At 40.8% G+C, this 108795-nt stretch overlaps 3 protein-coding genes across 13 annotated transcripts in view; 1 reads left to right on the top strand and 2 right to left on the bottom strand.

Moving 5' to 3' along the window:
- Window positions 1-3667, bottom strand: part of AICDA (activation induced cytidine deaminase) — an 11929-nt gene extending 8262 nt beyond the window's left edge. The window contains exon 1 of the mRNA XM_061124880.1: window positions 3512-3667. Coding sequence (XP_060980863.1) covers window positions 3512-3519 — 8 coding nt within the window. The 5' untranslated portion in view covers window positions 3520-3667. The remainder of the gene's footprint in view (window positions 1-3511) is intronic.
- A 19961-nt stretch (window positions 3668-23628) lies between these two features.
- Window positions 23629-35673, bottom strand: MFAP5 (microfibril associated protein 5). 6 transcript variants are annotated; one of them, XM_061124893.1, is made up of 10 exons: window positions 35376-35561; window positions 34828-34887; window positions 33281-33316; window positions 30299-30343; window positions 29786-29818; window positions 29374-29409; window positions 27757-27786; window positions 26748-26835; window positions 25750-25823; window positions 23629-24062 (listed from the first exon to the last, which is right to left on the bottom strand). In XM_061124893.1, the coding sequence occupies exons 2-10, from the start codon at window positions 34883-34885 to the stop codon at window positions 23950-23952; spliced, it is 513 nt and encodes a 170-aa protein (XP_060980876.1). In that variant the 5' UTR covers window positions 34886-34887; window positions 35376-35561; the 3' UTR covers window positions 23629-23949. The 6 variants fall into 6 exon arrangements, with proteins under 6 accessions (XP_060980876.1, XP_060980875.1, XP_060980874.1 ...); XM_061124892.1 differs by lacking the exons at window positions 29374-29409; window positions 33281-33316 and adding an exon at window positions 35655-35673 and having other exon boundaries at window positions 35376-35506; XM_061124891.1 differs by lacking the exons at window positions 27757-27786; window positions 33281-33316 and adding an exon at window positions 35655-35673 and having other exon boundaries at window positions 35376-35506.
- A 28459-nt stretch (window positions 35674-64132) lies between these two features.
- On the top strand, window positions 64133-106721 carry RIMKLB (ribosomal modification protein rimK like family member B). Of its 6 annotated transcripts, XM_061124887.1 has the most exons (9): window positions 64246-64485; window positions 76908-77138; window positions 89534-89764; window positions 92330-92416; window positions 93446-93649; window positions 97053-101592; window positions 103819-103896; window positions 104344-104500; window positions 106559-106721. In XM_061124887.1, exons 2-6 carry the CDS (start codon window positions 76964-76966, stop codon window positions 97514-97516), a joined length of 1161 nt encoding a protein of 386 aa, XP_060980870.1. In that variant the 5' UTR covers window positions 64246-64485; window positions 76908-76963; the 3' UTR covers window positions 97517-101592; window positions 103819-103896; window positions 104344-104500; window positions 106559-106721. The 6 variants fall into 6 exon arrangements, with proteins under 6 accessions (XP_060980866.1, XP_060980870.1, XP_060980864.1 ...); XM_061124883.1 differs by lacking the exons at window positions 64246-64485; window positions 103819-103896 and adding an exon at window positions 64133-64188; XM_061124881.1 differs by lacking the exon at window positions 103819-103896.
- Window positions 106722-108795: the final 2074 nt, after the last annotated feature.

A 108795-nucleotide genomic window follows, 5' to 3' on the forward strand; every position in this document is an offset into this window, starting at 1 on the left:
TTCACAATATAATCTAAATATTTTGCCATGGTCTTCACACACCGGGGATGGGGGTCAGGGACAGATTGCTTTTTGTTTCCTGGCATAGTGTCTTGCATGTTATAAGCATTAAATTGAGTTGAATTTGTAGAAATAACTCTTTGCTAACATAAGTTCCTTTGTGGTTGTGAACGCAGCGTAAGCTATACAGTGTGTGTGTGTGTGTGTGTGTGTGTGTGTTAGCCGCTTAGCTGTGTCCGACACTTCATTCATGTGACCCCATGAACTGTAGCCCAATGTGGTTGATAACCAAAGCATCAGTAGTGTCCCTGGTTTTTGTCCTTGGTCTTTGTCAGCAAAAATATCTACCTGTGGAGATAATGCTGCCACCTAGTGGCGTTGAGCAGAGGTGCAGACAACTTGTCAAAGTGATGATCTAGGCAGTAATTTGAATACGGTTTGCTGGCAAGAGAATTGAAACTTATTTCAATTTTTTTTTTTTTTTTTTTTTTACATTGAGGTTTCCAGATGGTACCGTATAGAATCTCCCTGCCGATGCAGGAGGATCGGGTTTGATCCCTGGGTCGGGAAGATCCCCTGGAGAAGGAAATGGCAACCCACTCCAGTATTCTTGCCTGGGAAATCCCATGGACAAAGGAGCCTGATGGGCTACTGTCCATAGCATTGCAAAGAGTCAGGCATGACTGAGCGACTGAGCACACACACACATAATTTACATACTTCACCCATTTAAAATTCACAATTCTATGAACATTGGCAGATGTAAACACCTAAAACTGCTACAACTATCAGGGTACCGAACATCTTGAGGGTACCCCTCCCCGCAAGTTTTCTCATCCATCTTTTCAGCCCTTTCCCTCCCAGGCAACCACTAACTAATCTGTAACTATGAATTATGGTTTATTTTCTAGAATTTTAAGTATACATTATCACCTCATTAGTGTCTGACTTCTTTTACTAAGTATATTATGACTTTGACATTCACCCATGGTGTTGCATGTATCAGTAGAGTTTGTTCTTTTGTCTTGCAAAGCAATATTCCATTGTTTCAATACAGCATATTTCGTATATTCACTCACCTGTTGATGGACATTTGGATTGTTTCCATTTGAGGGTTATTGTGAATAAAGCTACACCCATCTTTGTATGGACATGTTGGTTATTGATACTTTGATAGTGAAATACATAAGATAGACCCAGAAGTCAACTTCCTAAGTGTCACCCTTAGTAAATCGGTAAGCAAGGGCTAAAGATTTTTAAAGGTGTTGTAAGTCGAATGTTTTTCTCACACACATGAAGCTTATTGGAAATCTTTTTTGGGGGGCGGTGTGGGGGGTGGGGCGCTGTGCCACATGACATGTGAGATCTTAGTTCCCCAACCAGGGATCAAACCCATGCCTCCTACAATGGAAGCATGGTGTCTTAACCACTGGATTGCCAGGGAAGTTCCTGGAATCAACTTTAAATCCTGAGGCAGAGAATTAGATGTATCACCAGTGTATACATTACATATATGAAACCATATACAAATTAGTCAATCTAATTTTTATAATTAAAAATTCACATTGACAGGAATCCAAAATGAATCTTAACAAAGATCTAATAATCACTGGCTTTATTCTAAAGTGGTAATAATTTACTATGGTAAAACCACAGCACTACTCCTACTCCTACTGTTAATTAATTAACATAACCACCCTCAGCATATTACATAAACTGAATACATAATAAATGCATAATAAATACTGGAGAGGAAGAAAAAAAAATTCTCTCCTTTGGGCCCAGTTTTAAATAGATTAAGCATCATCTCTTACCAATAAATTCCTTTTGCATTTAACCTGTCCTCCTGGGCTGTGTGGATGAGAAGTGGGGGAGGGGATACAATATCATGCATTGCAGGTAGTATTGGGGGTGGGGGCGGTTCCCATAGGAGGAAAAGGTGTCCTGGGGGTATAAGGAAGGATAGGACACAGATTAAGGCATTCAAATGGCCTTCTACCCCCACATGAAAATACAATTTTCATCAGAAGTTACCAGTCACAGTGAATTGAATTGCATGCCTGTGACCTTGTTAAGTATCTTTCATTATAGCTGGGGGCCTAGTTCCAGCACCCTATGCTCTGGTTTCTCTCTCTCTCTTTTAAGAAATATTTATTTATTTGGCTGAAACTGATCTTAGTTGTGGCATGTGGGATCTAGTTCCCCAACCAGGGATCGAACCCAGGCCCCCTGCATTGGGAGTGTGGCGTCTTAGCCACTGGCACACCAGGGAAGTCTTCTTCGGTTTCTCTTAAGAATGCAGAGGACTCGGTAGAGACCGTCTGTAAGGCCCACAGGTCGACAGCTGTGCCAGACAGCTGTGTGCCCTGAGGCGGAACCCTGGCTGCATCCCCAGCAATGCAAACCAGAGACAGAAGGTTAAAAATAATCGCGACCGAGTCATCCTCTCCTGCCGTGTGCCATCAGCGCTGTGCTCTGCAAATAGTATTTTCCTTAATGAAAATCACGTATTTCCCTTTTTCTCCTGTTGAATTTCATCCTCTCTCCTTCTTTGACTTTCTCTGAATTTCAACTCTGATTTTACTGTTGCTTTGCATTTCATTATTTACAAGTATCTCCATTGAGCCTTTTCCCTCTCATACCACAGATTAGTTTTCAAGATCTCACTGTAAACCGAACTGACATGTGACATTTTGCCCTCAGGTTTCTGAAGGACATTTAATCCACCATTAAGATTCTACACTGAGATTGAAGTATATGGATTAGGTGTAAATTTGCATACATTTGCAATAGAAATAGATTAAGTTCTATGATAATAACATAATTGTCATAAACTTCATGTGAAAACATCATGAAAATTTTACAGAATATGCATTAAAGAAGTAAGTTAAGTCATGTTTGAAGAAATGGAAAGACTAGGTAAAGAGTAAAAATGCCATTAACTGCCTCTTTGGCCTATAATATTAAAGATGTTTTTTCGATTGAATTTATCTTCTTGTCACAGACATAGTCATAGTGACTGACCTTCAAGCAAATACTTTTGAATATTGGCATTTAGAAAATAATTTCTTGACTACGTAATTATTCAGTAAATTCTCTGTAGTCAAGTTATTCTTCAAGGGGCTCTAGAGCTGAATGTTTACAGAATTATTACCATTACCACTACTGTTTTTAGTACAGTATTGCCATGACCTTTTCATGATTTGAGTCTGTTAACATTTGCTTGATTAATATTACTACCATAAACTATCCTAACTGCAAGGACGAGTCATTGCATGGTGCATAAAAGTTCTTTCGAGTATGGAAAGAAAAAAAGAGAAAGATAATTGGGCGGAAAGCATGTAAGATCTGAACAGAAGATGAGACAGATCCAGAAAAATAAATCTGCATCTTGACCAGGCAGATCCTGTGAGTCAGTGTTAGGGGAGAAATGGAAAGTTTACACATCATATTACTCAGATTTGCTCTGAGAGGAAGGCCAGAGCAACCACCCACAAGCAGACTGTTTTACCTGTCCATGGTGGAATCCAGTTTGTCTTTCTTGGCTCCCTGAAGATCTTAGGAAGAAAAGCTTGCCTCCAGCACTTCTGCTGCACTGGCTGCCAATGCACCGGTCTCACACATTCAAATTTGAACTCAGCCCTTTAGGCTCCTCCCCCCAAAAGCATCACCACCAACAGGTACCCCATACCCTAGCAGCCTTCCTCCTGTTTGGGTCCACTGGAGATGGGTGGGGTTTTCATAGGCAAAAATCACAGAGAAAATGACTGAGGGCCACTTTGCCTAATGTATAGGTTCCTTTAGTTCTGCTTCTTGAAAACTGCAGTCCACCCTCCACAGGTAGTAAAGATCAGGAGACAAGAGGAGTAGACAGTTAGTATATTGTAATCCTGGTAAAAAAAAAATGATATCTTTAGTCATTTATTTCTTGGCTGTGCCTCAAGGCTTGTGGGAATATTAGTTTTCTGACCAGGGATTGAATCGGGGCCATAGCAGTGAAAGCACCAAATCCTAACCACTGGATTGCCAGGAAACTCCTCAAAACGGTATCTTTCATTTTTAAAACATAATAATAACAATAAATTTAAAACCATCTTGTGTTCAATCAGCCAAAAGCATCTATTCCTCATTTAATTACATAATAGCTCTGAGTCTCAGTAAAGACTGACGCTAACTGTTCCTGCTTGGTTGCTGGTCAAGTACACTCAGGACTTAGGACAGAGGTTTTTGTCTCCCAAACCACTGATTTTTTTTTTTTTTTTTCCTTTGATTGCTTTACAAGAATTGCTAGAAGACTAGATGATTACACCAAAGGATAATTTTTGCATAAGCTCATTCTTTCCACAGAAGCCATATATTAATTTGAAGTCAGAAGCAGCAGCGTCTCAAGCAACAAAAGATTTATTTCATCACACAGAATCAGCCTCTAAGTGACTGCACTGAACCTGGAAAACAGGCTGGGCTTTTCAAATAAGAGGCTTTAAGTTCCCTCCCTCATACAAGCTGGTCTAATAAAGATTTTCGCTTCTCCCTCCTGCGTTCATATGCATTCTATCTATTCATTCAATAGACATTCAGTACCCTCTAGGTGATAGAAACTGTGCCAGGTGCTGGCATTACGATAGTGAGCCAAGCGGCCAGGGTTCTTGCTCTCTTTCTGCTTCAAGGCTTTAAAAAATCGTCTGTATGTTAACGATCCTCCCCCTGCCTCAGTCTGTAGTTCGAGCCTGGAACTCTCCCTTGAACTCATGGCAAGTATGTCCATCTTCCACCTCACCATCTCCCTCTGGATGTCTGGGCATTTCAAACATGGCTAAAACCGAGCACCTGTTCTCTCTCCCCACGTGTGATCCGGTCCTCTTCTTTGTCTCAGCGACACTCAGAGCCATCCCGGCCATCTTCTTGATTGCTCTCTTCCTTTTAAATCTCATGTCCAAATCCTGCTAACTCTCCTTTCAGAATAAATCCAGACCCTGACCACTTGTCACCACCTCCAGGTCTAAGCATCCTGAAAAATTACATTCAGCCGCTCAACTGGCCTTCCTGCCACACCTTTCTTCAATTACAGTCTATTCTCACAGCAATCAGAGTAATTCTTTTGAAATACACATATACATTAAGACTTATTTTCCTTTTTGGCTGCATGACATGCAGGATCTTAACCCCTTACCAAGAACTGAACCCATGTCCCCTTCATTGAAAGCATGGAGTCTTCACCACTGGGCTGCTCGTTTTTGAAATATTTTAGATCATGTCACTCTGCTGTCGACTCTGCCTGACCCCTCCTTTTCTCAGTAAGAAGTAAACATCTTTACAAATGGCTCCCCAGACCCTCTGCCCGGCCCTCTGCCCCTGCCTTACGGCTCTCCTTGCTCTGCACAAGGAACACACAGGCCTCAGCCCCTGACTTGCTTGTGCCTCTGCCTGGAATGCACTTCCCCTACACTATTATTACTGCTTGATCCTTTGTCTTTACTCAGATACTCCTTGTATCGAGTTGAGACTTTTTCTTGTCTCATATCTAAAATTTCCACTATATCCCATCACCCTGACCTTTCTCTTTCCCCTCCCTTAACGTATATTTTTCTTTAGCGCTTATAACTTCAAATATGAAATTGTCTATGTTCACTGAGTCTTAGGCCCATGAGAGGTTGGGTCCTCTGCAGGGATTCCCCTGGTGGTCCAATGGTTAGCGGGCTTCCCAGGTGGTACTAGTGATAAAGAAAGGGAAAGGGAAAGTGAAGTCGCTCAGTCGTGTCTGACTCTTTGTGACCCCATGTATGGTAGCCTACCAGGCTCCACGGTTCATGGGATTTTCCAAGCAAGAATACTGGAGTGGGCTGCCATTCCCTTCTCCAGGGGATCTTCCCAACCCAGGGATTGAACCCAGGTCTCCTGCATTGCAGACAGATGCTTTACTGTCTGAGCCAAACCCTCCTGTTCATGCTGGAGATATAAGAGATGTGGGTTCAGTCCCTGGGTGGGGAAGATCCCCTGGAGAAGGGCATGGCAACCCACTCCAGTATACTTGTCTGGAGAATCCCATGGACAGAGGTGCCTGGCGGGCTGCAGTCCATGGGGTCGCAAAGAGTTGGCCACGACTGAGAGACTTAACCACGCATGCACACCAGTGATAGGCACTCCATGCTTCCACTGCCAAGCTCGCCGATTCAATTCTTGATTTAGTCTCCTCTAGTTGAGCAAATTAAGATCCCACAGGCAGATGCATGAGACAAGTGCTCGGGCCTGGTGCACTAGGAAGACCCAGAGGAATCGGGTGGAGAGGGAGGTGGGAGGGGGGATCGGGATGGGGAATACTTGTAAATCTATGGCTGATTCATATCAATGTATGACAAAACCCACTGAAAATAAATAAATAAATAAATAAAGGGAAAAAAATAATTAAAAAAAATATTCCCAGATATAAAAAGATCCCACAGGCAATGTGGCACAACCCCCCAAAATAGAAAAAAAAAAAATTTCCCCTGCAGAGGCCAAGGTGGGATCATCCAAGGGCATGTAAACTCTGATCCTCTTGTTTCCTCAGATATGAGTGGCATCTTTACTGTATTATCAACCGATTGTCTACAGAGTGACATGCACACACATCCTTCCAAAGGAAGTTTAAGTATTAATTCTCAGAGATGGTAACATCACAAAATCTGAAAATTAGAAAAACATTTCCCAACTTACCCGGGTGGGAAGCTCAATTCCTGACACCGATGGTGGGAACTTGACATGATCTGGCAATACTGTATGAGCTCCTTTTGTATATTCTCTCTCTTCAAATTATGCCCTTTTGTTCCAGCCAGAAATAGGCAAACAGATTGGCTGCTGGTGCACCTGCTTTGTTTTTGTTTAGTTTTGGTTTGATTTCTGGGATTCTAACTTTTTTTCCCCCTTTGGCTGCACTGCAGATCATGTGAGATCTTAGTTCCCTGACCAGGGATCGAACCTGTACCTTCTGCCGTGGAAGCATGGAGTCTTAATCACTGGACCCCAGGGAAGTCCTTCTAACTATTTTAAAAAGCACAATTCAGTGGTATTAACTGCATTCACAATGTGCAGCCATCAAAAAACCTTTTCCATGACCCCCTTAAAAACCCATAATCATTAAATAATAATTCACCATTTCCCCTGGCCATCTCTGGTAATCTTATATGGATGTGACTATTGTAGACATTCTTAAGTGGAAACATACAATCTTTGTCCTTTTGTGTCTGCCTTCCTTCACTTTTCATAATGTTTTCAAGATTGATCCATGTTAGAGCCTGCGTCAGAATTTCATTCCTTTTTATGATCTGCCTTACTTCAAAGCTCATGCAATGCTATCGTGCTGGTAAAATCAACCTTGCAGATCTTAGTCAGATTGACCATATCAGTTTAGAAATCTTCATCAGAGTTGCAGAGAAGAGTCTTCCCCCCCATATTGACTGTGTCGTTAGAATTGGGTTTGGCTGTGTATGTCAGACAGACTCAATAAATTGCTTGTGCAAGATACGATTTCTCTTCCACATAAAAATGTAGACAGTTGGTCTAGCAAGTAATTAAATCTAAATCTAACTGAAGCATGGACTTTGGAGCTCTTTGTTTTATTGAAAGAGTCTCTGGTGGCCATTTTTCGCCAGAATGTTTCCCCACCTCTCAGTTCGATAATGGGACATGAGTCTCAGCCAAGCAGCAAAGAGAAATAAAACACTGTGTTTTTGGAAGCATACAAGACCAGGCATCATGGGAAAGAACAGAGAAAGATGGCAATCATGGTGGTCCCTGATTATGACATGGCCTTTCATTGCCATGGACCAGAGTTCCACCCCTGGTCAGGGAACTAAGATCCCACAAGCCACCACTTGTGGCAAAAAAATAAATATAAAATTTTAAAAATTGGGAAATTCCCTTGTGGTTCAGTGCTTCAGACTCCATACTCCCAATTCAGGGGGCATAGGTTCGATCCCTGGTCCTAGAACTAGGCATGCCTCACAGCTTGGCCAAAATAAGAAAGAAAAAAAAGGTGGCAGTCAAGTCCATTCCTCCAGAAGCAGAATTATCTGTTGAGTTCAGTTCAGTTGCTCAGTCATGTCCGACTCTTTGTAACCCCATGAACTGCAGCATGCAAGACCTCCCTGTCCATTACCAACTTCCAGAGTTTACTCAAACTCATGTCCATTGAGTCTGTGATGACATCCAACCATCTCATCCTCTGTCGTCCTTTTCTCCTCCCACCTTCAATCATTCCCAGCATCAGGGTCTTTTCCAGTGAGTCAGTTCTTCCCATCAACTGGCCAAAGTATTGGAGTTTCAGCTTCAACATCAGTCGGTTCCTCTGCCTTTTCTAAAACCAGCTTGAACATCTGGAAGTTCATGGTTAACGTACTGTTGAAGCCTGGCTTGGAGAATTTGGAGCATTACTTTACTAGCGTGTGAGATGAGTGCAATTGTGCAGTAGTTTGAGCATTCTTTGGCATTGTGTTTCTTTTGGATTGAAATGAAAACTGACCTTTTCCAGTCCCATGGCCACTGCTGAGTTTTCCAAATTTGCTGGTATATGGAGAGCAGCACTTTCAGAGCATCATCTTGTAGGATTTGAAATAGTGCAACTAGAATTCCATCACCTCCACTAGAATTATCTGTGGATATTTATTTAATTCTATTTCATAAATTAAATTTGATAGGGTTGATGACTGAGCAACTGAACAGCAAAAACATCAAAGCATTGGTAGAATCTAATAATGTACAATTCAGTGTATGTTCTTATATACTGTCTCTTGTTTTGAAAATCTTACTTTTCAGTGTAGAGATTGCATAAGGAAGATTCTCTCCAATATACACAAATGGTTTAGATATTCAGTACTAGAAAATGAAGGTTGTGGGGGAGCAAAAAAATCTATTGTGTTTGTTTTAATGTTTTACTCCTTTGGAGATAATTCAAAAAGTGCTTTTATAAGTAATTTATAAACAGCATCTTTGAAAACTGAAATTCATTCATTTAATACTTATTGAAGGCTTATTATGAGGAAGCATAAGACTGAGCTTTGAAGGGGAACAATGATACATATTATAGTTCAAGAAACTTATCTTTCAAGCTTTAAAATAGGTGATCTTAAATGACAATATAAAAGAATTAAATGTCAAAAGACTTGAAATAAAAATGAGAGAATCATTGCATCTCAAAGTTGTTTGGACGACTGCCTTGTGCTTCTCAAAACTGGACACGCATATCCATTGGATACGCATATCTTCACACCTAAATATGAGTACATGGCAATATAAGGCTCCCCTGGTGACTCAGTGGTAAGGAATTTACCCACCAATGCAGGAGACGCAGATTCGATCCCTGGGTCAGAAAGATCCCCTGGAGGAGGTCATGGCAACCCACTCCAGGATACTTGCCTGGAGAATCCTCATGGACAGAGGAGCCTGGCGGGCTACAGTTCATGGGATTGCAAAGAGTCAGAAATGACTGAATCAACTTATGCACGCATGGAGGGTAAGTCAACATCTGGCAGGCCCACAAGTAAATAGAGCATCATGTTAACATTAGAGAAAAAACATAGATTCCAAAGACATTTCAGCCCAACATGTGGCTGGTTTAAGATGCTCAGCATTCCTTATTTTACTTCTCTTTTATAGGAAAGTTTAATGGGAAAAACAAATTGAGGAACAATGATTCCATTATTCTCTGTAGAGAATTCTTGGTAAAGCATCCCACACAGTGGTCTTTTCACCTCTTATTTAATTAATCCTAGTAACAGGATACCATTGCCCACTTAGTACGATGAAGTCAGAGGAAGAAAAGAATTCATAATTTATTGCTTCACAATAGACTGATTTCCTTTTTTTTTTTTTTTGGCCAAGTGATTTGGCTTGTGGGATCTTAGTTCCTTGACCAGGGATTGAACCTGGGACACTGACAGTGAAAGTGCCAGGTCCTAACCATTGGACTGCCAGGGAATTCCCTAGATTGAGTTCTCAATCAAGATTCTGATGAATGGATAGAATTTTAATGGAGTACAGAGCAGATGGACTTCACTGGTGGCCCAGTGGTTCCACCCTTTAATGCAGAGAATATGGACTCAATCCCTGGTTGGGGAACTAGGATCTCACATGCCTTGTGGCCAAAAAAAGGAGGAAAAAATGTGCAGAGCAGAGAATTTATGGAGGATAGTTTGAAATCTTGGGTCCTGGGTCTGTACCTTTCACTTATGAAGCACATAACATTGGGAAAGAATTCTTCACAAAGTCATTCCAAGGATCTGCTTAGCTTTACTGTGTGAGTGTGAAAGCTCAGTATCTGGAATAGATGAATATGTTTGATAAAACTTCTCATCCTCTCTCCAAGTTGGCAGAAACAACATGAGCAAACACAGAGCTTCGACATGTGCTTCATATGTTTTAGCTTTTAGCCACAGTGATAGCTTATTCTGGTATGAGTGACGGCTTATAAGAAAACAATGATGACAGATAAAAATGGGATGTCAAATTCAAGAGGAGACAGCAGTATTGACTCCAAAGGAATATTTTTATATGTGGAGGTGGAGGTATGTGCGGGTATTTCAGTATAATGCCCCTGTTATCAAAATGTTTCTTCTGTGCCACATTACCCAGTAGCATCTCTCAAAGTTTGTCAACTGGAGGAAAAAAATTGTTCAAATCTATTTTTCTTAAGTAAATTCGGTGATATAATTATCTATGGTTGGTAAAAGGTTTCTTGTTTGTTGAGGATTTGAGCTCAGTTAAGAGTTTATTTTATTTTAATGGAACATATACTTTGAATAACAATTTTCTGGGCATGTTTGACTAACCTAGTTGAGAAAATCATGGTGCTGTTTAATTATAAATAGATTGATATAAGATTGGGCCAATACTTGATGTGTGCAATTTTGGTATGGAGGGTTTTTGTGCTTTTTAAAAAACAAGTTCAATTTTTCTCTTTCAAAAAAATGAGATGTCATTCATATTCATATAAGCTTCTGAGGAAAAGTTTTCTAACAAAATGGAGAGTTAAATAGCTTGCATAATGGCTGTAAAAATTATTTAAGAAGCATGACTCATCCAGCATTAGAAAATAACTCTATTTCTCAGAAAGTTATAGTACCTGCTCACCTTTCTTCTGTTAAAGGAGAAAAAAAATTACATCTCTTATCATGACAGTAGCATTTTTCATTCTTGGAGATTTGGAGTTAGTGAGATAAAAAAAAAATGGGGTTTCCTTCAGGTATTTTTAAAAGTTATTTTCCTTACTAACTACCCTCTTCCCTCACTAACTTCTCTTGAAAAGTCAGAAACCACAGGACTACCTGGTTAAGTTATTTTTAACGGAAACAACATGACTTGGAAATTGTGCCTCTGGCGGCTGAGTTGTCTTGGACATCTGGACTTTCACCACCAACTGGACTTTCATGAGAAACACAAGGTGGGGTTTCGTTATGGCCAGAAGTCCCCCTGGGAATTCTCCAGGGTACACATTCCTGTGTCTGAGAGATGAGATGCTCAGACAATGACTCCCTAGACCACTATTTTTGGACCCCAGGTAGATTGTTCAATATGATACTTTGTTGTTTTTGAAAAGAGCCCAAAAAGGTTTCCGCGTGGGTTAAAGTGTGGTCTTGGAGTGCTTCAACTTCTGCATTTCCCAATTTTTGTTTTTCTCACTTTACTGCCAGCCATATTACTGAATTTCTCTGGGGTATGAAAAAGTTGAGGGACATATACAGGAATTACTCAGCCTCTGCTGTGCAGCTGCCCAGAACTTACTGAGGTTGAAAGAACACAGAAGCATTCATCAAAAGCCTGGGGCTGGCCAAAGGTCTAAAAAAAGAGTTATTTTTGATAGGAACATTAACCAAAGCTTCATTGACCACGCATATACAAGAAAGAGTGAAAAAAGTTAGGTTTTTGTAATCAAAGACAGGAAGACTTGGGTTCTATCTCCACCATTTCATAGTGAACTGTCTTTGTGGGTTGCCTGCTGCCATATGTTATAGTTTCCCCATGTATAAAATGTGAATAAATAATAGTAATAATAACTAACCTTTTTGTGCTCTTTATGATAGGCTCTGTGTAAGCAAGTTGCATGTATTATCTCATTTAAGTCTAAGAGGTAGAAACTATTATCCCAATTTTCAGATGTGAACATTGAGGGCCAAAGAGTTGGAATGCTTAAGACTGTTAAAAGTAATTTTTAAGAATAGTTTATTTGTTGTTGACTTTACTGGGTCTTTGTTGTTGCAGTTTTTTTCTAGTTGTGGCAAGCAGGGACTGCTCTCTAGTTGCGGTGAGAGGGCTTCTTGTTGCAGTGGCTTCTCTTGTTGTGGAGCATGGAGCACCAGCTCTAGATGTGTGGGCTCAGTAGTTGTGGCTCCTGGACTCTAGAGCACAGGCTCAGTAATTGTGGCCCATGGGCTGAGTTACTTTGCCACACGCGGGATCTTCCCAGACCAGGGATCAAACCTGTGTCTCCTACACTCGCAGGTGGATTCTTTACCACTGAGCCACCAGGAAAGCCCTTGTTAAAAGTAATTTAAATAAGTGATTCTGCATGTGGTCTAGTGCACGGAAGGTATTCTATAAACAACAACTGTTTTGATAAAATAGTATCTTACAGCAGCTGAAAGTATTAAGATGATCAGATACCTTAAAAATATAAATTATGATCATCAAAGTAATCTGCTCCCATGGTTCAAAGTTTTCTGATAATAATAAAATGTGAGTAATAAAATACTTTTTTTAAGTAATAAAATGTGAGTAATTTTGAGGTTCTCATACTCTGAGGTTTGAGCAAGTGTATGAAATTGCATATTCCAGTGTTTAATCCCTACAGATTTTGGAGTCATTCTGGAGTACAGCCCAGTACTCTGCCTTTTTGACAAACACCCATTAATTCCTAGCAGGTGGTTAGTTTTCATTGGCCTAGAAGACCTTCAAGGTCTTCCCCAGCTCTAAAATTCTGTGATTGTGTGACTTTATGTACTTCTGAAAATTTTGTGTGTATTTGTGTGTGTGTGTGTGTGTTTGCTTGCTTGCTTAATAAACAATTGAAATGCCAGGGAAAATGAGAAGTGCTTCAAATAACGTCTTTCTTTCTCTTTGTGGTCATTCGGAAAACCAAATTCCATATTATTTGTATGCTCAGTGATGCAGTATAAAGAATGATGTGATTTCATTGACTGGTAGAGATAATTTTGATTAAAATTAGCTCTAAAATGAATAAGGGATAAGTCCTGAAGCAAGGACAGCAGATTAAATGTTACTTGTAGAATTGCTATTCTCTATTCTTTCTGACTACTCACCAACCGTTGTGAGTAGTCCTTGGTATCAGATCATCCTCTCTTTAGGAAGTCCTGGCATCATATTGGCACATTCTTCCTCCTCAGTTCTCACCTTTTTTGAGGGTCTGTAGTGATCATTGCCTTACATTAGTCATTCCACCACTATTTATTAGGTCACACTGCTTCTTGATTTAACTAATTTCAGGATCTTAGAGAGCTGAGAAACATTTATTTGACATTAACAGCCCCAGATGCCTTAGTGTGTGAACCGGGTTTCCTCCTCCTCCAAGACCCCCTTGTTTTTCCTCTCCCCCAACCCATCCTCATGTGGACTAATTATACCATCAAGAGGTCTTCACTTTGTCACAAGAAGGCAGGAATCGTCAACTTCCTTGGCATAGTTAGAAAGTCATTCAGGGCACTCAGCACTTTGCTGACATTATTGAGCATGATTCTGCTACCCAATGTCCTGGTTACTGATGACTTTATTTCATTATTTTTAATTTTTATTTTTTGGTTGTGCCGAATGGCATGTGGGATCTTAGTTCCCAGACCAGGGATTGAACCCACGTCCCCTGCATTCCCGAGTGGATTCTTAACCACTGGACCACCAGGGAAGTCCCTGTCCTGGTTACTTTAGACCTCCATCCACAGGTTCCTTACAGGAGGTACTGCTACAGCATAAAAAGAAGTAGAAGTTGCTCCTATTAGTCATTTATGTCCCATACGATCACCTTAAAACCTGATTATGGCAGACACAAAAGACCTCATAGTGTATGATTCCATTTATATGAAATATCCAGAATAGATAAATCCAGAGAGGCAGTAGACAGATTGGTGGTTACTCAGGTGCTTGAGGGAGCGGGGAATAGTCATGAATGCTTAATGGTTTAGGATTTTCTTTTTGGGGTGATAAAAACTTTTTGGAAGTAGATGAGGTGGTAGTTGAACAACAATATATGCACTAAATGTCACTGAATGGTATATTTTTAAATTAATTAAGTTACGGCTGTGCTGGGTCTTTGCTGCTGCTCTTGGGCTTTCTCTAACTGGGGAGAACAGAAGATACTGCTCTCTGTGATGTATGGGCTTCTCACTGGAGTGGCGTTTCTTGTTGCGGAGCACAGGCTCTAGAGTAGTTGTAGGGAAGGGCTCAGTGGCGTGTGGCATCTTCCCAGACCAGGGATCGAACTCGTGTCGCCTGCATTGGCAGGCAGATTCTTATCCACTGGACCACCAGGGAAGTCTGAATGGTATACTTTATGTTTATTTATGTGGATTTCACCTAAATAACAAATTTAAAAATACTGATTAATTCGGAGAAACCTTAAGGATCTGAAGAGCTGGAAAAAACATGAGAGTGATGGGTATCCTCTCAGCTGTCAGTATGTGTAAACAGAGGAGAAAGCCCATAACTAAGAGAGGCAAAGGTGATACATTCCCTGGAACAGAGGAGAGCGAAGAACAGGAGTGAGGAATTCAGGTGCACAGAATAGGTGCTTACAGGGAATTGAAGGCTGTGGGCCAGGCTGTACAAAACTAAGGCATCTCTCTGCCCCTGAACAAGAGAAAACAGTCTGTGGTATAAATGGAAGCTCTGCTTTATCTCTGATCAAAAATCAAACCTGGAAAGAAAACAAGAAAACTGGTGCCATGGCAGGAGGGGAAAGTAGAAACAAGTTGAGTAACCGACATGACTCATCTACTTGGTAGGGTCAGGATTAGCAGCCATGAGGTTGAGCTGCAGAGTTTGTGCTCAGAATCACTTTCTCTATTGCCCAAAGAAACCATGATTAAAACTATTGACCACTCAGCCACCAAACTGGTGCTCCGTCCTTCTGATAAGAGGGAAAGTGTGGCCATCTTGGGCTTTTCTCACATTCTTCCTTCTAACCAGGTTCATGGTTCACAATCCCTGGCTGTCCCCACAGAAATCCAGCGTGGTGTAGTTCCTGGGTAGTGCATGTGGTGTGTGATAGCAAGGGTTGTCTAGATTCGCTCACAAACCTTCTTCAGCAACCAAGAAAATTACTTGTGATTTCTAAACAAGACATTTCTGAGTTTTCCTTTTGCAACTGAGTGAACATTAATATTAACCTAAGGTTTAGAACTTAGTTCAGGCATAGTTCTGCCACACTTTATCCAGTAAGTAGATGGGTCCCTTCACTTTTCTAAACCTTGTTCCTTATCTGAAAAACAGGAATACTGATCCCTCTGCTGTCCACCTCAAAGGGTGGACAAATGAAACAGTGTTTGTTCAGACAAACACACACACCCCTAGCCAAGCAGTAGGCTCCATTAATAAGTGGACTTCTTCCCAAAAGTTCAGCATAGGGAGCCCAGGGCCAGGACATCTCTCAAGGGTGTTGGTCAAGCTGTACAGATATTTGGCCAGAGAACCTACTCCATCTTCAGCCAAGTTGTGCTGAAGAGGCTGTTCATGACTTGCCCCAACCAGCCGAAGCTTTCCCTTTCTTTCGTGGATGGTTGGGAAGATAAAGCTTCCTGGCTGAGAAGACAAGACAGCTGTGGTTATGGGGGTTACACTGCATGATGCATGTGTCCAGGAATAACCCCCAAACTGATGGTGCACACCTGCCCACACTGCAGGTGTGCACTGCATGGGCACAATCACAGCAAGGGCTGCATTCCCAAGGCCAGAGGTGAGATCATTAGTTTTGCCTATTTGGCTCTGGACTCCCTCATGGGCTGTGGCCCTGTCCTGCCCTCTGGTGCTTGCAAAGGTTGCAAGGTGTCTGGTTGTTCAGTGCTTGGGAATGCCACACAGCCCCGCCCATCCTACCTGAACTCCAATCCTGAAAGTTTGAGCATCAGAGGCTGACCCACCAGCTGCTACTGCAAAAAAGACCCTGCTTTGCCCAAAAGAAGATTTTAGATGCTGAAAAAAATCAAATTTAAGTTAGGAAGGTCAAACTGTAGAGAAAGTAGCATTGGTGGCATTGTACACCCTTAGCAGGTTTCCATACCTCTCCAGGCAAAGGCTACTTCATGAGGGTCATTTCACTTTGGCCTTCCCTGGTGGTTGCGATAGTAAAGAATCCACCTGCCATGCAGGAGATCCGGGTTCAGTCATTGGGTCAGGAAGATCCCTTAGAGGAGGACATGGCAACCCACTCCAGTATTCTTGCCTGGAGAATCCCGTGGACAGAGGGGCCTGGTGAGCTAGAGTCCATGGCGTCACAGAGTCAAACACAACTGAGGTACTAACGCACACGTATACACACACACATCTCACTTTGTCACGAGGGAAAGAAGAAAGTCAACCTACTCAAGGACAGTTAGGGAGAAATCAAACGGCTTAACTAGGAAAAAAGTCCCTTAGTTTTATTAAATACACAGTAGTCTTACAGGTGAAAAACCTTTGAATACATGACCTTGTTAATCCTCAGAACCACTCCTAAGGCAGATGTATTGTGACCAATTTACAGTTATAACAGGTGGTTACCTTAGGATCACACAAGGTGAGTGTGACATCAGGACTTGCCCAGAAACCAGCATCAATTCTTCTATGCCATTTAAACAGATAGGATGATACAAATACACATTTTATTATGCCTAGAACCACACTGATTTAGATTTTAGATGCTCTGTGTTTGGATGGTGTATTTTTTTAGTTTGTTACACGGCAAGAGAAAAATTATAATTTTTTAAAAATTTTTATTTATTTGCCTATTTTTTAGCTCTGCTGGGTCTTCGTTACTGCTTGGGCTTTTCTCTAGTGAGGCCAGTAGGGTCTACTCTCCAGTTGCAATTTGTGGGCTCTAGGATATGTGGGGCTCTAGGATATGTGGGCTTCAGTAGTTACAGCACGTGGGCTGAGTGGTTGTGGCTCGTGGGTTCTGGAGCACAGGCTCAGTAGTTGTCGGGCACCACTTAGTTCCTCTGAGGCATGTAGGATCTTCTTGAACCAGGGAACCCACGTCTCCTACATTGGCAGGTGGATTCTTTACCACCAAGTCACAAGGGAAGCACAGAAATTATTCTTGTCTTGTCATTAGAACATAGGGTGATTCCTATGAACTGTAAATTACAGTTTTACAGGGATTGCAGTATGTGATTTAATTATGAATTACTGTACTTATAATTAATTGATTGATTGCACAAAGGCTGGTCATTTGATCCCAGGTAGCTAATGGCACAGAAAAGAGCACACTTGTTTAACTCTATGAGATTTTAGCTCACCTTCCAACAAACAATAGGTTTCTCTCAATAGCCAATTAAGGAGCTGTCATGCATATTTAATATGAACATTTTTGAAGTAATTTTTGTCTTTAGCACTTTGGTTTTAATGTCATATTACATATTTTCATAAGCTTATTTGTATTTATATTATTTTCCTTTCCCCCTCTGAATTTCACCCATTTTCAAGAATGGTATTTCCGTACAGTTCTCACTACCCTTCATTGTAGCTCTTTGTGTTTGACCTTTTGGGAAAGGACGAAATATTAGGAAAACATGCAATGACATGGTTGATACCTCAATGCCCCCCAAGCCCATTTGCCTTATCACTATTTTTTTTTTTAATTAAAGAAAATTTCTTTTTTGGCTGGATTGGGTCTTCGTTGCTGTGCATGGGCTTTCCCTCGTTGCGGAGTGGGGTCTACTCTGTGGTCGTGCTCAGGCTTCTCATTGCGGTGGCTTCTCTTGTTGAACGGAGAAGGCAATGGCACCCCACTCCAGTCCTCTTGCCTGGAAAATCCCATGGACGGAGGAGCCTGGTAGGCTGCAGTCCATGGGGTCGCTAAGAGTCGGACACGACTGAGCGACTTCCCTTTCACTTTTCACTTTCATGCATTGGAGAAGGAAATGGCAACCCACTCCAGTGTTCTTGCCTAGAGAATCCCAGGGACTGGGGAGCCTGGTGGGCTGCCGTCTATGGGGTCGCACGGAGTCAGACACGACTGAAGCGACTTAGCAGCAGCAGCTCTGGTTGAAGAGCGTGAGTTTTAGGTGCACGGACTCAGTGGAAGCAGCGCACGGCTTAGATGCTCCACGGGCATGGTGATTTTCCCCCATCAGGGATCAAACCTGTGTCCTCTTCATTGGCAGGCGGATTCCCAGCCACTAGATCACCAGGGAAGTCCTCTATTACTTTTTATAACAGTTAGGGGAGGAGGTGAATCTCACACACATATATGAGATCATCCCGAGTTCAGTCTTTACGGATCGGTACAGAACTATGGTAATGTACTTCCAAAAGCTCCACAGTACAGATATATGGCTGGGTAAACACACAGCAGAAAGGAAAAGAGAATGAAAGAGAAGAAAACCGGAGACAGAGAAATGAACTTAGAACCTGTGGGTTAAGAAAAAGCTAGAATCTTACTGAAAGTGATTGGACAAATTGAAAGAGAAAAAAAAAACCCAGTTATCAGTTATTTTTAAAACCATTGAAGGTTTGAGGTGAAGCGAAGCCGATTTTGTCAACAGGAAGCTATGGTACACGCTCTACATTTCTATTTATATAAACAACATTTGCTTTTCCATCTTAGGTTCTGCCCAGAAGTTATCGTCTGACCGCCACTTCGGGCTTTGGTTGACTGGTTTTTAGAAAAAAAAAAACAAACTGTGACCACCTGTTTCTCTCTCTACCACAGAGAAAGTCAAGTCACTTTCGCTAGTGTTTGGTTAGTGAAAAGTGCTAAGACACACAAGGATTTCAATTTTTATTAGAATGTTGTATTTTTTAAATTAATTTATTTATTTTTGGCTCTTCTGGGTCTTTGTTGCCGCTCGGGCTTTTCTCTGGTTGCAGTGAATGGAGGCTACTCTCTGGTTGCAGAGCCTGGGCTTCTCATTTCGGTGGCTTCTCTTCTTGCAGAGTACAGTCTGAGTACAGTCTGAGTACAGTCTGAGTAGCTGTGGTGCACAGGCTTAGCGACCTCGTGGCATGTGGGATCTTCCCAGATCAGGGATTGAACTCATATCTCCTACACTGGCAGGTGGATTCTTTACACTGAGCCACTAGGGGAAACATGGAGTGTTGTATTTTTAACCAAATCTTTGTCTCCCCGAGTTTGCCTCCCCAATGTTCACTCTACCCTGTCAGGTTCCAGATGGGTTGGTATGGAACTCAGACCCTCCACCACACTTCTCCCAGACAGATTTGTGAATTTCCACCTTCTAGCCTCTGGGTTCCCCTTCTCTGATGTCAATCTCTTGGCACTCTGCCATCCCCTTCTCCCCCTTCTCTGGTACTCTTCCAACTTCTCTTTCTATTCAGCTGTGTCTTTTCAGTATGTTCCAGCTGCTTCTGTACAGAAGGAAGCAAAGTTGCTTGCACCTTCTGATCAGGTGTAAACATCAACTTTCGCCACGAGCGCCAGGCATCGTGGAGGGGGAGGAGTTTGTGGCTGGTAGCACATACTGCTCGGGGACATCAAAAGAAAGGTCCAGAAGTGGGGAGACAGCTTTTTGCACCATGAGTCAAATGAATACTTAGAGAAAGTGTGCAAGGAGCTCTTTTTAGAGAGTAGGGTGCACATTTGAATCTCCAGAACTTCTTCATTCAAAGAAGAAGGAGAATTTACTTTAGTCACATGCATGATATAATGGGGGAAAGTTAGGTTCAGAGCAATTTTGGGAGAGAAGACAAGAAGAAAACATTTTTTTTTTTTTAGATTAGAGTTGTACAGGCAGCTGAGTCTGTCTCTTCAAGGTGCCAGGAAGAGATAATCATCACTGCCTAATGATACTTTTGCAGGCATGCTGTCATTTCCGACTCTTTGCAACACCATAGACTATAACCTGCCATGCTCCTCTCATCCATGGAATTTTTCAGACAAGAATATTGAAGTGGGTTGCCATTTCCTTCTCCAGGGGATCTTTCCCACCCAGGAATAGAACCCATGTCTCCTGCATTGGCAGGCAGATTTTTTGTCACTGAACCACCTGGGAAGCCCAATGATACTTTTACCAAATCTTTTATTTCCAACATTAAATATCCACTGTTTCAGTTCAAATAAATTTTTTTTTTTTTTTTTTTTTTTGGTCAAGCAGCAAGGCTTGCAGGATCTTAGTTGCCCACCCAGGATTGAACTCTGGGCCTTGGCAGTGGACTTGGACTCCCATGCATTCCCTCAAATAACTCTTTCATCAGAATAGAAGTTCCTTGCTTAAGAAGGTTGTCATTTGTGTTCACCAGGAAAAGAATAATATTAATACCATAAAGAGTAAGATGTTTTCAAATCTTTTTCTGGAGTGGACCAGGGAAGGAAAACTAGAACACCAGGGACCTGAAATGGGCTGAGAGTAAACAGCAACAAAAAGGAAGTGAATGAAATTTTTAACTTTTTATTTAGTTTTGGAGTATAGCTGATTAACAATGTTGTGATAGTTTTAGGTGTTCAGCAAAAGGACTCAACCACACATATACATGTATCCACTCTCCCCTAAACTCCCCTCCCATCCAGGTGGCCAAATAACTTTGAGCAGAGTTCCCTGTGCTATACAGTGGGTCCTTGTTGGTTATCCATTTTAAATGTAGCAGTGTGTACATGTCCATCCCAAACTCCCTAACTATTTCTTTCTCCAATCCTTGCCCCTGGCAAGCATAGGTTTCTTCTCTAAGACTGAGTCCGTTTCCATTTTGTAAGTTCATTTGTACCATTTCATTTTAGATTCCACATATAAGGGATGTCATACCATATTTCTCCTCTCTCTGACTTACTTCACTTAGTATGGCAATCTCTAGGTCCATCCATATTGCTGCAAATGGCACCATCCTTTTTAATGGCTGAGTAATATTCCATTGTATATATGTACCACACCTTTATCCATTCCTCTGTTGGGTGGGCATTTAGGTCCTTCCATATCCTGGCTATTTTAAATAGTGCTGAAATGAACATTAGGATGCATTTATCTTTTTGAATCAAGGTTTTCTCCAGATTATGCCCAGTAGTACGATTGCTGGATCATATGGTAGTTCTATTTTTAGTTTTTTAAGGAACCTCCACACTGTCCTGGCTGTACCAAAAAGGTGAATGGAATTTTGTAAATAGGGAAGAGAGGAAAGAAAACTGGAACCAAAACTAACCTCCCGAAACTGCCCTGGGACTGTTCTTAGAACAAAGTTATGAGAGAAAACAAGCCTTTGTAATGGGGAGGAAAGCAAGTATGGAAAGTGAGTTAGAAGTGTTGCTTTCCACGTGGAGAAGAAGACAAAAAGCAGAGGACATCGGAATAGCGAGAAATGGCAAAGCACAGGAATTTGACGCAAAAGAAAAGGAAGGATAAAACATGAAACTGCATCCAGTGAGACCTAAGGGGACAGAAAAGAAAGAACTTTCTGGAGAACGGAGGAGTGGGCCACATCTGGGGGAGAGTAAACAAGTTTGTAATGTTGGAGAGCCAATGGTCAAGGAAGGAGGAGAAGATGGAGAAGAGCAGAACAGAGATATGTGAGTGATGCTGCTACTCAGCTTTCAAAGGGAGATAAAAGCCCAAGTTCAGGTCTTCTTTCTAAACATAGAAAAGGGAAATAGAGGAGACCACTTTCCTCTGAGAAGGAAGTTGGAAAATTTTTTATTTTAAATGTTTAATTTGCAATATATACAATACTGGGATTGGGGTGCTTTCTGGTGGGAATGCCACCTCTCAGTCAATGTGCAGTAAGGGTCAAGTTCATGAAGAGATTCTTTAGTGGTTCTCAGAAACACGGTGCCTTCTGAAACCTCTCTCCATATCCATGGACTCTGTCGGTCTGTATACAAGTGCATCTGCTTTGAGAGACTGGGGCAAGGATTCTGTGCTTCAAGGGTTTTCCCCTAGTATTTCTCTTTAATCAGTTGTGCAAATCCTATTAAACTAAGCTGCTTCTTACAGCAAGACTCTAGTCCTCATTTCCTCATTGTAGTTCTTCTGCAAAGTGGAAGGAATCCAACCCTTACTGAGTGGACTTCTGCCACATAGAACTGTCTCAAAGTCCCTTAGTTTCTATCTGAATTCCACTGGCTTTTGGGGAAAGGTACTGTGTTATTTAGATGAAAGCATCCATGATATTTAATTTGTCACTCATAATATGGTTTTGTTCTATGACATTGTGGACTGTTGTCCTAATATAGAGTATTTCTCTTGTAAAGCAGACGCAATAGAATTAGACTGCATCTAGGCTTCAAGAAATATGAATAATGCATTTAAATCTCATCATTGAATGAAAAGAAACCTTTGAATGAACATAAATTTCTTTCATATTAAAGATGGGGAAATTAAACCAGGGCTTAATAATGATGGAAACTGACTGATCTGAGTTTACCTAGTTCATGCCAGAACCAGGATAAGAATGCAGGTTGTCTGAATATTGTGTTTCTTTTACTCTTTTCTGTAAACCATCAAGTATACTTTATACTTGCCTATTAAATTTCAGGTCCAAATTCCCTTCTTCAGCCCCCAGTCAGACTATTCCAGAATCCATCTGCACGATAATCTCTAGATTATAGTGATGAGGATGAAAGAAGTAGCAACAGCTCCAGGAACTTCAGAGCAATGATCTGGTTTCACATTAAGCTAATTAACTTGTGGAGGTAGAGGTGGGCTAACCCCATTACTACCACAAAGAGTAACTATGTAAGACTTTCTAGCTCTGCTTGGTGATTGAATAACTAACGGCATGCAAAACTGAATACCTTTATACCTGGTGTATTCCTCTCTCTAGCCTCAGCTTCTGAGCTTAGCAGAAGACAACATTTTGGGTCTTTATAATAGGACTGAATAACTCTTGTCTCTGGAGTACTTTCTAGAACTATAAATTTACCATAATCCTTCTCATAAAGAGAGCATATAAAGAAGCTGAGCCCCGAAGAATCGATACTTTCTAACTGTGGTGCTGGAGAAGACTCTTGAGAGTCCCCTGGACAGCAAGGAAATCAAACCAGGCAATCCTAAAGGAAATCAACCCTGAATATTCATTGGAAGGACCGATGCTGAAGCTGAAGCTCCAACACTTTGGCCACCTGATGCAAAGAGCCAACTCATTGGAAAAAAAACCCTGTTGCTGGGAAAGATTGAAGGCAGGAGGAGAAGGGGACAACAGGATGAGATGGTTGGATGGCATTACTGACTTGATGGATGAGTTTGAGCAAACTCTAGGAGATAGTGAAGGACAGAGAAGCATGATGTGCTGCAGTCCATGGATGTAACTGAGTGACTGAACAGAAAGAGGACATACCAGGCAAAAGTTAGGACAATCCAGCAAAATAGTAGGAGTAAAGAGGACCACGTAAGTGAATGGAGAGTTAATCTAGGAAATGCTTGAATGTAAAATATTGACGGTCTATGGTTAGTTGAGATTGACAGTGATAACATCTTGCCCCCTAAGATCTATCTCAAACAGATTCAGTAGTTAATATTTTTAATAATTTTATTCAAGTTTATTTTCTCTTGACATTGTACATAGAATGTTTCTATCTAAGTGACACGTTAATCATTTATCTACCAGGTCTATGATACGGAGAAGCAGCAAAACTATGCAATACTACAAAAACTATATGTTACGTACTGAAAAATGACAGAAGCGGGTAAAAAATGAAATGAAGTAGGGGCAAAAGCTAGACATTGCAAAGGGATTGGTTTAAGAACTACTTATGTCTATGGGTTGGCTGACAATGGTTGGACAAGGAGTTCCCTCCCACCCACACATTCTTTCCTTCCTCTTCCTTGTTGATCACAGACCACTGGGTCCCTGCAAATTCACATTGTCACAGGGAGGAAGGCGGAAGTAGTTGGAGCGTCGGAGTCGCCTTGGGGGCAGACCAGCCTTCTGACGGCAGAGTTCATCTAGAAGAGAAGCAGAGCATGCTGAGATGAGAATGTAGGAAGGTGGCCAGGGCTCCAAGAGAAGAGAAGAAAAAGAGGAGACTGCAGGGTGGTGCAGTGAAAGGGTTGAAGAGAAATAGATGAGGATTAGAACCTGGGATCCGCCACTTACTAGTTATTTACTCCCTACCAGAAAGATTCTTGACTTTTCTGAACCTCACCATCCTTTTCTGCAAAACAAGCATTGAAATACCTGCTTCAAAAATGTAGTTGAAAATGAAAGATTGGATGCAAAAGTACTGAGCACAGGTGGTCAGTAAATTTTAATTTCCTTTTCACACCTTGCTCCCAATTCTTCTAATTGTGGACTTATTAAACAGCAGGGGAAAAAAATGAGGTCCAGTCATTCAAAAGTGTTTACTGTGTGCAAATGGCTAACTTTAGCAAGTCCCCCGAGACACTTGAAAGTGCCTCGAGTCCCAGATACTCATCCTCAGTGTCAAGGTGCTTCCCTTGCAGGTGGCTTGCAGAGCCAATGAAGGCAAGGGGCAAGTTTCCTTCTGCGAAGTTAAGTACAGCTCTTACTCAGAGGGGGTTGGTGCAAGGCCGGCAGCTGAGTCAGAGTGGCTTTTGCATGTGGTGACTTTGACGACGGTAGCCATCATCTGGGGTTGGGCCAGGGGAAGGTGAGAAATAGTGTTTTCACACCATGCATAGTGTCTAACCGCACATTTGGACTCTTGTAATTGTTGTTTGGTTTTTTTTAAATAAAATCTTTCTACCTTGCTCTACTTCTGAAATAACACAATAAGCAAGGGGAATGGTTCTTGGAATTGGTGGACTATTGAAAAGATAGCCAGTGTTCAGCCAGTGTCCAAGTGATTTTTTTATGTATCCAAATGTTATTAGTGGCTTTTTCTAAGTTAGTGGCTTTTCCCCTCCTGGAGTTATGAACATGGCTGCAGGACTAGTAGAGACTGTTATTTGTAATAGTTGACTCGGCCTTTCATGTCTGATGAATGATCTTCAAAGTAGCAGAGCATCTGAAAGCACTATCTATACATAAGAGAAGATAGGGGTTTCTGTCTAGTTGGAAAGAGATTTAGTGGTGCTTTCTTAAGGGTTATCAATTTTTTAATGTTAATAATGGAAGATAATTGCTTCATGATGCTGTGTTTCTGTTGTACAACAAAGTGAATCAGCTAGGTATTGTTTAGTCCAACGCTTTGTGACCCCATGGACTGTAGCCTGCCAAGCTACTCTGTCCATGGGATTTCCCAGGCGAGAATACTGGAGTGGGTTGCCATTTCCTTCTCCAGGGGATCTTCCCAACCTAGGGATCAAACCCAAATCCTCTGCTTTGGCAGGTGGGTTCTTTATGGCTGAGCCACCAGGGAAGCGCAATACACATTCATATTTCCCCTCCCTCTGCAGCCTCCCTCCCTCGTCTCATTCCACCCCTCTAGGTCATTACAGAACACAGCTGAGCTTCCTGTGCTGCATAGCCGCTTTGAGGGTGATGAATATACCAAACATGGTGCTTGCTTTATATTGTTTATTGCGGTAACTAGGTGAAGCAGGAGCTGATGGAAGTCTAAAGAGAGCAGCCTAAAGCCCTCGTTCAAAGCCAAATCTTGGATCTGTTAGCACCTTGCCCCAGTTAGCAGATGCTCTCATTATTGTTCCTTCCCATCAAAGCCGGTCTTACCTTTCATAGCTTCGTGTTCTTTACAGACAAGACGGGAGCAGATCTCATTGTTGATGACATACATACGCCGTGAACTGCCATAGATCCAATGTCATGGTGCAAGAAGGAGATGGAAAAAGCATTGAGAGGGAGAACTAGCCTCGGCCTGAGATGCCTCTTTCAACTCCTGGAAATACCTGGATTTCCTTAAGTATTTCAGACTTCCCACTCCCACCCCCACCCAAGTAGTGTAGAAGATAGAATGGTATCGATCACTTTTGTTAGTTACAACTTTGTACATTCCACCTTCCCACACTACTCCCTACTATTTTCTACCTTCACACTTGCATCTTCAGCTCCAGCCTATTTCTCGGATGTGATAAATTTGATAAACCAGTGTTTCCCTCATGACCATCCTTCCTCCAGTACTCACCATCCTTGCCTTCAGCATCTACATTTGTTAGTTAAACTGTTCCATGTGCCTCAATCCAGACTCAAGGTTCTTTTTTTCTTCTATCATAATACACTTCCCATTACTTATTTCTCAGGTCTTAAGTCTATTTGCTTTTTTTTTTTTAAGTATTTTAATTTTTTTTAAAGTTTTTTATTTTGTCTTGGGTAGAGCACATCAATAAGGTTGTGATAGTTTCAAGTGAACAGCAAGGAGACTCAGCCATAATATACACGTATCCATTCTCCCTCATGACATTGGGCAGAGTTCCTTGTGCTATACCTTAGGTCCTTGTTGGTTCTCCATTTTAAATACAGCAGTGTGTACATGTCCATTCCAAACTCCCTAACTATTCCTTACTTGTATGCTTCCTCAGCAACTGTAACTTCATTGTTTAAGTCTGTGCAGAGTCTAGGTTCTAATTGGCACCTCCAGAATAGCTAAAAGGGTGATGCTTAAAACTTCTGCCCCACTAGAGACTGAAATTCCAGAGTGGGTGCTCATTAAATAGTTACTGGCATGAAAGCGCTATCATGGGTGGCTCTCTGGGTGATATGGGACCCTTTACCTGGTGAAGCATATCTGATGGAGGCATTGCTTGATTGGCCGATGCACGGAGTAGAGTCTTGTGCAGGCGAATTTCTCATCCCGGCACTCTGAAGATACCCACCGTAAAAAACACATGGTTAGAGGAATGGAGAAGGGGAGAGAGAGCTGGGAAAACCTACAGAGTAAGTCTCTATAGAGGATCACTGTAAGCTGGGGTATGTTCTTCCTGTAACCAATATGAAGCAATAATGCTGCTGTTTAGTTATGTCCGTCTCTTTGCGACCCCGTGGACTGTAGCCTGCTAGGCTCCTCTGTCCATGGGGATTCTCCAGGCAAGAATACTGGAGTGGGTTGCCATGCCCTCCTCCAGGGGATCTTCACGACGTCGAACCCAGGTCTTCCACATTGCAGGCAGGTTCTTGGCCAGCTGAGACACCAGGGAAGCCCACAAAGCAATAATAGATGTTGGCTAAACAATGAAATTTAGGTGCTTCCCTACCTGAAAGGAAAGAGAATAAAATAGTCCCTGTGGGTTCTTCTAGGAAAAAGTCCTTCTAGGGTTAGACAGGTGGCAACATGAAAGATGAAATGCTAACAGTCATATTCTGAAGAATTTGAATTCTAAAGTGGGTCACTATTTCTCTGTTCTGGTGGTTTTTAACCCTAGCTGCACAACAAAATTATCAGTATGTTAGAGAAAGCATGACGTCTACAGTAATGTTGAGTCCTTGGTCACTTCCCAACCTACTAACAAACAGATTATGTTCAAAGTTAGTTTATGGAGAGGACTGTTCTGGGACCATGCAATAGTGGTCCCATCTTTTCCCCATGACCTTTAGAACAGGAACTCACAGACAGTGAGGTAGGGTGGGAGGGATATGAAGAAAACTACAAATATTCTTTGAGAAAGAATTAGAAATAAAACTAGAAGATGTACCAAGTATTCTCATAAGAACAAAGAGATTAGGAATCTCCAGGAAGAAAAAAAAAAAAAGCTTAAGAAAAAGACAGGGAAAAGATAATCATACCTGTGGTGGTATTTTTGTCGTTGAGTGAGGCTGAAAGGCGGAAATTTTATTCAGTTATTACTGGTTCTAGAAATCACTGCCCTGTAACTGTCATGTTGCCTTACTTGAGACCCACATGTGTGCTCAATCATGTCCAACTCTTTGTAACCCTGTGGACTTCAGCCCACCAGGCTCCTCTGTCCATCGGATTTTCCAGGAAAGAATACTGGAGTGGGTTGCCATTTCCTTCTCCAGCAGATCTTCCTGACCCAGGGATCGAACCTGCATTTCCTGCATTGAAGGTGGTTTCTTTACCACTGAGTCACCAGGGAAGCTCCAGTCCTAACCTAGGAGCAAGTTAAATACTGGCTGAATTTGTAGAATGGAGAGTAAGTCAAGGAGTAAGATGCATCTTGAAGAAATGGACTAACCATGGGAGTTACCTGTAAAATGTTATCGGAAGGGTTGCTAATAGGATACTATAGGAAGAACGCTAGCCAGGTGATCTCATCTATCCCCGATTTCTTTGTTTCTGCTCCACTGGGTCTTAGGTGCAGCATGCAGGATCTTCGCTGGGGCATGTGGACTCTTAGCTGTGGTATATGGGATCTGCTTCCCCTACTAGGGATCGAACCCAGGCTCTAATGTTTTCAATCGCAGGTTTATATGCTGAGAATTCTCAAACTTCTATGTCTAGCTCAGAACTTTCTTCTAATAAGCTCCAGGTCTACAAATTCAACTGCCATTTTGTGGAAGAGCTCATGGATTTTTTTTTTTTTTTTTTAAGATCATTTCATGTCTCCAACTGCCTTCTTTCCCTTCACCAATTCAAAATGTTCAGTGAATGGTGCTACCATCCACCCAATAGCTACCATCTATCTAATAAAAAACTGGACTTCTCTCAACAGTCTCCGCTCCCAGATAGCTCATTTCTCTCTCATAACTCTAACAAGATAATTCAGGACATCATATTTTATTGGGCCTAGGCAACAGCGTTCTTGCTGGCTTTCCAATTCAATAATCTGCTTAGAACTTTCCTTTGCATGAACTGTTCTCTGGCTGGCTTTCATTTCCATCCTAAGCCTTTGCCCATATTGTTTTCTTTACCTGAAAGCTCTTCGCCTTTCCATTCATTTGATTCACTTCTATTTGTCTTCCAGGAGTCAGCCTAGTCAATGTGCCCTTCAGAAAAGCCTTTCCTAACTCTCAATACTGAATATAGTCAAGGACTCTGAGATTTCACAGGTTCTTTTGCTTGATTATATATTTTTAGTGAAATTGAATAAAATTATCCATTCTTTTGTCTATCTCGTCTATTAGACAAAAGATGCTTAGAAGAAAATCAGTTTTGTTCACCTTTACCTTTACCCATTCGATCTTGGAAACTTGGAGAAAAAAATCAAACCTTGGCAGTTTGTGTATCAAACCACAGTTCTTGCTTGTTAGGGGATCAAACATGTCATTAATTTAAATCAAACTGTTACAGGTCATTAATTTACATTAAACTGTTGGACGAAAGTGCTGCATAACATATGGTCCCAATTAGGGTTCTTAACCAGCTGTACTGTCTTCCATCATGGGTGTTGCGGGAAGCCCAGAACAGCCCCTGTGGCCCTGAGGTCCCAGATCTGCACTCACCCAGGTCATCGGTGGAAGGCTTGATATCAGCCAGAACTGAAAAGGCACAAAACAGTGATGTGAGAAGGGTTCCGGGTTGACAAAGGGGAAGGCAGAGTGCAGGAGGGAGAATGTGGGTAACAGGAAAAAGCTGAGGCAATGGCTGGGTTTCTATAGTGTGTTCAGGGAAGAGAGTTCATTGAAGATAATTTTTTTTGAGTATTATTTGGCCTGTTGACATTGGAAGTCTTTATGTATGTTTTTTTAAAGCTATGAATCCACTTTGCTTCCTCTTTTTTAGAGTGCCAGGAAGCATCTTTTCTTTCATCCCCTTCCCAGTGATAAAAATTATGAGATTAATTCAAGAGCTAGAATAAATACTGTGACTATTAACATGAAACGTGCCATTTTTAAGAGCTGGAGTGAAACCTACCTGTTTCATCTGTAGCGGGATCATTCACCAGATCTGCAAAGATACAACAGATGCAGGGAATGAAAAGTGCAAGCAGGAAAAACAGCAAAGGAAAAAGCAGGGTGAGGCATGATGACTCAAAAGGAGGCAAGATTGAAGTGAAAGAATGCAGACTCTTGGGGGGAAATATAAGGGACTATCACAGAAAGAAAAGGAAGCGGCAAAAAAAGTGGGCATGTTTATAGCCTTGGTGACATCTAAGATAGATAACAGGGCTCTGAATCCATCTCTCTCTCTTTTTAAATAATATTTATTTATTTGGCTGTGCCAGGTCCTAGTTGCAGCATGAGGGGTCTAGTTCTCTGAGCAGGGACAGAACTTGGGCACCCTGTATTGGGAGCATGGAGTCTTAGCCACTGGACCACCAGGGACATCCCTGAAACTCTTTTCTAGTCTTCCTCTTACTTTATACAGACATCATCCTGAATCCTTCTATCCACAGTGTTACAGCAAGGAAATAAAAGAATATCTTACTAGGATCTTCTGTGAATGTTTCTGAAGTCACTGTGGTCACATCATCTGCATAAAAACAATCAGAAAACACTTTCTGAGCATTCTCTGCCCCTCATCCCCCACCCCTGCACTCCCAGGAAGTGAAATTGTCAAGCACAGAAGCCATCATGTAGTAAGATCCTAAAAGGATTTTTCTTTGTTTCCCAACCAAAGTCCTTTCCCCTGTAACCCAGACAAATGTCACACTTTTCCTACTCCCATGAATATACTCAATCCTAACTCTAGACTGTCCCTTTCCCATTGTTCTTATTTAGAGGAATGAATGAACTATGTGGCCATCAGATAGTCTACTGATTAAACTTTGGTTCAGCACTGGACTGCAAGAATGACTTCATCCTAACAGATAATAACCGATACAGCTAGTTAGGGATTACTATGGGCTTGCTTTACAGATGGTAAAACTGAGCATCAGCAGAATAAATAACTCATCCAAGGTCATAGAGCTTGTTGATAGTTATTATGGGTTGATGACCTCTTTGTGATACTTATTTAAATGAAAATTGCCTTTCTCAAAAAAGACTGATTTTTTTTTTTTTTAATCTTTTGACTGTGCTATTGGGCATTTGGGATCTTAGTTCCCTGACTAGAGATTGAACTGGCACCCCCTGAAATGGAAGTGCAGGATCTTAACCACTGAATCACCAGGGAAGTCCTCAGACTGATTTTTGACATGCATGATTCTGATATTTTTGAATATCATTCTGATGATACTCTCTACACAGTGCTCACAAGAGGTTACATTGGTCGTTTTCTGATGCTCACAGTGATAAGTGAGGTAGAAAGGGAGAGGAGAGGAGATGCTTTGCTATTGATCCTTGGAAAGTAAAGACAAAAGGAGAAGTAAAAAATGGTCCAGCTCTTAAGATGGAAGCTATTTGGATAAACTAAGAAAACTTCATCTGAAACTGTACATAACAGCAACTCCTGAAACAAAGAGTCTCTGCTTTAACAAGCAACATAAAAAAGCAGTGTGAAGAACTAGACATTTAACAAACATCCCATCTGTAATGAACCTTCACTGTAAAAGGCTTATAGTCATTATTGGTTTTATCCACTAGAGGTCAGCAAATCCACATAATACTTTGCCTTGAGGGCCGCATACAAGTGTCAGATTTACAAACTGGTAAGAATAGCATTTTTATAAAGCATATCAGAGTTACTGATCCTTGTACTAGAAGCAAAACACAAAACATTTTAAAGGAATTTCCCCTGTTTATTCCTCACCTCATCTTTTAGAAAAAAATTCCAGATAGAGAGGCATCAGATGGGACAGGAAACTTTTATATCGTTTTAACACTTTTTAATATAAGCTTTCTTCTTTCAGAGCAGATTTTGATAAAAGGAATTCAAGTTTGCTCCAATCCCACAGGATAAATGAAAAATCACTGACCCGATTCATTCCAGAGGCTGTAAGAAGGGAGTGGATTTTCTCCGGGGTGTAGCCAATTCCTGTCCTGTTTCCATTTCTCTCCAGCTACATTCCAGTCCAACCACTCACGGAAATAGAGGAAGCAGTGGATAATGAAGGGTTTGAGAATATCCTAGCTGTGTTCTTAGAATTTCAGGCGGAGTACTAGTTTTCTGTATATCCCTCAGTTTACCCACCTTTTCCATGAGCTACCTCCATAAAAGCTTTATTAAGGACTTATGAATGTTTTCTGAGAAGGAATCTTATGGAGACATTTTCATCAGCTCTTAAAACATTTCTGCTCAAAAAGCATCACAACGTCATAAAACAGGACTGGACCTTAACCAGCCCAAAGAAAGGAATTTGGATTTTTAGTTGTGCTAGTGCTGGGATTTCCCAGGTGGCTCTCGTGACAAAGAATCTGCCTGAAATGCAGGCAACATGGGTTCGATCCCTGGGTTGGGAAGATCCCTTGGAAGAGGGAATGGATGCCCACTCCAGTATTCTTGCCTGGGAAATCCAATGGACAGAGGAGCCTGGCGGGCTACAGTCCATGGGGTCACACAGAGTCAGACACAACTGAGCATCTGAGCGCAGCACAGCACAGGGTTGAAATAAAATCTGGGTTCAAAAACGTAAGGATTCAGACCAGAAGAGAGAAAATGTTTTTCTGTATTTTCATTTCTTCTACCAAGATGCACAGTAAGAAATTATATTGTGAGCCAGTATACACATATAAAACTGAAACAAAAGTAGAGATAATACTTTACTTCTGTAGTCTACTTGCAGGGTACTCTATTTTTATTTATCTTCTAAGAAATATTTATTTTGGCTGGGCAAGATCTTAGTTGCGGCTCTTAGGATCTTTAGTTGTGGCATGGGGGTTTTGGTTCCCTGACCAGGGATCAAACCTGGGCCCCCCTGCACTGGAACCATGGAGTGCCACTGGACCACCAGGGAAGTCCCCAGAGTACTCTGTTTTTATTTTAGTCTATCTTAACTCATTAAAAGCACCAGTTGTGACCTACTCATTATCTTTTGACTCATTAAAGGGTTATATACCGTAGTGCCCTCAAGGGTTGGGAAAACCAAGAGAAATTATAATTATGTTGGTGCCTAGAGGCAACTGCAGATGTTGAATCGAGCTGAAGGAAGTGGATCTTTGGAAGCCAAAACTTGTGGATTCTGTCTCATTGAGCCACGATTTCTCTATAGGACTGGGAAGACTTCTTTTTCTGTCTGCATTTTAGTTTCTCCACTCTTACATAGATAGGAAAATTCTGTTAGGAGTAGTGGGCATTATCCAACGGTGTGGAAATGAGAAGAACATACAGAAGATTTGAGTGAGGTTATTTCAGTAGTGAATGAGAAAGTTTTATGAATGGGATGACAGGATTATTGACTTCAATTCTATTATTTCACACACCTTGGCAGTGCCACTCTGTATGGTATGACAAATTCTTGGAACTCTGATCATTTGGCTACATTGTCCTGATAAGAACCCCAGCAGAGCCCAGATCCGTGGGATCACCTACCTCCTCGCTGTCCGCTGACCCCTAGGGGTGTCCTGCCTGCACAAAGGAAGGAGACGTATGTGAGTGCGTCCAGCTCTATGCCACATAAAGCTTTTCTGAGATGAACCAGAAAATGATGGGAACATTACTGTACTTTATCTTGCCATGTTTTATTTCTCTTATAGCTCCATACAGAAATAGGCAGACTGTTAGTGCTACACACCGACATGGAAATACTCAAAGGCAGGAGACTGCTGAGCACAAAGGGGAGCTCTGCTGGGCCCCGACTCAGGAGGCCTCTTGCTCTCAGTCTGTCCAGAAGGGGTGGGGTCCTGGTCCACCCACAAGGCAGCAGCCCTTCCTGATGGCCTGTCCTTCCATCCCCACAGCCAGCCCTTCCAGCTACACTACTGTGAAAGGCCCAAAATGATTATCGCACAGTCTGTGTTTGGCAGAATAAGAAAGAAAAAAAAGAGTAGGAATTTTTTTTTTTTTTTAAAGTCCAAGGTTCACTTTCTGTGGCCAGTCGTCTAGTTCAGTTCTGTGCAATCTATGAAGGTCATTTTACTTTTGTCTATAGAGGTGGCAACATCTTCTGTGTGCGTGTGAATCTGTTTGTGTGAGCCTGGTGCTTGTGTTTGTTAGGTTAATATATCCCCACTGTTTTCCTTCGCAGTTTAAGATGTGGTGTGTGCTCAGTCACTCAGTCTAACTCTGCGACTCCATGGACTGTAGCCCATCATGCTCCTCTGTCCATGGGATTCTCCAGGCAAGAATACTGGAGTGGGTTGCCATGCCCTCCTCCAGGGGATCTTCCCAACCCAGGGATTGAATCTTCATCTCCTATGGCTCCTGCATTTCAGGGCAGGCAGATTCTTTACCGCTGAGCCACCAGGGAAATCCCTTCTTCATGGTTTAAACTTGAGTTTCTTGTGAGGTGGTCCTTATGTCTGTGTACACAATTGTATACATCAGCTTCTCCTTTTGGTTTCTTTTGAGGGGGGAGGGGGGCGGTACTGGGATCTTAGTTCCCTGACCAGGGATTGAACCTGGGCCATGGCAGTGAAAGCACTGTGTCCTAGCCACTGGGCCACCAGGGAATTTCCTCCTTTGGTACTTGTTTCCCTGTTTGTATATTTATGAGAGTGGCCCTCTTGGTTAATATGCATTTGTGTGTATCTTAGTTTTGCTTTAATTCATAACTCTCAGGCTGCCTTCCCCCAGATCTGAGGTCATTTCTAATCACATCCCTCTAACCACAAAGTCTGTTCTTCTCTTCTCTCTCTCATTTTTTGGTCATGTTGCAAGGCTTACAAGCCCTTAGCTCCCCAGCCAGGAATTGAACCTAGGCCCTTGGCAGTGAGAGCACAGAGTCCTAACCAGGGGACTGCCAAGGAGCTCCCCATGTCCTTTTACTTCTCTTTAATGGGCAATTCTAGAATTAAGTAGCAAGCATCTCTCCTCCCATTCCCCTTCAGCCTCCTTCCATCCTCCCTCTAACATACACCTCCACCCACCTCTGAGGAGCTGACATTTTAGGGAGAAAAGAAAAAAAGGTAGGGACTCACCAGAGGACATGATGAGGGCGGTGAGAAGCAGGAGCACTTTGGGTCCGAAGAACACCATGTCTGACAGGTGAGTGGGGAGAGTGGAGACTGATCAGCACTTCTGTTCCAGGCAAGCATATCTGTAGGATGTCTTGCTTCCCCAGGTCTTTCCCGCTCCCCCATAAGTCTCAGACCCTTCCTCTCTTTTCTTCCAACACTTCTTCAAACTCTCTTCTGTGATCATTTGCCATCATTCTCACCCCTTCTTTCCCAGCAAGTCAGGAATCTTTATACTCTACATGGTTCATGATGGGCCCCCCATCCACCCCATGGCCTCTTTAAACCCTAGTATCTAAACTTTTGTTTTGATATCTGTAGCTTTTTTTTTTTTTAATAATATCTGCTCATCTTAGTGTCTCCTCATTTGAATTCCATGGATAATTGGGATGTCTGTTTAATTCTAAATCAGTGACATTCTCCATTGCCTGCTTCCAGCCCTTTCACACACACATACACACACACACCCTCCCTCTGTCTATTTAGCGTTTTAGACAATCCAAGCCACTCACTGTTGATGGTTCTCTGCTCTTTCCACCGAGTCCTTGGGTTGTTGAATGTGTCTCTCTCCTCTGTTCCACTTTGGCTGGGGAGTAAGATGAACAGGGCCACTCCCTGGAAAGGACTTCGAATTTGGCCTACTCTGAAACAATGAGATGAGGGAGAGCAAGTAAGAGAGAGAGAGAGGGAGGGAGGGAGGGCGGGAGGGAGAAAGCCAGGCTAGAGGAGTCTGATTCAGTGCTACTATGATGCTGGGAGGAGAAGGGCGATGGGGCTTTGCAGTCACTCACACCCTCGTTCCAAATGTTATGATCACACTGCTAAGAGATGGTGCTGCTCCCTTGACGGGTTGGCTCAAGCTCATATATGCCTTTCTTCCATGAACCACCATCTGGCCCCAGTCTCACTTTGTCCTTGGGTTACTTTTTACCTAAAGAGAGGAGAAAAAAAACAAACCCGCGGAATCCGTTTCTGTGTCTCTGGCTGTCTTCCATATTTGAATCATTCTTCCAATCCCCTTTCTCACTTTTGTCTTTTTAGAATTCTACTCCCTCAAATTTCTTTGTTTCTTTGTATCTCTTTTCTTTTCCTCTTTTCTTGACCCACACATTTAGCCTCCCCCCGCCCACCCCCATAATCTCATTTATTGCCACATCCAAGCAAACACAGACACCACATGAGTTTTGTCCAGAAGGGCTGACTGTCTTAGGGTTGGAGAAAGTTAAGAAATATAAGACCCTCATCTTTTTGTAATGTGGAGGAGCTCCAGGAGAGAAGACGCCAGCCTTAGGCTGTCTTTTGGTTTTGTTTAACTTATGTTAAGAATCTTGGTTTCTGGACTCTTGAGGACAAAAATGCCATCAGAAGGCCAACAAAAATTGGGAGCCAAGTTCATTCTGCTTGCTTTATTTCCTATCATATCACGTAATATGTATATAACACTTTCTCTGATCCAGGAGCTATAAAAACTTTGTCTTTGCTCTTATTCCTAGAAACTCTCGTGCTTAGACCATTACAACATCTCCACTTCAGCAAGAATAAACTTGAATGACAGAAATGCAAATCTGAAAAATGGTTAACTTTAGGTGCACTAGCAGGGTGTCAAATTCAATTTATCTGTTAGCTTCCTTAGTCTATATTCCGCTCCCTGGACGGCTACATTAGAGAGGCAGACAGGTAGACCCCGGTGGCTCAGTGGTAAAGAATCTGCCTGCCAATGCAAGAGACTCAGGTTTGATCCCTGGGTTGGAAAGATCCCCTGGAGAAGGAAATGACAACCCACTCCAGTATTCTTGCCTGGAGAATCCCATGGACATAAGATCCTGGTGGGCATCAGTTCCACGGGGTCACGAAGAGTTGGACACAACTGAGCAACTGCACCAGCATAGGTAGACGGAGCAGGTAACGTTAATGGATTACAGACCAGAAGAAAGAAGAGAATTAATGATGTAAGGGAAGAAGGGAGGAAGGGAGGAAGGAAGGAAGGAAGCGGTCATGAGGAAGGAAGAGCTATGGATATAGAAATAAGCAAATAGCACCTCTGGTTTCTCTTTGGGAGCTATACCTGCTCCATCTCTGAACTATGCGGGTTCTGGTCAGTTCCCAGAACAAATCCGTGGACCAAACCCAAGTCTTCCTCACCAGCCTGGTCCAAAACTTGATCTTTTTCCATCTGCTCCATAATGAGAGTGCAGAGGCTGCAAAACAGATGTCTGGGGAGAGGCAGAGCAAAGAAAGGCAGGGTGGTGGGTGTGGGGAAGGAACGAAAGCAAACGCAGAACAGAAGGAACGACAGCAGACTGCAGAGCAAAACTCGGGCAGGACACACAATAGAGGGCCTAGAGCCACACTCATGTTTTCCGTGAAGCACAGACAGATGGAGGAACTGAACTCAGGCCAGTCATTTGGCAGGGCCGGCAATGACCTCAACTTGCTGGCCCAGCCAGAGACTGTAAGACTGTATCTCCGGAAAGCCTCCCCAGGCATTAGGAGGGGGCGCTCTCCTGGGGTCCCAGGGGGCGGGGAGTCTGAAGTTAGAGCAGAGAAAACAGGGACAGAATGTTCAGAGCAAGCAGAGGGAGAAGGCAGGCAGCGAGTGGGACCTCAGAAGGAAGGGAGGGGGGAAGCTGGAAAGAAGGCGGGAACTCGTGAAAGCAGAAACCACCCTGTATTCTTGCCGGTCCTTCAAGGATGTCGTTTATTTGCAAGTACTTGGGTTGATTTCTTATTCATGGCAGCCCTGGTGGCCCCTTCAAGCACAGGTCCCTATCTGTTTTCAGAGTCTCCACTTGGACCTTAGAGAGCTTCAGATTTACTTTTCTCTGGTGGTTATCATTATAATTACATCAAGTCAAAGTCAGCACCCATGGCCCAGGAATGAGCAACTGCCATCCAGAGACGTGAGCTGAGACTCTCCCTAGGGAAGACCACCCTGGGTTGCAGTCCTTATATTCATCCAACACAGGCTGGAGCTGCTGCAGGTCCAGACACAGGAAAAGCCTCTGAGGAACTGACTCGCAGGTGCAGAAGTGACTTAAGACAGGCATTCTCATGCTTAAGAGAGCCAGGAAAATACTGGTTTTCAAAAGAGGTCTCCAATCGGTGGACAATGGGTAAAATGCAAAGACAGAGAAGGGAGGAGGAGATGCAAGACAGTGTGCTGGTTTATTCATCTGTTTACTGGCCTATGAAGAATACACCCATTAGCTGAAGGCCTCTGGGCAAATGTACAGAAACGTTATTACTGCGGTATGATCCAACTAAATTAAATCCAGGGCCTAAACACACACACAGATCCCATAAAAGGGAGGAGAGGAAAGGAGGAGGGTTATATGAGGTGGGGATGGGGGGTGGGGGAGTGCTGTGTGTAGCAGAATGAAGCAATAAAGCGGTAACGGCCAAACCTAAGAGATGGCCTCAGCGAAGGCCTTCAGAGCCAACAAACGTATGTCCTCTGAGACCTCGAGCTAGGGAGAGCCTCCCTCCTCTTAGTAACCATGCACCTCTCTAATACTCTGCTCTTTACACCTCCATGCCTTGCACTTTCTCCCAACTCCAGTAAATGCCTACGAAAGTGTTAGTGTTAGTCACTCAGCTGTGTCCTACTCTTTGCAACCCCATGGACTGTAGCCTGCCAGGCACCTCTGTCCACGGAATTCTCCAGACAAGAATACTGGAGTGGGTTGCCATTTCCTTTTCCAGGGGACCTTCCCGACCTAGGGATCAACCCTGTGTCTCCTGCATTGCAGGCAGATTCTTTACCGTCTGAGCCACCAGGGAAACACAAAAATAAATGCCTATACGCACATCAAAACCCAGCCCCAAGGCTGCTTTTCCCGGAAATCTTTCCCTGGTCCCCTTTGTTTCTGCAGGGACTTCCCTGGCAGTCCAGTGGTTAAGACTTCACCTTCCAATGCAAGGGCTGCGGGTTCAATCCCTGGTCTGGGAGCTAAGATCCCACATGTCTCGAGGCCAAAAAACCAAAACATAAACCAGAAGCAATATTGTACTAAATTCAATAAAGACTTTTAAAAATGGTGCACATAAAAGAAAATTGTAAAAAAAAAAAAAAGGTCAATTATTCCCTCTACTGAGCTACCTCTCCATTTTATTTTTATCATTGAGGCATCAGCTTTATTATATTCTTTTGCCTGTCTTCTTGATTACACTTGAGTGGTCCTTACTCCGTTCTGGCTGACATAATGATTAACACAGAGCAACTCAAAATTTGTTCATTTGAGTTGAGATGAAGACTTGGAAATATTTTGAGATATAAACATTCAAAAACTGAATTAAATGCAAAAAAAAAAAAGTTGAGGGGAAAGTTCTAGAGAAGAAAGTAGTTTGAGAGGATACAGGAATTCAGCCATTAAAATCACAAATCAATGTTTTGATCCAAAGGGAGGGGAATAGAGTTAGAGGAAACAGGTACAGAAATCAGGCAACGGTTATTCCAGAAATACAGGAATTTTGGCAGAAGGGCTGTAAAATCAGTGCATGTGAAACATATGTAACTTTTATCAACAATGACGAGTGCTTCTGTCTCATCATTTTCAGATGGTGTGGTGGCCTTGCACTGTTCCTCTCGACCGATCGTACAAACATAAAATATTTGATCCAGGTTGAGAACTGTTAGGTTTCCTGAAATGGAACCCACAACAGATAAATTTGAATAACTGATAAAATTGGCTGTAGACACACAAAACAGGACAAATACCTTGTTCACTGATAGGAAATCTCTATCTTCTCATTCTACTCATCAGGAAAGAAATGAAAACAAAGTCTGAAATTGAAAAACATGAAAGACATCCAGGAAAGTTCAATATATAATTTTTTTTTACGTAGTGTTCTTATTTATTTTATTTTTTGGTCTTTGTTGCTGTATACAAGCTTTCTCTAGTTACAGCGAGCTGGGCTACTCTCTAATTGTGATGTGTGGGCTTCTCATTTCGGCGGCTTCTTTTGTTGCAGAGCATGGGCTCTAGGCAAGGGCTCGGTACTTGTGGAGCAGACGCCTAGTTGTCCCGTGGCACTGTGGAGTCTTCCCGGACCAGAGATCAAACCTGTGTGCCCTGCATTGGCAGGCGGATTCTTTTTTTTATTGGAGGCTAATTGGTTTACAATATGGCAGGTGGATTCTTACCCACGGGACCACCGGGAACTCTCATGTACATAATTACTCTCAAATAGCAACAGCTAGTAAACTCAGTGGACGTGGCACATTTATATGACTGATATGTTTGCATTTTAATAGACAGTATGAGCCAGGACACCCACAGAATGGCCCTTGGTGATCCCCACGTTCTATTCCTCACCCTACATATACAACTAGCAAATAAGATAACAGCAGAGGCAATGGGCTATATCCTCCCAGAAGAGATTACAAAGAGACTCCAGCTTCTAGGGCTGGTGCTCTCTCTATCTCTTGCTTGTTTTCCCTGAGCAAAGCCGGCTGCCGCTGTGAGTCACTCTATACAGAAGCTCACGGCCAACAGTTGTGTGAATGAACTTGGAAGTGGATTTTCTCTCAGTTGGCCTGGAAGACTGCAGCCCCAGCCAACACCTTGACTATAGCCTAGTGAGCTGCCCTCAGCCAGAGGTACGCAATAAAGGCTGTGCTTGGCTTCTTAACCAACAGAAACCTTGGGGAAATAAATGTTTTAAGCTGCTCAGTAGATAAGAATGTGTCATATAACTATTGTATCTCCAACTAAATAGTATATAATAAAATCACATTAATACAATTATCCTATTATGAAACACTAAATTAGCTAGTATAATACGTATGTTCAGTTGCTCAGTTGAGTCTGACTCTTTGCGACCTCCTGGACTGTAGCCCACCAGGCTCCTCTGTCTATGGAATTTTCCAGACAGGAATACCAGAGTGGGTTGCCATGTCCCTCTCCAGTGGATCTTCCCGATCTAGGGATTGAACCTGCATCTCCTGCATAGGCAGGCAGATTCTTTACCACTGTGCCACCTGGGAAGCCCTAGCTAGTATAATATGTTGGCTATTAATATATACTTGTTTAAAACACTAGTTTTAATATACTAGTGTTAATATACACTAATGTTCATGGAGCACTTACCATATGCTAGGCACTGTGTTAAAAAGTGTGATTGGGCTACATAAATTAAATACATCCTTTTGAAATTAGTACATTCATAGGAAAGCGTAGAGAAAAGGAAGGAGAGAGATGAAAAGGAAGAAGAGATAAGGGAGAACAGGAAAAAGAGGGTGGGAGAAAGAAAGAAATCACACAGAAATCATAGAATCACCTTTAATATTCACTTTGTATCAAGATTTACTAGGGACTTCTCTGGTGGTCCAGTGGTTAAGACTCTGCTTCCAAAGCAGGGGATGCAGGTTTGACTCCTGGTCAGGGAACTAAGATCCCACAATCCTTGTGGCCAATAAAATAAAATTAAAACTAAAAAATCAAAGAAGACTTTCTATAATTTAGTACTACAATTTACTTGAAATGTAGAAAATCTTATGAGCTTCCATAGAAAAGAATTAAACAACTAAAACATCTAGTTTGTAGTAAAGAACCAAAGGAATTTGTTACTTTGCCTGGAGCAGAAAGCCTGAGAGAGGAACTTAATAATTTTTTAATGTATACTATTTTGAAGATTTTGGTAGCTTCATATTTATCACTTCCCACAAAAATTAGGACAGAATAAAAATGAACTTCTTTTGGAGGTTAGTTTAAATGATATCTTGGAGAGATTTCCTAAATATAAGGCCATGAATAATTTTCATTTAATCAGTCAACAGACTTTCTATACTCTAGCCATTCTGTTAATATGTAGTTGGAATAGAACAGAAATAAAACAGATATTGTTTTGCTTTTATATTGCTCACAACATTTTCTAAGGAAAGTTCTAGAAATTCTTTGGGGATAGTGGAGTGATTTGATGCTGAGGTATTTCTAGAAATAGAAAAATGGATTGAATGATTAGTAAAAGTTAGACCTGAATCTCATGACAGGAAAATTGGAATTTGCTTGTTTGGTTTTTTTTTTTTTAATTAATATAAAAAAATAAATTATTTATTCATGGCTGTGCTGAGTCTTTGCTGGGCGGGCTTTCTCTAGTTCTGTTGAGCGGAGGCTCCTCTCTAGTTGCAGTCTGCAGGTTTGTCACTGCTGTGGCTTCTCTTCTTGCAGAGCAGGCTCTAGGCATGCATCTCCGGTGCTCTTAGAGCACAGGCTCAATAGTTGTGGCGCACAGGCTTAGAGGCATATGGGATCCTCCCAGTTCAGGGATCAAACCCACGTCTCCTGCATTGATTGGTAGGTGGATTCTTTACCACTGAGCCATCAGGGAAGTCCTGGAATTTGCTTTTTGCTGGATTCACCCGCACCCCTTGCATTTTCTGGTATAAGTGAAGGGGGCCATCAGAGCTGTCCTGAGATGGACTTCTGGGTTGGGCAGAGGTACAAGGCTATCTTTCTTATCTTGAACCTTGATAATCTTTCCATTTGAAGATCTTTCTCCCTAGTTCCCATAAGAGTGATCTTTAACAAACCACACCAAAACTTAAGGTTTTGAAAGAAAAAACAGTTTATTATTTTCCATGATTTTGTACGTTGATCAGGCAGTAAGTCTGCTTGACATGGTGTTGGCTGAAAAATCCCAAATGGTCTCACTCATGGCTCTCTGGTGCTGGCTGCCCATGGAAACGAGCCTCTGATGGGGCTGCTGGCAAAAGCCTCAGTTCTCATCTGTGTCGTATCTACAGCTGACTCACTTGGGCTTCCAACAGCATGGTCTTGGTGGAGAGAAGAAACATCCCAAGAGGCAAAGGAAGAAGGTGCAGATCTCTTAGGATCTCCCTCACTTTGTTTTCAGTTTTTTATTTTTTGGCTATGCTGCTGGGCATGAGAGGGCTTCCCTCGTAGCTCAGTTGGTAAAGAATCTGCCTGCAATGCAGGAGTGAAGTGAAGTCACTCAGTCGTGCCCAACGCTTTGCGATCACATGGACTGTAGCCCATCAGACTCCTCCATCCGTGGGATTCTCCAGGCAAGAATACTGGATTAGATTGCCATTTCCTTCTCCAGGGCATCTTCCTAACTCAGGGATCAAACCCGGGTCTCCCGCCTTGTAGGCAGATGCTTTACCATCTGAGCCACCAGGGAAGTCTGCAAAGAAGGAGACCCGGGTTCAATTCCTGGGTTGGGAAGATCCCCTGGAGAAGGAAATGGCAACCCACTCCAGTATTCTTGCCTGGAGAATCCCATGGACAGAGGAGCCTGGCGGGCTACAGTCCATGGGGTCACAGGAGTCGGACACACCTTAGGGACTAAACCACCACCTGGGCATAAGGGATCTTAGTTTGCCGACGAGGAGTCAAACCCGTGTCCCCTGCAACAGAAGCATGGATTCTTAACCACTGGGCCACCAGGGGAATTCCAGGTCTCAGCCTCACAAGTTCCCCAGCATCACTCCCACTATATTCTGTCAGGTAAAAGAAGACTGCAGGGTCTCAATTCCAAATTAAGGGAAGGAGAAACAGACTTCACTCCTTGATGAGAAGAGTGGCAAAAAAAAAAAAAAAAATATGTTACAGGGCTTCCCTGGTGGCTCAGACGGTAAAGAATCCATCTGCAATGCGAGAGACCTGGGTTCGATACCTGGGTAGGGAAAGCCCCCTGGAGGAGGACATGGCAACCCACTCCAGCATTCTTGCCTGTTGAATCCTCATGGACAGAGGAGCCTGGCAGGCTACTGTCCACGGGGTTGCAAAGAGTTGGACAAAACTGAGGGGCTAAGCACAGCAGAGCACACATGTGTCACAAGGATAAATGGAATCTTTAACAGATTAGCTAAGAGCCAAAGAACATTTGTGTTTTGCCCTTTCCCTAACGCCCAATTACCTCTCATCACAATTCTAAGGACCTCTTGTATGCTCAATAAGATAGAAAAAGTTCAGTCTTTGGTTTCTGCGGCATCTGACACTGTTCTGCTTACCCTTCATTGCTGGAAGTGTTCAAGTTTCTTCCCCAGACACCTGTCTCTTGACTATACCCCACTCCTGTGTCTCTATTTACCATCCTTTGCTTCTGCTTCCGGATCTATACCTCAGTCTCTTCTACACCTGACAGTAAAATAGGCATCTCTAGTTGCATGTTTCATTGGCACCTTGAGTCCATCAGGCTTTATCTTAGAGAAAGCAGGATCATTTAAGCAGAAAGGGGCAGGTGGGGGCGGCAGAGGTGGGGAAGCTAAAGAACAGACTCCTAGCAGTAACCTCCAAGAGACCAGTACCTATCTCCTGGAGGCCACCGGCGCATGCTGAGATGTCACCACGCAGTCTACAGGAGCACAGGCTCTGCTAGAATCCACACTAGCAAAATGCATCTTCCCTCCCTGCCTCTCTCTTCACTTATGTGGCTTTCAATTCAAGTCTTCTCGGTTGCTGGAACGTAAACCACATTTAAACTCTAGCTCTAAGAGGGTCTAGGGTATGTAGTTTTTAGTTTTCCACCCTCTGTAATACAGGAAGGTGCCCAAGAAAGACATGTGAACAAATGTAAAGTAAATTGCCTTATCTTTGCATATGGAAAATTGAGTCATTCTCTGCATTGGTGCCCCTCTCATTCTAGAACTCTGCCACCATCACCCAGATGAAGCATGTGAGTCATCCCTGAATTTCTCCCTCACCCTGAATCCCAACACACACACACACACACACACACTCACACACATACACATACATCCGTTTTCTCTTATTTCCATCACCACTTCAGTTCAGTCCAGTCATACTCTAACAGTCTCAGCTCATCTCCCAGTTTCTTCCCCTTAATTGGTAATACAGAGCACTATGAGTAATTTTTCTAGCATTACTCAACTTAGGTCATCCTGACTTAAAAAACCTCAGAGGCATCTCATTATCCTTAGGACACAGATAGAACCTCTGAGTTCCATCTCTCATCACCAGGGCTCCAACCCACCCACCCCGACCCATTTTGCATATTTTTGCATATTGCTTTCGGACCACACTGCCTGACTGACGGTTCTGCAAAAGCTACAGGCTCTCTTGTTGCTTCTAAGCCTCTGTACATATTCTGTTCCATTTGTACCACCTCCACCAAAATCCTTAATGTACCAATTTAACATAACAACCCTTATGTTCATCTGGCTAATTTCTACTCGTCCTTTTCAGCTCAGCTTTGGATTGTTTTCCTGAGTGTCTCCACCACAATGTGGGCTTATTGTAGGCAGATGCTTTGCTCACTGTTGCATGCCCAAAGCCAAGCCAGGGATTCCTATTTGTGCCTCAGAATACGGATGCCAAGTGTAGGGGGGAGAAACTGTATTTCCTAAGACAGAACACAAGAGGGCGACAAATCACTGCTCCGGACCTGCTCTGACGTTTGGCTGAATTTTCCTACCCCTCATTTACTATTCCAACTGACTGTTGACGTAGTTCATGTAACACAACTCTTGAGCTGTGCCCGACAGGATGAAAGATTCCTAATGACTCAGAACTGTACTTCATTTATATTCTGGCTGCCTTCTCAGTGCCAGGCACTTCACTACCTACTGGTAGTTAAAGATGAATCAGTCCCAAGTCCTCCATTCAAAGAATCTAGTGGGAAAGAGAAGCGAACTTAACTTTCTTTATTCCCAGACATAGGAAGACACAACTCATTTTTTCTTTTTTCAGTATCACTGGCTTCTTAAAATGGCAGAAAGGTTAACTATTGGGTGTAAATAAGACTGAAACTTAGGGGCTTCCCTAGTGGCTTCGGTGGTCAAGAATCTGCCTGCCAACGCAGGAGACACAAGTTCGATTCCTGATTCGGGAAGATCCCACCTGCCACAAAGTCACCAAGTCCTTGCATCACAACTACTGAGCCTGTGCACTATAAGAAAAGCCACTGCAATAATAAGTCCAGACACCACAACTAGAGAAAGCCTGCGTGCAGCAACGAAGATGCAGCGCAGTAAAAAATAAAAAACAAAAATAACCAAAATAAAATTATTTAAAGACAGAAACTTAGACTTTCCTAAGTGACATGTTTGAAAAGCATAATCACCACCAATCCAGCTAATTCTACCCCAGGTAATTCTAGGATAGTTGGAGAATTATGCCTCATCCTAAGCCCATTATTCGCCCTCCCCATTTTGAGTAGACTTTTTTTTTTTTGTCCAGAGCAGTTTCTATGTTCAGAGCAAAACTGAATGGAAAGTACAGAGAATTTCCATATACTCCCTCCCCTACATACTCATATCCTTCCCCACTATCATACCAGGGAAGTCCACTGTTAACAGTAAATTAGGGTTCTCTCTAATTTAGAATGTTGTCCATTCTGTGGGTTTTGACAAATGTGTACTGATATGCATCCCACATCATAGTATCGTACAGAGTAGTTTTACTGCCTTCAAAGTACACCCGTGCTCTGCCTTTTCATGACCCTTCTCTAAGCCCCGACAACTGATCTTTTTGCTGCCTCTTGTTTTTTGTTTTTTTTTTTCCAGAATACATACAGTTGGAATCATACAGTATGTGTTTTTTTTCAGATTGTCTCTCTTACTTGATCATAATGCATTTAAGTTCAGTCCATGCCTTTTCATGCTTGGTAATTTGTTTCTTTTTAGTGTTGATAACAGTTAAACTGTGCATTCACCTACTTGATTGTCTCTGGGCAATTATGAAGCTGCAATAAGCATACATGTGCAATTTTTTCCATAAGTTTTTCCTTTGGATAATACCAAGGAGCATGAGACTAGATCATATGGTAAGGGTATGTTTAGTTTTATTATTATTATTTTTTGTATGTTTAGTTTTATAAGAAACGAATCTGTCTTCCACGATAGTGGTACCATTTTGGATTTTCAGCAGTGAATGGGAGTTCCTGTTGCTCGACATCCTTGCCCTTGTTTCATGTTATCAGTATTTTGGATTCAGCCATTCTAATAGGCATGTAGTGATGTCTGATTGTTTTCTAATTCTCATTTCTCTAAAGACATAGGACATGGAGCGTTTTTTCATTTGCTTCTTTGGCATCTTATATTTTTATTGGTGAGGTGCATGTTTCAGGTCTTTTGCCTATTTTAAAATCAGTTGATTTCTTTTAATATTTACGTATTTATTTGGCTGCATCGGGTCTTAGTTGTGGCAGGTGGGCTCTTGAGGACTTGGGCTCAGTAGTTGGACCCCTTGGGGCTGAGTTGTTCCATGACAGGTGGGATCTTAGTTCCCCAACCAGGGACCGAATCTCAGTTCCCTGGACTGAACCCAAATCCCTGCATTGGAAAGTGGATTCTTAATCACTGGACCACTAGAGAAGTCCCTGTTTATTTTTCTTATTGTTGATTTTTAAGAGTTATTTGTATATTTTGGATAACTATTCTTTATCTGATATGTATTTTGCAGATATTTTCTGCCAGTCTGTGGCTTGTCTTTTCATACTCTTGAGACCATGTTTTGCTGAGCAGAAATTTGGAATTTTAAGGAAGTTTCAGCTTATTAATGACAGTGACTTTGTATCTAAAAGTCACCACCATACCCAAGGTCATCTATCTATGGTATCTTCCAGAAATTTTATAGCTTTTCACTTTATATTAGGTCTATGACACATTCTGAGCTAAATTTTTTAGAGAAGATCATAAGGTTTGTGTCTAGATTCTTTTTGTGGGGTGAGGGAAGGGCATGTGGATGTCCAGTTGTTCCAGTACCATTTTTTAAAAAAGTTTATTCATTTATTTACTGTTGGTTGTGCTGGGTCTTTGCGTTATGAGGGCTTTTCCTCCAGTTGTGGCAAGTGGGGGCTTCTGTCTAGTTGTGATGCAAGGGCTTCTCATCGTGGGGGCCTCTCTTGTTGCAGAGCATGGGCTTTTGAGCTTGCAGGCTTCAGTAGTTGTGGTACACGGGCTTAGCTGCCCCGCAGCATGTGGACTCTTCCCAGACCAGGGACTGAACCCGTATTCCCTGCATTGGCAGACAGATTCTTAACCACTGACCACCAGGCAAGTCACAGGACCATTTCTTAAAAGGACTGTCTTCGCTCCATTGTACTGCCTTTTATCCTTTGTTCTAGATCACCTGATTGTTATTTATGTAGGCCTATTTCTGGACTCTATGATGTATCTTTGATCTTTTGTTGCCAATACCACACTGCCTTAATTACTGTAGCTTTATACTGTTTGAGGCACAGAAAGCCTAATGCTGAGACACAGAGGTGTGCAGCAGAGAAAGGGTATATTCATGAGGCAGCCAAGCCTCAAATTCACCTCCCCAAAGGTGACGAGCTTGGGATGTTTATGAGACAAAGAAGCAGGGTGGCCTGAAGTGTGGTTTCCTACGGGGAAAGAGATGGGAGGCAAGGTAAAGGTGAAGTAATCAGTGTTCTGTGCAGGTGTATCTGATTTTCTTGCTTCTCACTGGATGCTTGTTCAACATCAGCATGATCCCAGGGCGGAGGTTTAGACCCCCTGATGTCAAAGGTTATCAGGCCCAGTGGTTGGTTTGGCCTGGACAAGACTAACTCCCAGTTCCTGAAAAACAATTTAAGCAATTGTAGTGTAGCATACATATATCAGTTCAGTTCAGTTCAGTTCAGTCGTTCAGTTGTGTCCGTCTCTTTGCGACCCCATAAACCGCAGCAGGCCAGGCCTCCCTGTCCATCACCAATTCCCGGAGTCCACCCAAACCCATGTCCATTGAGTCAGTGATGCCATCCAGCCATCTTATCCTCTGTCGTCCCCTTCTCCTCCTGCCCTCAATCTTTCCCAGCATCAGGGTCTTTTCAAATGAGTCAGCTCTTCACATCAAGTATTGGAGTTTCAGCTTCAACATCAGTCTTTTCAATGAATACCCAGGACTGATCTCCTTTAGGATGGACTGGTTGGATCTCCTTGCAGAGATCATACATCAGAGATGTTATTTATAAGGGCCGTTAAAGAAGTCTTATGATGTTTCATCTAAGTTACATGAGGTTTTGAGCGTATGTAATCTGCAAGAACAATTAAAGCAAGCTTGGTCAATGAAGGCAGGTTACGGGTTGTCATTTATTAAGCAAGTTATAGCTCAAAGGATCTCAACAGTAAGTCTTGAGGTCAGTTAGGCTCAGTCCTTCATTTTGTTGTCTGTTCTTGGTCTGGGTCAGTCTGTGGACATTCAGAAAATAACTTTGCTGGAATTTTGATTGGGATCATATTGAGTCTGTAGTTCAACTGGAAAGAACTAACACCCTGACAATATTGAAGTCTTCCTATCTATGAACATGAGACAGCGACTCATTTGGTTTATCTTTGATCTTTTTTCAGAGATTTGTGGTTTCCTTTGATCATTTTTGTGTATATTCTGTTAGGTTTACACCTGTGTGTTCCGTCACTCAGTCATGTCTGACTCTTTGCGACCCCACGGACTGTAGCCCACCAGGCTCCTCTGTCCATGGGAATTTTCCAGGCAAGAATACTGAAGAGGTTGCCACTTCTTCCTCTGGGGGATCCTTCCCCCCAAGGATGGAACCCTCCTCTCTTGGATCTCCTAAGTAGTTCATTTTCTTGGGTCTCTGCTGCCCCCATCTCCCTCCCTCCTAGTACACAGCACATAAAACCTTGGGAATATCAGAAGTTACTTGTCTTTTCTAAGCTAATGAGATGACTGGTGTTGGGGACTCTAGGATCATCATGGGATGAATGTTCATTGCCGGGGTAATTACCCATGTGATTAGAAGGTTGGAATTTTCAGCCATCTCCCCATCTCCAAGGAGGCGTGAATTATTGTTGACGGACTATGATTTAATCCTCCCCCATGTAAGGGAGCTCCATAAAAATTACCTGATGGAAGGGGTTTGGAGAGTGCATCGTGTGGGGAATACATCCCAGTGCTGACAGGGTACAGTCCCCAAGGATGGCACAGGAACTCTGCGTATTCCTCATACCTTGCCCAAAACGCCCCGTCCCTTTGGCTGCTCCTGTTTCTAGCCTTTACAATGAATGGGTAATACTGAATAAGTAATGTACTTTCTTCCGTGAGTCATTTAACAAAATTATTGAACTTGAGGAAAAGATTATGAGAACACTGATTTACAGCCAGGTGTTCAGAAGTACAGGAGGCAGGACTTGTAACTGGCAGCAGAAGTGGAAGCAGTCTTGTGGCGCCAAGCCCTGAACTTGAGAGATCCAGCAGTAACTTCGGTTACGTAATTTTATAATCTAACTGAATTGTAGGATACTCAGCTAGTGTTTGGAAATTGGGAAGTGTCAGAGAGCCAGACCCACACATTGGGTATGTAGGAAAAACTAGTGTCTTGGATTGAGACTTTTGTAGAAAAAAGGCAGAAGCAAAGCAAGAGAATTATTGCTTGGCTATAACTTAAGGCCTATATGGCTGTTTGTGGTTGGCTTACTCCTTGGAAGAAAAGCTATGACAAACCTAGACAGTGTATTAAAAAGCAGAGACGTCACTTTGCCAACAAAGGTCTGTAGAGTCAAAGCTATGGTCTTTCCAGTAGTCCTGTACAGATGTGAGAGCTGGACCATAAAGAAGGCTGAGTGCTGAAGAACTGATGCCCTTGGACAGCAAGGAGATCAGACCAGTCAATCCTAAAGAAAATCAACCTTGAATATTGATTGGAAGGACTGATGCTGAAGCTGAAGTTCCAAAACTTTGGCCACCTGATGGGAAGAGCTGACTCATTGGAACAGACCTTGATGCTGGGAGAGATTGAGGGCAGGAGGAGAAGGGGCAATAGAGGAGGATAAGATGGTTGGATGGCATCAGTGACTCAATAGACGTAAGCCTGAACAAATTCCGGGAGAAGGTGAAGGACAGGGAAGCCTGGTGTGCTGCAGCAGTCCATGGGGTTGCAAAGAGTCTTGACACTACTTAGCCATTGAACAACAACAACCCTTAGGTTTCAATTTTGTAACCTTGAGGCATTTACAGGCTTAGATTTCGGTTTGCTTATATATAGCCACCTTGGAATTAGAGCCTCCACAGTCTCATGGCTCCCTGCTTAATTAACTTAATGATTTCTCTCTTCTGACCATCCTCTTGTACATGGGAGATTCACCAAAAATTTGGTATTAGCAGAACTCCTCAGTCACCATCAGAATTAAGTTGCTTTTGTCTCATTGTGATACTGATTACGATGGCAGGTTCACAGAAGAATTTGTTTTGGGGGAGTTCCCTGGCAGTCCAGTGGTCAGGACTCTGTGCTCTCACTGCCAAGGACTGGGGTTCAATCCCTGGTTGGGGGAACTAAGATCCCACTAGCTGCGTGGCGCGGCCAAAAAGGAAAAAAAAAATTTTTTTTTGGTTATTCATCTTGCTTCTGTTCTGCAAGCGCAGTGAGACCATTTGACACGCAGCTAATGGCTATGAATGTGCATTTAAGACTTGTGGGAGAACACAGTGCACCAAGAAACCAACCATGGTTATTACTCAGTTCAGTTCAGTCGCTCAGTCGTGTCCGACTCTTTCTGACCCAACCCCACTGACTGCAGCACGCCAGGCTTCCCTGTCCTTCACCATCTCCCAGAGTTTGCTCAAACTCATGGCCATTGAGTCAGTGATGCCATCCAACCATCTCATCCTTTGTCATCCCCTTCTCCCACCTTCAATCTTTCCCAGGATCAGAGTCTTTTCAAATGAGTCAGTTTTTCACAGACTCTAAGGAGAATAATACCAAGAGCGAGAGGTATATTCCTTAATCATATGAACCAAACCAGTTGTTATCAAATAAATCAGGGAATGTACCTGAAGGGTCATCAACCCACCAAAGGCAAGTGGCTTATTTATTAATCTCCTGTATTTAGCACAATACCAGTGTGTAGTGGTGTTGATCCAGGTGTGACAGGAAGCATTCTGCCGTGGCACAGCTTCCTCTTTGTTAAGCTGATAAGTAACATCAAGCAATTCTATTTTCCAAGACCATCCTAGCAAGAAAGCGTCAGGACTTTTGTTGTGCAACTATGAGCTGAGTTATAGATTTAGGGATAATTGCCAGATTTAAGGGCCTGGCAGGAAGTGACCTTCCTTCTTTACCTGGAAAGGCTGCCAAGAATCCTGTAAACAGGTTAGCAGGCCTGTTTTTCCCAAGGGGTTTGACTGACTCCACAGTTGACCTGAGTTTACTCCGGGCTTTGAATTCCTTCCAGAGCCGAATTTCTGTTCTTATAAGGACTTCACTTAGAAGGGCGAGTATGGTTGTTTTTAATCCTCAAAGAATAAGGCTGAATGAAATCAAGAGGCTGATCCACCCACCCAAATACATGAATTAAGATGGAAATCTAGATTCCTGTGTTCTAGATTTAGAGCTGTGGGTCTCTGGAATGTTTTCGTAAATGCTTCCACAATGACCTCAGCATGTTTTTCTTTTCCTTGGGGTACATAGTTTCATTTTAGCTTAGGAGAAAATGCCTTTAAAAAAAAAAGACTTTTAATATCTACTTCCAATTAGGCCAACTTTTGACCACAGGCCTCCTCCCCTCCCTCAAATATTTTGTCAGGTTTCAGCTGGGACAAACAGTAAATTTTCCTGGTGGTTTGGAACAATCCCAGGGGTCCAAGAGGTGTCTCCAAAGAGGATGCAAAAGATAATACCTTCCTAGATCTGGAGCCACTTCCAAAAATAACCCAGAGAAAGCCAGGAACACTCAGTAGGACCCTAGCCACAAATAGCCCACATTTCTGTCCAGCTATATTTTGGGGCTGAGCTGCCTGCATATGTCCCTAAGAACCGAAAAGCTGAGTGCCCCAGGCAGGCAGAGAAACTTGTTTAGTTGCTAAGTCGTGTCTGATTCTTTTGCGACACCAAGGACTGTAGCCCACCAGGCTCTTCTGTCCATGGGATTATTCAGGCAAGAATACTGGATTGGGTTGCCATTTCCTCCTCCAGGGGAATCTTCCCTACCCAGAGATTGATCCTGCATCTCCTGCATTTCCTGCATTGGCAGGTGAACTCTTTACCACTGAGCCACCTGGGAAGCAGAGAAACTGTAGAGGAAGATAAATAATTTTCCTTCTACTCTTGAGAGAGGCTGGGAATCCTTGTTGTCTAGGGCATCTCTTGACTGGATCTAAGTTAAAAGTTCCCCCATTCTGGCCACTGCAATTCAAGATTATCTTTGGTGAGATCAATATACTTGTTCAGTCTTAAAATTTATTCACCTGCAGGCTCACACTGGACCCATTTCCGTTTAGGTCAGATCCAATCCCATCCCCAATCCAGTGTGGTTTTAAGTTGTACCTAGTTTGACTTTGGCTGGTTTGGCTGGTTTGGCTGGTTTCTGGACCCAATCTGGAAAGATGAAATGCTCAGGTAAAGTCTGACAGCTCATAACCCAAGGATCCAAGAGGGTTTCAGCCACGTCCTCCAGAGAAGCCTGGGCTAAATGGGTACGTCTACATGGTTCCTCATTTCTCTAGGAGGCCACTCAGCAGCTCCTTCTGTACCCTCTGGTGACAACAGAAAGCTAAAAAACCAACTGAGGCATATTAAGAGTATGTGAAAATGTTAGTTGCTCAGTTGTGTCCAACTCTTTGGGACCCCATGGATTGTAGCCCTCCAGGCTCCTCTGTCCATGGAATTCTCCAGGCAACAGTAATGGAGTGGGTCGTCATTCCCTTCTCCAGGGGATCTTCCCAACCCAAAGATCAGACCTCTGTCTCCTGCATTATAAGTGGAATCTTTACAGTCTGAGCCACCAGGGAAGCCCAAAAACAAAGACGCCAACGCAAGCTACAGTCATGTGCCATGACTCAGATTTTTAAAATCTGAGTATTTTACAAGTATACATGAACAAAAATCAATTCTAATTGAGCAGCTTCAATGGGAGTTGGGGAGATTTTTATAGGGAAAAGGGAGAAGCAAGAAGATTATTGGTGGGATGTATTATGTTGGTCAAAATGTTCGGGGTTTTTCCGTAAGACCTTACTTATATTCTACTTGGTGGCCATTCATTCTAATGGCTTCCTAATTTAATTAACACATGCAGATTTAGGGAGGGCTCCATGAAAGAATTGTGAGGAAGAGTGGTTATCAAGCCTTAGTGCATCAAAATAATCCAATGTACACCACAATGAAAACTCTCGAGCTTCTTCTTTCAGTTCGGTGTGACTGGTGTGGGGATTAGAAACTGCAAATGGAGATAAGAACACCTCCAGGTGTTCTCACTAAAAGCGAGGACTTCAGACTTCATACCAGTATTTCTCAAACTTGAGAGCCTGAGTCAGAATCCTCTGAGGGTGTGACTGCCAGAAGAAATGCAGGATGGTTAAATAAATTTGACCTGCATTAACAATTTTAGTATATCTCAAAAATTGCACTATTTGGGATAGATCATCTGTTAGTTTAACTGAAATTCAAATGTACTTTCTTTCCAAGCATCTTTCAAATGAGTGGTTTGTGTTCCTTGAGGCAGATATTGGTGACTGTTGTCTGTTTTGTCTTTTTCCGAAATTTCAAATGATACAATCTCATCAGGAGATTGTTTTATCTCTGATTCACCTACTGAATCTTCTGACCTACTTCTAGAATCACCTCAGTTACTTAGTGGGTAACAAAAATCTCAGTAAACCTTTATACTTCTTTTTTCTTAGTTTCTGAGTTTATTTTCACACTTCCGTTTTGTCTCTCCTCTGCTGTCCCCGCCTAACTCTGTTTCTCTGCTTTTGTTCAAGTTGTCTTCATGGAAATGTCTTCCGCGGCTTTCTCTCCTTCCTTCCCGTCTGTTTCCTTTCTCCTTTTTCCTTCTCCCCAAGCCTCCCTCGGAAAAATTAAAATCTCTGCAAACAAGTTAGGACACTAGGGACCAGGCCACAGTATTGTGTTCCAGAAGGTTCTGTCCTGACAGTCCTTTTGCAAGAGCAAGTTCCCAGTCTGGGGAAAAGAGAGCTGCAAGAAACAATCGCTTCGCCGGAGGATCTGTTGGGGGAGTGATGGATGGTACCGCAGTTACTTAACTGCCGGAAAAGGAGGGGAGTCATTGCCAGGCAGCGGGAGGGGCGGAGGTGGCTGGGAGAAAGAGCCAGTCAGGAAGAGCCATGAAAGGGGGCGGGGAATGCGCTGCCTGTGTATGCTGCCTGCAAGACCTTTCTGCGGATACTGTGTCTTTGTGAGCTGACTGCGGAGGCCATGTGCATGCAGAATGCATGTGAATGTATGCGTTGCTTATTTCAGATCGCGGGTCTATGTGAACTGCTGACTGCAAGAAACAGGAATGTACCGTTGAAAGGATTTTGCAGTCAGAGTGCTTGTTTGTGGTTGTGTGGTATGTGTGACTGACTTTTTGCCAAATGCGCTGTTTCAGATTCCAGCTCTCAGAGTGGAGTGGAAGTCTGGCTGACTAAGCCAAGATGCAACAAAGTCAGAAGGAAATATGGGGGCAACCTGAGGTGGAAATAGGGAAGCTGTTGCAACAAGAGAAAGAAAAAAAAAAATTGGAGAAATGAAAATGAAAAACAGAATATAAACACGAAAAATTTCTTACTTGGAAGAAATTTGTAAAGAAGAGAGAAAGAAAAGCAACATTTTTCCAGATGTAGGCACCATATATATATATACACATATATATAGTCAGTATATAGTATATATATACACTATATATATCCTTAGTTCCTCTGGTACCTTGATGAGGTTATTTCCTGGTTTTTCTCCCTTATTTCTTTCTAGACACAATTCATCTTGGCAGATACATTACACATATATTTTGGTTACACCAGGGGATAGTTTAAAACTTAACAGTTATCCAGAAAGGAACGTTACCAGTTCTTAAATGAGAGATAGGGTTTTCTTTTTTTTTTTGGTGCTGTTATTAGACCAGAGAGCTGTTGGCTGTAATGCAAAGATGTCCAGTTTTGGGGTTTTTCTGGGGGCGGGGGATCCCTGAATAGGCTCAAACCAAGGACATTCAGTTTTGAGCAGCAATTTGTTGCATTTTAATTCTTTAAAATTGTTTAGTGATTGAAATAGTTCATGAAGTCCATGATATTTCAAAAACAGGGGTGTTGAAATACAGTCTCTACATTCCAGCAGAAGTAGTTATTGTTATTACTATGATTATTAACAATTTGACAGGGACTACCTACACCTGGAGTGAGGTATTCAGCTTAGTCATGAGAACTTCTAGATCTCCATGGATAAATAGCATAACTTTGAACTTGGAGGTGGGCTGGGGAGGGAAGTCTTAATTGGGACCCTATCAGTTTTGCTTTGTTGCAAAACCACTACATATTTTGGATGGTTTCAAACTGCAGTCATTACGATGTCTTTGTCACCTCTTTGCTTGCTTCATTTTTAAAACATTAGAGATTATTATAACTGTATTTCCGGTACTACTTGTCCTCCATTCATTAATATGTCTTTTATTTTATTCAGCCATCTTCTCCCTTTCTTTTCATCCGCCTTGCTCCTCCTTCTTTCTCATCATGTTTCCCTGGATTTGATTAAAATTCACTTCACTTCTCTCCTCACCACTCTCTCCTTTATGGAAATTATTCCTTTTCAGGCTTGTCTTTTTCCTCATTCCCTTCTCTGGTGTCTTTGTCTCCAGCAGAGGGGGTCTGATGTTGATCTGAGGTAAGAAATAAGGCCTGGGAGAAAGCAGCCCGGGAAAAAGGAGGAGGAAGCAGAGATTCAGCTGTTTCTGCCATTAGCCAGTGAAAGGCAGGCTTAAGCCCGCCTCTGTAAATTCCTCCCCTCCCGCCCCCACAGTTCCCCACCTCAAAGGGTCTCTCCACTTCTCCACCTTAAATTCCATTTCCCCTACTCCCCTCCCACCCCCCCCACCCGCCCCATTGCTTGGGTGACATTACTCTCTACCAGCTCTGACTGCCAGGGACACTGACCTACTTTCTGCCCTCTCTGTCAGGCATGAACCCTGGTTTGTCTAGTAAACCCTGAGTTTTTGCTAAATCCTTTTTTGCCCCAACCTATTAATGGGTCCCTTTTGAACCTTAAAGCATTTCACAGTTTCCCACAAAACAGTTTTATGTTTAGCAACTGAAGTTTGAGAAGAAGCTTAATGATAAAAAACCTTCTGTGACTTTAGCAAATCCATCTATGACAAATGATTTGGTACTTTGTTGATCACAGTAAAATCTATACATATTCAGAGAGTAACAGTAATAGTTTTTTGGTTGAATCTTTTGATTCATGTTTGATTGATGGATTCGTAGATCCTTTGTGACAAATTCTAATACCCCCACACACCGTTATTTATCAATTGTATGTTATGTTAGAGACATAAGTCAAAATATCAGGCATTGCTATCCTAATACTACTTTACATACTAAGCAGTAGGAGGAAACTGCTGACAAAATCAAGCGTGCAGTGATTGAGGGTTTATAAGAAGTTGGTTCAGAGTATGTACTTCGATGCTTGAATTCAAATCATGGCTTTGCCACTTGCTAGCTAGTAATAGCTGTGTGAGTTTGAACAAGTTATTCAACCTCTCTGTTCCTCAGATGGTTCAGTGGTAAAGAATCCACCACCAATGCAAGAGACACAGGTTTGATCCCTGGGTCAGGAAGATACCCTAGAGAAGGAAATGGCAACCCACTCCAGTATTCTTAACTGGAGAATCGAATGGACAGAGGAACCTGGCAGACTATAGTCCATGGGGTTACAAAAGAGTCAGATGTGACTTAGTGACTGAACAGACAAGAGAAACAGAAGATACTCAGAACCAGTAGGGTTATTAGGAGAGTTAACATGTTCTAAGACATAATAGGTTTATTATGAGGCAACCGGATCTGGAGAAGGAAATGGCAACCCACTCCAGTATTCTTGCCTAGGAAACCCCACGGACAGAGGAGCCTGGAGGGCTACAGTCCATGGGGTCGTAAAGAGTTGGACATGACTGACCAATTAAGGAACAACAATCTTGGCCTAGCTTGTCTGTCCTAATTGTCCAGAAAACTTTTGGAAAACTATCAGAAAAGTTTGGAACTTTCATATTAGAGATTTGCTTAGTAATTTCACTGTGTCACTCAACATAAAATTTCTTTTTCCTTTTTTCTTTCTTTCTTTTCAGTGTTTCCTCATGCTGCCAGGGTGAATCCCAAATTGAGAGACACTGAGATGAAAAATCAAGGAAACAGTTTAGGGGAGTCAGGTGGAATTTTCTATTTAACCTAAGAGAAAAGTAAGGAAGATTAAACAAATCTAGCTTAATGATCACTACGGGTTTGAAATCTAAGAGAGCATGAATGATTTAAAAACAAAATGAAGAAATAGATATTGTTCTGTTTCTTTGGATCGAAGATAATTACATGAACTCAGACTAATGAATGGAGCTCCCCAGTCTAAATTTTCATAATTTTATTTATTTACTTATTGGGTGTACTAGGTCTTCGTTGCTGTTCAGGCTTTTCTCTAATTGCAGAGAGTCGGTGCTGCTCTCTAGTTGCAGTGCGTGGGCTTCTCATTTGGTGGCTTCTTTTGTTTCTGAGTGCTCTAGGGCTTCAGCAGCTGTGGCTCCCAGGCTCTAGAACACAGGCTTAGTTGCCCCATGCTCCGTGGGATCTTCTGAGATAGGGATCAAACCCACTTCTCCTGCATTGGCAGGCAGATTCTTTACCACTGAGCCACCAGGGAAGCCCTAGTCTAACTTTTTAAATGTGAAAAATACAGCAACAGGACCAGGGCAATCAAGGTGGTGCCAGGTCATTAGGATGATCCCAGAACTCATTCATTCTTTTATCCATTCAATCTGTAAATATTTGGTCATCATTCAAGGTGCTACTGGTGACATTCATGGCAGATCCAACAGCTCATGTGCGGTTTGATATAATTTCTATGGTTGAAATGTCAACAAATTCAATCAGGTGACTCTCTGAGCTGAGTGGAGTGTTCTCCCCTATTTCTTTTTCCCCCTATTATTTCTTTTTTTTTCCCCCCGTATTATTTCTTTAAAGAGAACATGCTGTTATCTTTCCACATTTGCTTAGTCCATTCTCTCTTCTTCCAGTCTTCCTAGATTGAGATACTACTAATACAATTTTATTTTTATCCTTTATTTTTGGCTGTACTGGGTCTTTATTGCTGTTCCGGCTTTTCTCTAGTTGCAGAGTGGGGACTACTCTCCAGTTGCAGGATGCAGGCTTCTCATTGTGGTGGCTTCTCTTGTTGTGGAGCACAGGCTCTAAGGTTCATGGGCTTCAGAGGTTCTGGTTCCTGGGCTCTAAAGCACAGGCTCAATAGTTGTGGCTCGTGGGCTTAGTTGCTCTGTGGCATGTGGGATCTTCTCCGCTCAGAAACTGAACCCATGTCTCTTGCATTGGCAGCCAGACTCTTTACCCACTGAGCAACCAGGGAAGCCTAGATTGAGATACTTTTAATAAACTCCAGTGGACAGAGAATCTGGAGACTGGGAAATTGCCACCATTTTCTCTTCTGTTAGAAGAGACTAACAATATTCACTAACATTACAAGGTTGCCATTTTCTTTTCTGTTAGAAGAGACTAATAATATTTACTCAAGATTACAAGGTTGCTTGGGGCTTCCATTGAGTTTACAAATGCTGAGTGCTTTAAATTAAGAATATTTTACAGATGGCTTGTTTCTTTAAGACACTATTCTCAAACTTTGATGTGTCTAAGAAGTACATGGTAAGCTTGCAGACTATTGGCTGATTCTATAAGCTTTGTGTTTGGCTCAAAAAAAAAATGCAGATACTCTGGCAAATTCAGAAAGTCAAAGGTGAAGGCTAAGGAATCTGCATTAAACATTCTGGAGTACTCTTGTGTAGTATAGTAAAAGAGATAGTGGGCAGATACAACTAAAGGAAGGAGACAAAAAAAAAATCTACATCGTGCTCTTTCTAAGTCTTTTTCCTTTTACACTTTTTCCTTCTGTGATTCAGCCAATGTACCATCTTTCCTGCCTCTTCCCACCCCATCCTCCTTTGTGTTGGCATTGGTATTTTCTTAGCATAGTTAGAGGCGCTCAGCTTACTGTGCAGAAATGGAGTGGAGGGAAAGGAGGAGGGACGTGGGTGGAGAAAGGCTAGATCAGGGTTTAGTGATTTCTAACTGTGAAGACTGTTGTTGCCAGGCTGGTTCTAGCCGGCTGACTCTGGGAGAGGAAGCCTGGGAAGAGCTAGACTGACTGCAGCTGCTGCTACTGTTCCTTATTTGTTTGTGTACATTCTGATAGAAGACTCACTACCTTTTCTCCACCCACAAAAATCACATTAGATATCCCACTGATGGACACTATTTTAGGTACTGACAGCAATCCTGGATTCCTTCCTGTTTATAGTTTTTCTCTTTACTACTTTCAGCCTTTCGTATTGATCAAATCCCAGCTGGTTTCTTTGTCTTTAACCCCAGGAGGAAAAGATTTGCACCAGATGGTGGGTATGGGGTGGTACTTAAAGATTTTTGCTTGACCTGCAGTCTCCATGGTAGATGAGTTATGCTTTTCTGACTGATGTAACTATATAGCAATGCAACTGGAGTGGAATCAGAGAGAACCTGGGCAACTTTGTTGAGAGATTTTGTTTCATCAAATCTTCTGTTTTATGTGCCTCCCCCAGTACTGTTTTCACACTGTCCACCAAGAGCATTTTAATAAAGTCATACAGATAATTCCAGCATCTCTCTTGTCTAAACCTTGGTCTTTAGCTTGGGTGCACATTAGAATTCCCAGAAGAGTGTTAGCAAATATTGGTATCTGGACTCCAACCCCAGATATTCTGATGTAAGCTCCCCAGTGGTTCTATTATGTCTAGGAACAAAAATCTGGAAATGTTTTGCTTTATGCAAAGGATGTACTTTAACTTTGTCTCACATATTATTCAGGGTAAAGTTGGTCTCACAATCAAAGGGACATCAGTAAATATGTATATTTGTGCTATCACCACATGTCTGAACATTGTATAACTTCTCTTTGGTATTTGACTATTTTGGTATCAACCATGTATAATAATAGCTAATGTGCAGTTACTATATAGTGCATTATATTTATGTTACCTCATGAATCCTTGAGTTTCCCTGGTGGCTCAACTGGTAAAGAATCCGCCTGCAATGCAGGAGACCTGGGTTCAGTCTCTGAATTGGGAAGATCCCCTGGAGAAGGGAATAGCTACCCACTCCAGTATTCTGGCCTGGAGAATTCCATACAGTCTATGGGGTTGCAAAGAATTGGACATGACTGAGCCACTTTCACTTTCATGAGTCCTTAAAGTTCAAAGTTCAATGAAATAATCTTCATTTTGTTGATGAGAAAACTGAGGTGACAATCCCATGACACCAGTAAATAAAGCTAGGATTTCAAATCAGATAAATCAGATTGATCTGACTCCAGAGACATGAGGTTACTAATAATATGTCTTCTCAAGGGATTCAGCTGACCCTCTTCTGAAGAATATTAATTTATAGGTTAAAAATGAATGGTGCATGATTAAATCAAGATAAACTACATTGTTCCCGAAAAGAGATGTGAGTCCTTACCTGTCCAGACATAACTACCACCAACCTATGAAACCTATAACTACTGCGAACCTATGATTGAACCTAAGAAACTGAACCTTACTTTCCCACTATGGAAATGCTAAAAATACAGTGACATGCCACTAGCTTTGTGTTTTCTTTTTTTTAAGTTATGTATTTAATTTGGCTGCACCAGGTCTTGGGCATGTGGGATCTAGTTCCCCCGACCAGGGAAGGAACCTGGGCCCCCTGCATTGGAAGGCAGAGTCTTAGCCACTGGACCACCAGGGAAATCTCTCACTGGTTTTGTTTTTTAAAAACATACTCCCGGGTTTGTTTTTTTGTTTCCCTGACTAAGTTAAGTGAAAACAAAGTTGCTGTGTTTTCTGAATTTCTTAGGATGTGTCTGGCACATGATGATAGTGTATTGAATGATTGATAGCATTTTTTTTTTTTTAAAGATAAGCAGCTAGTTAGTTACTAGTGTAATACTCTGTATCCAGACTTTCACCTATACAACCTGGTTTTCCTGGATGTTCATGGCACTGTGAATTGGGATCCTCTGCTGGGCATGTCTGCAACCTTTTCTCTGTGCCAGTTTCCCTATGTATCTTGGACTCACTGTGGTCATATCTCTGTGATCAAGCTTTGATTGCAAAATAATTCTCTTTTCCTCTTCAGATTGAAGAGAAGTACTTTATGTTCCAGGAGATAGTATCAGAGTGGACTATATAGTAACATTTTAGTTCTGTAGACCTTTCCCTCCTTTCTCTTGAAGGTAGTAGATCACAAGTACTTCCCTGTTGGCTCAGTGGTAAAGAATCCACCTGCTAATGCAGGAGATGCAGGTTCGATCCCTGAGTCAGGAAAATACCCTGGAGAAGGAAATGGCAACCCACTCCAGTATTTCTGCCTGCGAAAGCCCATGGACAGAGAAGACTGGTGGGCTACAGTCCATGGGGTTGCAAAAGACCGTCATACAACTTAGCGGCTAGAAAGCAACAGGTCTTAAAGCACTTTTGCCCCTCTATGTGTATCTTTGATGAAAATTGTTCACTATCCTAGGTTACGCTCAGTGTCATAACATGTAGTAACCACAGCAGAACACCCTAAATCATGCTACATTTCTCAGTCAGGGGACTCTGTGGTAAATAAATAAAAAAGCAGACTGTAAAGATTGGGAAAGGAATGCTGAAAAGAATTTCTTGGCTGAGGGGACTGAGAAGCTATTGTGATCTGCAAGAAGGCTGATTTGTTAGGACACAGCTGGGGATATCTGGGGGTAAGAAATAAGTAAGGTTATTTGGAATGACCATCTTCCAAATAAAGTATGATTTATCACAAGATATTGAATATAGTTCCTTGTGCTATATGGTAGGACCTTGTGTATCCATTCACCATAACAGAGTTTGTTAACTGCTAATCCCAAACTTCCAAGCCATCTCTCCCCCAATTCTACTCTCTGAAGACTGTTCTCAGGCTGTTTCTCTTTTGTATATAAGTTACTTCATTTGTGTCATATTTTAGATTCCACGTATAAGTGATATCATATGGTATTGGTCTTTGTCTGGTTTAACTTCATTCAGTATGGATACTTTCTAGGGTCATCCACCTTTCTACAAACCGCACTATTCCATTCTTTTTAATGGCTGAATAGTATTCCTTCCTACCTATACACATCTTCCTTCCCCATTTACCTTTCAGTGTACATTTGGGCTGTTTTCGACAGATTCATATTCTTACGCTCCTTTGCAGAGGCGTTTTTGGACGTTCCTCACCAGCGTGAAAATATCAGCATCATCTTTTTAAAAATCTGTTCCTTCTCAGCCATATTGTGAAGAAACATACTGAAGTGAACTTTCCTTTTTACGCAGAGCTTGAGTATTTACAAAATGCAAGTGTATTATCACATTTCATTCTCACAGCAACCTTGGAACATACGCTGTTCAGAACAAAGGCTCAGAGAAAGTTAGATAACTTCATTTGCCCAAGGTTTACACTGGTTTCTAAGTGGTAAAGCTGGCTGTGCCACGCGGCCCCGCCTGCATCTTAAAACCTGCCAAAAGCCCTGAGAACATACGATGTCGTTAAAAATTGGCCTCACACTATACAGAGGCATTGTCCTTACTCTGATCACGGAGAAGGACCTCAGAGGTATTTACGATCTTTGTCCCCAGATCTTTCCCTCCTGCCTCCGGAGGGAAGACCGCCGTTTGAAAGGACTCGCGGGGACCGGGGTCTGCAGGGGAGCGCGGGCGGTGAGCGGGGCCGGGCGGGAGGCGCCGAGGGGCGGACACGGACACCGCCCACCGCGTCCGGGGACTCAGGGGGCTCGCGTCAGGGGTGGACTAAGTGGGCCCCGAGGAGGGGTTGTGAAGGCGAGGAGGGTGTGTACAACGGAAGGGATTCACCACGCGGTTTCGAGTTGGGAACAGACCTCGCCCCTCCACCGGTTTCCCTTTCTCAGTGAGGACGGTTTGGGGGTGGGTGGGGAAGGCGCGTCCTCGAAGCGCCCTCGCGCTCCCATAGCCCTCCGGGTGCGCGCGCCCACCGCCTCGCCTCGACCCCAGAGGCCGCAAGGTGCTGCGAATGGGGACAGGGCGCCTGAGGGGCGGGTCCTGACGCAGGTGTCAGATCCCCTCGGCCGGGTTCGACAGGCTGGCTAGCTAGCTCAGCCCCTCGCTCGCCGGCCGCCGCCCCCCCGGCCCGCGGCCGCGCCGCAGCAGCGCCTGGAGGGCGGGGCCGGGTGTTGCGCGCGGGTCCTCGGCACGCGGGCGGGCGGTGCGCGGCGCTTCGGTCTCAGGGAGCGCGGGGCGGCCCCCGCCGGCGTCGCGCGCGCTGTGTGAGAGCGGGGTCGCGCGCGCGCGCGCGCACGCCAGGCGAGTGAGGGAGTGTGAAGAGAGTGTGAGGGAGTAAGGAGCGGCCGGGGGTGAGTGTGTGTGTGGGGGGAGGTTGAGTGTGTGCCGGGGTGTGGGTGAGGGAGAGCCACACCAACCGCGCGGCTGTGAGCAAGGGGGCGGGGGGTGAGTGGGCGAGGGCGCCGGGCCTGGCTGCTGGAGTCGCGGCGGCGGCGGCAGCGGAGAAAGGAGGCGGCTCCCGGCATCCCGACCCCCTCCCCCCTCCTCCCCTTCTCGGACTTCCAGCCCGCTTGGCCGCCCGCGCTGCCCTCAGAGGCCCCCAGCCCGGCGCCGCCGGCCAAGAGCGAGGGAGGAGCCGTCCGAGCCAGGTGAGCTGGACCCTCGCGTCCTTCCCCTGGGGTCGTGGCGAGAGGTGGAGGCGCTCCCGCCCTCCGCCTCACCTCCCCGCCCTCCGCCTCACCTCCCCCCCCACCCCCCCGCCCACCGCGGCCGAGTTGGGGCGGAACGTGCTCCGGAGGAGCCGGCCCTGGCCGGGGAGCCTCCGGAGGCCGGGTTTTGTGGAAGCCGGTGGTCGCCTCAGAGCCGGCGGCGGCGGGCGCGAGGCGGACCCCGGGCGGGGCGTGCGCGCCGAGAGGGGTTGAGGATGCCGGTGCGGGAAGCTGGAGGGAGGGAGGTGGCGGCGGCTTCGGACGCGGAGCAGTGCGGTTCCCCCCTCGGCGAGGGGGTGTGGTGACCCGGGAAGGCGCGGCCGAGCCGCACACGCGTGGCGCTAACCTGTTCCCGGGAGTCCGGTAATCGCTGCCGCCCCTGGTGCCATCAGACGGATTCCTGTGGTGTGAGACCGAGGCGGGGGTGGTGATGGTCCTGCAGTTAATTCTGTTCTGATTTCACGGTTTCCTCCTTACGTTTTAGAAAGTGACAGCCATTCCTCCTTTTCCTTTTGACAGTCCTCTGGATAAGAATCGGGTGACATTTAATAATTCCTTGCCATGATTTGTTTTTAAGGCATTTGACTATAATGCAAATCTTTTAAACCCCCCCCCCCCAAATACAAAATAGTTAAGACGCCAATAACTTCAGATTTGCCTTACTAATTTGTCCTCATCTCTGGTAGCAGATTTGTTTTATCCCCCGTATGTGTGTGAATATAGATGGGGCGTTGATTCTCTTCTGGGAGTGGGATTTTTATACTAACCGTGCTCCACGTAACCTCCTTGTAAATTCTTTCATTGTGCTGTTTTCCCATTAATTACCAGACTTGTTCCCACATCTTTGTGGAGTTGGGTTAGATTTGAAATCTGTATGGAAACTGGGCAGCGTAATATGGAGGATTTTCTTTTTGTGGGCTTGGTAGGTTGATTATGGGCTGTTTATGAACAGACTTAAGTTTTAACTAACCATTAAAATGTAAATAGTGTTTATTTTAAACCTCACTTTGATAACATCGGATAGTTTCAAGGTAGTTGAAAAAAACAGTTGATTGTCCAAACACTTTCCAATATTCATTTGGATTAAAAACAGCCTCTGAAATTTCAGTCATGGAGAGTCACCATTTATTTTCTAACTTTCAGAATGAAAGGCTCTCATATAGTTGTAAGGTAGTGACAGTTAAAATTTCTTTTATATTGGTTACTGGATATTATTTGGTTGGTGTGTCAAAGGGGAGGGGGCCTGTTCTGTTTTGACGTGATCTTTTGTTTATTCTATTCTGTCTTGGTTAGCTATTAGTTTCCTTCTTCACCTGTTATAGATTTAGTTGTTAGTTTGGCAACATGGCTGATGTTTTTCTGGCTCTGTTTCCCTTGTTTTCTCTCATCTTCTCTTATCCTTGCCCCCAGGTGCTGAAGTCTGCTTGTTGGGGAAGGTGGGCAGTCTGTGCTTCTGAGAGCCAAGAAGGGGAGCAGCAAATTCTGTCTTATGTTCAATCACATTGAGAGTCCTCTACTTAGTCAAGAGCCAGTTTTCTCATCCTGCCTTTCTCCCTGCAGGGGGTAAGGAGCTGTTAAATATCAAACTTCAAGACTTGTGGCTACCAGCTAAAATTCCACTGATCTTAGTTTCTGGTTATGATATCCATGCGTGCTCAGCTGTGTTCAGCTCCTTGCTGCGACCTCATGGGCTGCAGCCCTCTGTCCATGGGACTCTCCGGTCAAGAATACTGGAGTATTCCCACTCCATGGGATCTTTCTGACCCAGGGATCGAACCTGGGAAGCCCAGTTCCTGGTTGGATAAGTTAATCATTTCTCCTGTTTCATCTTGAATATGACACCTAGGGATGGAGGAGAGAGTAACAACAAGAAATTGTCCCCCTCCTTTCCCTTCTCATTTTGTCCCCTTTTGCTCACCAGAGGGAAATTACCAGCAGTATTTTATAAATATTCTAACACTTCCTAGCCATATTGTAAAGAAAGTTCTAAAGTGAAGGTTCGTTTTTTCCTCTGAACACCAACCAAGCTTAGTGCATTACTTTGTTGGGACACAAGATGAAACATACCTTTCAAATTATCTCCCAATTTTTACTTTCCCCTATTTGTAGTCACCTGGAATTTGCTACTGGATAAGTCACTAGACTGATCTCAAGTTGTCTCTTCTCCCTCTGATCTGAAGGACTGAACACTGGGCCAGATCAGGGGAATGGGACAGAGCAGAATGAATTGTTCCACACTTTGGGACATAACACTTTCCTCTGGGGAGCAGATAGAAAGCTAAATATAGAAAATGGGTGGAGAAAGAACTTCTGTACCCATGAACAACCCACGAAGAGAGAGAAAATTGAGTTTTATTGTATGTTGTTTGCTGATAGCTGTTTTCTTGGTGGGGGAGTACTTAAGTGATATAGATTTGTAGAGACTTTATGGCTGGTTAGTTTTTGAAGAGTGCTCTCTGCAAGTGGGATTGTCATAAGCATTTGAGAAAAGAACGGCTTTAGAAGTGTTATTTAATTGAGGGAGTAGATTATGATAAGGACAATGAAAAAAGTAGTAGTATTCAATGTTAGCTGTACTGGCACGTGCAGTTGTTTCAAGAGAGGTTGAATAGGGGAGATTAGGTGCAGAGGTTGGGTAAATTGTCTTTCAGTGCTTGGGAATTTTCCTGCTTGTCATATTTTTAGGGTCATTAAGAAATAATACCTTCAAAAATATGTTTATTATATACTTTAGATTTATGTGCCGTACATATCTGTGTAAGTGTTCAGCTTGCAGAAAAGGACTGATTTTCTGGCTTCGTGGTAACTGATGCCATGGTGTTGTTTTCAGTGTTTTCTTTTCCAGTGTTTTTTCCCTTTCAAAATTGGCTTGGAGGACAAAAGCCACAGAGCTAGCCAGCTCTACTCCCTTAGAGTCTGGTCTGCATGGAACCCATCTGCTTATATCTTTTTTCCTCTCCTTACTGACCCTAACCCCTACTTTAATTGTTAACAAAAGTAATTATTTCAATATCAGTTGTATAACAAGGATGGGAAGTAGCAGTAGGTTTGGGTTGTTTGTTTTTTATGAGAAACTAAAACTTAAATTTCTAACAGTTACATTGAGATATTATGTGGCAGTTTGCTTGGTGTTGGTGTTTAATATTGAAAATAGCTATGTTTTTTTAATCTCCAGTTATACTTCAGTATAACAAACTCCTTTAAAGTAACTCCCTAACTCTTAACCCTGTCCTTTCTGAGGTTCTGTGCTTCCCATTGGGGATATTAGTAGAGAATAAAATAGATGGGGATTCTGTCCTCATAAAGTGTATGGTTTAACTTCATTGTTCTCTGTCCTTTGCCCTGTCAGTGACTTCTCTCTTCAGTGTCTTGAGGAGTCTACTCTATCTGTGAATTGATGAGTTAGCAGAACAAATTTGTGTGAATATTGTTATGCCAATTTTTTTTTTACTACCTTTCTTTCAAAAGTGACAGCACACCACAAAATGTGGTAAAAACAAAAACTGCCCCTTAAATGTTTTTGTTCTGTTCAGCTTAACAGTCCTCCTTTCTCTCTTGTCTTTCTTAACCACTTATAATACTAGCTCTTACCTTCATGTTATTAGAAATAAAAAGATAGAGCATGGATTGGCTATATAAGATCAGACCTGTTCTTACTGCTCTGCTCTTCTGTATTTGGCATCATTTCAGTCTTTTGATACTTTATCAGAAAACTGCATCTTGAAAATACATATGCATTTGCCCAATTATAGCAGCATTGGAATTCTTCCCTGATGTTTTGGAGTTCTCAGTTGTTAGCTTATTCCTTTGACATGTGATGTAATTAACTGTATCCGTAAAGCCTTATTGAATATATTAACAGCTTCCCAATTGTTTTTTTCAGCATAGTGTCGAGAAAGAAAATTTGGAAAGAAGGCCCAACATTTAACATGTTAAATGTGATGAACTTTGAGCTGTACTGTGCATTGCATCTCAGGAACATTTTTGAAATTTTGTGCCACGTTCCAGAGATACTCTGATGTAACATTTCTCTGTTAAGTGAAATCATTAGAAATGTTATTTGGATTCCAGAGAAAACATAGGTTTTCTTTATACCACAAAGCATTTTAAGGATTTTAGTAACTAACCTACAGATTATTTAAAGGTAGCATTTCAGGCCCTTTAGTTGGGAATGTGTGAACATTTGCATGTTAATTTGTTCCTGACAATTTTTTCTTCCTTTTTCCTGTTTTTTTTTTTACGGTATAGTATACACCTAAATTTTACCATCTTAAGAGTTTAGTGGTATTAAGTACACATATATTGTGCAGCCACCACCATAGCGATCTCCAGAACTCTTTTCTTTGTCCTGTATTGTCGACAACCTGTACCCATATACATTTAACTCCCCAGTCTCAGGGCCCCAGCCATTAACAGCCATCATTATGCTTTCTGTCTCTGTGAGTTTGCGTACTCTAGTACTGGAGCATAAGATTCATTCATGTTAAGCATGTAACAGAATCTGATGTCTTTCAAAGACATTGTATGTATACTGCATTTTTATTTATTCATCTGGCATAAAGGTGGCTTGCATCTGCCCTTGAGCTCTTGTGAATAATGCTGCATGTGTGTACAAATACCTCTTTAAGACTCAGCTTTCAGTTCTTCTGGGTATATACCTAAAAGTGGAATTCCTGGATTGTATGTTGATTCTATTTTTAATTTTTTGAGGAACTGCCATACTGTTTTCCATAGCAGCTGCACTATTTAACATTCCCACCAACAGTTTGCAAGGCTTCCAGTTTCTCCACATCCTCCCCAACACTTGTTATTTTCTGTTGTTATTGTTCTTTTTTTCTTTTTGATGGTAGTCATCCTGTGTGTGAGGTAGTTTCATGTTTTTGTTTGCATTTTCCTAGTGCTTAGTCATACTGAACACTTTCTTATTCATGACATTTTAACATCAGGTCATTTTTAGTTGTCTGATGGCTGAGACTTCATTTCTTACCATGATTTTCAGTGTCTTCAGATAAAGTGCATAGTAGATACTCATTAATTAAATGTATTATGCAATTGACTGTTTAGTTTTGTATATTTAGTAGTTTATCTTTTTTGACTATAAATGAATCCCCAGATATCATTGACATAAGTTAAATTTATTTCTTCCTCATGAAAAAGAGATAGTAAACAGTTTAAGGCTATGGCACTGTGCAGTCAAGTTCTTCTAACATGTAGCTGTGCTTTTCTTAGAATTGACTTACTCCAAATAGATGTTAGAGACACATAACAACTGGAGCAAGGACCAAGGAAGAGTACATCCCTTGAGTATGCTTCCTGAAAGTTGGAGTGCAGTACTTTGACTCAGTGCTCTTTGATCACATTTAGTTGCGAGAAAACCTAGGGGATACAAATAAAGGTTCTTAGTCCTATGACACTTTGCTCAGCTAAATATCAGATACATTATTGCTGAGGGGTAAGAAGATAGTGGATATTGGGAAGCAAGTGGCAGTCTCTGCTATCCAGTATGTGGAATTTGAAGTGACTCTGGGCTCTTCCTCTTTCTAATTTAGACAAGTGACCTCTCTGCTAGTTTAGCTTCACCTGCCAAATGATGATAATAATGTGTCATGGGGAAGATTGTGAGGATTAAATGAGAAGATACAAATAAACTGTCTAACATCGTATTTGGTACATGTAAGCACTCAAAAGTGAATTTATTTTCTTTATTTAAATTACCTTCAGTATCTTTAAGTATCAAAATAGTTCAGAGAAATTGAAAAACCTGAATCCTAGTCTTGGATCTACTATTGTGATATCTTGGGCAGGTCATCCCTTTAAGATGGGATATGCCTGTGTTTCTCACATAATTATGTGTGGACCAAATGACATTCACATAGTTGTGTGCAGATTAAATAACAAAATATAGGGACTTCCCTGGCAGTCCAGTGGTTAAGACTTCCCCTTCCAGTGTAGGGGGTGTATGTTCCATCCCTGGTGGAGAAGCTAAGCTACCACATGTCTCTCCACCAAAAGACTGAAACATAAAACAGAAGCAATATTGTAGCAAATTTTCAAATAAAGTCCAATATTGTAGCAAATTTTCAATAAAAATACTCCACAACAACAATCTTAAAAAGTGGGGGGGGGGGGGGGGGGATGTTTTGTGAACTATAAATGGAGAATGTTTTTAACCCGACTTGTATGCATTGTTTTGCTTTTTGTCTTTGCTTATGTTTCTTTGTATAAAAGGGGGAATTTATAGGTGCTTGTTTATATGTTCCAAAGTGTTGCCTTTCTTTACCTTCATTGTTTTCTGTTTCTGTGTAGACACTCAGTGTTTTACTGTTTTTCTTATGTCTTTTGATGGAGGGTCCCTATTGAGTCTGTATAGAAAAATGGTTATACTCTCATTTTTTCACCCCCCAAATCATGTATACACGTTTTTTAAAAAAGGGTGTCATATGGAGAGAGCGTGAATGAATGTGTCATATAAAATTTGGAAAATTAGCTATTTGCTCTTTTTGAGGTATACTCTTTCAAGAATAATGAGGGGACTGTCATACATTTCTTTTCTATCACTGTAATCTTTGATTAATACCTAACCTCCTGCTCCTACTTTGAAAGCATTTCAGTCTACCATCAAGTTAATGTGCTGATGAAAATGGTGTCCAAACAGTGATATTATTGTTAAAGTGGCATCTTAGCTAAAGGATGAGATTGTAGAGGAAGTACCTCTGCAAGTTTCAAAGGGACAGTCGTTTAGTGGGTAATGGGATAACAGGAGTATAACACTTCAGAAAACTGTATTTATTCATTGGTTTGGCTGCCCTGGGTCTTAGTTGTGAAAGATGGCATCTTTAATTATGGCATGTGGGATTTAGTTCCTTGACCAGGGATTGAATCTGCGCCCCCTGCATGAGGAGCACAGAGTCTTAGCCATTGGACCACGAGGGAAGCCCCCAGGTCTAACACTACTAATTGATTGATTGAGACTCTTCTGAGGTTTTCATTTTATCATTCATTTTCTTTTGTGGTGGTTGTTCAGTTTCTTGAGTCATGTCCGACTCTTTCAGACCTCATAGACTGCAGCACTAGGCTTCACTATCCTGGAGTTTGCTGAAATTCATGTCCCTTGAGTTGGTGATGCTATCTGACCATCTCATCCTCAATCTCCCTCTTCTCCTTTTGCCTTCAATCCTTCCCATCATCAGGGTCTTTTCCAATGAGTTGGCTCTATGCATCAGGGTAATAAAGTATTGGAGTTTCAGCTTCAGCATCAGTCTTCCAATGAATATTCAGGACTCATTTCCTTTAGGATGGACTGGTTAGATCTCCTTGAAGTCCAAGGGACTCTCTCAAGAGTCTTCTCCGACACCACAGTTCAAAAGCATCAATTCTTCAGTGCTAAGCTTTCTTTATAGTCCAAGTCTCACATCTATACATGACTATTGGAAAAACCATAGCTTTGACTAGACAGACCTTTGTTGGCAAAGTAATGTCTCTGCTTTTTAATATGCTCTCTAGGTTGGCCATAACTTTTCTTCCAAGGACCAAGCGTCTTTTAATTTCATGGCTGCAGTCACCATCTGCAGTGATTTTGCAGCCCCCCAAAATAAAGTCTGTCACTGTTTCCACTGTTTCCCCATCTATTTGCCATGAAGTGATGGGACCAGATGCCATGATCTTGGTTTTCTGCATGTTGAATTTTCAGCCACCTTTTTCACTCTCCTCTTTCACTTTCATCAAGAGGCTCTTTAGTTCTTCACTTTCTGCCATAAGGGTGGTGTCATCTGCATATCTGAGGTTACTGATATTTCTCCCGGCAGTCTTGATTCCAGCTTGTGCTTCCTCCAGCCCAGCGTTTCTCATGATGTACTCTGCATATAAGTTAAATAAGCAGGGTGACAGTATATAGCCTTGACGTATTCCTTTTCCTATTTGGAGCCAGTCTGTTGTTCCATGTCCAGTTCTAACTGTTGCTTCCTGACCTGCATGCAGATTTCTCAAGAGGCATGTCAGGTGGTCTGGTATTTCCAGCTCTTTGAGAATTTTCCACAGTTTGTTGTGATCCACATAGTCAAAGGCTTTGGCATAGTCAATAAAGCAGAAATAGATGTTTTTCTGGAACTCTCTTGCTTTTTTAATGATCCAGTGGATGTTGGCAATTTGATCTCTGGTTCCTGTGCCTTTTCTAAGTCCAGCTTGAACATCCGGAAGATCACGTATTGTTGAAGCCTGGCTTGGAGAATTTTGAGCAGTACTTGGCTAGCGTGTGAGATGAGTGCAATTGTGCGGTAGTTTGAACATTCTTTGGCGTTGCCTTTCTTTGGGATTGGAATGAAAACTGACCTTTTCCAGTCCTGTGGCCACTGCTGAGTTTTCCAAATTCGCTGGCATATTGGGTGCAGCACTTTCACAGCATCATCTTTTAGGATTTGAAATAGCTCAACTGGAATTCCATCACCTCCTCTAGCTTTGTTTGTAGTGATGCTTCCTAAGGCCCACTTGACTTCACATTCCAGGATGTCTGGCTCTAGGTGAATGATCATACCATTGTGATTATCTGCATCATGAAGATCTTTTTTGTATAGTTCTTCTGTGTATTCACCTCTTCTTAATATCTTCTGCTTCTGTTAGGCCCATACCATTTCTGTCCTTTATTGTGCCCATCTATGCATGAAATGTTTCCTTGTCTAATTTTCTTGAAGAGATCTCTAGTCTTTTCCATTCTATTGTTTTCCTCTGTTCTTTGCACTGATCGTTGGGGAAGGCTTTCTTATCTGTCCTTGCTATTCTTTGGAACTCTGCGTTCACATGGGCATAGCTTTCCTGTTCTCCTTTGCTCTTTTGCTTCTCTTCTTTTCACAGCTATTTGTAAGGCCTCCTCAGACAGCCATATTGCTTTTTTGCATTTCTTTTTCTTGGGGGTGGTCTTGATTACTGCCTCCTGTACCGTGTCACAAACCTCCGTCCATAGTTCTTCAGGCACTCTGTCTATCAGATCTAATCCCTTGAGTCTATTCCTCATTTCCACTGTATAATCATACGGGATTTGATTTAGGTCATACCTGAATGGTCTAGTGGTTTTCTCTACTTTCTTCGATTTAAGTCTGTAGTCACCATACACAGTAATTTTGGAACACAGGAAAAGAAAGTCTGTCACTTTTTCCATTTTATCCCCTTCTGTTTGCCATGAAATTATGGGACTGGATGCCATGATCTTAGTTTTTTTAATGTTGTGTTTTAAGCCAGCTTTTTCACTCTCCTCTTTTACTGTCATTGAGAGGCTCTTTAGTTCTTTATTTTCTGTACCTTTAATAAATTGCACCCTCCACCATCACATATACATACTAAAGTGTTTCTTCCTTTCTCTCATCCTTCTTAATGCTTTTGTCCCTCTGCCTCTTATTCCCACTCTTATTTGTAACAGTAATACAGTCCCACCTTTGGATAAGACAAGGAAAGGAAAAAGGATAAATTTCAATGAAGTCAATGTAGGTGGGTAGTATGATTTGGAGGGAAGTTGTTGGGACTGAAGGAACATCTTTGGAAATTCAGGCTATGCTATTTAGTATCACTTTTGTATTAACGTACATTTCTTAATCTGTAAATGGTTACTGTAATCAGTTCAGTGTAGTCGCTCAGTTGTGTCTGACTCTTCGTGACCCCATGGACTGTAGCCTCCAGGCTTCCATGTCCATCACCAACTTTGGAGCTTGCTCAAACTCATGTCCATCGAATCAGTGATGTCATCCAACCATTTCATCCTCTGTCGTCTCCCCCACCACCACCACGCCCCTGCCTTCAATCTTTCCCAGCATCAGGGTCTTTTGAAATGAGTCAGTTCTTCCCATCAGGTGGCCCAAGTATTGGAATTTCGGCTTCAGGATCAGTCCTTCCAATGAATATTCAGGGATGATTTCCTTTAGGATGGACTGGTTGGATCTCCTTGCAGTCCAAGGGACTCTCAAGGATCTTCTCCAACACCACAGTTCAAAAGCATCAATTCTTCAGTGCTCAGCTTTCTTTATAGTCCAACTCTCACATCCATACATGACTACTGGGAAAACCATACCTTTGACTAGTAATATCCAAGGTTTAATTTGAAGTAATGTTCATTTAACTTTCAGTTTTAAAATAATTCATTATTCAATTTGGAGTTTGATAAGGCATGTCATTAACATCTTTAAACATTGTGATTCTATTAGATCATCTGTTTATAATATATATCATGTCTCTCTCTCTCTCACATACACACACACAGAGTTGATTCTTGAACAGCGTGGCTTGAACTGTGCAAATCCAATTCAGTAAAATTGGAATTTTATTGAAGTTCAATCCATATTCAATAAATATGTATTATAGTTCTTTGCTTGCTTAACTGAGGCAGTAGTGGGAGGCACTGAGTTAGGGATGCCCATTAGGCGCATTAAAACAGGATCTGAAATTCAGTTGAACTCCTGGTTGGAAAAATATATTTAGTAGGTCAGTGGTAGTAGTTGAAGCTGGGCTAAGAATGAGTTTTCTAGAGAATGGAAAGAAGGATTTCAGAATGAAGCCCTGGGGATTATGTACAGGAGAGCTGTCAGGAGAAAAGAGAGAAGATAATAGGCAAAGACTGACTGTTCACACATTTGTTATTTGTCTGTATAAACCGGATCCAGCTCCTGTATTTCACATCCAGGACAGAATGATGTCATTGAAAGCATATCTGTAGTAATTGCCAAATGGAGTAAATCCTAGTTTTGATGTAAGTGTATATATATTTTTCCCAACATTTTTTCCTTTTCTGTCTTTTTATTCTGAGTTCATTTGATGTATCTTATCTGGAATAAAGATTTTTTCTAGTAGTAAGAGATGTCCTTAATATTATCACAACTGAACTGGTAATGCAGGGCAGTTTCATGCAGTGAAATCAATAATAAAACAGACAGTGGTCAAGACTTCAGCGTGAGTGGAGGCACAGAGGTATTGAGTATTGGAGGTCAGTGAGTGGGTGTTTCAAAAGCTACCCATTGTAAACACTTTGAGGGCATTTTTATATTAATAGTTTCTCTCTCAGTGGAAACTGGACATCTCTCTGGTGTGACTTGTGGAGCTTTTTCTTCTGAGTGAGACCTTTTCCACTGGTCTGGAAGGCCACATTCCATATTCCTGTTGTGTAAATTGAGCTCTAAACCCCTTTTTGTGCTTATTTCCTGGTATCTAGTGGCTGATGCCTTTGAGGCGGTGGGTTCTGGGTCAGGTGGGTGAGTATGCTAGGCAGGACGGGTCAAGGTCTTGACAGAGTGGGTGGTGTGAGTGTTTTGTGTGTGTATGTGTGTGGTAGTGCCTCTGTCCCATGATATTCTGCTCTTACTGTGTGCATTTGTGGAGCAGGCCCTTCTGGTTTAGACTGTGCAAAAGCACACGAGTGGTGCACAGGAAACCAGTTCCAGCTGCTATAAAGCAGTCCATCTGTAGGGCCGTTGCTTCCCTTATTCTTTCCTTTTGCGTTAGTTTTGCCGTGTCATATGGCGTAATACTAGAAATCTTTTGTTTGTTAAAATCACCTATTAAAGCTTGTTAGTAAAACTTGTAACTTTTTGCTACTTTTCATGAAAATGATTTACAGTTCTCTTACTCGTGATATAAACTCTTGAGAATTAGCACTGTCTTTTTTGGTGGCATTCTAGTAAACAAGCTATGCTTGTTTAATAAAAATTCTATTTAAAGGTAGAATAAAAACATTGAGTAAGAGCATGCTGTCTCTTGACTGAAAAATAAATTTTACTGAAGAGCTTTGGCATTTATTTTGATTATATAAAAATTTTCCACCACATTTTCAAATTTTTAATTTGATTAAATGGTGATTAACATCAGTAGTGATGCTCATCTAATTATATAGGTACTACCTTCTCATTTTTAACCATACCCGTAAAGATGTTTATAATAAATTATACATGAGCTGTGTGTGCTTAGTTGTGTCCAGCTCTTTGTGACCCTGGGGACTGGAGCCCACCAAGATCCTCTGTCCATGGGATTCTCCAGGCAAGAATACCGGAGTGGGTTGCCATTTCCTCTTCTAAGGGACTATCCCAACCCAGGGATAGAATCCGAGTCTCTTAGGTCTCCTGCATTGGCAGCCGGGTTCTTTGCTACTGGCACTTACTGGGAAGCCTAGCAAATTATACATGTATGGAATAAGGAAAGCAGTTGAATAGTAATTGCACAAATGTACATTATTTGTTCCAGTTTGTAGTGATGGAAAAGATACAGGGATGTAGTTTTTCCTATTTTTTTTATGGTTAGTATATAATTGTAATGTTTATTTGTGTGTGTGAAAGCAAAAACAAGTAAGGTTTCTTGATTTACTTTGTATGTGTATTTTCTTTTCCATCTAGGAGGAGTCTATATTCAGGACGAAGTAATCCCAGGAAAGGAAGAACAGCAGATCAAGATGTGTAGCTCTGTGGCTGCCAAGTTGTGGTTCTTGACAGATCGTCGAATCAGGGAAGACTATCCCCAAAAAGAGATCTTACGAGCGTTAAAGGCCAAATGTTGTGAGGAGGAACTGGACTTTAGGGCTGTGGTGATGGATGAGTTGGTGCTAACAGTTGAACAAGGAAACCTGGGTAAGTCTATAGTTAAGTAACAGTTTGGATTTTTACCTAGAATTTGGTGATTCTTTTTGTTTTAGGAATAATTAGGTCAAAGGATCTAGGTAATAGGCTTTGTCATTACTAAGTATCATATAGTCTAAAAATCTAGTATATTTTACAGAAGAAATGGAAAACACCAGTATTTATTAAACCCTTCACTGTATTATTTATTAAATAGTTGTGAGGGACGTTAAAGATAACCTACTACTTTTTTCCCATTATTATTGTCTTCTAGTTTTTAAAAAGCCTTGTTTTTAAGATGCCTCTAAAGGAATTTGTACTCCAGTCAGGGGTCCTTCTAGTAAATTAATCAAAATTCATGTGCGATTCTTCTTTTTTCTTTAGCAAATACTTTATGGGTATAGTGTAAAATATTAATAGTATTTTTAATGGATAAAAGTGTCTTAACTGATGAGTTTTTTAAAAATATTTCTAATAGTTCATATTGTTTTTGGATTACTAGGGGAAGATATTTTGGAAATGTGTTAGAAATTCTTTAGGACTGTCTTTCAGGAATCCTTCAGGACATCTTTACTTTGGAAAAGTTAGGATTTGTTACAGCTAAATTGGTCACCTCTATTAGGGAGAGGTAGTTATTGGTGGTGCTAGTGATAAAGAATCTACTTGTCAATCCAGGAGATGCAAGAGAAGTGGTTTCAATCCCTGGGTTGGGAAGATTCTCTAGAGAGGAAATGGCGCCCAACTCCAGTATTCTTGCCTGGCGAGTTACAGTCCATAGGGCCACAAAAGAGTCGGGCTTGATTTGAGCAACTGAGCTTGCACAATAGTAAGGCAAAGTACAGGTCTGCTATTGTAGGGTAACTTCATTCATGAGCTAGTTAATAATAGATCCAGAATCTTGCCTGATTTATACCGTGATATCTTGGGTTTAAGTAAGTAGAATCTTGTAGCAATCATTCATTCTTTGTTTCAGTCCTCTCAACATTTTTTATTGCATTCTCATTACCTTTCAGCAGTTATTGTTTCTTTATCAATAACTGCATTAGAAATATTTCTAAATTACTTCACTTGAATTAATAAGTAGTTACTACCTTTATAAGAAAGATGCATACCATGTTGTTTTCAGTCCAGTTTTTTTTTTTTTTTTTTTTTTTTTACATACATGTCCCCAGTTCTAACACCTTACACGGATTCAGAAAAATCTGGGGTAGAGTGTGTGTCATTCTTTCATTAAAATTGAGTACCCACTTTTTGCTAGTTAATTGGTACGGTGTGTAAAATTAGACATTAACATTAATCAGTTGATCACACAAATAAATGTAAAATTATTATGAAAGGAATTGGATGTCACTGCACCCTCCTATACCTGTAACAGATAAATTTCCCTTGAAATCTTTTATCTAGTACCTGTTACATGCTTTTACAACTTTATAATTATAAGGTCCATACAACTGTTGTTGAAAATAAAAACTTTTTGTGTTAGAAGCATGTTCTTGAAGTCTGAATGAGAAGAGATCTCAAGGACAGTGTGTTATCTTAGCTCACTAAACAGAACTTCCACAGGCTTCTGGTGTATGTTTCTGTGTTTTAAAGGTTGAAATACTAAAGGCTGCATTTCCAAGAGTCCCCTGTGTTGCTCATGTGACCTAGCTTCTGTCAAATAAGCACATTACAGAAAGATTTGGGAGGTAGAAAATCGCTATTTTTCAGAAGTTTCATAGGTTGAAAACCATTGGTTTTGATTTTTTTCCTAGGTGCCTAATGGACATTTTTACTTTGTTCTCAACTGTTTCCATGCCAATCTGTCAAAACTGAACCCATGTTTTCCCCCTAAAACAATCTTATTTCAGTTTTTCTGTCTCTGTAACATTGACTTTTGGCCTTTTTATCCATTCTTAAGAGCCATTTATACCACACAATATTGTTACTTTTTCCTTCCAAGCCACAGCTATTCTAACTTGTACTTCTCACTGTCCTGGATCAGGGTCTTAGGGCCCAACATTTTCATGACACAACAGCCCTGTATCTCTTTTTCACAGTCTTTCCTCTCCAGCCCTCTCTCATTCACAGATACTACCTTTATCATCTTAACATGATAAAACCTTGAGAAACTCTTGTTTCCCCATAACATTGAATCTTATTTTATATTAAAGACTTTTCATTGATGTACATCATATGAATCCAGGAATTCCTGGTTGGTTTTTTTTTCACATTTTGTGTATTTTTTAATTATTTAAATCTCTTACCATCTTGTAAGAAGGTAATATCATTTTATAGATGAGGAAACAGATGAGGAATTAAGTGGAGAAATAATAAAATCCCTCTTCTAACTTTTTATATACCTTTATTGAGAGATTTATTTTTGCATACTATTTTGAGTTAACTGACAAATGTCCTGTCTTTTCACCTTGCAGCTCATAATCCCATTCATTATTTGCTTTTCTGTGAATGCCTCTTTTTTGAATTAGAGTTTTGCTGGATATAGGAGTCTTAGTTGGCCATTTTTTTTTTTTTTAGCAGTTTGAATATATTAACTTCTTATCTTCTGACCTCCAAAGTTTCTGATGAGAAATCTACCAGTGATTTTATTGAGGATCCATAGAATGTGGTGATTTGCTTCTCTCTTGCATTTAAAAATTCTCTCTTTGTCTTTTGAAAAATCTCACCATGTGTCTGTCAAAAGGTGGAGATTGTTGAGCTTCTTGAATGTTTATATTCAAATCTTTCATCAAATTTGGGAAGTTTCAGCCGCTCCTTCTTCAAATATTATCCTCCCCCAAGTCTTCCTGGGACTCCAGCAATACATAAGTTTACTGATTGTTCTGTCTGCTCAAATCCACTTTTAATTCCTTTACATGAATTTTCATTTCTATTATTGTTCTCTTCAGCTCCAGAATTATTTATTGGTTTCCTTTTATGTGTTCTGTCTGCTGAGATTAACATTTTGTTCACACATTGTTTCCTTGACTTTTTTCATTCTTTGAGTATCTTTAAGGTAGTTTTCCCCCTTTAAAAATTTTTTTTGTATTGAGGTATAGTTGATTTACAGTGTTGTGTTAGTTTCAGGTATCCAGCAAAGTGAGTCAGTTATTTTACATATAAGTCTATCTGCTCCAAATTTATCTCCGCACCCCTCATAGTTTCTTTTAATGTCATTGTCATGCTCAATTACTCAGTCATGTCCGACTCTTTGTGACCCCATGGGCTGTAGCCCGCCTGGCTCCTCTGTCCATGGAATTCTCCAGGCAAGAATACTGGAGTGAGTTGCCATGCCCTCCTCTAAGGAATCTTTTAGACCCAGAGATCAAACCCAAGTCTTTTATGTCTCCTGCATTGACAGTTGAGTTCTTTACCACTGGCACTACCTGGGAAGCCCAGTGGAGGGAGTGGTACAACAAAAAGTACTATGGCCTCGTTGTCTGCACCTCTGTGATCAGAAGCTGCATCCAGCCATCACAGCAGAGATCCCAGGTATTTTGAGGGCGGGTCGTTACACCCCCCCTGACTCCTGCAGGGTGTGTCAGCTGCTCCAGAACCAAGTGCACAGTATGGCTAGAGAGTGGGCGATGAGTAGTTGCTGCTGTTCTGAAATTGATCAAAATTAACTGCATTTATGATCCCAGTTTTTTCCTGAAGGTTGTGGTACTTCAGCACATTGACCAGGGGGTGTCTAGATGGCGAGACAGAGTTCTGATGCTTCCTACTCCTTCATCTTGCCAGAATCCTCTCTATACTCATTTTTTATTGTGGTGTATCTTTTTGTTTTGTTGTTTTACATTTTGGGAACAAGTCTCTTATGGGATTATGTGTACGGTGATTATCTTTTATCTGTGGCTTGCCTTTTTCTCTCTGTTAATGACATCTTCTGGTCAGTAAGTGTTGAATTAAGTACAGTTTATATTTTTCCTTTTTTGATTAGTGCCTTTTGTGTTGCAGTTAAGAAAATTGTGTGTGCCCAAGAGTCTTTATTTTAAAATACATGCTGAAAATCTACTTGATAAAACACAGCATTATTAGGTGAAATTATTGTTAAGAAAAGGGCATTATAGTGTGGTACCACTGTCTAAGGATATGTGAGTGTTAACTTTTGCTGGTTTAAGAAATAATTAATAAAAGGATAAACGATAATTTTCTAAGTATGGGCTTCCCAGGTGGCTCAGTGGTAAAGAATTCGCCTGCCAGTGCAGGATATGCGAGTTTGATCCCTGGGTCAGGAAGATCCCCTGGAGAAGGAAATGGCAACCCACCCCAGTACTCTTGCCTAGAAAATCCCGTGGAGAGGGGAGTCTGGTGGGCTATAGTTAATGGAATCACAAAGAGTTGTACGTGACTTAGAGATTAGACAACAAGAACAACGATGATTACCTTTAGGGAAAAGAAAAGGATTAAGAGGACAGGGATGAGCAAGACTACTCTGACAAGTTTGGGCATGTATTGATAATTTTTGAAAGCAGGTACGTTGGATTTATTATAATATTTTTATTTTCTATTTATAATTTTCCTCAATAAAAAGTTGAAATGTTTGACCTGATGAAAGTTTGTTTGACTCAACGATAGACAAGAAATTTTGGAATTTAGTGATTTTTGGTATGGCACCTTGTTGAGTTTATAGGTTGTTTCTTGCTTCCTGGATTCCCAGAATTGTCCTGGTGTTTTTTTGACCCTGGTTTTTACAGCATTCTTTTTTTTTTTTTTTTTAAATTCTGTGCATAATCCTATATACATCCATTATTATTTTTCCTGCACAAGTTAACTAGAGATATTTTAATTGCTTACAAATCAAATAAGCTTCCCCAATATGAAAATTAATTCCAGAGAGCATGTTGCCAACAATAGACCTTTAGAGACTTGGTTACTTGGCATAGATAGGGCAGAAATCAATTAAGACTACCTTTCCAGAATGGGATTCTAATAATCCAAGGCACACAGTGGTGAAACTGGAGATTAAGTAATTACTTTTATTCACTTGGAACCATGCCTCTTGATGAAAGTGAAAGAGGAGAGTGAAAAAGTTGGCTGAAAATTCAACATTCAGAAAACTAAGATCATGGTATCTGGTCCCGTCACTTCATGCCAAATAGATGGGGAAACAATGGAATCAGTGATAGACTTTATCTTTCTGGGCTCCAAAATCACTGCAGATGGTGACTGTAGCCATGAAATTAAAAGACGTTTGTTCCTTGGAAGAAAAGTTACGATCAACCTAGACAGCATATTAAAAAGCAGAGACATTACTTTGCGAACAAAGGTCCATCTAGTTAAAGCTGTGGTTTTTCCAGTAGTCATGTATGGTTGTGAGAGTTGGACTATAAAGAAAGCTGAGCACTGAAGAATGGTGCCTTTGAACTGTGGTATTGGAGAAGACTCTTGAGAGTCCCTTGGACTGCAAGGAGAACAAACCAGTCAATCCTAAGGAAATCAGTCCTGAATATTCACTGGAAGGACTGATGCGGAAGCTGAAACTCCAATACGTGATGGGAAGAACTGACTTATTTGAAAAGACCCTGATGCTGGGAAAGATGGGAGGCGGGAGGAGAAGGGGCGACAGAGGATGAGATGGTTAGATGGCATCACCTACTTAATGGACAGGAGTTGGAGTAAACTCCAGGAGTTGATGATGGACAGGGAAGCCTGGTGTGCTGCAGGCCATGGGGTCGCAAAGAGTTGGACACGACTGAAGGACTGAACGGAACTGATGTCTGTTGAAGATAAACCTTTGCAGTCTGTTAGATACTGCTGCAGAAAACTTTATTTCAGTTTAAAAATTACATTTCTTTTTACAAACACGTTAGTTTTCTGGGAACCAACTTTTATCTTGGCCGTTCTTTTCTTTAGATTTTTAGTTAGTGTTAGTTACTTAGTCGTGTCTGACTCTTTGTAACTGCATAAACTGTAGCCCACCAGTCTCCTCCATCCCTTGAATTCTCCAGGCAGGAGTTGAAGTTGGTAGCCATTCCCTTTCTGGGATCTTCCCAACCCCAGGGATCAAACCCAGGACTCCTGCATTGCAGGCAGATTCTTTACTGTCTGAGCCACCAGGGAAGCCCCAAAAGAAAGCCTGTTTCTGCCTGGCTTCAAATTGAGGACGTTTCCAGTGTGAGGAGAATGTGATAACCACTGCATTATGGAAGCACAGTTACTTGGCTGAACATCACCACATGCGGGACCTTAGCTTCCCGACCAGGGAGTTCGCAATTTCTGCTCTTCCTTTTTCTTAGGTGTTAATATGATTTGATTTACCTTTGGTGTTTGAGTTATTTACATCTTGTTTTAGGCGGTATGTCTTCAGACATTATGTAAAACACATGCTCTGTTTCTTAAAAAACGGTGAGAGGAAATTCCCTGGTGGTTCAGTGGTTAAAACTCCAATGCACGGGGCAAAAGTTTGATCCCTGTTTGGAGAACTAAGATTCCACATGCCAAGTTGTGTGTCTCACTCCTTCTGTGGTGAGACAAGTTCAAATTTCAATATAATAATAATTGAGTATCTACTATATTCCAGATAGTGCTGGGGATATAGCTTTGAACAAGGTAGTATTTCCTACTCTAATGGAAATTTCTGGTTATTCTGACTCTCAGTCTCCCTTGTGCAAAAGAGGAAGATGGATGGCAGAGGTGATTAAAAATTATTAAGTGCTTATTATATGCCAGGCACTTGCAAACTAATGTTAACAAAGTTAATTCTCATCACAACTTTATAAAGGAATTACTTAACTATTCTTATTTTAAAGAACCTGCAACACAGAAGTTCAGTAACTAGCCTGGGGTTACACAGTGGAGAAACAGTAGAGCTTGGATTTGAATCAGATATGGGGTCGTTGTTGCAGTAGATCTGTTCACTTTCTGTGTTTGCCTTTGCTATCCTTTCATGATCTACCTTTGATAATGAGAGAAGAACCTTAATTTACTTCCCCTGTTGGTTTCTTCAGAGTTTTCTGTATTTGGTGAGTTTAATACTGTTTCCTTCTTTGTTATTTATTATTCTATAGTTTTAAATTTTATTTACAGTTATATAAATACATATTTATATTTTGAATTTTACATCAAAAAGTTCTAGATATAATGTAGTTATGTTACCTGCTCTACTTTGCCAAAGTAGGTTGGAACAGACTTATGTATTTGTCTTTAACCTGGAGTTGTTAAAAAGTTTACTCTTTTTCAAAGTGGAAAGTGAGACTTGACATTTAAAGGACACCACAAAGATACTTTGCTTCCCTTCTCCCCTTGTCTACACTAGTCTGTTGCTGGAAAACTGCAGTAAATTTTTGACTGGCCTCATTAATAGTGACTAAAATGATATACTTCCCCACTTTTCTTTTCTCTCTGTATATATTTTTAACTATTTCAGAATAGATTACTATCTTATGGGGGAAGAAAATGTATAATTAGATTAGAGATAGTATTTCATACTTGGATAACAGTAAGGGAAAAAACTTCATAAAACTTTTCATGCTAAATGAGAAAAATATATCTTTTTGCTTCTAATACTGAGACCTTATGCATCAAGTATTAAGTAAACCATGTTTGCTTGGGAGCTGAATACAAAAGGGGATAAAAAATCAAGTTCCTAAGATATATTACTAATAACAGTTAACACATGTGCTATCAGCCTACCTCATTCTACCAGTGTAAGCTATAGAAAAGGTAAAGAGAATGTACTCTAACATGCTGAGGTCGAATACCAGCATTTATAAAATTTAAGGAGCATCACATTTAGCAGCATCACATTTTTCTATATTTGTTACATCTTACCTCCTTTTGGGGATAGAGTTGGTTATTTTCACTCCAGATTCTATCATTTTTAAAGGCACTTAGAGCAGAAACTAGCCAGTCACTACCTTCAATAAAAGATGTCTTTAAAATAGACAGTCATAATCTGAATGCTTGTTTGTTTGCTTTCTACTTTCCTCATCTCTTTCTCCTTTTCTCTCTCTCCCTCTCCCTTGTTTTCAGACACATGACTGTCAGCTGCTGCATAGCAGTGCTCAGTGATAATGTGGCACAGTGTTAAAGTAGTTTCTTTCTGGACCACTGATGAGGGACCTGGGAAAGAAGTGTTATTGATTCCTAGTCATTCCCCAAAGAGGACATCTTTGAAGAACATTTGTTTTTGCTATCTGGGATTAATAGTGAGATAAGTCTTAGAAACAAATTTGAGGGGGAAAAGGATTGCTGAGGATATCAAAGAGGGGTGGCTTGATAGGAAACATAAAATTTATTTTGATGGGAAGCAGGTGAGCAGATAGGAAAGGCAATATATATATTCTCAAAAGAATGGATTCTTACATTATGCATGGTTTTTTGATACTTGATACTTTCTAGATGTGTGAGTTCTAACCCAGCCTTAATAAAGACTTTTTAAAGTATTTTGTTTAACTCTTGAGAATTGTTTGACTCTTGGCACTACAAATTTCCGTTACTAATTGCCCTATTCTCCCCAAAATTTGGGCAGTTACTTTCCTCCTACATTTTTGGGACCTGTGGGGCAAATAAGCCAGTGATTTTTTTTTTTTTTTCCCCTTAAGTTTAAGGAGACCTTTCTGATGTGAAGACAGACCTGCATTTATGGTGGGCAGCAGTCCAATGTGACCAAAGCCCTCTTGCTGCAGTCTTTTTTTTTAATGTCTTATTTAAAATATTGAAAAGTAGATTTACAATGAGTTGAGTATTTTAAAGTGTTCAGAATTATGTGGTCTTTTTTTTTTTTTTTTTTTTAAGATTTTACATGTGGTGAATTTAATAGCTTTGTCAGTTAAGTAATGGATTAATATTCTGGGTTACTGACCTAAACAACTGAATGTGAATTTAGCAGGGTGTAGGGAATGCTCAAGGAGAAGGCAATGGCACCCCACTCCAGTACTCTTGCCTAGAAAATCCCGTGGATGAAGGAGCCTGGTAGGCTGCAGTCCATGGGGTCGCTAAGAGTCGGACACAACTGAGCGACTTCACTTTCACTTTTCACTTTCATGCATTGGAGAAGGAAATGGCACCCCACTCCAGTACTCTTGCCTGGAAAATCCCAGAGACGGGAGAGCCTAGTGGGCTGCTGGCTATGGGGTTACACAGAGTTGGACACGACTGAAGCGACTTAGCAGCAGCAGTAGCAGCGGCAGGGAGTGCTCAGAAGTTATGACTCTGTTATCCTGCCTACTTGCTTTTTCCAGGTAGAGCTCACAGCCTGAGAAAGGATATGTTAAATTTCTGGTCCAAAATTTGTTTTCGACTACCCCTTCCATTCATGGAAGCCCTTTCAGTCTGTCTAGTGTTGTCATAATTCATCTGTCTTTGAGTGCTTCCTTGATTTTTGGCATAGAGATTATGTGGCTTTTAAATCATGTACAAATAGTACCTTTACTTCCAGTTAAAATACTTAAAGTTATGTCAGCTTTAAAAGATTCCTGAAATCCTGATGAATACTCTTGAACTCTAAAGGATGGATGGAAGAAAAAGAAATGCCAGTCAGCAGGGAGCCTATCAGTTGTCTGTTTCTTATTCCCTGAGGATAAAAACACCTAGTACTTAATCATGTAGCCAAACTAGACTCAAAAAGCAGGGGTATAGTGAGATTTCCCACTTAATTACTGGCAAGGAGATTATTAATATCCCAAAGGAATCTTTCCACTAGGAGAATAGTCAGCCCTTAGCACCTTCTCACTTTGCCTTGACAAAACAGCAGCCTTTTAACACATAGTACACTTTATACAAAAAAATACAGGAACACAAATTTTTCCCAGCCCAAATGCTATTCTAAGGTTTAACTCCTTACTGACTTTTGATGTTTAGTCATACACTTAATTCAAAACTTACATCTAAAATATTTATATTGAAATCTCTATTCCAGTACAAAGCAAAGTTAGATGAATAGCTTCGTAAGTTACCATTTAAAATGATAAGCAGAAAAGAAGTGGGATTGAAAGCAGAACTGACTAGTGGAACATTCATTTGGAATGAATAGCTGTGGCCACAATAAGTAGAGTGCAATTGTGCCTGTGTATCATAAATAACAGATCTAAGGAAAAGAGTCATTTGCCCTGTATTTCAGTTTCGTAAGCTCTACATCAAAGATAAGTTGTATTTACTAAAAGTACCCAAGAGATCAGTAGTACTTTGCCTTTTTGGGGGGTTCACATTCATCTGTACCTGCCTCTGTTTTTCTGGGTAGCCTCAGATCACCTTCTGCTTGCCTGGAGTAATAAAGTGTCTGTTTTTGTCACAGGAGGCATTGAATTTCTTTCCATCCTCAGTAATACCCATCATAGTGTACTATGCATATCTGACTGTGCTTTGGGTAAAGTACTCCCGTATTCCCAGTTTCTTTTTGGCAGCAGACTTAGAGTGAAATACTTCCATTACCTTCTTTAATCCCCTTTCTTTAAAGTAGGAAAAACTACAGTTTAGGGAAATGAGAAGATTATGTCATAACAGATGAATTTTCTCTTGACAATTAAAGTATCTTTTTTTTCTGCTCACTCTTCTTTTTACCTTTCATGTAACAAATTTGATTATTTTCTTCTGGTAGCACCGACTTTTCTTATTTTTCATAATAATACTTAAAACTAGATTTTCTGAGTTTTTTAACTGATTTTTCTTCAAGTTTTTGCTTCCTTCTTGTGACCCTTATCTAAGATTCATCAGGTCTTGGTCCGAGGAATTTCCATTTTTTCTTTTTCGTTTTTCAGCCTATATGTCCCCATTTCTGAAGTATTAAGATTCCTATAGGTGCACACTCACACCCCACACTACCAGAAATGAATTCTGTATACATATGTGTGTAATTCCTGTCCATACTTCGACTGTTACAGAATAGTTCTGCTTTGATGTCCTTATGTTATCACCAAGATCATCTATGATCCAGAGTCAGCATCTTCTGCCCTAAACCGAATTCCCTTTTCACCTTTTTTCCATTCATTTGGTCACTAGGCTTTTCTCTGATTTCAAGGAAAATGCTGTTTAGATCTTGCCTGTTGAGGCAAGTCAGCACAAAAGCCAAAGAAATGAGAAAATGCAGGATTGCAGAAATCTCTTGCTACTGATCTCTGAGCATGATTGTGAGGAGAACGCCTGGAGCCATTGGCCAAAAACCTCACATCTGCTGATGACCACAGCGCTACCCATAGCTGCCCCCAGAGAATAATGACTTCTACTTTGACATTTTTTTTTTTTTACTTTGACCTCTAAAATTGTGTGTAATTATCTTTCACTGGTGAATTCTCCAAATTGGAATCCTGCTGATAAGGTGGTCTGGGAAGTGCGTCTAGCCCTTGCCATACAGGAAAGGATTAAAAGATAGGGATGTATCAACAGGCAATATCAAGCTCAGTTCCCTTAATCAGAACACTTATAGTCTCTTTGACTCAGAATTGTGGATCCAACAGTTTCACTTCTGAATATTACTTAAACAAAATCACTATCTTGAAGATTTGTCTGTTACCCCCATGCTCATAGCATCATTATTTGTAATAGTTAGACACGGAAACAAACTTAATGTCCATTGACAAATCAGATGAGTGTATAAAGAAAATACGGTGTACACACACACACACTCCCTATAAAAGTCTTGGGTATGTAATGTGTAGCATGGTAATTAGACAGGAAGCTTATATACCTTATTTACCAATCTTCCCAACTTTTAGAAAAGAACCTGACACATAGTAATTAATATTTATTGAATGGATATCCATGAATAAGGGGTTGATCATATGGTGTCTTCTCAAGTATAATTCCATTGAGCCCAGTAAAGCTATGCTTACATTGGCTTAGATGTCTGTTATAATTTTACATGATGAAAGAAAGTGCCACAAAATGATCCAAACAAAATTACCTACATATTTTTCTTTACTTAGTTAACATTAGGGGAAATACTAATAATAACCTGGGATTTTGGATGGGATAAATGTGTTATATTTTTTATTTGAATGTTTTAATAAGTATACATATTTTAATGAATATACGTTTTAAGAAGCAACTCGAGTACCTTGTTCCTTTATTTGGGACCTTTTTAAAAATAGAATGGTATTGGATAAAACTGAAGAAACCGCTCTTTTAAAAATTCTTTTTTTGTACTAAAAGCATATGTAAACACAAAGTTATTTGCTTTTTGAAAGCAAATTTGAACATGTTTCTGTCTTCAAACATAGAGATTTATGACAGTCTTTTTTAATGAATACATAATATTTAATTGTATTGGCATGTACCAGAATTTATTTACCCAGTACATAAATTCTTCTCATTAAATTTTTTTTCTTACAAAAGAAAATCATTGAGGGAGGAATGTGGCTCTGTATCAGTAAAAATGTTAGCAGAAGAGTACATTTCATTTTGAGACCTGAGCTTTGGTATGTGTCTATTTCTCTGTTTCATTGTATGTTCTCCTTTGATGGTTTTGGTTTCATTCCTGTGTATTTCAGGTCTGCGTATCAATGGAGAACTAATCACTGCCTACCCGCAGGTGGTGGTAGTGAGAGTACCAACCCCTTGGGTGCAGAGTGACAGTGACATCACTGTTCTGCGCCATCTGGAGAAGATGGGATGCAGGCTGATGAACCGACCTCAAGCCATCCTGAACTGTGTTAATAAGTTCTGGACGTTTCAAGAGTTGGCAGGTCATGGTGTTCCTCTGCCAGATACTTTTTCTTATGGTGAGTTTACTCATAAGACTTTATAGCCTCAGTTTTAGAGCACTGATAGTATTGAAAGCCCTGCTAAACTGATAGGGTTATGTGATACAAGGAAATTTGTGAATGTGAAAGAACTACTTATAGAAGTGACTTTAAGTTTTAACAAACTAGGCAGGAGAATTATGAGACTTATCTTTGGTATGGAGAAGGAAATGGGAACCCACTGCAGTACTCTTGCCTGGAAAATTCCATGGATGGAGAAGCCTGGTAGGCTACAGTCTATGGGGTCGCAAAGTCGGACATGACTGAGTGAATGACTTCACTTCACTTCACTTCTTTGGTATAGGTAGAATGGACTTATCAAACTCTTTCTGTAAAGGGTCAAATAGTAAATATTTTTGGCTTTCCAGGCCATATGTTCTCTTTTGTGACCCTCAGTAAAGCTGTTGTATTGTGAAAGCTGCTGCTGTTGTTTTATGTTCAGTTGCTAAGTCGTGTCTGACTTTTTTGTGACCCCCATGGACTGTAGCCTGCCAGGCCCCTCCTGTCCATGGGATTTCCCAGGCAAGAATACTGGAGTGGGTTGCCATTTCCTTCTCCAGGGGATCTTTTGACCCAGGGATCGAACCCGTATCTCTTACATTGGCAGGCGGGTTCTTTTATGACTGAGCCATCAGGGAAGCCTGAAAGCTGCAGTAGACAAAGCTTAAATAGTAAATGTGGCTGTTTTGTAGTAAAACTTTATTACAAAAAGGCTATGAGCCAAATCTGTGTTTAATTTGACAACCCCTGAGGTAAAAGAATCTGATAAACACTATAGTTTCTGATTCTCTTCATTACCATTTTCATGTTAATGCTTCGTAAATATTTTCATATTTTTTTAAAGAAAATGACACTAGATATGCTTTAAACCATTGCTTCTGAAGTCATCTGTGGGAGAGGACCGTTTTTTTATTTTTTACAAAAAGAATTTACTGTGGCTTTCAATACTATAGTGCTCTAAGCCAATTTACAGTACACATAAAGTACAGTAAAAATATCAGAACAATGCCAAATTATTTTCTTGTGTTTACTCATATTTTTCTGAACACATATCAATAGCAAAGAAGTCACAGAGGCAGGGGTTCCTGGACCACACTTGAAGTAGCACTGTTACAAACATTGTTGTGTTAATATATTCCTGACTTTCCAGTTCTTCTAGCTTTAAAGAATCAGGGAAGACCCAGAGGAATCGGGTGGAGAGGGAGGTGGGAGGGGGGATCGGGATGGGGAATACGTGTAACTCTATGGCTGATTCATATCAATGTATGACAAAACCCACTGAAATGTTGTGAAGTAATTAGCCTCCAACTAATAAAAAAAAATAAATAAAAATAAAAAATGAATCAGGCTTACTATAAATCACTGTAGTTTTTCATTAAAATGTTCAGCCGAATGCTTGGAAAGTTGGAGAGGCTTTAAAAAGAAATTACTGTCCTCTTGTTATTTTAATATTTTAAAGAAGGGAATTCCGCCAGTTTGTGTGGCATATGTGGATACCATTGCTCTTTTTAGCAATTGCACAAGAAAAGACAATATGAATAGTTCTTTCTTCCTAACGGTTTTGAAATGTTATGGCTTACCTTATCAGTCTACCATACTGATTTTAAGAGAATGGAAAGGAGCAAAGTATATTAACCAAATCCAGCTTAAAATGTGGAGACTGGCTAATCATAATTTCTTTTAAGCTACAAATTTATGATATCGCAGTTGTTTAATGAACTTTTTCCTAGTCTGATTATTCTGTCATCCATGCTGATTTTTTGCAACTACAATCCATTTTTGCTCTTCATCATTTATTTCTAGGCAGTATAAATAGAAAGAACAAGACATAACCTGTGGGTACTGAATAGCTCATGATACAGTGAACTCTGCTTTATTATAGAGAAAAGAAAAATTAATTTGTGTATTTGATAAGAGCGAGAGCACACACACGCATGCGTGTTAGCATTTTTTCAAGTTGATCTTAGGGCTTCTATTACTTGTGTGGTGGAAGAATAAAGGATGAAGATATGAAAAATAGAACTTCCTTGGTGATACAGTGGATGAGAATCTGCCTGCCAATGCAGGGGACAGGTTCAGCTCTTGGTCTGGGAAGATTCCACATGCTGCAGAGTAACTAAGCCTGTGTGACAGCTGCTGAAGCCTATGTGCCTAGAGCCTGTGCTCTGCAACAAGAGAACCTACAACAATGAGAAGTCCTACAATGAAGAGTGCCCCTCGTTTGCTACAACTAGAGAAAGCCCACACACAGCAATGAAAATGGAGTGCAACTAAAAATAAATAAATAAATTAAAAAAATGAAAAATGTTAATGGAACTAGGAAACTTTGTTTTAAGTTCTTTGATTTGGATATTAGAATATTTATAGTTCAATAGTTTTTATCCATTTAAAAAGGAGTAGTTGTTTTAAACTGATAGTTAACTGAAGACAAAATTGAGCCATAAGTTCTTACCTTCTACCTTCCTTGTCTTGCTGACTTTAGATAAAATTTATCATAAAACACCTCTGCTGCTATTCTTAAATTTTGTTTTTTGCTTAAACCAGGTGGTCATGAAAATTTTGCTAAAATGATTGATGAAGCAGAAGTACTGGAGTTCCCAATGGTGGTGAAGAATACACGGGGTCATAGAGGTGTGTATGAGTTGTTGCTGTTATACATAATATTGAAACTATTCTTCAGAACTTCTAAAGAATTGTAGGGAAATTGCTAGGTGCATGGTACCTCAGACTTGTGGAAGGCTTTTGTGAGTTATTGAGTTCTGCTGGAAGCTATTTCTGTTCATTAAGTGGTTATCTTGGACATTTTAAGATGCATACTTAATTTAGACTGAGTCTCAAGTTAATGATCTATCTTCCTTTTAGTTCAAGGATTCTAGATCACTAACACCATCATCCCCATCCCAATTTATGTTGTTTGAAAACAGTATATAAAATATCTTAACTCTGGATTAAGTAATGATTTTTTTAAGGCATAAAATGATTCATAAATCCAAGTACTTCCAAGCTATAGTGCCTTGACAGATAACTGGATAAGGGTTCAGCTGGGGCTTCAGTGCACTATTTCTACCTGATTTCTCCAGTCAGCTAAGAAGTCTCGGGGCTCCTACAGTGACTGCTCCAGTGAACAAAGAATCTGTGTGACCTTTTACAACCTAGCCTCAGAAGTCAGATAGAACTCCTTATTCTGTATTCTGTTGGTTGAAGCAGTTACATCCCCTCCTAGATTCAAGCAATGGGACATAGATTCCCCTTCCTCTTAATGAGAAGACTGTCACAGTATTTATAACTGTGTTTTAAAAACAGACACTTCTATTGGCACAAAAGTAGTAATGTACTGCTATCTTACTAAATGCAAATATAGTATCTTAATATTGCATAATATATAAAACATGTTTAAAAAAATATGTTTTAACTCAGAAAAATGTTTTACTGATAAGTGAGGCTAGTATTATTGGCTAACCTGAAGGAATACAATTCATAAGAACCCAGCCTCACCATATATACCAGAATAAATTCTGTTAAGAGATTGGGGAATGAGAGAGTGACCATAGGCAACTGATTCTGAGAAAGTAGATTGGGACACAAGAAGGTATAGGTAGCAGATATCAACTGCTCATAGTCTGATGACATACTCATTTCTTACTCTTTTTTTGGTCACAGGCAAAGCGGTTTTCTTGGCTCGAGATAAGCACCATTTGGCTGATCTAAGTCATCTTATTCGCCATGAAGCTCCATACCTGTTCCAGAAGTATGTTAAAGAGTCTCACGGAAGGGATGTACGTGTCATTGTCGTGGGAGGCCGTGTGGTTGGCACCATGTTACGCTGTTCTACAGATGGGAGGATGCAGAGCAACTGCTCACTAGGTAAAAGCAATGCAGGAGGTTTTCTAGGATATAAAGGAGTGTTACGTAAGCTTATTCAAAGAGTATTTGTATATAACTCAGATCTTTTTACTTAATAAGTTGAAAAATGTATCTTTCACATGTAAATATGATTTATAGACTTACCACAAACATAATTTATGTATGTATAAATTTGCTTTCACCCAGGCTCAATTTGTAGCCCAATTCACGCATGTATGAAAAGTCTACCAGATTTCCTCTTTGGTTTTATATTGAATTGGCCAAAAAGTTCATTTGGGTTGGTCTTACAGAAAAACCCAAATGAACTTTTTAGCCAGCCCAGTATTATTTTCTGTATAATTGAGGTTCATTTAAGCTGTGACCTAACCTATTTAACTTGTTGGTCCAGATAATATTGCTGATTTTCATTTGTTTAAATGTATATTTTCTGAGATCTTTTATGTTGAAGTGCCTCAGTGCATAGTCTGAGTGTTTTCCTCTTCTCTGTTTATTTTACTTTCTTACCTAATAATCCTACCTAGCTTGTGGCTTTAAATGCCATTTATATGTTACTGTTTTCAAGTTTTTTTCAAATTGCTCTCTCCAGTTTAGGCATTCTTCTTGAACTTGGGCACACATATGTCACTGCTTGTCAATAGCACCATATAGATAACTGTTAGATTTTAGTCTCAACCTGTCCAAAACTGAACTCTCTATCTAACTACTTCCAGTATGTCCCACACACTGTTTTCTCCTTATTGTTTATTGGCAGCTGTGTCTTTCTAGTTTAGACTAAATCCTTGGAGTCGTCCTTGATCCCTTCACTAGTGTAAGACTTCATATCCAGACTCCTTAAAATCTCTACTCTGAAAATGCACCACCTCTTATTCCCTCTGTCCCCCAGTGAGAGGATTAGAACAGTCTTACTTTCCTTCCTGCTCCCCTCCTCTTGATTCATTTATTCACTGAACAAATATTTTTGAGCATCAAGTACTGTTTTAACAGTATTTTGTATATAACATTGTACAAAACAGACAAAAATTTCTGCTTTCCTGGGCTTAATATTTCATTGTTCTGGTGAAACCATTAAATAGTTTTAGTTCAGGTATGAATTAGAATTTCTTTTATTGAGTATCTCTTCTGTTTCAAGAATCGTTATATAGTGCTTACTTTATCCATTCCCAGGCTGTCTTTATCTATTTACAGTTAATTATACCCATATTGGAGCTTCCCCAGTGGCTCTGTAATAAAGAATCCACTTGCACTGCAGGAGATGTAGGAGACACAGGTTCGATCCCTGGGTCGGGAAGACCACCTGCCGGAGGGCATGGCAACCTACTCCAGTGTTTCTTGCCTGGAGAATCCCGTGAATGGAGGAGCCTGGTGGGCTACAGTCCATGGGGTCCCAAAGAGTCGGACATGACTGAAGCAACTGGGCACGCACACACACATCCCCATGTTGCAAGAATTGTCACTCGTCGCTGTTTATTCCCCAGCTGCTCCTTCCCATATCTTGAGTTTTCTAGTCTTAATCATCTGCTGTTAATATCTTTTCTAGATTATTTTCCCTGGATGATGTATGTGAGTGATAGATACCTCAGAGCCTGCTTTTTTTTTTTTAAGAGAGAATGATATATGATATATAGTGATATATAGGATTCTGAAATTGCAAAAATCTTGCTTCAGTTCTACTGGTTTGTAGTTTGTGTGTGCATACTCAATCATGTCCGACTGTTCGTGGACTCATGGACTGTAGCTTGCCAGACTTCTCTGTTCATGGAATTTTCCAGAGAATACTGGAGTAGGGTACCATTTCCTACTGTGGGTGATCTTCCCGACCAAGGAATCAAACCTGAGTCTCTCGTGTCTCCTGCATTAGCAGGTGGATTCTTTACCACTAGCGCCACTTGGGAAAGCCCACTTTATAGTTTACACTTTTGCAATTGAATGTCCAAATCTACTCTGATTGGGCAGCGGGGGTGAAGTGGGGGGTAGGTAATATATATAAGTTTGTTTATTTTGTTTTGTTCTGTTATTTTTGGTGGTTTTACTTGAAAAGCTCAATAATATTGTCAGGATATTTTTAGATGTGTGTGTCTTCTCAGTCTGTCCAACCTGGATTTTAGTAAGCTGTTTTTATCAGACCTACTTTTTTTTAAGCCTCAGGAAAAGTCTTCTTTCCTTCTTGGGGAGGAGTTTTTCTAATTCAGTTACCAAATTTTTTATGTTTGTGGCTTCACCTCAGTGTTTTTGTATGTGCTTCAAAATATTTCTTAAGCTAGATTTTCCAAGTTATAAGTTATACTCACAAAAGCAACTCTCCTTCATTTCTGCTACGGAAGTTTTTAAGTTGGGTAGTCATTTTTGTTTTAGTTCAGAGTTTTTTTGTGCTAAACTTGAACTTAATGCTTTTCTTTCTTTCATCCAGTTGTAGATGGCTTGTTGTTTTTGTTCTTGTTACTATCCCATCACATCAGAGCTCTGCTCTGGTTATTTGGAGCATTGCAAATGGTTTCAGAGCATTAAAGATCCATTAGTACTGTGGATGCCGAGAAGCAGTCTTTAATTCGTTGGCTAGTGTGTCATTCCCTTACTGAGTTACACGAAGCCCTCCTATTTCCTGGGCTTCGCTCCCTTACTCTTCCAGCCTCACTGGTGGTGGTGGTGGTGGTGGTAGTTGTGGGCAGGTGGGGAGGGGTACCTGAATCCTACTCATGTGTACATTTACCTTTTGGTCTTTTCGGGGTTAGGCAATACTCACATAGTCGTTAGGTCAACTTTCCTTCTGTTGAGCTCTTAAAGCCAAGGTTCTGTCAGAGTTGTTTTGCTTTCTGGTCCTTATCTAAAGCTTCCTAAAGCTGGTCACCAAATTAGAAAATCTAGTTCTAATTCTTTTTTCTCAGATACCAGCAAAGACTTCCCCTACACTCAGCCAACTGCCTTAAGCCCCAGGATCCTTTCAGCTTAGGGATGACACATAGGATAGGGGCTGTCGAGCAAGAGAACCATGTTCCTAGATTCTATTCTCTATCTCTGTTACGCATCTCTATTATTTTTACAAATCAAAATTTGGAACTGATAGAAACTGGCAACAATATTAAATAGTTTAACTGTATTTTTGCAAAAGTTCCATGTTGTTGCAAGTAAGATAGGCTTTAGTCAAAGTTCATTGTCTTCAGAAAACATAACATATTGAAAAAGTACTCAGTCATCAATTTGTTGAGACTGGCTTGGAAGGGGATTCCCTAATGAAGAAGTCTTAGACTTCAGAGTCCCAATTTTACATTAGCATAGCACTTATGTTTTTGCTATTGATTTAGAAGATTTTGAAGAGATGGTTAACCTTACTGGGCTTACTTTTAAGGTCTGCTTTAGTTTTACTACAAAAATTTATCATGTGGTAACTTTTTTTCTCTTTTGCCAGGTGGTGTTGGAATGATGTGCTCATTGAGTGAACAAGGGAAGCAGCTAGCTATCCAGGTGTCTAATATCCTAGGAATGGATGTGTGTGGCATTGACCTGTTGATGAAAGATGACGGCTCCTTCTGTGTCTGCGAGGCCAATGCAAATGTAGGTTTCATCGCCTTTGATAAGGCTTGTAATCTAGATGTAGCTGGTATCATTGCGGACTATGCCGCCTCCCTTCTGCCCTCTGGCCGGCTCACCCGGCGTATGTCCCTGCTCTCCGTGGTGTCCACGGCCAGTGAGACTAGTGAGCCGGAGCTGGGTCCCCCAGCCAACACTGCTGTCGACAACATGAGCGCAAGTTCCAGCTCTGTTGACAGCGACCCTGAAACCACCGAGCGAGAGCTGCTCACCAAGCTCCCAGGGGGCCTATTCAACATGAACCAACTGCTAGCCAATGAAATCAAACTCCTGGTGGAGTGATTCCACCGGTAAATAATTAACCAACAAAACCCTTGTAAAACTTTCTTTTTCTTCTTTCCTTTTTTTCTTTCTTTTTTCTTTCTTTTTTAAACCAACTTGCAATGCTGTTCATGAAAAATGCTCAGGAAGATGAGAAAATTAAGTAGGAGTAGTTAGGAGGGAAGAAATGGGAGATAGACATGATCTCTGCTATTAAGATGTTACTTTTATTTACAAATGCTACAGATAGAGAGGCAGAAGAGGTGAGAGAGAAAAATGTCAGACTCTTTTAAGTTACTCAGCAATGTTTAGGCTCTCAGGCCATGAAGATCATAATTTTTCTCATGGTCCCTTTTGTTTTTGTACAGTTGGTACAAATTTCACAGAAGTGTAATTTCATATTGTGTTTTAATGGATGAGGTAAACATTCACCTAAATTATAATTTTTCATTTTTTAAAAATCTGAAAATTCAGCCTATACACTATTAACTAGTAGCTTTATCTTCGTATTTATGAAATCCTGAGGGACTCTCTTAGCGACTTTTTTCAACCCTTGAAATGGGTGGGAGGGCAACGTGAGTGTGACCCAATAAAAATTTCCTTTAATGACAAAATTGGCATGTTTGCATGATAAAAGGGAAATGAACAGTATTGCAATGTCTGGCACACAAAATAACATTTACTCCATTGTAGATAAAATTGCACTAGTTAAAAATATGTGCATTGACTTGTATTTGTTAGTGTTTTAGCCTTTTTTGAAAGACATATGCTCTGTTAATGTTGCATTTTTTTTAATACATGCTAGTCTTAACATTCCCTGATCTATGCCTGCATCTTTAACAATGGCCAAAGTGAAGAAAATGCTACCTTTTTTGTTAACAAGACACTGACTTGAAACATGTGCATTTAAGCCTTTTATTTTTTCCTTTTTTCTTTTGGTGGTTGGGCATTTAAAGAATAAGGACAAGGAAAAATATTTTGGGGGGCAAATCAAGGGCCTATAAGTTCCTGAGTATAAAATGGAAGTGATTCCATCATTATTTATTTGCATTTTTCACATTTTAAGAGGGAGTTGTGTGTGTGTGTGTGTGTGTGTGTGTGTGCATGTGCTTACACACGCATGCATGTTTATGTGTTTGCTTTTTGTTTACACCAACCAATCAAAAAGGATAGATACTAGAAAATGGAGCATGATAGGAAACACAGTTTTTTACTTAAAAAAAAAAAACAGTCGAGTTGTTTTCATAACTGTACTCTGCTGGGTTAGAGGTACTCACCTGAAGATATGAAGAGAATAGATGCTTTTTAGGCTTTTGTGTATATGTGTGTTTGCTTTTTTTCTTTGATTCTAGACTGTCCAGTGTATGATTTATTCAAGGCTACATGCTTTCCCTCTGCTTCTTGCTGTGCATTTTTTCCTATTACACATAGATTTTGGGGTGGGGTAGACTGAACATTTTTTGTTTGGGGACTTAGAAGTCTCTTATAGCCCTACTCTGAAGCCTTCAATATTCTCTTTATATTTCTTTATTTCTGAATTCATAAAAGCCCCCAAACTGCATATAATATGAGCCTTTAAACATGGGAAACTATTCCAACGAATGGTTTGGAAGGTGTGTTAAGAAGTAGAGATGCTGCAGAGCTCAACGTAATTTTTTTAAGCAGCAAGTTCCATCTCCCTACAATCCTCTGAAGCTTTTTACCCAAGTCCTTTCTTGCCTCTCCAGTGCTTTTTTTCCTTCAGATGGACCTTAAACATAATTTCTTGGACACTTACTAGAGAGACTTCAAGGCAATAAGATCAGTATTAACCAGCTCTAACGGAGGTTTGATCATGCTTACTTGTACAGTTTTTTCCCCATTTTAAAAAAAAAAGGAATGTAATAAAATTTGTTTTCTTTTCCATAGAATTAAATAATATTAAAATGGAGTGAAAGGTTGATTGTTGACAAATAGAATAGTACCTCTAATCTGTGCAGTGTCTCATTTCACCTTAGAAAAAGATGTATAAAGAGGAGTTTATGGTTTACTAGATATGCTAGTCTCATCTAAAAGAATTTGACTTATACAAGGTTATCATGGGACATATTGTGGCATATATAAGTACCGCTGGCTCACTTGGTACTTCTGTTACTGAATGACCGTACTTTGGAAGATGCACACTGTTTGGGATAGAGAACTGCAAAGGGAGAACATTTAATTAAATCATCATTCATATGTGTATAGAGACCATTTGGTTGCCACATAGATTATGACACATACACACACTTCAAATAGTTACATATCACATGTATATAGGTCAGTGAATTTTAAAACACAGATAGAACACCCTCTCTATTTGATGAAAAACTCAAGGTTTCTGTTGGATGGGATAAGGCACCAGGAAGGATGTAGGTGTAGCCTTGTAAAAAATTACAAATTGACCAAATACATTAGAGAAAATACCTGAGATTATTTCACTTTTACTTTTGCTCACTATCTATCTTTTGTGCATTCACACTCTATTAAGACATAGCCTTACCAACCTACTTCTGGATCATACACTCATATGTTAGAATGAGAAGGGCAAGGATGGTCATCTTAGAGTTAAAGAACACAAATGTCCTCTTGAATTCTCTCAAAAAAGTAAAGACTATGAACAAACCATACTGGAAGAACCCAAATAAACCAGCCCAGATATTTAAGTGAAAGTTAAATATATTTTCATATGGTTTAGTAAATTTCTTAAAATCTTTATTGCTATTATGAAAGTTAAAAATGTGTATTAACCAAATATGTATAGTTGTTATCATGTGCAAATCTGAATTATTGTAAAACTATTATATATTGTTAAAATTGTAATTCTGAATTGTATTTAAACATAATTCTTTCTGATATTGCTTTTATGTCACCCATGATGAAAAGCGGACTATATATATATACACAAACATACAGATTTGAACTATTCCATTTAAAAGTTTTAATAGTTATTTTCTTTTGATTGGTCATTTCTGCTGGCTTTAACTCCACTGAACTTTGAAATATTTCTGTATATGCTATCAAATAAGGAAACATCCTGGAATATTTAGGAAAAAAATCCATTGAGAGACTTGTTTTCATCAAGCACTTTATCAGACTTTTGAGAAGGTATTGAAGACATTGAAAGAAGTCATTGACTTTCATGATCATCTCTTCTTTTTCACAAGAAGAAAACAAGGAAAAAGAAATTCTCCTCCTTCAAATGAATCCCCAGTTTGGGGTCTGGGGCGCTTAGAGACGTTGTGAAATCCAATCTTGTGTTACATTTTTCTCCTGGCTCACTCACTCTTTTTGAGAAGGTTTATGGGCTATATGGCTGGTGAGACACGATCCCCTCCTAAGAAAATGTAGGTGCTCAGACAGGTAACCTCTGCTGCTACTGTTTTTATTTGTTTGTTTGTTTGTTAAATTTCTTTTAAAGTTTGTTTTTGTTGTACTAGGATATTTTTAAATGTAATATATTGCAGGATTTATAACCAGGTACTGCTTTCTTTCTTTCTTTCTTTTTTTTTTTCCTTAAAAAACAAAACAAAACAAAATTTCATTTAAGATACATTTAGGCGCCTTTGAAGCTTGGATTTTGGACTGTTTCAGTAGTGGACAGAAATCTGCTGTTGGAATCTCCTAGTCTTCCAGGTTTAATTTGAAATGTTTTTAGTTTTGTTTTGGATTTTTGTGTGGTATTTTATTTCTTTTATACCAATTGCCCTTTTGCCATGCTGTTTTGGGGTGGCTGCCTAACTCTAGTGACAATTCTTTCTACATTAACGAAAATGTGGTGTTTTGAATTCCATAATGTTTTGCATTTTTAAAATTGTTTCTAAAGAAATATTCTAACTGCTTGCACTATTACTGTTCTTTGCCAGCCTTTTCAGGAGCCAAAAAAACAAAAACAAACAAACAAAAAAATACCCAGAGAAAAAACTTTCCTTCTTCCCCCTTCCTGATGATGAGTGAGAAGTATTGAGAACTTTCGGGGTCAGTGCCCTTCTAAACTCCCCTTCCCCCAATAATGCAGCTGTAGAGTGAATGGTAAATGCAGCGGTTTGGATTCAGGCACAACCCCAGCCTGCTGGCAGGTAATTTGATTCTCCTTTTTTTTTTTTCCATCACAAGGCTAACCTTACTTTCTTTTTAAAAGTTCCTTTCTTTATGTACTTTGAAGGCACCCATGGGTTTGTAATTACTTTCGTTTCAAAAAACAATGTGTAAATTCGTCTAGCAAATAATTTGGTTATAGAAAAACCTTTGGGGGTGAAGTTTGAAGTAGTTGGGATGAACTCAGAACTTTCTTGGGGGATTTGCTTTAGCCATTTAGATCTTTCCGTTTCTTGCATATATGTCTATGATTATTTCAGAGTGTGACTTTTTTGGCTTTGTTTTTGTTTTGGGTTTGTATGTTTCTTCCATTGTGCTACTCTGGCTTAAGCTTTTTCAGAGGTTGGTGTTCCGAATACACAGTGAGCTCACAGTATAAAGACATCAATTAGGAGTTGACAGGTATGGAAAACTAGAGTTTTGAAAAGGTAAAATTAGGTTCTAGGTTATATATATGGTAAAAACTCACCATAGCCTTCAGTTGACCTTAGTAGTGCTTCTCTTTCTCTGACTTCATTATAAAAGTGAAAGGTAATGAGACCAAGATAATAGAGAGTATTTATTTCAGGAGCAGCATGATTTCAGAAGAAATGACTTTAGTGTTTCTGAAACACTAGTTCTCACAAAGAGGTGGATGTCAGCAGACATAATAAAATAATAGTTTAAACATTCAAAAAGGTATAGATTGAATAGATTTGGAGGGCACTTTGAAGCACAAGATCTTGAAGTAATTTATTAATTCCATGAAGCAAAAGTTAGTGGCAGAAATAGGAATATAACTTAGCCATTTTAACAGCCTTCCCGTTAGTAAATATGCTATCCCCTCCTCTGTCTATCCCAGTCCACCTGCCCTTTTCCTTCTTTTTCCTGTCCTTCCTAAAGTTTTAGCTCTAATATGAGTTTTGGGAGATAGTCCTCTTTCTGATAGGTAGGATTTTAGTGGCAGAAGTCAGGACTTTTCAAAACTTCTCTTTGGATGTCCTATCCAAGCAGGCTGTAAGTCTGATAACCCTCTAGGTTAGTGAGTAGGAAATCCTGGCTTGTAATGTGGTTTCTACTGCTAAAGGCATATAATAAGTTACTAACTTGTTTTGTGCTTCAGTTCACTCCTGTGAGGTAGGGATAGTCATTCCTGTAGTATCTTAAGATTTAAAATATTTATCTCTTGAACTGAAATTTACTAACCAAGGAATCCCACTGCACTCCTGTAGTAATTTATGATGTATACTAAATAGGCTTGAATGGAAGGATCTTGTTCTGTTGCTGATAAAAATAGCCAGCATTAGGGTGTATTCACTATGTGATTACTTGGAACGTGGAGGATTTGTGAACCTCCATTCCGCTGCCTTCCCCACTTCCCCCTCCCTGAAGATCACTTACATGTTAAGAATTATTACTTTCAGATTTCACCATATTCAAACTATATTAGATGGTCCTTACATAGCGTATATATCCTGGCTGCTGTTGTGGGGTTCGGGAACATGAGGGGTGGGGTGAATTGTTGTTGTTTTAGGTTTCAGTCAGACAGCCATCCCTGTGCCCCAGTTCCCAGAAGCACAGCAGGCCTCTAGGAGCATCCGTGGGAACGGCGCAGTCCTGACATCAGCAACTCTCCTGCTCAGGCTCATCCTATATACAGAGGTCAAAGGGTGGGGCTTGAGATGGGGGAAGGAATGAAAAAGCAGAAACAATGTCACTGCAGTGCCACTGTTGACCAGCCTTTCTCTAGTGCTTATGTCAGTGTTTGCTTTATTTTTTTTAAGTTGACCAAAAAAGATTTTACTTTGGGAGTAAAGGTAGTGGGAGGGTGGAACAAAAACATGCCATTTTTACTAGTTCATTATTATCACTAGCTCATTCTTGCATATTGTTCTTTAGTAGCTAATAAAGAATAAGTGAAACCTAGACCTCAATAATAAGGAGAATGTTAATACAAGTGAATCTCAGGATACTAAAAAAGAGAAAAAGCATTTTTGTGGTATTAATTTCCAGTTCTACAACAGTTATTACATTTGTCACTCTTGTCTCCCTTTTTTTGCCCTAATTCTTCTATGTATGTTTACAGTATGAGAAAATGTGCCTTTTTTTTTTTTTTTTTGTGGTCAGCCCTTTTAAAAGGACCTAATGAAATTACTACTCTTTTGCAAAAAAAAAAATACACCCATTGCTTATATGGGCATACAAATGCTACCCTATTTTAAATGTAGGTGGCGTATGTGTTCGTGTTTTAATGTATTCAGAGCCATTGGGCAATAAGCAGTCCAGAACATTGAAAACTCAAGCAGGTAAAGCACCTAACACCCTTAGTTTCTAGAATTACTTTTAAAAACTCCTTTATTGCTGCATCTTCCACGAGTCTTTTGGTAGTCTCTGAACTTAAACTTTGTAGGAGTTGTAGACTACCTAGTTAAATTTTTAAGTTATGCATTTATTATTTGTAGGGACAGGTGAAGAAGAAAAGTGTTAACAGACAAGAAATGGCTCCTTGAGATGGCAACTGCTGAGTGTCTGAATCTCTCCCCCTCCCCCTCCCCCAGCTTAGCATGAACATTGATCATACCTGTTTTGATTTTCTGTGATTGGGATTTTTGTTGTTTTAACTTTTGGTGGGGAGGTTTCAGGGAAACAGGAATTTCATGCACATGTGAAAATATGAAATGTTAAACAAAGGAAGCTTTCTATTTAATGTGACTAGTAAGCGAGAACCTTTTCTATATACTCTTCTGCTGCAGCAGAGAAATAAACTGGTAGGTGGCAGCAGAAGAAAGAATTCTTCAGATTGATGGCTACTGGCAGTCTGCATAGAAGAGAGAGAACGTGACATACCATGTCCAGCAACAGGGCAGAAATGAAAACAGGACTGCAGTTGCTGATCTTGACTTTAAAATGGTAAGTTAATTTCAAGAATGTGTTTTCAGTCTGATACTAGTGTTCCATAAATTACTGTGGTGAGTAATCATGAATGGCTATAAATTTTTGATGTAGAATGAATTTGTCCTAAGTAGAGTAATATCATTCTTTAAATTAGGGGAAAAAAATAGCAATATGTAAAATTAGAGATTTCCAGTATATTGATACATGTAGATTTTTTTTTTATCTCAACTTTATTGAGGTATAGTGACGGATAAAATCTTAAGAAAGTGTACAACGTGGTGATTTGATACTCACTGTGAAAAGATTTCCCCCCATCAAGTTACTAACATATTCCATATGGGGACTTTAATGATGGTAAAAATTTATGCTATATCATAGTAAATATAGCCTCCCATTTTTAGGGGGAACATTAGGGGGATAACTACAGAAGTATGTAATTTGACAAAGTTTGGGGCCGAAAATGATCTTCTTGCTATCTCTTTCCTTTATAGTCCCATTTCTTTATCACTCTCTGCCCATCAGTCCCTTCTGCACATCCGCCTTCTCTCTTGCTTATTTGGCTCTGCCTTCCCTCTCTTTCTCTGGTTGTGCTTCCACTTTCCTGCCTTGGTATTTCTCTTACCTCTGTCTCTCTGTGCTTCTCTTTCTCACTCAGTCCCTGTGGATTTTACTTCATCTCCCCTCTGGCCTACGTTTGTTTCTATTCTGGGAAGCAAAACAATCTGCAACAAAGACAGAACATTATATTCTAAATTTCTTTTTCTGACAGATTTCTAGGCTAGCAATGGGAGAAGTAGATTGTTAAGTAGATTGACTGTGTATATTTGGAATAAAGGATTTACAGTAACATGAAGCCAAAATAACTGATATCATCACTTAAATACATGGTGAATTTTCTTTTTTTTAAAAAATGGTATAAAAATTCACCTATTAAAAATTGATTAATGCTAAACACAACTTTACATATATTAGAATGGAACACAAGAATACATGGCTTCAGTTAATAAGATTACAATTTCTAAATTTTTAAAAAGAGTTCTGTCACATTTTGGTTAGTATAAGGAGATGTCAGTGCTTTAGAGCTGAAAGAAAATGAACAGCTTGGATTTTAATCAGAGCCAAAATTTAATGCTCATTGAATAACTTACTGAAAATGCAGTCTGAAGCACTAGAGGAAGAACCTTTTAAGTTTAATTTTGTTTGTTCAAGCATTTTGTTACAGTAACTTTCTGTGATATTTTTTCTCCCCTTGGTGCTGACTAAAATAAAACACTGTTGTCTATATGATAGGATTGTTAGGGAGTAATACTACTGACACATTTTTTGTATAATTGTATCTTTTAATTAATATAAAATTCAGTGTCTAAATTTAGGTTGATTTTTGTAAGATTGCACATATCTCTATAAAGTGAAGTCACTCAGTCATGTCCGACTCTTCACAATCTCATGGACTGTAGCCTATTAGGCTGATTTGTCCATGGAGTTTTCCAGGCAAGAGTACTGGAGTGTGTTGCCATTTCCTCCTCCAGGGGATCTTCCCAACCCAGGGACTGAACCAAGTTCTCCCGAATTGCAGGCAGACGCTTTACCTTCTGAGCCACCAGGGAAACCCGTATCTCTATAGTACGGTTTAAATCAGTCACTAGAAAAATATGCTTACTTGATGTCTAACTGAAATAAATCACAAAACTCCAGGGATAAAAACAAAATTTTGGCTGCGATGTTGTTAACATCTTGAAAAAAATAGATAAAATAATGGACCTATAAATGAACTATTGATTCTAGAGAGAAAATTCCAGGAAATAATAATAGTTTCTCCCGAAGAAGAGTCGAGTAAATTTGAGAAGTAAGGATGATATGCCTTAAACCTTTTATCAGTTGAGATCACCAAGGTAAAGTGTGGTGATTACAAAAAGATATGGTTATGGTTTTTGGCAGCAGTCTAGACAATTTACTATTTTTTATTGTTACATTAGCTACTTTTCGTATCTTCTTTTTCTTTTTTCTCATCCTGTTTATAGGCACTGTTTAAATCTGTGGTTTGAGTGAGTTGTATGTGTTTTTCCCCTCTAGGTTCTTTAGGTCTCACAGAATGGATGAAGATTGATCTTGACTGAATGCTTTTTCAAATGGAGGATAGAAGTAACACAAAACAAGGCAGCCGTAGCTCTCCAGTGTTTAATTCAATGTGCTTTCTTTATAAAATAAAAACACCAGAAGTGGGAATGAAACAGCATGGGGTGTGATTCATTCTTCTGTCAGTTATCCCTGCCCACTACATTTTGTGTGAATTCACTTGAGTCCGTATTTCTAGGCTTGTTCCACATGGGTCATTCCTTGTTTCTTTTCTTAACTTTTTGCAAGCTGAAACTCCTTGGTTCTTGACAGACTGATCTCTGTATAATATATTCTGATATGATTATTCCTTTTGGCACAAAGATAGAAACTAAAACATGTATTATGTGGAATTTCTCCTACCCCTTTCATCTCAGTATATCTGTCCATGCTGAATAATTGTTGCCATGTTTTATCTCTGAAGAAGTGCAGCCTTTTCCCTGTCACTCTGACAAGGCTCTGGCACACACCTGTCATAGCACTGCTTACTATGTTTTAATCTTGTGACTGGAGACCATGTCTGATGTAGTTTATTTGAACTGTAGGGGATCTGATAACATATGTGTATATACAGAGGCAGCTGTCATACTTTCAGTAAAGAATAGCCTTTGTATCTGATACAAATTCTGATTTCATTACTTACTGTTTACATGGTCTTTGATAAGTCACCTGCAAGCCATAAAGGAGTGTTTGTAAGAGGAAAAATGGAAATAATTGTACCTGCTTTACTAGATTAATGTCTAAGTATTAGCTAAACTATAATACATGTATAATTCTTAGCATATAGTTGAGTATTTAATAAATACTGTCCTTGAATTCTATAAATTTTGGTTATTGAAATCTTATTCTAGACCTGCTGAATCTGAATTTTTCTTGATTTCCTTTCAGTTTTATTATTTAAGCTCCTTTCACATGACCTTTTGTTTGGATCACTGTGTGCATGTGTGTGTGAGAGAGATTTCTCAATACAGACAGGATTATTCCATATTTCCATATTTCATTGGCTAAAGAATTTCATATTAAAAAAAAAAAAAAAACAAACTTGGGACTTCCCTGGTGATCCAATGGATAAGACTCCCAGTGCAGGGGATCTGGGTTTGATCCCTGGTCAGGAAACTTAAGATCCCACATGCCAAGACTAGGCCCAAGTGCCGTAATTACTGAGCCTGCATACCACAATGAAGACCCATTGCAGCCCAGATAAATTAAGACACAAAACCCTTTTATCTCATTTTTTCCCCCATTAGCTCATAACAAAAATGTTCTTTACTCAGGATTTGCCTGGTCATCCGGTGGCTAAGACGCCACAACCCTAACACAGAGGGCCTAGGTTCCATCCCTGGTCAGGGAACTAGATCCTACATGCTACAAGTGAGAGTCTGCCTGCCCCAACTAAAACAAAGCCTACATGCTGCAGCTGGGACCTGGCACAGCCAAAAACAAGGTTTTTTTTGTTTGTTTGTTTTTACTGTCTTCATTACATGCAACCAAAGAATTCTTCTAATGATACAGGGAAGGAGACTGAAGGAAGAAAAACCTTGATAGATTTTTCTTAGGGTAACCAATTGAAAAGAATTTGAATACAAATTCAACCTTGCTAGAAGAGCTAATATTTTCAGGGAGGAATATGTGTCCTAATGGTACAAAATGAAGCACAGGCTGGAATCAAGATTCCTGGGAAAGATATCAATAACCTCAGATATGCAGATGACACCACGCTTATGGCAGAAAAGGGAAGAAGAACTAAAGAGCCTCTTGATGAAAGTGAAAGAGGAGAGTGAAAAAGTTGGCTTAAAACTCAACATTCAGAAAACTAAGATCATGGCATCTGGTCCCATCACTTCATGGCAAATAGATGTGGAAACAGTGGCAGACTATTTTTGGGGGCTCCAAAATCACTGCAGATGGTGTCTTCAGCCATGAAATTAAAAGACACCTACTCCTTGGAAGAAAAGCTATAACCAACCTAGACAGCATATTAAAAAGCAGAGACATTACTTTGCCAACAAAGGTCTGTCTAGTCAAGGCTATGGACTTGGACTATAAAGAAAGCTGAGCACCGAAGAATGCTTTTGAACTGTGGTGTTGGAGAAGACTCTTGAGAGTCCCTTGGACTGCAAGGAGATCCAACCAGTCCATCCTAAAGGAAATCAGTCCTGAATATTCATTGGAAGGACTGATGCTGAAGTTGAAAC

The sequence above is a fragment of the Dama dama genome, chromosome 22 (genome assembly GCF_033118175.1).
Source record: "Dama dama isolate Ldn47 chromosome 22, ASM3311817v1, whole genome shotgun sequence".
Taxonomy (NCBI): Eukaryota; Metazoa; Chordata; class Mammalia; order Artiodactyla; family Cervidae; genus Dama; species Dama dama.

Excerpts from the sequence above, each read along its gene's own strand:
- MFAP5 (XM_061124893.1), bottom strand. The coding sequence starts at position 34,885 with ATGGTGTTCTTCGGACCCAAAGTGCTCCTGCTTCTCACCGCCCTCATC. Across the intron at positions 27,787-29,373 it reads GCCTTCCACCGATGACCTGG|CCTCACTCAACGACAAAAAT; the intron begins GTGAGTGCAGAT and ends TCCGCCTTTCAG. Across the intron at positions 25,824-26,747 it reads CATCAGATATGCTTCACCAG|TTCACGGCGTATGTATGTCA; the intron begins GTAAAGGGTCCC and ends GATCTATGGCAG.
- RIMKLB (XM_061124883.1), top strand. The coding sequence starts at position 76,964 with ATGTGTAGCTCTGTGGCTGCCAAGTTGTGGTTCTTGACAGATCGTCGA. Across the intron at positions 89,765-92,329 it reads GCCAGATACTTTTTCTTATG|GTGGTCATGAAAATTTTGCT; the intron begins GTGAGTTTACTC and ends TGCTTAAACCAG. Across the intron at positions 93,650-97,052 it reads GCAGAGCAACTGCTCACTAG|GTGGTGTTGGAATGATGTGC; the intron begins GTAAAAGCAATG and ends CTCTTTTGCCAG.